Here is a 144,179-nt window from a genome sequence, read left to right as displayed (position 1 = left end):
CCCACATGGGACCCATGGATGGACAAGATGGGTGAAGCTCATGCATCCAAGGTGGGTCCACACGTGTGGCCCACCTCAGCTTAAAATAAAACTGATATTTGTATTTTCCCTTCATCAGGGGGTGTCCAAAACGGACGGCCAGGGTGGGCCGGTCCATTGGACGTTGGCAAGGTGGGTCGCACGGGTGGCCGACATGGATATAGAATACACACATCATGTGGGGTCTACAACACATGGGAAAGAGAGAGAGAGAGATAAAGAGAAAGAGAGAGATCGGTGGAGATGGGAGGAGCTCCGCCACTATGAGCTCCTTTATGTACATGCATACATCGAGATGGGTCCCACCACATGTGGGCCCTCAAATAGATATTAATGATGGAAATCTTAAGATCATCCACCAATGGTCTTCTTCTTTAGTTCATTGGAATCCTTGACTCTTAAGCTTTGATTTTGATGAAGGATGATGAAGATTGAAGGGTTTGATAGTAAGATGAGGGGGGTAGGAAGTGGGCCTTGATTTTTTCTCTTCTTAAGATTTTCTCTCTTAGTTGCTTGGAATGGTAGAGAGAATGAGAGGGAGAGAGAAGGTGATGAGATGAAAAGGATGGGATGGATGGGAGAGAGGGATGGTGAGGTGTAAGAAAGGGATGGGTGGAGAGAGAGAGAGAGAGAGAGAGAGAGAGAGAGAGAGAGAGAGAGAGAGAGAGAGTTGACTTTGGGGATGTGTTGTGTAAGAGGGGGATGGGTTAGGTATGGGTTGAGTACTTGCTTATACTTCTCTCAGGATTTACAACGCGCGGTGTTTCCTCGAAATATACGTGGACCCACAACTCCTGTCTTGGTTATCGCATCAGCGCGGGAGACGCTGCGACGGCCTAGTCGTTAGGGTACAAGTTGTCACGCCCCAAACTTGGAAACCGGGTTCACAAAATTTTCGATCGCCGAATCTGGCGCCAACAGCCTCCGTAGTACCCCATTCTCGGCTCCCGGCACCTATACACCAGGTTTCGATCCAGGGATGCTACATGGAGGATTTCAAATCATCAGTTCAATTATAATGAGCATAACAAAAGCATAACCCATGAACAATAAACACAGGAACACCATCACAAAAACCACTATGATAAAAAACTTTAAGTACAATGCGTTTGAAGGAAAAATACAAGATAGAGCGAATAACAAAACTCCAAAGGCTCGACCGCACACTCCTGCTGCTTCTATGCTACGGCTGCGACTTGGCGTCACCTGCATGCATCAATCGTGCATAAGCTTATAGAAAGCTTAGATGGTGGTGTAAGTGTGTGCTCAATATAAGCGTGCTCAGAATGCAAGGTCAGAGTAATGCGGAATCATGGTGATGAGTACATGAATGCAATCAGTCGTACCAAGGCTATGCGGTGCAAAACATGAATGCGATCGGCCACATCAAAGCCATGTGATGCAGAATGCATGTCAAGCATGTCAATCCTCATCCACATATCAATGCAGCTTCTCACTAGAGTATCAAATCAGTGCGGTTCTCAGTATGGATAATCACCGGGGTCAAGTACACTCTACGCCAGCTTGCCACCCCTATCCGGACGCACAACTGGGAGGGTGGAAGAGACCTCACTATTCGCCTGCCAATATAGGGCCCGACTCGTCGATAGCGGACCGATTCCTCAAGTTGGTTAAACTCAACCTAGAATTGCCCCCTCACTCAGGCGGGTAAGGTCACACCCCTTTCCAACCGACCACGACATAGTAGGAGACGCGGCCTACTGGTATACGGCCCTCGTGCACTCGTGTATCCACTCAGTCTTGACGTTGGAGTCATCCTCTGGTACCGTCGGGTTTAGGGATTTTCACCCAGGGACATTTATGATGCCCGTATGCTAGAACAAAATATTTTCGGTATCCAATCCTGCCATCCACGATGTGTCTGTGGAGGCTATGACCCTGATGTCACTAGGGCATACAGTAACTACAATCATACAAATGCAAGTACATGAGTCACACTATCAGTCATGCAACAGTCCTGCATGTACCATGCACTTATATGGGGCAACTCCGCCTATCAGGGAGCCCATAAACAGTCCGCACGAAGGCATATTCTATGATCGGTCACTCCTCACATCAGGCATAGATATGATGCGAATGATTATGAATCATGGATTTATACTAAACATGTATAAAGAGATGGGCTCCGTGTATAGCAGAGATGGGCCTAGACAGCCTACTTACCGTAAATATGGGCCTATCCATGGGCCTTAGGGAGAGTTATAATGCGGACATTTAACCAACATTATCCATTCAATGTGGACGTCAAACCATCATTGCTCCCAAGGCGTAGCCCACTACAAAATCAACACATATACCATGGCAGAATTACACTATATTGGGCCTTATGTACGTCCTATTGGGCCTTGACCCATGGGCCTCCAGTACATCAAATGGGCCTCATACATGGGTCTCGTATATACATATCAAGGTGGGCCTCAATGACGGGCCACAAATGCATCAACATGGGCCTAGTCACATGGGCTTTGCATACATCACAATGGGCTCCATAATATGGGCCTTATACAAATCAAAGTGGGCCTCAATAAGGACCACCAATACATCAAGGTGGGCCTTAGCAGACCGCCCACAAACACACCAAGATGGGCCTTATCACACGGCCTTAAAATATTTTCCAAAATGATTGGACGGTTGGATGAAACATATGGATCATGGTAGGACCCACACTAATGGAGGGTGTGGATCACAATATATACTTAAGTGGGTCCCAAGTGGGGCCTACTATAATGTTTATTTTCCACCCGACCTAGGGCCCAACCTAAGGTTTATTTTCCACCCAACTAATCATAAGGCCACGGGGACCTTGGGTAGGGCCCACTGTAATATTTATTTGCAATCCAACCTATTCAAAAGGTCACGTGGACCTTGGGTAGGGCCCACTATGATGTTTATTTGCCATCCAAACAGTTCACGTGGACCATGGGCCACGGTAACGTTTATTGCCATCCAATCTATTCATGCAATCACGTGGACTAGGGCCCACTGTGATATGGTTCACAAATCCAGTCCACCCATTGTGCGTGTCCCACCTGGCTGAGGGTTCAGACCAAGTTTCAGCTGCGGCCAAATTTCAGGTAGGCCCCACAAGTGGTTTTATATGTTTTTGGCATGTCTTCACATGATTTTAAATGGTGTGGCCCACCTGAGTTCCGTATACGGCTAATTTTTGGGGACGTCCCGTGGACAAAGGGGACCCATCAAATGCAAGGTGTTGATGTTCGAAACACATCACGATGGGGGCCCACAGTTGGAGCCATGAGGCCCAGTCGATCGTCCGCCCACCAGTACGCTGCGTGCATGCACTCTGACAACGGCAGCAGCAGATGCTGCTGCCTTAATTTTTTTATTTAAAAAGAAATTCCATGGTTTTTCCCATGTGGGGCCCGCATCAGGAAAATCCGTCCTGGCCATTGCATCCCATGGCTCAATATTGACGAAACAAGCCCAATATTGGGTATGTTTTGGGGGTAAAATCGTCGGGTGGGTTTTTTTAACGGTAACAATTACTATTTCCTATGGTATGGCCCGCATGATTATCATATTGGTCTCAAATTTTGGCTCAATGGTTAAAATGATCTGGGTAACGGGATAGACGGTGTGGATCAGTCCCATACATCATGGTGGGGCCTGCATGTGTGGCCCATCCCAAAAGCCCCTTTTTCCTCTCTTTTTTATTAGCTTGAAAGTACACACACCCTGTCAGTACACGCGCTCCTTGTAGCCACCAGCACGTCTAGCGTCCAGGGACGCTGGACGGCATAAAAAGAACACATCATTGTGGTGGGTCCCACCTGTACGTGGCCTACACATCAAGGTGGGTCCCACATGAACGTGGCCCACTTGATCAATCCGACATTTGTGTTCTCCTTTGATTAGGCATGTCCAAACGGACGACCATGTGGACCACTCGGTGGACGGCCTAGATAGAATGCATGCTTCATGGTGGGCCACATACACACATATTAGGTGGGCCATCAACAAGGAAAAGGAAAGAGAGAGATAGAGAGAAGGAGAGAGAGATCGGCATAGTGGAGGGGCCCTGCCACTATGGGCCCCTCTTATGACTACAACACATACATTAGATTGGGTCCCATCACAAGTGGGCCATCAATTAAAAATCAATAGTAAATCACCCACCTTATCTTCCTTCTTCTTGGTCCCTTAGGCTCCAATGCTCCTTAGCTTGCCTTTTGATGGAGGTTGATGGGAGATTGATGGTGTGGATGAGAGATGAGAGGGTGTAGATGGAAGATGAGAAGTTAGACCACACTTGTGGTTTGGGAGAGAAGGGTTGGACGTGTGAGGCTTGAGTTGCTTGGGAGATTTGAGAAATGAGAGAGAGAGAGAGAGAGAGAGAGAGAGAGAAACGATATGGATGGGTGAGGTGTGATGGGTGTGGGTTGGGTTGAAAATTTGTAAAAGTGGTATGGTTGTGGTTGAAATTTGAAAAAAGAGGAGTGGTGAGGTGGAAAGAGAGTAGACTTTTGAAAAAAGTAGGGATGGATTGTTGTACTTGAGGTAAGGTTTGCACTTGACATTGATTGATGGGATATATCGTAGAGATTCTCTCGAAATTTGTATCGTGCGGCGTTTCTTCGGAATGAACGCAGATCGACATCTTCTAACCTGGGTATCGGTTCAGTGCGCGAGTCACGGCGTTGGAACCGCGGTGACGACGCGGTCGCTATGATACAAGTTTTGGATCGAGCCGACGTCAGTGCACGAGACCTGGCTTAGGATCGCGCGCAAACGTCGGATACGGTGCGAAGGTTGCCTAAATTTGACTGGAAGGACCGCGGAAGCCAATGGAACGCTACGGATTAGGACACGGGTCTTACAGCTCTCCCCTCCAAATAAAAATTTTGTCCTCAAAATTTATAAAATTATCGCAACCAGACTTAACTCATGATAGAAGAGGAAACAAGGCATCATCAATAAAATCGAAGGCAGCATACAAGATACAACATATGATCAATCATCAAAGAGATGAGGATAACATTTACGAATCTCGGCCTCGCACTCCCATGACGCCTCATCGACAGAATGGTGACCCCACCGAACCTTCACCAAGGGAATGACCTTAGTTCGGAGGACCTGCTCCTTCCCATCAATGATACGAATTGGCTGCTCAATGTAAGAAACGTCCTCACGAACCTCCAATGACTGCCAATCGATAACAGGAACTATGTCTGACTCACACTTTCTCAACATAGAGACGTTGAAAACGTTGTGAACGCCAGACAATTGAGATGGTAAGGCAAGCCGGCTACAGCGCCAATGCGATCAGTGATCTCGAAAGGTCTTATAAATCTCGGGGCAAGCTTACCCTTTGCTCCAAATCGAACTACGCCCTTCATGGGCGAGACCTTGAGATACACGTGGTCCCCTACATCAAACTCCAAGGGATGACGCCGGCGATCAGCAAAACTCTTTTGCCGGATCTGAGCTGTGCGCATCCTCTGCCTGATGATATTAATAACCTCTGATGTCTCCTGCACAAGCTCGAGACCTAGGAGACGCCGCTCTCCAACCTCGGTCCAACAATTCAGAGATCTGCACGGTCTGTCATATAGTGCCTCAAAAGGAGCCATTCTAATAGTTGCCTAATAGCTGTTGTTGTATGCGAACTCAGCCAATCGCAGATGCTCATCCCAGCTACCACCGAAGTCAATCACGCAGGCCTGAAGTATATCCTCAAGAATCTGGTTGACCCTCTCGGTCTGGCCATCTGTCTGCGGATGATACGCGGTACTGAGCTGCAAATCAGTGCCCATAGCTCTCTGATAGCTCCTCCAGAACTGAGACCTGAACCTCAGGTCTCGGTTAGAAACGATCGAGACTGAAATGCCATGCAGTCTCACAATCTCCTCAATGAATAGCCTCGCAAGCCGGTCCAAAGGCCAAGTCACACGAATTGTAAGAAAATGTGCCAACTTCGTCAAACGGTCCACGACAACCTAGATGGCGTCATGACCGCGCTGAGTCCTCAGCAAACCCATAATAAAATCTGTAGATACGTGTTCCCACTTCCACGCCGGGACACTCAACGGCTGCAATAGACCAGGGGGTCTCTGATGATTGGCCTTGACACTCTGGCACGTGTCACACTCGGCCACAAAACTGGCAATCTGGCGCTTCATCCCTACCCAAAAATACTGTCTCCTCATATCACGGTACAACTTCGTTGAGCCAGGGTGGATGGAAAACTGCGATCGATGTGCCTTGGTCATAAGATCTCTGCACAACTCAGGAATATCTGGGACACATAATCAGCCTCTAAAGCGAAGTCCACCATCAGAACCAATCTGCCAATCTGTCTAACTCTCAGATGCTGCCTCTACTCGATAATCTTGTAACGACTCATCTGTCTGCTCAGCCTCCATCACCCTTGCGATAAGAGAGGGTTGAATCAACAGGCTTGAAAGCTGAACGATAGAAGACTGCAGACCAAAATCAAAGTCGTACTCTGCTATATCCTCGAGCATCCTCCACTCCTGAATCATCATGTGTGCCACCAGGCCTCGTGGCTGATGGCTGAGGGCATCCACCACCACATTTGCCTTGCCTGGGTGGTACTGGAGGTCAAAATCATAGTCCTTTAGAAGCTCCATAAAGCGTCTCTGTCTCATGTTCAACTCGGACTGAGAGAATAGATACTTCAAACTCTTATGGTCGGAGAAGAGCTCGAACTGAACCCCATAGAGATAGTGTCTCCACACCTTCAGTGCGAAGACAACTGTTGCCAGCTCCAAATCGTGTGTGGGGTAGTTCAGCTCATGAACCTTGAGCTGACGAGACGCAAATGCTATAGGTCTGCTGTGCTGCATCAGGACAGCACCCAATCCAATACGCGAAGCATTAGTAAATACCACGAATCCATCACTCCCAAAAGGAAGAGTGAGGACAGGAGCGGATGTTAGACGAGTCTTCCGCTCCATAAATGCTCGCTTACAGGCGTCACCCCAAATAAACTCTGTGCCCTTTCGAGTCAACCTGGTCAACGGGGCTGTAATACGGGAGAAGCCCTCAATGAAACGTCGATAATATCCCGCTAAACCAAGGAAACTGCGGATCTCGGAAGCAGTCGTGGGATGGCCCCACTGACGCATTGCCTCAACCTTCGAGGGGTCCACTGCGACACCCTCCCTCGTCACCACGTGACCGAGGAATCTCACCTCTTCCTGCCAGTACTCACACTTCTCCAGCTTCACATATAGCTGGTGGGCACGAAGGGTCTGTATAACGATCTCCAGATGCTGCATATGGTCCTCACGGGTCCTCGAATATATCAGAATGTCGTCGATAAAGACCACAACAAACTGATCGAGATATGGACGAAAGACCTTGTTCATCAACTGCATGAAGACCGCGGGTGCATCGGTCAGTCCAAAGGACATGACCTGAAACTCAAAATGACCATAACGCGTCCTGAAAGCCGTCTTCGGGAATCCTCCTCTCGAACCCGAATTTGATGATAACTAGAACGCAGGTCAATCTTCGAAAAGAACTGTGTACCTTGCAGCTGATCAAATAAATCGTCTTTCCTCGGGAGCAGGTACTTGTTCTTAATCGTGACTCGGTTGAGCTCGCGGTAATCCACGCAGAACCTCAATGAGCCATCCTTTTTCCTGACAAAGAGTACCGGCGCTCCCCAAGGTAAACTGCTCGGACGAATAAATCCCAACTCACGCAACTCGTCCAACTGACGCTGCACCTCACGCAACTCCATCGGTGCTATATGGTACGGGGCCTTCAAGATAAGCACGGTACCAGGCACAAGATCGATTTGGAACTCAATATGACGGTGCAGCGGTAACCCCGGAATCTCCTGGAACACGTCGGGGAAGTCACAGACCATCGGTAACTGATCAATACACAAGGCAACAGGCTCCTCGACTGTGCAGGACATCAAGCATGACAACGGCTCTCCTCTGGGCTTGACAATGAACTCGAACTACAGCAAGCCTGGTTTGCAGAACGTGACTGTCCTCGTAGAACAATCCAAAATAGTGTGGTACTCGGCAAGCCAATCCATGCCAAAATAACGTCGAAATCTGTTATCGGCAGCATAAATAAGTCAGCGGGAAAAAAGATATCACCAACCAGAACCGGGTAAGATGATTAGAAATGGCCCAATACTATGGTCCTCCCCAAGGGCGTCGATACGGTCAACCCCTCACTAACAGACTCTATAGGCAATCCAGTCGATCGGCAAAAATCCTCGGACATGAATGAGTGAGAAGCATTAGAATCAAATAATACTCGGGCGATGCATGAAGAGACAGGAAGTATACCCTCTACGAGTCCTCCAGATGACTACGGGTCCTGCTGAGCTGCGTAGAATCTAGCCTGAGCTGGCTGGGGAGGCGCTTGTCCCTTCGGAGGATGCTGCTACTGCTGATGTCGCTGAGGCGCTCGAAATTACTGCCTCTGCTGCTGGGGTCTCGGATGCTGGTGCTACTGCTGAGGGGGCCTCGGTGGTGGAATCTGCTGTCACTGCTGCTGCGGAGGCTTCTGTGGTACTCTCGGCTGCTACTGTGGTGCTCTCGGCTGCTACTGCCGAGGTCGGGGACACTCCCACCTACGGTGTCCTATCTCATCGCATCCATAACAAGTGTCAGAAAGCTGTCTCTGCGGTGGTGTCGCTGGGGGTGCCAACGGTGTTACTGGTGCTCTGGCAGGTGGGTGGCTCGTATACCTCTATGGTTGTTGCTGCTGCTGGGAGCTACTAGAGAGGGGCTGCCTCTTCTGACCCCTCCTCTGATCTCTATTGGCCTGCGTGCCGTCCTACTCTATCTCATAAATCTGAGCCCTCTGCACTACTGCATGGAAAGTTGGGAGCTCGTGCCCAATCACACGGCCTCGAAGGCTGTAACGTAAGCCGTTCTCGAAACGGCAGGCCTTCCGTCCCTCATCATTAACCATATATGGCGCGAACCTCGATAGAGCCACGAAATGGGCCGCATACTATGCCACGGTCATGTCCCCCTATACCAGAGTCTCAAACTCCAGTGTTCTCTGACATCGAATATGGTCAGGGAAGTACTGCTCCTCGAATCGGTCAATAAAGTCCTCCCATGTCTAGACATAGTCAGGTCCTGCGACGCGGGTAACCGAGGTCCAGCAGTGCTTGGCCTCACCCGGAAAAGAAATATTGTCAACCGGACTCGCTGCTTGGTCGTGCATGACATGGTATCAAAGATCTTCTCCACATTGGAGCGCCACCTCTCAGTTGCTGTCGGATCTGGCTGACCCTGGAAACGCGGAGGATCAAGCTATCTGAATTCTTGAAGAAGGGCACTCGCGCGCTCCTACTCGGCCTGGGCTAGAGAAACAACTGGGTGCCTGCCCTGCCCCTGAAGCGCAGCCGTCACAGCCTGCAACATCTGCTGTAGCTGTGAGGCACTCACAGGCACGGTCGGGTCCGCACCGGCCTCGGGTGGAGGAACGACATCCTCAGGCAGGGGAGCAGGGATCTCTGGCGGTGGAACGGGAGGCGCAGGTGGTAAAGCTGGAGCATCAGGTGGTGGAGCGGGGTGTGCTCGAGTCACTCTCTTGGGCGGCATGTCCTATAGGAAAGAACAATGATGCCAATCACCCTTGAGAATTGCACTCGGAACCTAATCGTCCTATACTCATAGCAAACATGTGATGTTGTTCTCCGTTACTCCCAACTTATGCTCTGATACCAACTTCTGTCCCGCCCCAAACTCAGAAATTGGGCTCACAAAATTTTTGATCACCGAATCTGGCGCCAACAGCCTCCGTAGTACCTTATTCTCGGTTCCTGGCACCTATACACCAGGTTTCGATCCTGGGATGTTACAAGGAGGATTTCAAATCATCAATTCAATTATAATGAGCATAAAAACAATATAACCCACGAACAATAAACACAGGAACACCATCACAAAATCCACTATGATCAAAAAGTTTAAGTACAATGTGTCTGAAGGGAAAATACAAGATAGAGCGAATAACAAAACTCCAAAGGCTCGACCGCACACTCCTACTGCTGCTATGCTACGGCTGCGACCTGGCGTCACCTGCATGCATCAATCGTGCATAAGCTTATAGAAAGCTTAGAGGTTGGTGTAAGTGTATGCATAATATAAGCGTGCTTAGAATGTAAGGTTAGAGTAATGCGAAATCATGGTGATGAGTACATGAATGCAATCAGCCGTACCAAGGCTATGCGGTGCAAAACATGAATACGATCGGCCACATCAAGGCCATGTGATGCAGAATGCATGTCAAGTATGTCAATCCTCATCCACATATCAATGCAGCTCCTCACTAGAGCATCAAATCAGTGCGGTTCTCAGTATGGATAATCACCGGGGTCAAGTACACTCTACGCCAGCTTGCCGCCCTTATCCGGACCACAACTAGGAGGGTGGAAGAGACCTCACTATCCGCCTGCCAATATTAGGCCCGGCTCGTCGATAGCGGACCGATTCCTCAAGCTGGTCAAACTCAACCTAGAATTGCCCCCTCACTCAGGAGGGTAAGGTCACACCCCTTTCCAACCGACCATGACATAGTGAGAGACACGGCCTACTGGTATACGATCCTCGCGCACTCGTGTATTCACTCGGTCTCAACGTTGGAGTCATCCTCTGGTACTATCGGGTTTAGGGATTTTCACCCAGGGACATCTATGGCGCCTGTATGCTAGAACCAAATATTTTCAGTATCCAATCCTGCCATCCACGATGTGTCTGTGGAGGCTATGGCCCTGATGTCGCTAGGGCATACAGTAACTACAATCACACAAATGCAAGTACATGAGTCATACTATCAGTCATGCAACAGTCCTGCATGTACCATGCACTTATATGGGGTAACTCCGCCTATCAGGGAGCCCATAAATAGTCCGCCTGAAGGCATATGCTATGATTGGTCACTCCTCACATCAGGCATACATATGATGCGAATGATCATGAATCATGGATCTATACTAAACATGTATAAAGAGATGGGCTCTGTGTATAACGGAGATGGGCCTAGATGGCCTACTTACCGCAAATATGGGCCTATCCGTGGGCCTTAGGGAGAGTTATAATGCGGATATTTAACCAACATTATCCATTCAATGTGGACGTCAAACCATCATTGCTCCCAAGGTGTAGCCCACTACAAAATCAATACATATACCATGATAGAATTACACTATATTGGGCCTTATATACGTCCTATTGGGCCTTGACCCATGGGCCTCTAGTACATCAAATGGGCCTCATACATGGGTCTCGTATATACATATCAAGGTGGGCCTCAATGACGGGCCACAAATGCATCAACATGGGCCTAGTCACATGGGCTTTGCATACATCACAATGGGCCCCATAATATGGGCCTTATACAAATCAAAGTGGGCCTCAACAAGGACCACCAATACATCAAGGTGGGCCTCAACAGACCGCCCACAAACACACCAAGATGGGCCTTATCACATGGCCTTAAAATATTTTCTAAAATGATTGGACAGTTGGATGAAACATATGCATCATGGTAGGACCCACACTAATGGAGGGTGTGGATCACAATATATACTTAAGTGGGTCCCAAGTGGGGCCTAATCATAATGTTTATTGCATCCCATGGCTCAATATTGACGAAACAAGCCCAATATTGGGTATGTTTCGGGGGTAAAATCGTCGAGTGGGTTTTTTTAACGGTAATACTTACTATTTCCTATGGTATGGTCCGCATGATTATCATATTGGTCTTAAATTTTGGCTCAACGGTTAAAATGATCTGGGTAACGGGATAGACGGTGTGGATTAGTCCCATACATCATGGTGGGGCCTGCATTGTGGCCCATCCCAAAAGCCCCTTTTTCCTCTCTTTTTTGTTAGCTTGAAAGTACACACACCCTATCAGTACACGCGCTCCTTGTAGCCACCAGCACGTCCAGCGTCCAGGGATGCTGGACGGCATAAAAAAACACATCATTGTGGTGGGTCCCACCTGTACGTGGCCCACACATCAAGGTGGGTCCCACATGAACGTGGCCCACTTGTTCAATCCGACATTTGTGTTCTCCTTTGATCAAGCACGTCCAAACAGACGACCATGTGGACCACTCGGTGGACGGCCTAGATAGAATGCATGCTTCATGGTGGGCCACATACACACATATTAGGTGGGCCATCAACAAGGAAAAGGAAAGAGAGAGATAGAGAGAAGGAGAGAGAGATCGGCATAGTGGAGGGGCCCCGCCACTATGGGCCCCTCTTATGACTACAACACATACATTAGATTGGGTCCCATCACAAGTGGGCCATCAATTAAAAATCAATAGTAAATCACCCACCTTATCTTCCTTCTTCTTGGTCCCTTAGGCTCCAATGCTCCTTAGCTTGCCTTTTGATGGAGGTTGATGGGAGATTGATGGTGTGGATGAGAGATGAGAGGGTGTAGATGGAAGATGAGAAGTTAGACCACACTTGTGGTTTGGGAGAGAAGGGTTGGACGTGTGAGGCTTGAGTTGCTTGGGAGATTTGAGAAATGAGAGAGAGAGAGAGAGAGAGAGAGAGAGAGAGAGAAACGATATGGATGGGTGAGGTGTGATGGGTGTGGGTTGGGTTGAAAATTTGTAAAAGTGGTATGGTTGTGGTTGAAATTTAGAAAAAGAGGAGCGGTGAGGTGGAAAGAGAGTGGACTTTTGAAAAAGGTAGGGATGGGTTGTTGTACTTGAGGTAAGGCTTGCACTTGACATTGATTGATGGGACATATCATAGAGATTCCTTCGAAATTCGTAACGTGCTGCGTTTCTTCGAAATGAACGCAGATCGACATCTTCTAGCCTGGGTATCGGTTCGGTGCGTGAGTCAAGGTATTGGAACTGCGGCGACGACGCGGTCACTATAATACAAGTTTCGGATTGAGCCGACGTCAGTGCCTGGGACCTGGCTTAGGATTACGCGTAAACGTCGGATACGGTGCGAAGGTTGCCAGAATTTGACCGAAAGGACTGCGGAAGCCAACAGAATGGTACGAACTAGGACACGAGTCTTACACAAGTCTCGGGTTGAGTCGACTCAGATATATGGGATGCGACTTAGGGTTACGCGTAAATGCTGATTATAGGTCATGGGTCGCCGAAATTCGACGGGGAGGATCACAAAAGTCTAAGGAACGGTATGGACTACGATACGGGCCTTAGACTCATTATCCCATCCAAAGCCACTGGCCACCAGCATGTCCCTGATGAGATTATATTCTCTTTTGTAATACCTCAATCAGCTCTGCACATTCTACCAGTTCACAACAATCTCTGTATACTTTCTCACCTCTTCAGCAGTTGCTTGGTACGCTTCCCTCTTAAATCCATTGTCAACTTTACGTCCTAATATAATCTGGTCTAGCAACGTGCCAAATAGTACTTGATCCATTGCTTTACTCCATTTGATTTTTGCTGCTCGAGACATAGGCTCAACGAGAGATTTCATCGTCTTTCCTCGTGGAGAACATTGAGTTAGGAACATTGGTGTTTTAACTAGCGACTGCGTCGGTGTCGATGTATCATTTGACCAGAAGTTTGACATTCCACCTACGCATGCAGTAGATAAGTATAGATGAATTTTACCTAATGTCAACCCACCTAGTTAGTATTTACATCACAATAGATTTGTGAATCAGAAATTAGATATACTTATTTAGAATTATATTCAAATTTATATTTTTTGAAACCATGATTCCATTGATGAGTACTTAGCATTACGAGAAACAAAATAGATAATGTTTTGGTTATAGAAATTGCAAAAAGAACTATAGGTAATTCAACTATCTACTCCTACTATTCTGTTGTGCATCTGCCTACATTCGTATTGCAATATCATCGCGCACTCTAACCCACTCTTCCTTCTCTCGCTGAGTAACTCGCAGCAACCATTGCCTCTCATCATTTGTTGATACCTCATGTGGTGTTGGGTTACTTTCCACATCAGCCATAGGTATATCAGCGTCATGTAGATCTTGATGAGACTCACTTCCAGTTCGTATGAAATTATGTAAGACACAGCGGACAATCACAATTTTCACTTGTGTTTAAAATTTATATTGCATTGTCGTCTTTAATATGGGAAATCTGCCTTTCATAATAGCAAAACAACGCTCAATGGCATTGCGTAGTTGTGCATGTTGGTAGTTAAATAGCTCCTTCATATTTGTAGGCGATCTCCCAGTTTAATATTCCTGTAAGTGGTATCGAACGTACCGATATGGAGCCACAAAACTGGGTGAATGAGCATATCCAGTGTCGACAACATAATATTTTCCTACACATTTGAATGAATGTTGTATTAAGTGGACAATCAAATCATTCATAAGTGTTAATTAGATGGATAACGATTGAACCGATAACCAGTACCATGTGGGACAAGTAAGGGATCATCAGATTAGGTCAAAGCATTATATAACATCCTCGCATTTGAAGTAGAACCCTCCCAACCGGCTAATACATATAGAAAATTTATTTCAAATGAATATGCTGCAAGTACATCTTGAGAGAAGACCCCTTTCCAATTGTGGAAGCTCACATGGACGGCTGCTTACATATGAGCAGGTATGTGTGTCCCGTCAATTACATCAACATAATCCTAAATGCATTTCATCAAATTTCATTTAGGGACAGACTTCTTAATAGAGGTAAATGAAAAATTATATATATATATATATATATATCGATACACACACACATCGACCTTCAACCAAAATGATACCTGAAAGTATGAAGCCCAATTTATATTTGTTTGGATCTCAGAGGATGTTTTTGATCCGGACTGTTTAACGAACTCGGGATACATTGATACAATGGCATCTAGTACATAGTGAAAGTGGCAGTTAATAGTTTCATCTGATCGAATGAATCTGTCCTATTACCCGATTGTGAACGTTATGACCCCCAGTGCGTAGGAAAGTAACTAGCTGTTCTTCAAGCCTCACATTATGAGTATCGTGCAGATGTGTCTTCTCGCATAGTTTAGTACATAATTCAAAAAAAGCATCTCGAGACATCTTGAGTTGAGTGACACAATCCCTTTCACTTTCCCAAATGATAAAGTTGATGAATCTCGCCTACTCATCATCCCCGTGATGTGACGGTTGTTTAAACATGTATACGCGACAATATTCTCTAACAGCTGCTACACAAGCTGCCTTCGTTTAAACGCCAACAAACCTTTCCATCTCTTCGTCCTCTTCATTATCCATCACCAATTGTTCACCTACACATGAACATAAGTGTGTGTTTTTAATATAAATCCTAAATCCCTTGTTTACTTTATATAACATTTCCATTTCCTACTATATTTCCCAAACTGGTAATCTTATTGCGGGGATTATCTGATCAAATTGATTTAAAGGTGGCCAATCCTGAGGGATTAACATGACTTAGAGGTGATTACATATAGCTACTTTATTTTTTATTTTTTTATTTACAAGATTTTAATTCTAGCAATTACATGCAACAAAGCCTCCAAGCATTTTGACGAATGAAACTGTATATATGCTCATAAACCTGTTACAAATATATACAACATATATCCAAACATTTCGTTAAAACTGATATGAGCAAACGATGTGTTTGGGAAAGTGATAATAATGAATGGAAATAGAAACAATTCAGTCATTAGCAGAAATTTAGATGCCAGAATACATACCTGAGAATCCACTGAATGTCGCCTGTGCAGAATAAAATCCTGAGAAACACATAATAAAATCCTATAGCCTGAACTTGATGAATTACGTCAGTTTATTTTGAAGGGAACCACAAATTTTGGATATTAAAGATGCCGATTTCATCACATAAACATTTCCTAATCACACAGTTACAATGAAGCAGAGAAACTATAATTTTTTTTCTCAAAGTTGCATTTTTTAAAGCCAAAAAATCACATGAAAATACCCATATCAAAGGAGAAGATGGTAAAAGGCCACAAATAATGAGTGTGTAATAGTCTGAGTAATTCTTTCTTACCACATAAGAACTCACACTACGCCAAAATCGCGAATTTGTTATGGATTTTGTGACGGAGTTAATGACGGATTTAATCCGTCGCAAAAATCACTTGGTTTAGTGATGGATTTAATCTGTCGCTAATGGAAAATGTTTGTCGCCAATCTCGTCTTTCTCAAAAATTTAATTAACCACTTATCGATTACCAAACTCTAGATATGCTACCCCAATCGATTTCATCCAACATATATGAGCCAATTACTTTAACAAAGTATGACTACTTAGCAGCCCATTTTTCTCCATATTCTCTAGTAAGAAGTCCATCCCAGCAAAGAATATCCGAGGACTCATCGGCCAATCAGCAAGCCTTGATTCATAACTCTGACCAGGGATTCAGTAATAGATTCCTACCCCATGGATCCACCCCACACCTAATGTTGTGGTGGCATGGGAAAAATGGCTCTTAGGAGTCAAAGACCTCTTCAAGGAGAGCTCATTGAGGAAGATCAGAAACACATCTCCAGCACTGAGGCGGAACCATGTAGAATTTAATGAGGCAATCTAAAACCTCTCTCCAGCAATGTCACAAGACAAGGAAATGACAACTACCCCAAGAGATCATCTTAAGGTAACTATCCTAGGAGACGAATCAGATGGAATAGAAGAAATTGTAGCAGATGGTCAGGTCTCTCAGGCTCTAAAGAATCGAGCCAAGAAGTAGTCTAGGGAAGCTCTGACACTTTGGGTGGACATTCAAGGTAATTCCAATTCTAGGTATCCCTTCAATTCAGGTTCCAACAGTGATACTACGGAAAAAGTTGCCAGTAATACAAAAAGGAAAAATATCCCGAAACTAAGCTTCATCAAGAGGAAAAGCCAGAGATTGAAGAGTAACCAGAAAAGGGCTGAGAAAAGGCATGGTTTACAGATGACTAGCATCCTCTCTTGGAACATGAGAGGGGTAGGTAATGCTTAAAATACCCATTTTTTGAAAAGGCTAACAAGGAAACACAATATAGCAATTCTTTTGCTATAGGAACCAATGCTTAGGGAATCTAAAAATGTATCAGTGGCTGCCAAATTGGGATTCACCAATCACATTTCAGAAGTAGCAGTGGATAACAAAATCTGGGTTTTGGCCAAGGAAGACCTCCAAATCTAGATTCTTCGGGCAAATAGACAATGCATAACTACCAGTCTAACAGCGGATAGCCTTCACCATCCAATCACCATTACAACAGTTTATGCTAGCTGCTCTAGGGACCAGAGAGAGCTCCTATGGGATGAGCTGAGAGGCATATATTCATCTTCTCAGGGCCCTTGGCTGGTTAGTGGAGAGTTTAACACCACAATCTCCCTAGAAGACAGATTTGGAGGCCCGGTGCAGATGACCGAAGCAATGACCGACTTCCTTGATGTGCTCAATGATACGGGCTTGATAGATGCGGGATATTCAGGCTCCCCTTTCACTTGGTGCAACAACAGAGTGGGGAGAAGTTGCCGATGGGCCAGGCTAAACAGAATGTTAATCAATGTTGATTGGTTGAGAACTTTCCTAGCATCTAAGGTCGATCACCTTACAAGATCCCACTCTGATCACTCTCCTCTACTTCTCACTTTTCAAGATGTATTAGCAAAATTTTCCCGACCTTTCAAATTTCAGCGAATGTGGAGTGCCCATGATGATTACAAGAAGGTTATTTCAGATTGCTGGAATAATGACGTTGCTGCAACACCAATGTATAGATTCTATATCAAGTTGAAGCTTCTGAAGTCTAGACTGAAGACATGGAACAAGGAGGTAATCGGAGATGTCAACCAAAACATTCAAGAGGCTGAAAATGAAGTGAACAGGGTTGAGCTTAACCTCCTCACCTCACAGCCTGTATCTAATATAGCAAAATTTTCCCGACCTTTCAAATTTCAGCGAATGTGGAGTGCCCATGATGATTACAAGAAGGTTATTTCAGATTGCTGGAATAATGACGTTGCTGCAACACCAATGTATAGATTCTATATCAAGTTGAAGCTTCTGAAGTCTAGACTGAAGACATGGAACAAGGAGGTAATCGGAGATGTCAACCAAAACATTCAAGAGGCTGAAAATGAAGTGAACAGGGTTGAGCTTAACCTCCTCACCTCACAGCCTGTATCTAATATGATCAAGCTCAACCTAACCTAGGCAAAACTGAAAAATGCCTAACTTCAAGAGGAAATCTTTTGGAAACAAAAATCAAGGAATAAATGGCTTAAGGAAGGAGACAGAAACACAAGATTTTTTCACAACTCTGTCTTAATCAAGCACAGAAGAATAGTTATTTCCAAATTGAAGATGGCTTCAGGTGGAATAATCGAGAAGATGGAAGATATAGGTGAAGAAGCTAAAGAGTACTTCAAATAGCTCTTCTCTTCTGAAGGCTACAACTCTAACCATAAGATTCTCAACTACATCCCAAGGTTAGTAAATGATCAAATGAATGTGAGTCTTTTGAGACCTCTTATGATGGAGGAAGTCAAGCAAGCGGTTACGTCTATCCTGATTAATAGCGCCCCAGGACCTAATGGTTATGGTGGAGCATTCTATTCTTCATGCTGGGAAGTGATAGTTAAAGACTTATATGAAGCGGCCAAAGAATTCCTCAACGGTGGTCCAGTCCTAAGAGCCTTCCAATGCACCCAAATCTGCCTAATTCCTGAAGAAAAAGAACCCAGAATACATCAAAAATTTCAGGTCGATCAATTTATGTAACTGCATCATGAAGATATTTTCCAAGATTATGGCATCCAGGCTGGCTTGTACTCTCCTAATTCTTATTTCCCAAGAGCAAGGGGCTTTTGTCAAAGGTAGATCGATATCCGAAAACATCTCCATTGTAAGAGAGATGGCTCATGAGATTGATCGAAAAGTTTATGGGGGCAACTTCATCATCAAACTAGATATGGAAAAGGCCTATGACTGTTTGGAATGGAACTTCATTTCTCAAGTGCTACAGAAATTTGGGTTTAATCAGCTATTGATTTCTTAATTAGAATGATGTTGAAAAGAAGTTTGGTTCTCCATTCTCATTAATGGTAGAAGCTTTGGCTTCTTTAAAGATAGCAAAGGATTAAGACAGCGTGACCCTCTTTCTCCGTCGATCTTCATTCTTACAGCAGAAGTATTCAGCAGGGGCATCTCCAATATTTTCTATTCTAGAATCTGTGAACCATTTAGCCTTGCCCAGAAATGTCCTATTATCACTCATCTATTTTTTGCTGACAATGCTATTCTTTTTCTCAATGGTAGGCCATCAAATGTGCGTAATCTCCTCAGATTTGTTTGAGATTATGAAAATGCTTCGGGCCAAAAGGTTAATGCATCCAAGACAACCTTCATTGCTCCGAAGAAAACTTCCAAAGTTAAAGTCCAAAGTTTAACCAAGCTTACAGGATTCAAAGAAGCCTTCCTTCCAACTACATACCTGGGAGTCCCTCTTTTTAAAGCTAAAATCAAAAGTCTGCTCTTGTAGCCGATCGTTCAGAAAATCATCAGTAAATTTGAAGGTTGGAAAGCAAAACTCCTTAATTAGGTAGCGAAATTGATCCTCATTAAACACGTTCTAAACAACATCCCCATTCGTCTGCTATCTTCTATCTGCAATCAACATTCCAAAGTTTATCAGTAAATTTTTGGATAGAGCTTTCGACAATTTCTTTTAGGGCAGCACTGAAGAAGGAAATAAAAGACATTGGGTTAAATGGTCGAACCTATGTATTCCAATACAAGAAGGTGGTTTAGGAATCAGGAACATAGAAGAAGTCATGTGTGCTTTCAGAACCAAAATGTGTTGGAATCCTCTGGAGAGCAAGTCCCTTTGGGCCAAATTCATTTCAGCAAAATACCTCTGGAAACTCATCTCGAATAAAGGAGTAGTAGGCTCAGTCTCCTCTCTAGCCTGGAAGGAACTCCTCAAAGCATTACCATTCACCTTCCTACATTCCAAATGGCTCATTGGAGAAGGCAACATCAGCTTCTGGATACAAAACTGGTCGGGTGGTGGGATGCTTGCAGGGGCAATTGTGAGGCCCGTTCCTCATCCATTCCTGATTACCAAGGTAAGGGATTTCAACCCCCTATCAGGCATATGGAATTTTTCAGACATACAGGACTTCGGTACCCCAACAACAATGTTGACAATTTTAGCATCAAAGGTGGCCCTGTTTGACCGTGTAGACAAGTTAATATGGGACTTATCTCCATCAGGTAGTTTTTCTCTTAAATCTGTTTGGAATGGAATTAGACAGCATCAGCCCAAGCTCCAGTGGACAAAATGGATTTGGCATAACCTCCTTCCTTCAAAAATTTTAATTTTTACTTAGAAAACGGTTCATATGGCTGTTCCAATCGACGGTGCAGAAATTTGGTGTCAACATCGTATCCAGATGTGAATGTTGTAGATCAGCTCCCACTCTCCACCTGTCTCTATCAATTCCTCCCTTAGCTTTTCATCGGGGGAATGGGATTCTCTCTCCAGCATCCTCTTCGCTCAGTCCCCTCCAATACTAGCAAAACAGCGGCCAGTAACAGAGTTCCGTCTCTGACCATACGTTCGACGCAGTGGAGACATCAGACCATCTGTTTTTCAAGGGAACAATAGTAGGAAACGTCTGGTGGTACTTCTATCAGCTGTTTGATATCCCTTTCATCCTGAACCAACCCATCCCTCAGTGCATACGGCAATGGACCCTAAAGGCTAGTGCGCAATCACGCATTTCCACTCTCATTGGTCTCCTCCCCTGTCTAGTTATATGCAAAATTTGGCTAAGAAGAAATGTCGGCCAGTTCGAGGGCCACAAAATGTCAAACAACCTTATCATCTCAAAGGTTTCCTGCTGGCTGAGAGAAATAGGATCATCCATTCAAGTGGAGGATAGGAATTTCATGGCCGACAACATTATCCTCCAGATTTTAAAGATCAAAAGCTCAAACCCCCCACCTGCAGGTAATCCTTTTATTGTCAGATGGTTAAAACCTCCCATGGGCTGGCTAAAATTAAACATAGACGGTTCTTCGAGAAATAATCCAGGGAAAAGTGGTGGAGGAGATGTCTGCAGAGACCATACAAGCAGACTGATCTTTGCCTTCTGCAAATATTATGGGGTCGTTTCAAACACAGTAGCGGAAGCTCAGGCCATGTTTGATGGCCTGATCATTTGTTCCAACATGGGCCTAACAATGTGATAGTCGAATTTGATTCCAAAATCACTCCAAAAGCGGCGGAGGACCCATTAGCTTCAAGCCCCTGGAACACCTGGTATATGATGGGTGATATTCAGTCCAAAAGGCGCAATCTTAATCTCTTCTTCGATCACATATTCCGTGAAGGCAATGCGATAGGTATACGTTAGCTAGATTGGCGAGTGACGGATGTCTAGATAGAATTTATAGGTGAAAATATGATCTTCCAAGGTTAATCAGCAGAGCGCTAGTCCTGGATAACTCAAGCCTAGGATCATTAAGATGGCCGTAATAGGGGATCAAATCTTTCAGTAGCCCCTTTTTTCCCACGGCGGCTTGTCGGTCCTTCTCCCCCTAGCCCTTTCATTAGTCTAATGGCCGGTTTGTATATGGTTGTTTTGAGCCTCTCTAGGAGATTCTCTTCTGTCTTAGTATTTTCTTTTTCTAGTGGAGATATGATAGGTAAGGTCCGCACTCTTTTTATTGGGACCCACCCGAATGCCTGTAAATTTTCTGATCAATGATATTCTAGTGGCATGAGCCCATTTATAAATAAATAAATAAATAAAAATCACTAAAATCATACCAATATAATGATTCAAGCCATTCAAAGGTTGGCCATCTAATTGGATGGTTAAAAAATATTGGCAAGTTGCTTATTTGTAATCCTTTTATTTGTAGCCAACCCATGATTTAAAATTTTCTCCTTTTTGGCTAAGTAACCTTATGATCAGTAGTGGAGGGTGTCAACAGTTTGCCATTCATTGGGGATGCCCTAGCACATCCCATCTTCTTTTCGCCGATGATATCTTGCTCTTCACAAATGGTCAGAGGGAGTCTCTCCTTCATATCAATCAGTTCCTGGCTTCGTTTTAATTAGTTACAGGTCAAAAAATCAGCCATCATAAGAGTAGATTCATCTGTTTAAAAGCTCTCATCCCAGCTAGACTTAGAACCGCTGAACGTATTCTAGGGTTCCAGAAAGCTAGGGATGATATTACCTACTTGGGTGCTCCTCTCTGCACAGGTAAAATCAGATCAGTGGCATTTCAATTCCTGTTGGACAAGGTGGATAGAAGAATGTCGGGTTGGGTGGGTAGGCTAATTTCACAAGCAGGTAGAGTAACGTTAATCCGTCATGTCTTGAGCAGTATACCCATCCATATCATGTCAGCCATACATATCCAGCGCCAGGTGACTGAAAAGTTGGAATTTTTTTTTCAAATTTCTTTTGGGGATGGACTGAGGGGAACAAGAAACACCATTAGTTGGCCTGGAAAAAGATTGCTAGACCCATCCAGGAGGGCGGGCTGGGCGTTAGACGGCTGAAAGATGTCATGAAAGCTTAGCGCCTGAAGTTAGCATGGTCCATCAGGTATGGGGATCGTCCCAGCCATTGGCCAAACCTTATGAGATGCAAACATGGCAGGGATATCCACGTAATTGATCTGACGCACCCCTCCTCAAATCCTTCGCCAATGTGGAAGAAAGTTAGGTCCTTGTTTCCCACTCTCTTGGAGTCAATTCAGTGGACAATTGGAGATGGTGATTTAAATTTCTGGGCTGATAATTAGATGGGCAGGGGCCCCCTCCGTCGCCATCTTCCTTGTCTTATCCCACCAGAACTTTCACTATGCCAAAACAGCAAAAAAAGGACGGTCAAAAACCATCTCAAATGACCAAAAAGGATGGTCATGGACCGTCGCATGGGCCGTCAAATTTTGACGTGTCGTATTACTTAAAGGACAGTTGAAAACCGTTATTCTTATTGATGAAAAAAGGACGGTCATGGACCACCTCTTATGAGCCTTTAAAGGACGGTCATGGACCGTCCTTAAAAAGGACTGTCATGGACCGTCTCTTATGAGCCTTCAAAGGATGACCATGGACTGTCCTTTAAAAAGACGGTCATAAATCGTCCTTAAAAAGGACTGTCATGGGCCGTCCTTTAAAAGGACGGTCATAGACCATCCTTAAAAAGGACTGCTATGAACCGTCTCTTATGAGCCTTCAAAGGACGTTCATGGACCGTCCCTTATGAGCCTTCATAGGACATTTTCAAATTTGAGAGGGTCAATATACACCTGTTACAGTATATTTCATTGTATTCTTCCTGATATACACCTGTTATATAATATATTTCATCATATTCACATCCATCTACTACGTAAATCCAACATAAACTACATTCATCCAAACATAAACTACATCCATCTAAACACAAACAATCTTATCCACATTACATTCATCCACGCATAAATACATATAAGTTTAACATCATAAATATAAAAAAGGAAAAAATCAGCAACAATTTTCTTTTTGTGTCTTTTATCTAATAAAAAAATATTAAACCAACAAAACATTATAATTCAGAATCATGAAGAATTGTAAAAACTTCTTCCAAAAAAGTGGACACTTTTTTTAAAAATAAAACTGATTATTAAAATAAAACTAATGCAAGCAAATAATGTAATAAAGTGTTTCAATTCAAGTTAATAGAAACAACAACAAAAATTAAAGCTTTCTAAAAAGGGGCATGTGTTAAAAGGGATACATTCTTGTTTGTTGCCATGTGATTAGGCTAAAATTCAAGTTAATAGAAACAACAACAAAAATAAAAGCTTTGTAAAAAGGGGCATGTGATTGTGCTACATTATTACAGCAATCGGGTTCGGGTTTGGGATCGGGTTTAGGTTTGGGTTTTCAAGTTTAGGTTTAGGTTTAGGTTAGGGAGTTGAGATTAGGATTAGGTGTAGGTCTAGGTTTAGAGATTTGAGAATACATTTAGGTTTTAGATTTAGGTTTAGGTTTAGGTTTAGGTTTTAGGTTTTAGGTTTAGGTTTAGGTTTAGGTTTAGGTTAAGATTAACGTTAGGTTAGGTTTTAGGTTTAGTTTTAGGTTTAGGTTTAGGTTTAGGTTAAGGTTAACGTTAGGTTATATGTTATAAGTTTAGGTTATAGGTTATAGGCTAAGGTTTAGGTTATAGGTTTTAGTTAGGGTTAAGGTTTAGGTTTTAGTTACAGGTTATAGTATCTAGGTTATAGCTTTAGGGAATTGAGAATAGGTTAAGGTTAAGGTTTAGGTTTAGGAAATCGGGTCCAGGTTTGGGATCGGGTTTAGGTTTGGGTTTTCAAGTTTAGGTTTAAGTTTAGGTTAGGGAGTCGAGATTAGGATTAGGTGTAGGTTTAGGTTGAAGGATTTGAGAATACATTTCGATTTTAGGTTTAGGTTTAAGTTTTAGGCTTAGGTTTAGGTTATATGTTTAGGTTTAGGTTAGGTTATAGGTCAAGGTTTAGGAAATTGAGAATAAGTTAAGGTTTAGGTTTAGGAAATCGGGTTCGGGTTCGGGATCAGGTTTAGGTTTGGGTTTTCAAGTTTAGGTTTAGGTTTAGGTTAGGGAGTTGAGATTAGGATTAGGTGTAGGTTTAGATTTAGGGATTTGAGAATACATTTAGGTTTTAGGTTTAAGTTTAGGTTATAGGTTATAGGTTTAGGTTTAGGTTTAGGTTTCGGTTATAAGCTATAGGTTTAGGGAATTGAGAATAGGTTAAGGTTTAGGTTTAGGAAATCGGGTTCGGGTTCGAGATCGGGTTTAGGTTTGGGTTTTCAAGTTTAGGTTTAGGTTTAGGTTAGGGAATTGAGATTAGGATTAGGTGTAGGTCTAGGTTTAGGGATTTGAGAATACATTGAGGTTTTAAGTTTAGGTTTAGGTTTAGGTTTTAGGTTTTAGGTTTAGGTTTAGGTTTAGGTTTAGGTTTAGGTTTTAGGTTTAGGTTAAGGTTAAGGTTAAGTTATATGTTATAAGTTTAGGTTATAGGTTATAGGTTAAGGTTTAGGTTATAGGTTTTGGTTTAGGTTTAGGTTTAGGTTAAGGTTTAGCTTTTAGTTATAGGTTATATTATCTAGGATATAGCTTTAGGGAATTGAGAATAGGTTAAGGTTAAGGTTTAGGTTTAGGAAATCGTGTCTGGGTTCGAGATTGGGTTTAGGTTTGGGTTTTCAAGTTTAAGTTTAAGTTTAGGTTAGGGAGTCGAGATTAGGATTAGGTGTAGGTTTAGGTTTAAGGATTTGAGAATACATTTCGGTTATAGGTTTAGGTTTAGGTTTTAGGCTTAGGTTTAAGTTATAGGTTTAGGTTTAGGTTAGGTTATAGGTCAAGGTTTAGGAAATTGAGAATAGGTTAAGGTTTAGGTTTAGGAAATGGGGTTCGGGTTCGGGATCGGGATCGGGTTTAGGTTTGGGTTTTCAAGTTTAGGTTTAGGTTTAGGTTAGGGAGTTGAAATTAGGATTAGGTGTAGGTTTAGATTTAGGGATTTGAGAATACATTTAGGTTTTAAGTTTAGGTTTAGGTTATAAGTTATAGGTTTAGGTTTAGATTATAAGCTATAGGTTTAGGGAATTGAGAATAGGTTAAGGTTTAGGTTTAGGAAATCGCATTTGAGTTCAGGATCGGGTTTAGGTTTGGGTTTTCAAGTTTAGGTTTAGGTTTAGGTTAGGGAGTTGAGATTAGGATTAGGTGTAGGTTCAGGTTTAGGGATTTGAGAATACATTTAGGTTTTAGGTTTAGGTTTAGGTTATAGGTTATAGGTTCAGATTTAGCTTTAGGTTTAGGTTATAAGCTATAGGTTTAGGGAATTGAGAATAAGTTAAGGTTTAGGTTTAGGAAATCGGGTTTGGGTTCCGGATCGGGTTAATGTTTGGGTTTTCAAGTTTAGGTTTAGGTATAGGTTAGAGAGTTTTTGATTAGGAATAGGTGTAGGTTTAGGTTTAGGGATTTGAGAATACATTAGGTTTTAGGTTTAGGTTTAGGTTATAGGTTTAGGTTTAGGTTTAGGTTTAGGTTAGGGAGTTGAGATTAGGATTAGGTGTAAGTTTAGGTTAAGGGATTTGAGAATACATTTAAGTTTTAGGTTTAGGTTTAGTTTATAGGTTATAGGTTTAGGTTTAGGTTTAGGTTTAGGTTATAAGCTATAGGTTTAGGGAATTGAGAATAGGTTAAGGTTTAGGTTTAGGAAATCGGGTTCGGGTTTGGGATCGGGTTTAGGTTTAGGTTTTCAAGTTTAGGTTTAAGTTTAGGTTAGGGAGTTGAGATTAGGAATATGTGTAGGTTTAGGTTTAGGGATTTGACAATACATTTAGGTTATAGGTTTAGGTTTAGGTTATATGTTATAGGTTTAGGTTAAGGTTTAGGTTTAGGTTATAAGTTATAGGTTTAAGGATTTGAGAATAGGTTAAGGTTTAGGAAATCGGGTTTGGGTTCGGGATGGGGTTTAGGTTTGGGTTTTCAAGTTTAGGTTTAGGTTTAGGTTAGGGAGTTGAGATTAGGATTAGGTGTAGGTTTAGGTTTAGGGATTTGAGAATACACTAGGTTTTAGGTCTAGGTTTAGGTTATAGGTTATAGGTTTAGGTTTAGGTTTAGGTTTAGGTTAGGTTATAAGCTATAGGTTTAAGGAATTGAGAATAGGTTAAGGTTTAGGTTTAGGAAATCGGATTCGGGTTCGAGATCGGGTTTAGGTTTAGGTTAGGGAGTTGAGATTAAGATTTGGTGTAGGTTTAGGTTTAGGGATTTGGGAATACACTTAGGTTTTAGGTTTAAGTTATAAGTTATAGGTTTATGTTTAGGTTTAGGTTAAGTTTTAGGTTTAGGTTTAGGTTATAAGCTATAGGTTTAGGGAATTGAGAATAGGTTAAGGTTTAGGTTTAGGAAATCGGGTTCGGGTTTAGGATCGGGTTTAGGTTTGGGTTTTCAAGTTTAGGTTTAGGTTTAGGTTAGGGAGTTGAGATTAGGATTAGGTGTAGGTTTAGTTTTAGGGATTTGAGAATACATTTAGGTTTTAGGTTTAGGTTTAGGTTATAGGTTATAGGTTTAGGTTTAGTTTATAAGCTATAGGTTTAAGGAATTGAGAATAGGTTAAGGTTTAGGTTTAGGAAATTGGGTTAGGGTTCGAGATCGGGTTTAGGTTTGGGCTTTCAAGTTTAGGTTTAGGTTTAGGTTAGGGAGTTGAGATTAGGATTAGGTGTAGGTTTAGGTTTAGGGATTTGAGAATACATTAGGTTTTAGGTTTAGGTTTTGGTTATAGGTTATAGGTTTAGGTTTAGGTTTAGGTTATATGCTATAGGTTTAGGGAATTGAGAATAGGTTAAGGTTTAGGTTTAGGAAATTGGATTCAGGTTCGAGATCGGGTTTAGGTTTGGGTTTTCAAGTTTAAGTTTAGGTTAGGGAGTTGAGATTAGGATTAGGAGTAGGTTTAGGTTTAGGAATTTGAGAATACACATAGGTTTTAGGTTTAGGTTTAGGTTATAGGTTATAGGTTTAGGTTTAGGTTTAGGTTAAGGTTTAGTTTTAGGTTTCGGTTTAGGTTATAAGCTATAGGTTTAGCGAATTGAGAATAGGTTAAGGTTTAGGTTTAGGAAATCGGGTTCAGGTTCGGGATCGGGTTTGGGTTTGGGTTTTCGAGTTTAGGTTTAGGTTTAGGTTAGGGAGTTGAGATTAGGATTAGGTGTAGGTTTAGGTTTAGTGATTTGAGAATACATTTAGGTTTTAGGTTTAGGTTTAGGTTATAGGTTATAGGTTTAGGTTAAGGTTTAGGTTTAGGTTATAAGCTATAGGTTCGGGGAATTGAGAATAGGTTAAGGTTTAGGTTTAGGAAATCGGGTTTAGGTTCGGGATCAGGTTTAGGTTTGGGTTTTCAAGTTTTGGTTTAGGTTTAGGTTAGGGAGTTGAGATTAGGATTAGGTGTAGGTCTAGGTTTAGGGATTTGAGAATACATTTAAATTTTAAGTTTAGGTTTAGGTTTAGGTTTTAGGTTTTAGGTTTAGGTTTAGGTTTAGGTTTAGGTTTAGGTTAAGGTTAAGGTTAGGCTATAGGTTATAAGTTTAGGTTATAGGTTATAAGTTAAGGTTTAGGTTATAGGTTTTAGTTTAGGTTTAGGTTAAGGTTTAAGTTTTAGTTATAGGTTATAGTATATAGGTTATAGCTTTAGGGAATTGAGAATAGGTTAAGGTTAAGGTTTCGGTTTAGGAAATCGAGTCTGGGTTCGGGATCGGGTTTAGGTTTGGGTTTTCAAGTTTAGGTTTAAGTTTAGATTAGGGAGTTGAGATTAGGATTAGGTGTAGGTTTAGTTTAAGGATTTGAGAATACATTTCGGTTTTAGGTTTAGGTTTAGGTTTTAGGCTTAGGTTTAGGTTATTGGTTTAGGTTTAGGTTAGGTTATATGTCAAGGTTTAGGAAATTGAGAATAGCTTAAGGTTTAGGTTTAGGAAATCGGGTTTGGGTTCGGGATCAGGATCGGGTTTAGGTTTGGGTTTTCAAGTTTAGGTTTAGGTTTAGGTTAGGGAGTTGAGATTAGGTTTAGGTGTAGGTTTAGGTTTAGGGATTTGAGAATACATTTAGGTTTTAGGTTTAGGTTTAGGTTTATGTTTAGGCTATAGGTTATAGGTTTAGGTTTAGGTTTAGGTTTAGGTTATAAGCTATAGGTTTAGGGAGTTGAGAATAGGTTAATGTTTAGGTTTAGGAAATCGGGTTCGGGTTCGGGATCAGGTTTAGGTTTGGGTTTTCAAGTCTAGGTTTAGGTTTAGGTTAGGGTGTTGAGATTAGGATTAGGTGTAGGTTTATATTTAGGGATTTGAGAATACATTTAGGTTTTAATTTTAGGTTTAGGTTTTAGGTTTTAGGTTAAGGTTTAGGTTATAGGTTATAAGTTTAGGTTATAGGTTATAGGTTAGGTCATAGGTATTGGTTTAGGTTAAGGTCATAGGTTTAGGTTTAGGTTATTAGTATAGTTTTAGGATTTGAGAAAAAGTTTAGGTTAAGGTTGTAAGTATAGGTTATAGGTTTAGGTTACGGTTTAGGTTTAGGTTATAAGTATAGCTTTTGGAATTTGAGAATAGGTTTAGGTTAGGGATTTGAGAATAGGTTTAGGTTAAGGTTATAAGTTTAGGTTTAGGTTATAGGTTAAGGTTTAGGTTTAGGTTATAAGTATAGGTTTAGCTTATAGGTTAAGGTTTAGGTTTAGGTTATAAGTATAGGTTTTGGTATTATGGAGAATAGGTTTAGGTTAAGGTTATAGGTTAAGGTTTAGGTTTAGGTTATATAGGTTTTGGTATTTAAGAATTGGTTTAGGTTAAGGTTATAAGTATAGGTTTAGTTTATAGGTTAAGGTTTAGGTTTAGGTTATATGTATAGCTTTTGGGATTTGAGAATAGGTTTAGGTTAAGGTTATAAGTTTAGGTTAAGGTTATAAGTATAAGTTTAGGTTATAGGTTAAGGTTTAGGTTATAAGTATAGGTTTTGGGATTTGAGAATAGGTTTAGGTTCAGGTTATAAGTTTAGGTTAAGGTTATAAGTATAGGTTTAGGTTATAGGTTAAGGTTAAGGTTTAGGTTATAAGTATAGCTTTTGGGATTTGAGAATAGGTTTAGGTTATAGGTTTAGGTTTCGGCTATAAGTATAGGTTTTGGGATTTGAGAATAGGTTTAGGTTATAGGTTTAGGGTGTGGTTTAGGTTAAGGGTGTGGTCCCTGCAAATACAGATATAAACACAACCTGCTCCAATTGGCCAGGCCTCTCCATTGCTGTCCATAGGAAATGGATAACTTCATCATGGTCATAACAGCGATCCCATCTTCCAGAGACCCCCGCTCATCCGGATAGCTCCGACCCACATCCGGGTTTGCTCCATTAATTTCGAGCAAATATATAAACATGGCCTGTCCAAATGGCCAGGCTCCTCCAATGCTGTCCATAGAAAATGGACAGCTTCATCATAGTCATAACAGCAGTTCCCACCTTCCAGGGACCCCCGCTCAACATCCGGATAGCTCCGACGCACATCCGGGTTTGCTCCATCAATTTCGAGATAATACATTTAAAAACAATAGAAATATATCTAAAAGCATGTGGATACCTGGGGAAAGCCTCCCATATTTGAATTGTTGGTTACTCATCCCTTTGTTTACAAGCTACAATTGACCAACAATTTTTATTCGCTACTTGTACTCTGAAACCAACACAAATATAACTAGGAAACAATATAAGGAATAAGAAAAAATGAATTTACCTGTACACATCATTAAATGTTTCCCTATAAAGAGGTGATATTATATCTTTGATAACCACAACCTATATGACAGAGAAAAATACAACCGATACAGTTTGTTACAATTCAAAGGAGAAAAAAGTTGTAACTGCATGGCTTACATACCATAAGTTTGTTATAACTTTAACTTACAACATAAACACAATACACATCAATGCATAACTGACACATTAATCATGTCTACCAAGTTAGGCAATCTCTGCAACTGCATGGCCTACAAAGCTTACCGGTAAATCTTAAGACACTCATAAGGAGAATGATTGTCCCATTAAGATTGATCATCCATTTCAATGCATCAACACATCTAATCTGATGCATATACCCATGTTGATACATGGAGAGGTGTGCTCACTAAGTGACACTCTTACCTAATGGACCATTCCTGCCTAACAATTCCAAGCCCCTTACTCACTATATGTACTTTCTATTTACTCAATTGTATTAACAAAGCTACCTATTTCTGTTCAAGTATTGCCTTGTCTTTCTTACCTTGTTTGTGTACTTTGGTGTCTTTTAGTGCCAGTGGTACTTGTAAGTGCTATAGTTGAGAGCCCCTTTTTGTTGTCAAATTTGTGGTGCCAAAGACACTGTTATGAAGCTTGCATATGTGAAGAACAAAGCACTACTCAAGATCAACTTTGATTGACAAGCACTGTTCACAAGTCAAGATCTCAAGAAGCTTTCAAGTTCAACCTCAAGATCACAAGAAGCTTTCAAGTTTGAGTTGTATCAAGACTTCAAGATTCATTACTCTCAAAGGTCACTCGTCTCTAAGTTTCAATGTCCTTACTTCATTATTGAGGTATGACTAACCTTAGGTTGACCTTTAGAGTAAGCCATTTAGGATATATAATTCATATGTTTTATATAAGTGAGTTTAGTCGGTTCTAAGACTAGTCATGGACTTTGTTCGACTAGTCTTAGCACTACCTCGACCTATCTAAAACTTTTCTGGATCAATCGTAAGTTTGTTGCAAAATTTAAAAAATTTCTGTTATGCTTCGACTAGTCTTAGGGACTGTTCGACTAGTCGTATGAACAGTGTCGACTGTTGCTTCGATCAGTCGTAGACCTACGACTCAAAGTATAGTGTCAAAAATTGGTTAGCTTCAACTAGTCATGAGCAACCTACGACCAGTCGAAGGAGACCTATGACCAGTCGTAGACCACCTACGACCAGTCGTGAAACTGCCAGATCTTATTGCGCCTGAATTTTCAAATATTTGTTGGTTCTACAACCAGTCGTAGAGATCTTTAGACCAGTCGAAGACGTGATTTGCTCACCTATAAATAGAGTACGAATCTCAGAATAAAACATGAAATTCAAGCTAATTTAATTCAGCCTTCTGAGAGATAAGTCTATGCTCTATATAAGCGAAGTGTGCGTATTTAATATTCTCTTTCTTTAGCTTTTCAAATTGATTTTGTTTCTTATATTCCAATCTGATCTGAAAAAGAGGAAGTTTCAATTTTTCTTTTTCTGGAATCAAAATCAATTAGAGCTAGCCCCATTTGGTTTAATTTAAAATCTATTAGAATCTAGAACCATTATAAAGTGAGTATTGGACATTGAACTTTGACATTCAAATCTCTACTCTGACTTGGTTCTTCTGGGCTACTACAACGAAGGAGAAATTCAGGTATTTTACGTTTATGTAATTTACTTTCAATTGGTTTTTTTATTGGGATTTGCCAGAAAAATCTCATTGTATTTGTTATCTGAGGAGAGCCAGGAAAACTCAGAAGAGGGGTTTTTTAAATTATGTAAGCCCATAGAGAAAGACACAATTGTGAGGGTTTTGGGTGAACCTAGAAAACCTATCTTTGATAGTGAATGTTGATATCCCCTGTGTGAGGATATTAGGAGGTGGAGTAGCTGTGTTTATTAACAGTTGGTGTACACACAAGCGAACTACTATAATCCCTTATATTTTGTGGTTGTGTGATTTATATTTCATATCTTTAATTATTCATTCATTTCTAAAATGTATATGTGGATGTGAATGTTGTAATCATTTTATTTCAAGCTCAGTTGGGAATGTTGTAATAGTTTAGAATTATATTTCTGCAATTTATTCCTTGCTATATCTTTATCAGTTTGAGCTTTAGTTTGTTCTAGTAAGGTTGCCCTGCCATTTTTATAGTGCATGGTTGTCCTTAGAACAATCAATATTTTGAGATTGCATTCCGCATTATGTATTGATTTATTTATTTGGCTATCTCTCTTTCTTTATTTTCGTTGTATTTATTTTAAATTTGGCATAGTCCTATTCACCCCCCCCCCCCCCCCCCTCTAGGACATAAAGCTTGGCCATTTCAAGTGGTATCAAAGCCTAATAGCTCGCTCTTATTGCTTTTTATTTGGATTTAATTCCTGAGCTAACGATCTAAGCTTTATATAAGATGTCAAATTTTGATAGCCTTTCAGTCACTAGGCCTCCACCCTTTGATGGCTTCAACTATGCCTATTGGAAAGCCAGTATGAGGATCTTCCTCAAATCAATGGATGAGAGTGTGTGGCAAGCCACAGTGACTGAATGGAACCCACCTACCACTGAAGTGACTGGTATCGATGGTTCAAAATCAATGAGAGTATCTCCTTATTTCTCTTGGACCACCCTTCAGAAAAATGAGAGTAGTGCCAATGCAAAAATACTAAATGCAATCACTTGTGCACTATCACCGGATGAGTTCAAAAGAATCATATCCTGTGATACTGCAAAGCAAGCTTGGGATATATTAGAAATGACACATGAGGGTACTACAATTATCAAAAAATCTAAAGTCCAACTCCTCAACCAAATTTGAAGAAATTCATATGGAGGAAAATAAAATGTTTATGGACTTTTGCGCAAGATCAAATGACATTGTAAACTCAATGTGGGGTCATAGCGATAAAATTCCAAAAAGTAAAGTGTGTGTAAAGATACTACGCTCACTTCCTGAATGGTTCAACTCTAAGGTAACGGCGATCCAGGAACTTCGTGATACGGACAATATAAGGGTAGAAGAACTAGTTGGTTCTTTACAAACCTATGAGTTAAACTTTAAAGCTCCTAAAAGTAAATCTATCGCTCTTAAATCTTCTAAATGTATTTCTTAAGAAAACTCTAATTCTGAAGATAATATCGCTCTTTTAGCAAAAAAAGTTTTACAAGATTTTCAAGAGTAAAAAGAGGGTTGATTTTGAAAAATCAAATGATAAGAAAAGATCAAAACCTAAATCTAAAACTTGGAAGTCTTTGAAAGATAGTCAATGTTATAACTACCAAGAATATGGGCATTTAGCAAACAAATGTCCTAAAAAGGACAAACCAAAAAGGAAGGGTATGTTGGCTACTTGGGATGAATCGTCTGATTTTGAAGCTTCTTCTGAATCAGAAGATTTTGAAATCAAGTCGGGCAGTGAAGTTAAAGCCCTTATGACTCTAGCTAAATTCACTTTTTCAGATCATGATGATTCAACTAGCGAAGAAAATTTGAATAGTGATTATGAAAATAAAGATGATCTTCAAGACGCTTACAATACCTTATACAAGGAAAGTTGTAAAATTATTGTCAAACTTAAACTTCAAAAAGAAAAGTTTTTTAAACTCAAAGAAATTTATGAATCTCTTATTTTAGAAAAATCCCAAATTTCAGATTGTTTTGAAAAATCAAAATGCGATTTAGAATTTAAAACCTCCCTGATTGAAAATCTGAAATCTGAAAATGAGAAACTTAAAAATGAAGTATCTTCTCTTCTGAGTTTAAAGGATACATGGAGGTATGCCCAAGGAGATCCGAAGTTAGAAAAACTTTTATCTGTATCTAGAAAATGTGGCGAGAGATCTGGGTTGGGCTACGATAAAAATGTTCCTCCTAAACAAAAGTATACTCCTCCTAAGTTTGTGAAAGCAGAGTCCTCTAACTCAAAAGGAAAAAATACTAGTTGAGGTTTTTCTAAAAATACAAAAGCTTTTCAAAAACCTAAAAGCAACTATGTCAACTTCAAAATTCAGAACAGAAACCCACTAGCTGAAAAGATAATTGATTTACTCAAGGAGCTCTTAAAATCTAACTCAGTAGGTCATCCTTATAACAATAGACAGAAGAAGAACAACTATATTCCCAAACCCAAAACAGTTTTGAACTGGGTTCCTAAGGTTGCTTACTTGGTAGGCCACATTGCTTTCAAAGTTACAAACCATTCAAAGTGGTAGCTAGATAGTGGATGCTCCAGGCATATGACAGGTGATAAGGCTTTGTTCACCAACCTTAAAGATATGACTGATGAGTCAGTTACTTTTGGTGATGGAAGCAATTGCAAGATAATTGGCCAAGGTACGGTTCAACTCTGTAACCTTTCTTTGTTTAAAAATGTTTTCTATGTTGAAGGACTAAAACATAATCTTCTAAGCATATCTCAAATTTGTGATAATAACCATAGTGTACGGTTTTCTAATCAAAGTTGTGAGATTCTAAACAACAAGGGTTCAGTAATATTAACTGGACGTAAAACATATGAAAACTGCTATATTGTTAGCAAATCCAGCTCATCTAATCAATCGTGTTACACGGTCCATATAGACGAGACTAATTTGTGGCACAAACATATTAGACATGTACACTACCGAAATCTATATAGATTGAGCAAACGGGAACTTATAAGAAGTCTACCTGAACTATAAAAATTAGATAAAATATGTGGTGAATGCCAGATTGGCAAACAAATGAGGAACTCATATAAAAAGGTGAATTTCAATACCACATCAAGACCACTTGAGCTTCTCCATATGGATCTTGTAGGACCTACTAGGATGAAAAGTCGAGGTGGCAAAAGATATATCTTGGTAATAGTAGATGACTTTACCAGATATACATGGGTTGTCTTCTTAAGGGACAAATCAGAAACCCTTGAAGAAGTGAAAAAGGTTTTCAGAAGGATTCAAACTGAAAAAGGTTCTCCAGTCAGTAAGATTCGTAGTGATCATGGATCTGAATTTAAGAATAGCGGTTTTGAGAAGTTTTGTAGTGACCAGGGAATATTACATGAATTCTCAGCGCCCAAAACTCCACAAAAAAATGGTATAGTTGAAAGGAAAAATAGAGTGCTTCAAGAAATGGCTAATGTCATGTTGAATAGTATGAAGCTCTCTAAGAATCTTTGGACTGAAGTAGTCAATACGGTTTGCTATATCATTAACCGGGTTTACACTAGTAAAGGTAATAATAAAACGGCTTACGAAATGTGGTTCGATAAAAGGCCTACTGTCAAATACTTTCGAGTTTTTGACAGCAAGTGCTATATTTTACGAGATCAAGAAAATTTGGGAAAGTTTGATATGAAGAGTGATGAAGGGATCTTTTTAGGATACTCTTTAAACAGTCGAGCTTCTAGGGTTTTAAACAAAAGAACCAGTGTGATTCAAGAGTCTATCAATATAGTCATTGATGATCACTTAAACACACTAGTCTCAAGTTCAGATAATGATGAAGTTCTAGTAATTGATAAATCTGATACCTCATCTAATCAGACTGATTCTGAACTGAGGACTGTTAAAGATCATCCAACCACACAGATTCTTGAAAACCCTCTCACTGGTGTTTGTACTCGTAGACAACTTGAGGATATATGTAATTATGTATGTTTTACATCCCACATAGAACCATCTAACGTAAAAGAAGCTCTTGCTGATGAAAACTGGATTGTTGCGATGCAAGAAGAACTTAACTAATTTGTGAGAAATAATGTTTGGTATCTCGTTCCTAGACCTAAAGATAAACACATCATTGGAACTAAATGAATTGTTAAAAATAAGTCTGACGAGCTTGGTAATATAATTAGAAACAAGGCTAGGTTAGTGGTACAAGGTTACACTCAAATTGAAGGTATTGATTATGATGAAACCTTCGCACCAGTAGCTCGTCTTCAATCAATTAGACTTTTTATATCCATTGCGTGTTTTAGAAAGTTTAAGATTTACCAAATGGATGTGAAAAGTGCATTTTTGAATGGCGATCTGCATGAGGAAGTCTATGTTGAACAACCGATGGGTTTTGAAGACCTCAAAAATGCTGATCATGTGTATCGCCTTAAAAAGGCACTTTACGGTTTAAAACAAGCTCCTAGGGCATGGTACGAGAAATTAACAAAGTTTCTATTAAGCCATAATTTTCAAATGGGATGTGTTGATAAGACTCTGTTTATTAAAAAACATAATGATCACATTTTAATAGTATAGATTTATGTTGATGATATCATTTATGGATATACCTGTACTGACATGACTATTGACTTTGTAGATTTGATGAAATCTCAGTTTGAAATGAGCATGGTTGGGGAATTGAATTATTTCCTTTAGTTGCAAGTAAAACAAAAACCTGATGGAATGTTCATTTCTCAATCTAAATATGCTTTGAATTTGATTAAGAGATTTGGATTTGAGAATGGTAAGAATTTTGATGCTCCTATGAGTACAACTTTGAAACTCTCAAAAGATTCTACTGATAAAAATGTGGATCCGAAATTATATTGGAGTATGATTGGTAGTTTATTGTATTTAACTGCTAGTAGACCCGATATCGCTCTGAGTGTTAGTATTTGCACTAGATATCAGTCTATTCTGAAAGAGTCGCACTTGACTGCTGTCAATCGGATTATGCGATATGTCACAAGTACTGTTAATCTCGGTCTTTGGTACCCACATGAGACTAGTGTTCAATTAGCTGGGTACTCGAATGTTGACTGGGCTGGTAATCTTGATGATAGAAAATCAACCGGTGGTGGTTGCTTTTATATTGGAAACTGTTTAGTTTCTTGGTTTAGCAAGAAACAAAGTTCTATATCACTTTTAAAAGCTGAAGCTGAATATATCGCAGCTGGAAATGCGTGTACACAGCTTGTTTGGATGAAACGTATGCTAAGTGATTATAGAATTAAACAGGATTCTATGTTATTATATTGTGATAATTCTAGTGCCATAAATATTTCGAAAAATCCAATTCAGCATTCTCGTACTAAGCACATTGATATTAGATTTCATTATATTCGGGAATTAGTAGAAGAAAAGGTTATATCTTTAGAATATATCCCTACCGAGAATCAACGTGCTGACATTTTCACTAAACCGCTTGACAAAAGCAGGTTTAACAAAATGAAATTTGATCTTGGCATGTGCATTTTTAAATGAGTATTTATGCCTATTTGTATCATATTGTATATAATTGCTTGATTAGATTTCAATTTTTATATATAATATTGGAAACTAGATTTTTGGCCGGTACTCGACCAGTCGTGAGTATACACGACCAGTCGTGTACGACCGGTCGTGTACATCCATGACCAGTCTTGAATCACGTGAATCACTTAAAATTGGGGGAAATGCTTCATCTTCTTCATTTCTTCTTCACTCTCCAACGGGCCGATGCACGACTAGTCGAATTATTCCTTCAAAATCTTTAAGGTTAGTGCTCCATTTACTTTTTTCTTGTAGATTTGTATCTAGATTACTTCTATTTTACTCTTGAAGTTATCTATTTCAAATTTCGTTGAGATTTGGGGTTTTTCTTTTGTATAATCTGATTTGAGAAAACCCTTTTTTCAATCCATTGCAACTCTTTATTTTCTTGAAATCCTTATTGTAAATGGCATCTAGAGAGAGAAAGACAACATCCCGTGGTCCATCTTCTTCCTCTAAATCAGCCCCTATCACTAAACGTCATCTTCGGGCTCCCGAGGACGATCCATCTTATGTTCGGGACATCAGATTGCGTAACGTTATTGTTGAACATCCTGTTGATACTAATCATGTTGCTCCATTTAAGTTCCTTCCTATGCTCCAAGCTGTAGGTTGGGATGACTTATTACATTGGGGTGGGCCTACATACCGGTCCATTGCCCAGTCCATGTTCACATGCATATGTGATTTTTCATTAAAAAATTTATCTTTTAAGATAGCCATAAGAGAAGGACCATTTGACGTTGATCGTCATTTGATTTCAGCTCTTATGGAAATTCCTGTAAATGATGAGGGCATTCCTATCCATACCTTATCTGAAAAACCCTCAGTATCTGAAAAATGGATGCTCACTAAAGATTTATGCAATTTGGATGTTCAATGGATACATAAAGAGAATGCACTTCCCTCAAAGTATCTGTTACCCAAATACGAAGTTCTTCACAAAATCTTTGTGTCTAACTTATATCCTCGATCGGGTAATAAATCTGAATTAACTTCCTTCATGGTTCGTGTTCTTCATGCTATTGCCAGCGGTGCTCATGTTTGTCTACCATCCTTGATTTGTCACTCCATTATTCAGTTTCGACTCCATCCAGGTCACAATGACATTCCTTTTGGTTATTTGATGACTGTGTTGGCTACACATATGCTAGTCGATATGCCGGTTGGAGAGGCCCCTATCCATCATCTGATATTTAATAATTCCAATATCAATAAGATGAAACTTGATTTCCTTCCTGGTCAAGGTGCTGGTGTTGGCAATGCTGAAGCTAAACATGAAGAAGACGCTAGTGATCATCCTCCTGCTGATGATATTTTTGACGAACTTGAATTTGATTCTGCAACTGATCCAGATTATGAGCCTTCTGAGTTTGATGCACGTCTGCGTGCATTGGAAGATAAGGTTGAGAATATGAATGTTAAAATGGAAAACATGTCTGTTACCCATGATTTACAATTCAAGTATATGTGCAAATATCTTAGGCGCTTGACAAGGGCATGCATCAACTTGATCCTTCCATTCCTGTTCCTTCATCTGATTCAGATTAGTTCTTTTAAGTTTGCTAGTATATTATAACTTTATTACTCTTGCACTAGTTTAACTAGTTTTGAGATTATAGCTATCTTTGACTTAACTCAGTTTATGAATTATGTGGTTTGTTTATGCTAGTTACTCATATCTTGTCTTGTTACCTCTCATATATCTCTTTGCTTATTTCTCCTCAGTCATCTATTTTGTGCTTCCTTTGTCCTCTTGTGACAAAAGGGGGGAGAATAGATATGGATGTATTTGTCTAATGATTATGTTATGAGGAGGGAGTAGCATTGCGTTTTTGATGTATGTTACTCAGGGGGAGTTTTGATGTATGTTACTCAAGGGGAGTATGTGCAGAGAGGTGGACTGTATGTTATGTTGAATATTGATTTACAGGTTTGCAGGATCATGTTAGTATGCCGGTTGATAACAACTGGTGCATGATTCTTTAATCAGATATTCTGCGTCATGTAACATATCTTGGAAGTGTGTTTTGTCACTAATTTGACAAAGGGGGAGATTGTAAGTGCTATAGTTGATAGCCCCTTTTTGTTGTCAAATTTGTGGTGCCAAAGACACTGTTATGAAGCTTGCGTATGTGAAGAATAAAGCACTACTCAAGATCAGCTTTGATTGACAAGCACTGTTCACAAGTCAAGATCTCAAGAAGCTTTCAAGTTCAACCTCAAGATCTCAAGAAGCTTTCAAGTTTGAGCTGCATCAAGACTTCAAGCTTCATTACTTTCAAAGGTCAATCGTCTCTAAGTTTCAATGTCCTTACATCACTATTGAGGTATGACTGACCTTAGGTTGACCTTTAGAGTAGGCCATTTAGGATACATAATTCATATGTTTTATATAAGTAAGTTTAGTCGGTTCTAAGACTAGTCCTGGACTTTGTTTGACTAGTCCTAGCACTACTTCGACCTGTCTAAAAATTTCCTGGATCAGTTATAACTTTGTTGCAAAATTTAAAAATTTTCTGTTAGGCTTCAACTAGTCTTAGGGACTGTTCGACTAGTCGTATGAATAGTGTTGACTGTTGCTTCGACCAGTCGTAGACCTACGACTCAAAGTACAGTGTTAAAATTCGGTTAGCTTCGACTAGTCGTGAGCAACCTACGACCAGTCGAAGGAGACCTACGACCAATCGTAGACCACCTACAACCAGTTGTGAAACTGTTAGATCTTATCGCGCCTAAATTTTCAAATATCTGTTGGTTCTACGACCAGTCGTAGAGATCTTTAGACTAGTCGAAGACGTGATTTGCTCACCTATAAATAGAGCACGAATCTTAGAATAAAACATGAAATTTAAGCTAATTTAATTCGTACTTCTGAGAGATAAGTCTGTGCTCTATATAAGCTAAGTGTGCGTATTTAATATTCTCTTTCTTTAGCTTTTCAAATTGATTTTGTTTCTTGTATTCCAATTTGATCTGAAAAAGAGGAAGTTTCATTTTTCCTTTTTCTGGAATCAAAATCAATTAGAGCTAGCCCCATTTGATTTAATTTAAAATCTATTAGAACCTAGAACCATTATAAAGTGAGTATTGGACATTGAACTTTGACATTCAAATCTCTACTCTGACTTGGTTCTTCTAGGCTACTACAACGAAGGAGAAATTCATGTATTTTACGTTTATATAATTTACTTTCATTTGGTTTTCTTTTGGGATTTGCCAGAAAAATCTCATTGTATTGGTTATCTGAGGAGAGCCAGGAAAACTCAGAAGAGGGGTTTTTTTTAATTATGTAAGTCCACAGAGAAAGACACAATTGTGAAGGTTTTGGGTGAACCTGGAAAACCTATCTTTGATAGTGAACACTGATAACCCTTGTGTGAGGATATTAGGAGTGGAGTAGCTGTGTGGCTGTTTATTAACAGTTGGTGTACACACAGGCGAACCATTATAATCCCTTGTATTTTGTGGTTGTGTGATTTATATTTCATATCTTTAATTATTCATTTGTGGAATGTATATGTGAATGTGAATGTTGTAATCATTTTATTTCAGAATGTTGTAATAGTTTAGATTTATATTTCTGCAATTTATTCCTTGCTATCTCTTTATCAGTTCGAGCTTTAGTTTGTTCTAGTAAGGTTGCCCTGCCATTTTTATAGTGCATGGTTGTCCTTAGAACAATCAATATTTTGAGATTGCATTCTGCATTGTGTATTGATTTATTTATTTGGCTATCTCTCTTTCTTTATTTTCACTTTCACTGTATTTATTTTAAATTTGGCATAGTCCTATTCACCCCCCCCCCCCCCCTCTTGGACATAAAGCTTGGCCATTTCAGTACTACAAGTAAAAGACTATCTAGTACCTTAGGGATAAACGCATGCATCAATGTGGGGCCCATATGTATAGTGGATTTCAAAACAACACTTACGAGTTAAGTGCACTGCCTCCTTTTGTATGGCCATCCATTTTAGTAACAATCACAGCACCAATCGTGACACTTTGTTTAAAAGCTTAAGCTTGGTCAAATGCTGCTTGGCCAATACTGCTATCCATAATGAATATAACAAGATCTGGTTTCTACAACATCAAGGAAATTAAATTAGATATAGACAGCATGTTGGCAACCAACATAAATGAATAAGAGTGATAAACCTTTAGGATAAGAAAATGAATACCGTTGCTTCAGACACTTGGTGCATTTCTTTAAATAGAGCCGCTTCCTGTTTGTGGCGTCCACTTGTGTCTACAATTATCAGATCACAATTTTCCTTCTTAAACCGTTCTACACCTTCTACTGCAATTTTTACAGGGTCTGACTCCATGTAGCTGTGGATACAGCATAGATGATTTTTTATGTGAAAATGTTGGGGAAAGCATAGAATATAACAAGCAGTGTTATGTAGACATAAACATATTTTATTTGACCAAAAGACAAGTAGCACTGGCAGCATTAACAAATTTGGAACTAATGTACACATTTCCAGATTATTATTATTATTATTTTGGATTTATTTCCCAGAGATAGTGTACTACATACATTGCAATCACTGAACGTCCATTCACGATTGGGTTTCTAAATGATTAGAGTCAACATTTTTTTTTCCTTTTTTTGATGGATGATTAGAGTCAACAATATTATATTGGCATTTGACCTCACATCTCTCTCAAACTTCTAGGAAACAAAACAGAATGGAAACTAACACGAATATGGAATGGCTCAGATAAGATCCAGACATTGTACCTACCATAAAAAGTAATCTTAGCTTTGGTTGCATTCTGCTTCAACTAATCAAAAGCACCAGCTCTGAATGTATCCGTGCAGACTAGAGCTGGTTTCCATCCCCTTTTCTCATGATAATATGCATACTTTGTGCACGTCATGATTTTCCTAGAACCTGGACATTTAATGGAAAACCAAAGCAAGCAACAGTCAAGGATAGTAAAAGAACAAACAACCCTCCATGAAGGATCCACACATTAAAAGAAATTTACATGTTCTTCTATAATGGTAAATGATCACATAGAATCACTTTTAAGGGTTGTTTGTAAGCAGGGCGACACTGATCAAATTGGACAGGATAGTCCCACACATTTCATTTTGAGCAAGAGAGGAACGGATATAAGAACTTGAAAGGAGGGGAAGTGTCAAAATATATCATTTTCATAACATTTCAAACTAAAAAAGTTGGGATTCTCCAGTATTCCAAACAAGCACTACACTATTAACTAAATCTCAGAAAGTGCAAATCCAGAATTTATGAAAACATCTTCAGGCCGAGCAGCACAGCCAACTTACCATTCAATGAATCAGTACCCAGTTACTCGCTACTTGACTAGATCATTTACAATATAAAGATAACCTAAGCCCAAACTAGCAACAAGAACATTCAACTGGCTAAAGCAACATACCTTGTAGACCGACAAACATCACTACACTAGGTTTCCCTTTCTTCGGTGTGAATGAGGGCTTCCCAGGATTTAACATTTTGCAGAGCTCATTGAATATTGCCTAAAAACAAAGAAGAAACCTTGTTTATGAAACAATTACATTATAGTTGACAAGAAGTGCACAATGCTGACTGATACATCTGTATAGTAACAGAAAATGAATGAGAGAGAAATTTGTGAATTGTGTTCTTAACAGCAGTTCAATTGTCGTAATCAAGCAAGGAACTTCAAAAGGCATACATGCTATGTGCCAATTAAAAAGTAGGGTAGAGTATGCTAACAGCTGACCAACATTTCTTAAGTTGTGGTGTCTTGGCCACCATACGTGTGCCACATGTAGGGCCATCTAACCCATTCAAATCATGGGCCCCATTCTTGATGGAGCACCATCTGAACTCTGCACTGATTGAACGATCTTAACCATCTGATTTCATGCGTTGAACATATCATTATTTAAATATGTGACAACAATCAATATGATGGATGGAATTATCTGATCAATGCAATTTTCCAGCTATGCTCCATCTATAATGGGTCTAATGATGTTCATGGCTAGATTGATCTTTGAAAAATGTATTCTTTTTCTGGTTTTGAACATGTATTTGATGGTGTAATGGGCTATTCTTTGGAAACAATGCCGTCTCAAGCTGCCTAATATTACTAACTTGAAACTGACTCTAAAATAGTAAAACTTTAATATTTAGGCTTCTAAATATCTAATATCAAAATACAATAACGAATATAAGTCTACACATGAGTAATGATGAATTGGTGACAAAATTATAGGTCTATTATGTAAGCACTATTTAAGCACCAAAAGTCAAGCATGATTTGGTGGATTAGGGCCTATGATACATAAGTACAACAACACAAAGATGGAAAAATGGGAAAAAAAAGTGAATAGTATATCCCTTTCGATATGTCTCAATATGGTCCACTTCACATCAGCTCATTGAATCCCACTTTATTTTGTCTTTTGATCCTCAAAATAAGCCTACATCCAGTTTAAACTTAGCTTATAAACTTCCTTCGTGCTTAACATGAATAAAGAGGCGGAAAAAGAGAAAAAATGAAAAAAATAATAGTAATAATAAATCAAATGGGCCCTTTATGGCCATATTGGTCTATAATGGCATATTGGCCCCACACCGGTGCCAATATGCACAAACAATTCCAAGATGACAAATAAGCAAGTTCCTCAAGATTTTAGTCTCAAAATCCAAAATAACTTGTAAGTTTTCCTTAAAAATCCATACTTTTGGTGAAATTGAGGAATGGGAATGATAAAAGATTTAGTTTGTACGATGAGAGCTAAATAAAACATACAAATCAAAACAAGCCAATTGACTGGTTCCAAATGCAAGCTCCAAAGTATAAGGTATTTGCATCATGGAATCTCATATCCCAAAAGGTTTCTGAGTGTTCTTAAAAATCCAAACTTACAATGAAAGAGTTAAAAAACTCTTTTTAAAAAAATCTGACTCTTTTAAACACTGAAACTCTTTCAGGTGCTGATTCTAGACCAGTTGAATCTCAAATCTCATAAGATTTGGGCTTCCTTGAAATACCAAACATGCACAGGGAAGTAATTTAAAAATGAAAGCTATATCAACTTAACAGACGATTTCAGTAATTTAAAAATGAAAGTTATACCAACCTAACTACTTAACTGTTGGGGATTACTGACAACACTCTTGAAAGCAAGTAATGCTTCGGCTATACAAAGAAATATAGCAAAAATTAGATCTATATTCATAGATCATAAATGTTTGGTTTTTGTATATGTTTATGCATTGAACAATTAAAATACTAACTTTCCTATGATGGTCCCGCCAATAGAGGATTTCGTGATACCAATTGGAGTTTGGTTTACTGTTAGGACTCTTTTCCTAGGAAAGTTGAAGCAATCAACCTGATCCATGGTTCTGTAACTGTTGTGTTGCAGGGCTATGTTGATGGATTTCCCTACTTGGTTATATTTTGCAGCCATGTTACTGTTCTCAGGGAAATAATGCCGAGACATATTCCCATCTACATTAACACCAACGGAGGTTGAATGCATTTCATCCATTTCTCTAATTTTAATCCATGCCATTCATCCATTTCTCTGATTTTTCTCCATTTCTCTGATTTACATCCCTCTAATTTTTGGGATAAAGCCCTAAAATGATCTGTAAAAATGGATGAATGGCATGGATAAAATATATACATCATGATGGGGCCATAGATGATACAGGCCCATAGATCATGGTGGTGTTGCAGAGGAAATCGGATTGCATATTGAGTTACTTAGTACACTCTTATTGTACTGAGTAAACTCAGTAGGGCCCACCTTAATCCCTAAATCCCTAAATCTCCAAATCCCCAAATCCCGAAATCCCTAAATCCCCAAATCGTTTCAATTAGTATTGAGATTAAGAGAGAGAGAGAGAGAAAGAGAGAGAGAGAGACATACCTTATGTGGATGCACGAGAGAGAGAGAGCACCGAGAGAGACAGAAACAGAGAGAGAGGGCGCGGTGGAGAGAGGACCGAGAGAGAGAGAGAGAGGATGCACGAGAGTGAGAGAGGGCGGCGAGGGAGGCCGGTGAGGGAGGGCAAGGGTGAGAGAGAGAGAGAGAGAGAGAGAGAGAGAGAGAGAGAGAGAGAGAAGAGGGAGCGTGCAGAGTTAGAGATTGGGCGCGCGCCCAATTTTGGGCGAGACTGGATGGTGCTCTGTGGGCCCCACCATGATGTATGCGTTTCATCCATGCCGTCCATCCATTTTTACAAATCATATTAGGGCTTTATGCCAAAAATTAGAGGGACATAAATCTCAGGTGGTCCACACTTCATGAGAACAATTGTGATTGGATATCCACCATTAAAATCCTCCTAAGGCCCCCTGTACTGTTTATTTGACATCCAATCTATTGATTTGGTCATACAGGACCAGATGAAGGGAAAAAACAAAAATCAGCTTGATCCAAAACTTTTATGGCTATTGATCATATTTTTAATGATCGACGCTCATTCAACACTGTTTCCTGTAATGTGGTCCACTCGAGATTTGCATATATCTCATTTTTGGTCTCATATTGTAAAATTATTTGTAAAAATATATGGATGGCATGGATGAAACACATACATCATGGTGGGAGCCATAGAGCACCGACCACCGGTCATTGGTTGGTGTCAGAGGGAGCAGTCAATCCGTTCCCAAGCGTACAGAGTAAATCCTATGGGGTCCACCATGATTTATTCATTTTATCCACTCCATCCATCCATTTTAACATATAATTTTATTACATAAGCTCAAAAATGAAGCCTATAAAAAATCTGAAGTGGACCACATCATAGGAAATAGTATAAACTGAACGTTTACCATTAAAAAAATTTGGAAGGTCACCGAAGTTTTGGATCAAATTGATATTTTAGTTTTCCTTTCATCTATGTATTTGTGATCTATTAAACAGGTTGGATGATAAATAAAAATCACTGTAGGCCATAGGAAGATTTCAACGGTGGAAATCATTATTACGACTGTTTCCTGTGGTATGGTCCACTTCATCCACATCGTCCATCTGAGAGAGAGAGAGAGAGAGAGAGAGAGAGAGAGAGAGAGAGGACAGAGAGTGAGAGAGTGAGAGAGGGCGCGAGAGTGAGAGTGAGAGAGGACAGAGAGCGAGAGAGACTTCAAGTCTCTCTCACGAACGGTCATGGGTCACGTGGTCGGTGCTCTGTGGGTCCCACCATGATGTATGTGCATGTTTCATCCTTGCCATCCATCTATTTTTCATTTTATTTTATGGTATGAGACAAAAAATGAGGTATATCCCAATCTCAACTAGACCACATTATAGGAAACAGTGTTGAATGAGCGTCGACCATTAAAAACCTTTTAGGGGCCATATAAAGTTATGGATCAATCTGATATTTTTTTTCCCTTCATCTGGGCCTGTATGACCTAATCAACAGATAGGATGTCAAATAAAAAGTACAGTGGGCCTTAGGAGGGTTTTAATGGTGGATATCCAATCACTATTGCTTTCATGTGGTGTGGTCCACCTGAGATTTATATCCCTCTCATTTTTGGTATCTGGCCCTAATATGAATTGTAAAAATCGATGGACGGCATGGATGAAACACATACATCATGGTGGGACCCATAGAGCACTGACCAACATCCCAAAATGGTTACTTGCCTCGATCATACTACGTATGAGAAAGATATTGGGCAAACAAGATTGATCAACAATTTGAGTGAATTTTGATTTAAACATTTAAAGTTATTTACTCTTCATGTCCGGACTGATCAGATTGTCCAAAAACAGTTAAAGGTTGTTCATAACATCAAAAATATATAAATGAATAGAAAACACAAACATCAGCTTGATCCAAAACTTTTATGGCCTCCAAGAAATTTTAAATGGTAGAGGTTCAATCACACTATTTCCTGTGGTGTGGTCCACTTGAGCTTTGGATATGCTTCCTTTTTATTCTTTAGACCTCAAATTATCTGTTAACATGGATGAATGGAGTGGATAAAATAAATAATTAACGGTGAACCCCACAGAGTTTACTCTGGTAAAGGTAATGAGTAACTCACTTAAATGTAGTGGAGAAAGGTTTCCTTAAAACATTCATAATCATATATTGGGCCTGCCTAAATGTGATTCACATATCCAACCCACTCATTATGTGTGTCCCACTCGGATGAGGGGTCAGACATTATGATGGGCCCCACAAAACTTACTAACATCAATTCTTAGGTTCTCACGAGGTCAGTTATAAGTTGGGTCACAATTTTAACCAGAATATGTGGCCCATTTTACATGTCTAGTCCATTCACTCTATTTTACTAATCAATTCTCAATTTGACTAGTTACTCGCCTCAATCAGGCTACATATATATAAGAAAGATATTGGGCATACAAGATTGATTAACAATTTCAGTGAAATTTGATTTAAGCTTCTGAAGTTATTTACTCTTCAATTTGAACTAATTAGATTGTCCAAAAATGATTAAAGGTTCAATTAGTAGATGTGCCTAATAATTTAGTAATTTTATTTTTCACAAATAAATTTAACATTTTTTTTTTCGAAATGTATATATATATATTTTTACTCTTTTAACTAAATATCATTTTTATTATAAATAAATTTAACATTTTTTGTTTTTACAAAATTTAGTTTTCTTTTTTAAAAAATATATATTTTTTACAATTTGTCAATTTTTTCACAATTTTGTTTAATTTTTTAAAATTTCTTTTTCAAAATATCATTTTTTTAATCTCACTTTTGTTATATAACTTTTTAATTTTTCTTGTTAAGATACCAAATCTAGTTTTCTTTTTTAAAAAATATATTTTTTTTACAATTTATCAATTTTTTCACAATTTTGTTTTATTTTTAAAATTTTCTTTTTCAAAATATCATTTTTAAAATCTCACTTTTGTTATATAACTTTTTAATTTTTCTTATCAAAATACAAAATCTAGTTTTCTTTTTTTTTTTTAAATATATTTTTTTACAATTTGTCAATTTTTTCACAATTTTGTTTAATTTTTAAAATTTTCTATTTCAAAATATCATTTTTTTATCGAAATTTTTTATTTATTTAAATTATCAACATTATTCAAAGTTTTTAATTTTTTTTTCAAAATCTAGATTTTTATAAAATTACAGTTTTTTTTTTCAAAATTTAAATTTTTCTTAAACATTGCTAATTATTTTTCTAAGCTTTTCAAATAAATTTTTTCGAAATTCATAATTTTTTTGAGTTTCTTAATTTTTTACCTGAGCATTAGAGACGGTTTAGGACCGTCTCTATTAGAGAAGGTTAAGGACCGTCTCTATTAGAGACGGTCTTTGACAGTCTCTAATAGAGACGGTCTTTGACAGTCTCTAATAGAGACGGTCATTAACAGTCTCCAATAGATACGGTCTTTGACGGTCTCTAATAGAGATGATCTTTGGCAGGGTTATAAGATGGCTAAGGATTGTATCTAATAGAGATGGTCTTTGACAGTCTCATATGGCAAGTAAAAGATGGCCAATGACCGTCTTTAATGCAGACGGCCAATGACCGTCTCAGATGATTGGATATAAGACGGTCAGCGACCGTCTTAAATGATTTGTAGACGTTCAAATTTTTAAGACAATATTAAGGATGTTCAGGGGCCGTCTAAAATTTTAGAGACAGTTTATGTCCGTATCTAAAGTGTCTTTAAACCAAGCAATTTTAGAGATGGTCCAGAACCGTCTCAAAATCCGTCCTTTTTTTTTTTTTTTTTCTTTCCATTTTTCACGTTGTGTTTTGGAGCTAAAAGTGCGAGATGTCCTAGGTCGTGCTGGTCCCTTCCCTCCATCCCAAGTTTTCTCCCTCCTCCCTCAACACCTTAGCGACGAAATTATCAATGGTGGATACTCTACATCTGATGATCCCCCCCGAGTGCATCTGGCCGCACGAAAAGTCAGGCAGATTTTCTATTCGATCAGCCTGGAAGCTGTTGAGGCCTCCCTTTCTGCCTACAAAGTGGGCTAGATGGATTTGGTTAGGCTCCCTCCCTCCAAAGTTCTCCATCTTCATGTGGAGAATCCTGTAAAATGCGATCCTCGTAGATAGTAGAGTTCAAGATAAAGGCGTCGCCATGGCTTCTAGGTGCAGATGTTGTCTCCAAGGTACGAATACATCCCCTCATCAGGAATCTATTCCCCACCTCTTTCTTTTTTGACCACCACGCTCAGGCCCTCTAGAACTCTTTCGGATTGATATGCGGTATCCCGCCCTTGGTACGTAGCTCTATAGTTGGAAAACTGAATTTTTGGAGGAACGCGTTGGCTCCTGGTGCAGCGCATAGTCTTGTTTGCTATATGATGCCTATCCTTTTTCTTTAGGAGATATAGCGGTCCAGAAACAACGCTGTTTTCGAAAACTCCCCAATGAACATTGGGATATCAGCGGCCCGTATCAGATGGTGGGCAAACATGCTTTTAGGCGCAGATTTAATGGAAGCTGTTGGCTGAAAGCGCATGAAGAGACCCACGATTTCGGTACCTGTTCAAAATAGAATTGCCCCTTTCCTAGTGAAATGGGATAAGCCATCCCCGGGATGAGTCAAATTAAACATGGACGGATCGGTGTTGGGTAATCCTGGATTTTCAGGTGGGGGTGGCATCTGCAGGAATGAGAATGGTAATTTCCTTTTCAGTTTCATTGTAGGCTACGGGGTTGCTTCTAATAATATGGCGGAACTTTGCGCCATTCACAACGGGATGCTAATCTGCTTGGGAAGGGGCTTCGACAAGGTTGTTGTTGAGTCGGATTCAGAGTTGATGATTCACTGCCTCTCTAACCACGCCACAGCCCATTGGAAGTGGAAACCATGGCTGAATAGAATCAATCGATTACGTCAGCCGGGAAACTTTGCTTTCGCTCACATTCTAAGAGAAGGTAATGGCCCGGCAGATGGTTTGGCGTGGGAAGGAAGCTGCCTTCGACAATCTTTGATCCATCTTCACCCCCGACCCTTCCTTCTACAGTCCGTGGCATGATCCTTTTGGATAGGGTCGGGCTTGGCGTGCTCAGATCGACCCGCCTAACCCGGTCGTTTTTCTGTTTTTGGTTTTTTGGGGTGGTTCTGGTAGTTAGATAGTCGGCTTCCCTGTTCTCTGTTTTCTGTTTCTCTGCTCATATGATAGGTGAGGGCTGTGTCCTTTTTGTTCAGCCCCACCCGAAATGTTGTAATTTCCTGTGATTAATACGAGCAGTGGTAGTAACCCACTTAAAAAAAGAAAAAAAAAGAAGAGAGTATATATTTCAATGGGCTTATTACAATCAAATTGTTAAAGAACGCAAAATTACACTAATTTGAAATATTAAAGCTGATTTGAGATATTATATATGTTCCTATAAATATATTGAAAAATTCCAATGCAATCCAATTCCTCCTATTTACTCGCCTCCAGACAGAAAATTTGAATTTCAAATGCATTTCATTTACTCCCATCCAAACATACCAGATAAAATTCTGATGCAATCCAATTCCATTCCCCATACCTCTACATTTACAAGCTCCCAAACGAGCCTATAACCAATGCTAAGAAAACACAATTGGGCTAGTTAAATTTTCTCTAACTAGTATAGTAACCATGATTTGAATGTGCATCCAAACGGTGCCCTAGCGAAGGGCTTCATGGTTTTGCTTGTGTACAAAACATTGGGCTAGACTCACATACAAAGCAAGCCATAGAGTGCTCAACCCAGCTAGAAGCCAATAGTAGTAATCCAAATGTGCATGATTGAGATTGTTCGCTAACCATTTGCAGTTGGTCATCTCCAAAAATGATAAGATAAAACTGCTCAAAAAGCTTCCGACGCCGAAGATGCTAACAACTGCTGCAGACCCCAAACTTCGCATTCCATCCGGCATCTGGTCATAGAAGAACTGATTCAAACCGGCAATGGTAAGCACGTCCGAGACTCCACAAATCACATCTTGTGGAAGCAACCACCACACACTCATAGGAATAATCGCATTTGGGATATCAGCAAGTCCATGTTCTCTAGCAATTCTAAGCCTTTGTGCCTCTACTAGAGCGGCTATCACCATGCAAGTCACAGAGAGAGATATCCCAACTCCTATCCTTTGTAGTAGTGTTATCCCAGATGAAATCTTGGTGATTGTTCTTAGTAGTGGAACGATAATCCAATCATATATCGGGACGGTCAGGATCGCTGATAGGGCGATGGACAGTTGGAAAGATGCAGGAGTCACCTCGAAGGAGGACCAAATCTTTCGGTCTAATGTACTGCATTGCTTAGTGAAGAAGGTTGATGTCTGTGCAGTCACTACTGCAAACATTAAGCAACTGAACCAGATGGGGAGAAGACGGAGAAGTTGTTTCGCTTCTTCTACTTGAATTGTAGAACATAGCCTCCATGCATTTCTACTCTCACAGGACGCATCGAGTTCGTCTTTGATGGTAGCTTTGTCAAGAAATCTACAACAGATGTGTAAGTACTATATAATAGGCCAATTCATCACTATTGTTGTTGTTGATCTTATTATTAGTGGATGTTTCATAGGCCCATATGTGAGTAAGGCAACTCATCTGCTTACAAACATGTGCCCACATGGTATATGGTTGCATGATACAAGTTATCCATCATGATTTAGGTCCCACTATGTAGACTGTCTGATCCAAAAATGTGGCTGATCCACTCATCAAGAAGGGTACACTGTTATAAAGAAATGGTTGCTTAGAAAAAAATAAAATTGGTTGACTAATTATTACTTTGTTGCCCACTCTTTCAACACCAAGGTCACTTGATCATTGTACCAACCTCATTCCTGGCACAGACATTTGCGCAAATGGGCCCACCTGATGGATGGTTTGCAAATCTCTCGTGTGTGCCACATGTGCGCATGCCTAAATAGGATGTTTGTAGAAGCATGTTGGCTTAACAAACCATTGTCGTTGTCATTATCATTGTTATGTGTATGTAACAAAAAACTGCTAGTAGAAACATACTGGAAATTGATCATTCAATAAAAATATACATGGAAGATGAAAAGTGTGAGAAGGGCATATTAAGCAATTAAATTAAGAGGGTGTTTAGGTAATTAGCATTAAGTTGTGTGTGCACTAGAACGGCATATAAGTAATTAAATTAAGAGGTTCTTTAGGTGATTAGTGTAAAGTTGTATTGTACAGTACTAATTCATTGTCTTCTTACTTAAGAGGAAAAATACTAACTTTTTTTAATATATATATATATATATATATATATATATATATATATATATATATATATATATATAACAACCCTCCTCCCTTCTCTCCCATGACTTTGGGAGCCATTTCTTTTAGCCATCCATCTTTTCCATAAACCATATCTCAACTGGCCAGTGGATGAGCCTGATCTTTGGTCAACGTCATTTACATGGAGGGACTCATCTAATGGACATCTTGGATCTCGTATATATGTGCCCCCTAAAAAAGAAGAAGAAGAAAAAGCATGCATTTCATGTTCCTTATTCAGTAGTGATTATAATTCCTAAACTAGCAATCAAGTTGGTAAGGTTCATTTTATTTTGTGGCGTCCATCGGGATGAATGCGCATTATTTTTTCCACATTAACAAAGCTATATGTGGTGTGCTCGCACCTTTATGTTAAGAGACAATAAAGAAATAAAGTGCCACGCATTTACGTATCTTTAACATTTATAACATGAGTATCCAAGGGCAAAAACTGAATGCAATTAGTTTTCATGTGATGCTAACATTTTTGTATTATTTGAGGACATTGTAACATTAAAGAAAGGCTTTTTTATGTAATTCATAGTATGTTGTGATGTTTCACAGCGCATAAAATGCTTTCCTTTAGGAGGATAGGATTTTTTACCCACTCAACATTTTGGTACGAAATGACCTATATATCGACTCCTTCATAATTACACCCGGAAGAATTGCTATTTTAAGCTTTTGCGATTGTAGCCATCTAAGGGATATTTTCATTCAACAGATGGTTGATAAGCAAAACATTCTTCATGACTAAAAGACACCATGCAAAGCCCACAAAAATATTGTTTAAGGGAGAAGTTTCAGCCTGAGTTTCGTCCCATTCTCTTGCTTCCTGGTAATAGAGTGAGTTTGGTCCCATTCTTTTGCTGGCTGTGAGCCGTATCCCAGGCAATCTATTGATGCTAGTGCCTCCTCAGGCTGACCAATTCCTTGCTCAAAGATCTCATGCGATCAGGGCACTCCTCCCCTCACGGAATTCAGAATCTAGGATTGGTGTCGCCTCAGACCTCTCATTCTGTGGAAGACTTAAGATCACCCCTTCTATCACAGGATGCTTGCTTCTCAGATATGGTCTCATTTCGATCGACTTTTTGATGTGCATCTGGACCCCAATCAATCTATCCATCAATGGATCTCCCTGTGGTCAAGCAAAGCCTTGCTCTCATCTAAAATTAAAATTCTTGGTATGAGAACTGTGAATGGAGCAGAATGCTAGAAAATATGAAGAACAGATGGTATCGACATGGGATGTAATAACCAAAGTATATAGATGGCTCAAGGAAGTGGGTGCTTGCGTTCAGTGTGGTGGAAGTTGCTTTCTCAGTGAGGAGATTGTCTTGGAGCATCTTGAGTCTCCAATCGAATTTGAGTGAGAAGAATGTCGTTGAGGAAATTAAATGGGTGAGACCTGACCAGGGCTGGCTTAAATTGAATGTAGATGGTTTGTCCTGTGTTAATCTGGGCGTGGGTGGTGGGGTAAGGGTGTATAGAGATCATTTGGGCAAAGTTATATATGTTTTCTTTCATCATGCCTATGACTTGGTCTCTAATACAGTTGCAGGGGCCTAGGTAATGTTAGATGGAATTCAGTTATGCGTGAATTTGGGCCTTAAGTGATGTCATAGGGGAGTTGGATTCTATAATCATCACTGACGCCATCTCGAGCCCCTATACCCCGGTCCCTTTGATAATTTGGTATCTAGTAGGGGCTATCGTTCGGTTGAGGTTGACTATTCATTTAAAAACCTCTCACACCTTGAGGCAAGGCAATTCTGTAGCAGATGATCTAGCTGTAGGAAGGAGACTTTTCCCGAATGTGTAAATAAGTGAGATTAACTGTATGAAAAGATATAATAAAAAATGAACAATTCTAACATAGGCAAGCATATTATTAAGAATGCAAAAGAGACGCTAAGAATTTTAACGTTGAAAACCCTCTAATATGAAGGGAAAAATTACGATATCTAGTCCAACAATAAATCCACTACGATAATAATGCAATTACAATAATCAAGAGAACACCATCTCTTGGATACCCAAATACACTATACAAAAACCTTCAAGAAAACCACATCTCTCATGGATATCCGAATACAACACCCCACATGTGGATTACAGGCATAGAAGAATTTTTATTTTTATTTATTTATTTATTTTTTTTTTTAAAGTTTATTGTCAAGAAGGATTATATAAAATAAACCACTAACCAGTTATTGGAGAAGATAACCAATGAAACCGGAGTTCATGGATGGAAGCTTCATTATAGTGAAGATGAAAAAACCTCTTGAAATAAAAAAGAGACTTAAACCAAAGCTTTATAAAGAGTACCTTACTCTTTTTCCTCCGAAATTTTTTTTGTTCTTTTTATCTTAAACAAAAGGGATATAGGATAAAAGGACCAAAATGTCATTCACTTGGGCCTCATAGGTGCAAGGCACTTTTTGAGTCCACACGTGGGTCTCAACTCCACATGGGGAGGGACTCCCAACACTAGCTAGGCTAGTGGATATTAAAGAAGTAGCTGATGGTCTAGCGGTCGCAGGCTGAATCGTTTGCTTCGTAGTGAGGTGCTCCCAAAAGAGAGATGGGGATTAGTGGTCTTGGACAATGCAGGTTCGAGGATATTAAGGAGGGTCTATTTTATTTTTATTTTAAGGATCTTGTGGGGTGAATAGGTCACTTCGTAGCTAGTGTTGTGTATATTCCTTCTGTCTTTAGGTTCTTTTGTGGGGTCGTTGTAATGAGTTCATATGATGGGGCACAATCCTTTCTTTTTGTGAGGACCACCTAAATTCTTATATAGGCTGTTTTTTCATATAAATAAAGTTACAGGCAGTGTACTAACACCTTTATGAAAAAGAAGAAGAAGAAGAAGAAGAAGAAGAAAGATGGCTGATATTTAAAGGAGAAGAATTAAATGATGCAAGGGGCTGATATATTCAAATATGATTTTAAATTTTTTTTTTTTTTTCAAATATCTCCCATTCCGAATGAGGCCATCATATAATTGAATTGGATCACTGAACATGACCTCAATTTAACAACTACAGTCGCATGTAAAAAATAGAAATAACCAAACATAAATTGTAGCAAAGCTCACATCAAAGATGCATTTTCACACCTTTTTTTTTATTAAAAAACAAGATACAACCTTTTCATTCGTCATGGGCAAAATTTAACATTTGGGCTGCTCTAGGAAAAAGGACCTGAAAGGAGCCTATCATAAAGACTCTGACAAAAGGATGAACGACAGGATGGAACAAGGAACGTAATGAAGGAGAGATAGGGCCTATCATAAAGATGCCTTTTCACACCTGCTTCGCATCTCCTTTCTCCCACATCTTGCAAAGCAGTTCCTCCGTCTCCACTTGCATTGCACATGCCTTGTGGTATAAAGTACTGATATAGGTCCATGGTTTTGGTGATTTTTATATTATTAATCTAATGGGCCAAACTAGGGACAAGGGCTGGCCCAGAAGCACCCAAACTACAAAATAATGACCCTTCCAGCGGTTCCAATAAATAGATTGTCAAAAAATAATAAGGGCATGTTGGAGCCAATCCCCATCCAAGGTTAAGCCCTGCATATCAAAATTCTCAGCCCACTTGGACAAGCTAGGGTCATCATGATCATACAGTTCCTTAATTGCTAAAACATTAGAGGCATAAAGCTCACTTACCTGAATTGATTGACAACGATGAGTGAACCATTCAAGGGGACATAAACCATTCTTCCTTCCTTTCCTTCCTCTTGATCTTCTTCAACAAATGAAAGGTGCCGTTTGCGAGCTGCTGCAACAAGAACTTGGGCGACTTGGGTTAGTGGACTTCCAGTAGGAGATCGTCGCAAGTATGATTTCCTCCCAGTAAGGAAGGTCACAAGTGCAATGGCTACGGCAATGGCGGGAATACTGAAGCCGATGGCCCACCCTACATATTCTTGAACATAACTTATGATGATTATGCCTGCAACCACACCACAGGTTATACCAAAATACCACCAATTGAAGAAGGAATTCATGGCTTCCATCTCTTGTGTGCTCTCTTCATTGAATTGATCCGCTCCAAATGCTTGTGCGCATGGCTTCTGTCCTCCATGTCCGATAGCCAATACATACAGTGAAATGAAGAAGAGTGATTTTCGGAACCGAAGTGGAACTACAGGTGTAGCTGATAGCGTCAATGTGGCAACTCCCTACAACCAATGCTTCTTAATCAAATATTGGTTCCAACTTTACACATAAATGTTGTGTTTGGATGTGTTGTCAGTTGTAATAGATGTTGTAAATTGAGTCTGTTACTGGGTCTATTGATGCAACCAACAGTTTGTTCGATGTCACATTCGATGGCATCAAATAGTTCTCAATCCCATCGATGTTTTCTAGATTTTCTTCAGTTAGTCGCTAGACTAACTGGGCACTTTTTCAATGCCATCGATGAGTGTTTAATGCCGTTGAGAATTTTAAAAAAATCATGTTTTGTCTTTGGACAGTTGAGGTGTTAGTTCGATGGCATCGATAGGTCTTCGATGGCATCGACAAATTCTGCACAGATTTTACACAAAACTGCTAATTTGGGGGATTTGTTTCCGATTTCATTTGCAATTCTTTCCAAAGCTATATATATGGGTGTAAATGGGATTAGGAGGTATTCTAAGAGTTTCTAAATAGTCTTAGGGTTTCAAACGGGTGTATCCAGGGTTAGATTCGAGGTTGTTCGAATCGGGTAAGGCTTCTCTCTTTGTAATTGTTGAGGGTCAAATATTGCATATTAAACCCCAGTTAATACTTGATTTTATAAACATGATAATGTTTAACGTCCTATTTTAATCATGTTTTTGCAAGGCAAATTTAGGAGCTTAGACTTAAAAGAGTATTAAAAGCCTAGATTTAATGCTCAGAAATCACCAAGGCAAGGAATGGATCCCAAGGGAACGAGATTGAAGAATTTACACACTAGAGATTCGAGAAAATTAAGAAATTCACGTTAAAGAGGCCTAAAAATCGTCTAGAATGCAAGATCACAAGGTTCCTACCATCCGTTTAGCTCGAAACTTTATATCTGACTTGAGGACCCTAAATTAACCGTATACATCAAATTTCAGCCATTGGATCCTTATAAAAGCAGCCCAACGGACAGATCATCCCATAAAACACCAATCTGGGGCCCACCTGATATCTATATATGCTTCAATTTTGGTCTCAACCTCTTAAATTGGGTGACAAAAATGGATGGACAAAACGGATTTCCTAAAAATATCAATCTGGGACCCACGTCACGAGAGAGGGAGTGCATAGAAGCTGTGCACTCGCCAGGCATCGAATCCCACAAAGTCGGTCAGCGCACGCTGACCAACTCTAATCTTCAAAACACGTGAAACGTCCAGCGGACGCACGTTGTTCGTCCGGTTTTGGCTAGTGCGCCCCATCCATCATTCCATTGGATGATCTGACCCGTTTAGTTGACTTAAGGGGTGGAGATGACTCTAGGACGCTTTCCTTTTTGTCTCATGTACGTGTAATCACGTGCATCATCAGAAAACACAGGATGGACGGCGAATTTATTTTATAAGTGGACCGCATTAAAACTTGACTAAAACCACTCCTTCCTGACTTTTTTTTTCCAGGAATTCAATGGACGTGGTGGATTCCACTGAAAACATCACTGTGGGTCCCACTGAGAGCTCAGCGCAGCCCTCGTGCGTAAGCTTACGCACGTCCGTGAAAACCGGTGACTGTGGTCAGTTCTGTGATCCCGATCACGGTCGGATTGATAATCCAAACCTTCCATCGTGTAGATCATCTAAAAATGCCCCAAGGGACATTGTGGTTTTGGAAAGAAAGCAATGAAAGTGGTGTTTTTTTCACATAGTTTCTTGGCTACGTAAGCAAAGATGGTTCGTCCAACTCCAAACCGACCTTGCTCCCTGTTGCTATAAAAGGAAACGTGAGAGAGAGCATTCAAAATCATCTTTGGGATGTGGGAGCAAAGGAGAGAGATCGTGGAGCGTGGGCCGACCATCTCAAGAGTTTTTCTTTCTTCCCTTTTTGATTATTTCTCTTTTGATGATTTTTAAGATTTTTAGGCTTACCATGTCTATGATAGGCTAAACCTCTTAGCTAGGGCTAAGAGGTGAAGCTTGTAGTGTGATGGGATTGGTTCTATGTCTTCTATTTATGTTTATGAACTCTCATTTATTATAGTTTGATTATATGGAATATTTTTAGTCTTTAATGGTTTATTGTGACTTAAATTACAATGGATCTGCGATGGCTCTGAGCATGTTCTGATCATTATAAGGACTATGAATGTGGGAGCCCTATTGTTCACCATCGTCTCACGGGTATGGTTGGGTGATGGAACCTTTCCTAACGTTCATAACTCCCTTAAATTGGATGTGGATTGGTTATGTTCTGTTGTTTGCTTTGTCTCATGGGCACGGTTTTGTGATAGAATCAATTCTAATTCTCATACCTCTCATCTCTTGAAAATTGGATCAAAGGAAGTTTAGATTGGTTTTTAATGAAATATCTTCCAACTGGATGAAGATAGGACTCTGATTCTAGTTGTGTTCATGAATCAAGCATAGATCTCACTAATCTCTACAAGGGGATCCTTAGCACCCTAGTTTCCCACCTTTGAATTTTACAAGCTTTAGTTTAATATTTCACAATTATTTTCTTAATTTTCCCTGATTTAGTTTACATATTCGTCTAGTTCTAGTTCTAGTAACTTTCAGATTGCGTACAAGGTTCAATCCCTGCAAATTTGACTTTGGTCTTACTGAGATTATTACTACATCGCAACCCTATATTTGGGGTGTGAACAAGTTTTTGGCGCTGTTGCCGGGGACTGATAGTTACATTTTTCTGGGATTAGCTAGTTTTAGAATTAGGTTAAGATTATGGTTTCTAATTTTAGGTTTAGGTTTTTCTGTTTGATTTTTTTTTTTTAGAAAGTAACTTGACTTTTCTGTTTTATAGGACCCTAAAATAGACTTTCTAAATTGGTAATCTCTTTCTAATTTTCTAATTTTTCTATCTTCTATTTTTAGGATTAGGGTTTATTTTCTATTTTTAAAAACTTTCTATTATAGGATTTCTTTTATTTTTAGAAACTAACTTACTTTCTATTTTAGCTTTAAAACTTTCTTACGTTGTTTTTAGAAACTTTCTATTTTTTTTTTTAGAAACTAGTTTACTTTCTATTTTAGGAACTTTCTAACTTAAGAATTTTTATTTTTAGAAACTAATTTCTTTTGTTTTCTTTTGCAGGTTTAATTTATGAACTTCGAATTTGGTAACTTCTTTCCAATTCTTTTCTTTCTTTCTAGATTTCTATTTCCTTTCTTTCTTTTAGGTTAGGTTTCGAATTTGAATTGAGGGTTGCGGGTGTTTCATGCCCAAGTGGTCTGTGACAACACTCAACGTCTCTTGACTGAAGGAGGATTGGTCGAGGGGTTAACTATCCATCGCAGGACTAGACACTGATCGAGATCTCCAGAGTTAATTGAAGTGATGGTTGCAAACCAACCTCTTCTACCCCAACCTATGATGGAGGACATCCAAGATGAGAATGAGGTGCATCAAGCACCCCCATCTCGTACTTTACGAGATTATTTACAACTGGCGAGGGTGAGCACGCCATCATGCATGATTTTTCCAGAGAATACGGGACACATGAATATCAAACCAAGGGTGATCCAATTCCTTCCTAAATTTCATGGGCTTGAGTCAGAAGATCCATACTTACACCTGAAAGAGTTTGATGAGATCATGCCACTTTATACTTTCCAAACGTGTCTAAGGACACAGTCAGGTTGACACTCTTTTCCTTTTCCTTGAAAGAGAAAGCTAAGACATGGTTGCATTCACAACGTCCCGGATCTATCAGCACATGGAATGACATGATAAGGGAGTTCATAAAGAAAAAATTTTCAAATCATAAAACGAACACCCTTAGAAAGTCAATCATGAACTTCACCTAAAAGGAGGATGAAACATTCTTTCAATATTGGGAAAGGTTCAAGGATCTTGTCAGTTCATGCCCACAACACAGTTTTGAAACGTGGCGCATTACACACTTTTTCTATGGTGGACTGACATCTTCCATGCGCCAATTGGTTGAGACAATGTGTAATGCAGAATTCATGAATAAAAATGTCGATGTTGTATGGGATTACGTGGACAGACTTGCTGAAAACGCATAATCCTAGGACACATACCCAAAATCAACTACCACTTCTAAGCCAACTCAATCTATGGAGGGGTGGAATGTATCTCCTGAAAGAGGACGATGATATCGATTTTAAAGTGACTAATCTCATAAGGAAATTCGAGTCTATGGAATTAAAGAAGGATAAGGTTAATGAAACTGTTTACGGTATTTGTGATGACAACATTCACACATCTGAAAATTGTCTAACAATACCTGCCTTTCAAGGGTTACTGAATGAGGAATCCAATGTCATGAACAATTACCAAAGACCTTTCAATGGACTTACCTCCAATACATATAATCCTAGTTGGAGAAATCATCCAAACTTCAGTTCGATGAATGAACAAACTGCTACCCCTCAAGGTTTTTTTAATAAAACTCCAAATCAAGAGAAACCTCAAGAGGATCCGGTTCAAAAACATATTCGAGGCCAAGAGCTACTCAACCAGGACATCAGAGCGGTTTTGGGATCACTTACGACATCTATTCAAAGGATAGAGTCACAATTACCACTTGGAGGAAAGGGGATGCTTCCTATTCAACCTATCCCTAATCTCAAACCGCAATATAAAATAAGTGACCCCAACCCTTTATATCAGATGGAGCAAGCTAAATCTATCACCACTTTTAGGAGTGAGAAGATCATTAACAAAACCATTCCGGTTATGGCTGAAAAGTCTAAGGAACTGGAAGAGGACAAAGATGATGGATCTAGCCATGCTCCACAAGAATTAGAGCCAGAACCTCAAGGGAAGCCAATTGCTCCATTTCCCCAATGGTTGGTTGCACTAAAACCTCTCTCTAACTCTTAGGATATTCTAGAGGTGTTGAAATAATTGAAGGTCAATATTCCTCTACTTGATGCCATAAAACAAATACCTTCATATGACAAATTCCTGAAAGACTTGTGCATGACCAAAAGACGAAAAAGTATTCAAAAGAAAATCTTCTTGACTGAGAAAGTGAGTGTCATCCTAAAGTAAGATGTGTCATAGAAATTCAAAGATCTCGGTAGCCCAACTATATCATGTGTAATCGGGAACTATCGAATTAAGCACACACTTCTTGACTTAGGAGCGAGCGTCAATCTGATTCCCTACTCAGTGTACAAGTAGTTAGAATTTGGTGAATTAAAACCCACCTTAACCACATTGCAACTCGTTGATCACTCTGTTCGTGTTTCGAGAGGAATAATTGAAGATGTGTTGATCTAGGTTGACAGATTCTACTACCCTATAGATTTTATCGTCCCGGGTACTGAGCCCATCAGTAACATGAGCACTCAGATTCCCGTCATTTTTGGTCGCCCATTCTTTGCCACTTCAAATGTAATTATCAATTGCAGGAATAGTGTCATGAGTATGTCTTTCAGGGATATGACATTGGAGTCAAACATATTTTTCAATATAGGCAGACGCTTAAAGGATGATGACGATTTCCATGACATTAACATGATTAACTCTTTCGTGGAAGATAGGACACCTCTAACCTTATCCTCTGACCCTCTAGAGACGTGTCTAGTACACTCTCATGATTTTGATGATGACATGATTAGGGAGACGTGTGTCATGCTTGATGCTATGCCGGTGCTTAAAGTTAACCGGTGGAGGCCACAATTTGAAGAGGTGCCTAGATTGATGAAGTGCCTCTACCATCTAACCTCAAGGCACCAAAGCTTGACCTAAAACATTTACCATCTGATTTGAAATATGTCTATTTAGGTCAAGATGACACATACTCGGTGGTGATTTCTTCTCACCTTGATCAAGAGACGTGGGTGTCTTTCAAATCTAATGATACTGACACACTTTACTCACATGACACCCTTGGTTCCAATGATGAGGAAGAGGTTAGTTTATTCGTACCTCAACCTAATCTAGAAACATAATGTGAGGAAAGCGATCCCATTCCATGTGTGTATTGTACTGAATTGGATAATGATATGTATTGGGATGAGATTCACGAGAGCACAGCCCAGGATTCACTGGAATCAACTTCGATTATGGTCTAGGAAGGTGATCACGAGGCACAGGAAGCTCTACTCCACCCATATGACATGTTTGATTTAAATGTGGAGGACGAGTCTCTTCCAAGGCAAGAGCAAGAGAGCATGCGTCCATCCACTTTCAGAGACGATGGAATCCTTGGGCAGATTATCACAAGTTTTAATGAGGAAAATGAGTCACTCTCAGCTGAATTTTCCAACTCTTTAGACGATTGTTTGGCACACTTTACAAATTCAAATGATCCCATGATGAAAGACATAATAAATGCCTCGCAAGCCAATATCTCGATAGTTGTTATGGACCGAGAGAACCCTTATTCTGAAGCCTTCCTTCCATAGACCCTGATTGTTATCTACTTATAGTCTCTGATCCACCATGGGATACTAACTTTGAAATTTTTTCAGTCACAGGTGAATCATATATACTTTGGATACCTCAAGCGATTCAACGACAATATTTTACTGAGGTCTATCAATTTTTCTAGAAATTCATGCTCCAGGGCATCTAAGCCTATTGCAAAAATGGCTTTTGGATGATCTTGTTCAAAAACCTTCTGAGAAATTTATCAAGATATTGGCCGGAGGAGGAATCTTGCGGCATGACTAGGTAGCTTTTCCCTTGATCTCCTAGTCTGACAAAGGTATAGGTAGGTTTACTACTTTCATAGGACTAGGGTAGTTTGCTTTCTATCGTTCTAGGATAGTCGGCTTTATGCCGTTAAGATAGTTTGCTTTCAAGTTGCTTAGGATAGTTTGCTTATTGTTGGTTTCTCTCTTGTGCTGACCCACCTTCACGCTGAAATCCCTTTGGGAAAAAAGCCTCTTAACTTATTCGTCAGGTACTATCTTTCCATCACTTCTCCTACAATTTCGTTGTCTTACGTGCATTACATGCTTATATCTTTTACATTGAGGACAGTGTAGATTTTAGGTTAGGGATGAGAAATTAGGTTACCTAATCAGTATTTGTTAGATTTCACAGTTAAGTTAGAATTATTAATCCATGATTAGAAGTTTTAAACATTGATTGAGTCATGATTTCACGTGTCACATCTCGTTTACACACTAAGGTTTTAATTTGATATTGAATTATTAACTTGGTGATCATTAAGCATGGAAGGAACCAACCTAGGGAATTTGTCCATCATGTTTAATATGAAGAATTGAAAAAAAAAAGAGAAAAAGAGAATACCCAGCTAAAAAAAAGGTTGTCGTCGAAAAGGGCTACCTATTAAAGATCTTTAAAAAGATTGACATAGCGTGAAAGCCATCGATGGAAAAATCAGAACTGGAAGAATGAAAAGTTAAACTATAAGGCAAGTTTTGGTTTAGGTTATGGTTATCTTGAATGCTCTTGTGATTATCAATGTTATCATGAAAATAAAGGATTGAGCCTTTGATTGTGATAAGTTTAGGTTTCACTATACACCCATGGAACTCAATGTTTAGAATTATTCTAATTGATAGATTAATACTTTGAACTTAACTATGAAGTTTACTATGTACTTGAGTTTAGTAGAAGGTAATGCCCAACAATGATGTATTTTGAAATTTTACTGTTTTTTAAAAATCACTCGAGTTTATAGAAATTATCCCATAGTTCTCAACTTATTTTTCACATACTTTGCTTAGGACTAGCAAAATGCTTGTTAGGAATTGTGTTGAGGGTCAAATATTTCATATTAGACCCTAGTTAATACTTGATTTTACGAACATGATAATGTTTAACGTCCTATTTTATCAAATTTTTGGTTGCAAGGTGAAATTAGGAGCTTTGACTTAAAAGAGTGCTAAAAATCTAGATTTAATGCTCAGAAATCACCAAGGTAAGGGACGGACCCCAGGGGACTGAGATCGAAGAATTTACATGCCAGAGATCCAAGAAAATCAAGAAATTCACGTTAAAGAGACCTGAAAATCATCCAAAATGCAAGATCATAGGGTTCCCACCATCTGTTCGGCTCGAAACTTTATATCTGGGCTGAGGACCCTAAATTAACCATACAAGTCAAATTTCAGCCATTAGATCCTTGTGGAAGTGGCCCAACGGACAGATCGGCCTATAAAACACTAATTTGGGGCCCACCTGATATCTAAATATGCTTCAATTTTGGTCTCAACCCCTTAAATTGGGTGATAAAATGGATGGACAGAACGGATTTCCTAAAAACATCAAGGTGGGACCCAATTCACGAGTGCACCGAATCCCACAAAGTCGGTCAGCGCACGCTGACCGACTCTAATCTTCAAAACATGTGAAACGTCCAGCGGATGCACGCGGTTCATCCAGTTTTGGCTAGTGGGCCCCACACATCATCTCATTGGATGATTTAACCCATTCAGTCGACTCAGGGGGTGGAGATGACCCTAGCCATGCTTTCCTTTTGGTCCCATGTACGTGTACGCACGTGGATCGTCAGAAAATGTAGGATGGACAACGAATTGATTTTATACAATGGACCGCACCGAAACTCGACTAAAACCACTCCTTCCCAACTGATTTTTCACCAAGAATTCAATGGATGGGGTGGATTCCACCGAAAACATCACTGTGTGTCCCACCGAGAGCTCAGCACAGCCCTCATGCGTAAGCTTACGCACGTCCATGAAAATCGATGGTTGTGGTCAGTTCTGTGATCCCGATCATGGTCGGATTGATAATCCAAACCGTCCATCGTGTAAGTCATCAAAAAACACCCCAAGAGATGTGTTTTTGGAAAGAAAGCAAGGAAAGTGGTGTTTTTTTCGCATGGTTTTTTGGCTGTGTAAATGACTTTACACATGGGTTCTTGGCTGTGTAAGCAAAGTCGGTTCATCCGACTCCAAACCGACCTTACTCCCTATTGCTATAAAAGGAGACGTGAGAGAGAGCATTCAAAATCATCTTTGGGACGTGGGAGCAAAGGAGAGAGATCGTGGGGCGTGGGCCGGCCATCTCAAGAGTTTTTCTTTCTTCCCTTTTAGATTATTTTCGTTTTGATGCTTTTTAAGTTTTTTAGCCTCACTATGTCTATGATGGGCTAAACCTCTTAGCTAGGGCTAAGAGGTGAAGCTTGTAGTGTAATGAGATTGGTTCTATGTCTTTGATTCATGTTTATGAACTCTCTTTGATTATATTTTGATTATATGGAATGTTTTTAGTCTTTAATAGTTTATTGTGACTTAAATTACAATGGATCTGCGATAGCTCTGAGCATGTTCTGATCATTATAAGGACTATGAATGTGGGAGCCCTATTGTTCACCATTATCTCACGAGCATGGTTGGGTGATAGAACCTTTTCTAACATTCATAACTCCCTTAGATTGGATGTGGATTGGTTAAGTTCTGTTGTTTGCTTTGTCTCATGGGCATGGTTTTGTGATGGAATTAATTCTAATTCTCATACATCTCATCTCTTCAAAACTGGATCAAAGGAAGTTTAGATTGGTTTTTAATGAAATATCTTTCAACTGGATGAAGATAGGACTCTGATTCTAGTTGTGTTCATGAATCAAGCATAAATCTCCCTGATCTCTACAAGGGGATCCTTGGCACCATAGTTTCCCACCTTTGAATTTTACAAGCTTTAGTTTAATATTTGACCATTATTCTCTTAATTTTTCCTAATTTATTTTACATCTTCTTCTAGTTCTAGTTTTAGTTACTTTCAGATTACGTACAAAGTTCAGTCCCTATGGATTCGATCTCGGTCTTACCGAGATTATTACTACACACAACCCTATACTTGGGGTGTGAACAGTAATTTCTACTTTCATAGTAATTATCTATCATTTTGTGCTGTGGTTTTTTCCTGAAAAGGTTTTCTGCGTTAAATTGTTGTGTTTTTCTCCTTTTTGTTTGGTGCTTTTGGATTGTTATCCTAGATTCATCTTTGTGTGCTTCCACGGTTCCCGGAACAAGTGATATCAGAGATAACATTGGGGAGTAGGCTTCTTTTTTTTTTTTAAACAAAACAACAGCTTCCATATATGTGAACTGGGGAACTATATTGGACATGGACATTTCGAGCTGACGACGAGCAAAGAAGCGCTCCCCAGTAGCCTATTGTAAACGCATAAATAAAAAATTGGAGGCCGTCCCAACATGGTCTCCACCCCTACCTAGACTTTCTAATAGAGCCCAACCCCACCTTGTCTAGCACAACCAGACCACGAATGATGTGAGGCAGATTGGAAGTATCCCTATTAAATCAACACTCCTGGCTATCGGTGGCCTCTCTTACCAGCACGTCAGCCAGGTCGTTCCCTTCATGACAAATGGGAACAAGCTGGAAGACACCCCTTCTCAGTACGGCCTGAATACGTTGGGCCTAGTATCTCCACTTCCAAGCAATCTTGGAGCAGGAAATAAGAGTGCCTATCACGAACTTGGAGTCGGATTCGAATACCACCTTAGAATGGCCAAGCTCTAAACACATCCTGATACCATCATGGGCTGCACAAAGCAACGCAGAGTTGTTCACACCTTCCCCGGAGCCTGAGGAGAATGCAAATAGGAGGACATCGTTTAGAGCTCGACAGATACCTCCTCCTCCCGAAGGCCCCGAGTTTCTCCTAGCTGAAGCATTAACATTTAGCTTAACCCAGCCATGTGCGGGCTTGAGCCACTTCACCAGCTCGACGTTGGAAGAGGAATCCCCGAGGAACCACTGTCGTTCCAAGCCTAAGCGAGCCACTAATTAATTCGAGTAATGACCGACTCGACCGGAACTTGAATCCTATCAAATTTTACGGCGTTCCTCACCTTCCAAATCTCCCACAAGATAAAGCATGGGGAGAGCCCATGTAGCTAAGCTTTGCGCACTCGAGGGGTGAGACGCCCACCATTGATCCAACCTACCTAGGACTGACCACAAGCCAAAATGGCAACCCCGAAGTAGATGTTTAAGTGGTCCCACACAGTGGATGCCGTCCAGCCCAAAATGAATAGATGAGAGAGGGATTCTTGGCCCGGATGCTAACCTATATTATCTAGATAGATGGCACACTTTGAAGCCAAACTGATCCCCTTCCCCTGGACATTGACATCAGTCAGAATAATTCTACAAAGCAGCCACCAAACTGATCCCCTTCACCTGGCTTAAATATGAAGGATTAGTCTCAATGGGAGACACTAAGTATGATATTGAGAAGTACTCGTGGAAATATAATTTTGAGTTATGGAAGGTTAAGATGATTAGCCTATTAACTAAGCAATGCGTAGATAGGGCTCTTGAGGAGCGACCATAGTCTATGCGTGACGAAGACTGGAATATTTTTCATATCCTCTATCCTGTCTCATGGATGACGTCCTCTACAATGTCTTGAGAGAGAAAACCGCAGCGACTTTGTGGGCAAAGATAGAGAACTTTTATGCTAAAAAGTCCACCGAGAATTGCCTACACTTTTTCTTTTGTTTTTTTTTTTTTTTTAAAGCTAGTTTTTTTTCAAGGAGAATATATTCATTCTAAAAACGATCTTTACAGGAACTAGACAGATTTTCGGGCTCCCACCGAAAAAACAGGGAAGCCTATCATATGACTGTGCACCTAATTGGCCCTCACTCGAACCCTTAAGATCTCTTCTTAATGGCCCCTAGCCCAGTTTTATCTAATAAAATTAACCCTATAATCTTAATTGGGAGATCAGACATGACACAATATACCGAGTTCCCTTGAGAACCGCTGCCTAAGCAAGCCAAACCATCCGTTGGACCATTTTCCTACTTCGGAGTATGACGAAAGGAAAATGAGCCTCTATTTTTTAAGTGACACAATCCTCTTTAACCAATGATTCCAAACCCAACTTGGATGCAAGCCACCATTAACGAGATCCATCACGAATCTCGAATCTGACTCCACCTCAACCCTAGAAAGGCCTAGGCTCAGACACATAAAGAGCCCATTTCAAACTGTGCATAATTACACTCTATTACTAGATCCAACCCGAACCCCACCGAGAATGCAAAAATGAGATTCTCGTCTGAATTTTGCAGACGGCCCCGGATTACCTCGCGCCGAGCCATCTAAATTCAGCTTGGCCCAACTGATTTGTGGCTTAACCCCACCTCACCACCTCATACCCTACTCTCTGAGTGCACTGGGCCCTTCCTGAGCAAAGAGTATCCAACCACCATTTCACCCGGGCGATGGTAGATGCACTCGAATCAATCTTACCCCCCATCTTCATGAAATTTATTGCCTTTCAAATCTCCCAAAGAACCAAGCTAGGAGCCATCTTTGTACAAGCGACATTATTGCCTCCCAAATCTATCAACCACCACTACTTCAACCTCACTTTGATCGAGTGGGCTAGTAAACCAGGGAGCCCGGATATGTCTCCAAAATGCTTCCAAACAGTGGATGCTAGCACACCGTGGAGGAAGGGATGGTCTAGAGTTTCGACGTATGGGCTGCGGCCAACCTCTTCCACGCAACAGACGCACATTGACACCAGCTTCACACCTCCAGTTTGAAATCTCTCATCAACTGCTACAGCACCTTGTAGCAATCTCCACGTAAAAGTAGCTATCTTAGGACGAAGCTTGCCCTACCAAACTCCATTTGCCCAACTTCTTTGCTGCACCCTAGATCTACAAAGACTCCATGCAGACTTCACCAAGAACTAACTAGAGGGGTCCAGGGGCCAAAAACATTGATCCGAATCATCTGACATTGTAAAGCCCCCTGAGAAGATGAAATCGATCGCCTGTTGCGGCCCAAAGGAAAAACCAGAGGATGGAGGAAGGGGACCATCTTTTCCATTCAGGTGTTTAACTTTCAGCCGACGCAAAGAATCTGGAATCTGAGCTTCAGCCTGGAGAGCAAGAGGCCCCAGCCCCATCTAGTTATCCTCCCAAACATTTTTATCCCCACTACCAACTAGCCACCGGATGTTTTCCTCAAGCATGGGGAAGAGCTTTCTAATGTTTTTCCAAATAGGGGAAGTGAGCAGCGACACTCTATGTCCGTCTTCAATGGGAAAGTCTTGAGGGTGTTTAGCCCTCATTAGCTAAATTCCTTCCCAAATTTAGCTTCCCAAGTCAGCTTCAACCTTAGGACTTTCGTGATCTCCCTCAAAGGTTTAATCCCTAGACCACCCTCACTGATCAGCTTACAAACTTTCTTCTAGCTAATCCAATGCAATTTCTACTTCCCATCAGCCCAGCCCTACAAGAAATTAGATAACTTCCTCTCCAGCTCATCCATGACACCAACTAGGACTGAGGACGACGCCAGAACATGAATTGGGATGCTACCCAAAATGTGCTTGATAAGTGTCACTCTCCCAACTTGCCTACACTTAAAGCTACAACTGTTCAACTTTAGAATGGTAGAAGGCGGAAATGTGGAGGCCCACATCAGTTATTTTAATAAATTGATTTGTAAGTTGCTCGACATAGAGGAAGTGGTCAAAGATGAAGATTAGGCGTGTACGTTGTTGAATTTTCTTCTGGCATCATATGAGTCATTCAGGGACTCGTTGTGCACTGGTAATAAGTCTCTGAGTGTGGACACCATTATCTCATCCTTTCAAGGGAAGGCCATGAGAAAGATAAACAGTGGCATAGGGACATCTTCTGATGCACTGCTTATGAGAGGTATGAATACTTAGTGAGGTACTGAATCTTCAAGACTTAGATCCAAATCCAAGGGCAAGGGTAAATGAAAATTAAAGTGCTAGAAATGTGGGATAACTAGATACATGAAGAAGGATTGTACAATTCCTAAAGCGAAGAAAGAATACTCAGAGGCTTCTTCCAAGGAGGCTAATATTGTCACATCCGATGAAGAGACAAACATGTGTCTATGATCGGACACTTGCATGACGATCATAGAGACAAGTGGATCCTTGACATAGGAGCTTCATATCACATGACTCCTCATCGGAGTTGGTTCGCCAGTTACAGAGAGTGCGATGGTGGACAATCCTTTATGGGCAATGAAAATGCTTGTAATATTATGGCTATTGGTACAGTGTGCATCAAGATGTTTGATGGAATGGAGCATACATTGACTAATGTTAGGAATATTTCTAATATGAAGAAGAGTGTGATTTCTTTCGGTGCACTCGAGGCTATAGGGTGCAAGTTCACCGGTCTTAATAGTGTCCTTAAAATTTCAAAAGCGGCACTCGTGGTTATGAAAGCACAGAGGCACAGGAACCTTTACATGTTGATCGAAAGCACTTTAGAAGGTGGAGTGGCAACGAATGTTGTGAATTCCACATCTGTACATATGTGGCATGATCGTATGGGCCACATGAGCAAGTGGGGTATGAAGACTTTCTAATCGATGTTTGATTCCAGCTTTTGAGAATCCTTATTTAAATTTATGCGAGCATTGTATATATGGTAAACAATCAAGATTATCTTTTAAATTCGGAAAACATGTATGTAAGGGAGTACTTGACTATGTGCACTCTGACATATTGGGGCCATCGTCGGAGGTTTCCGTTGGACGGTCGTCATGGTTTGTCTCATTCATTAACGACTACTGCCCAAAAGTTTGGGTTCACTTCATAAAACGTAAATCGGAAGTTTTCACCACATTTAGACAATAGAAGGTAATGGTAGAAAAATAATCAGGGTGAAAAATAAAGCTTTTAAAGACTGACAATGGTGGAGAATTTACTTCCACTGAGTTTAATGAATATTACAAGGATAAAGGGATCATTAGGCATAACATGGTGTGTCACATGCTTGAACAAAATGGTGTGGCTGAGCAGATGAATCAGATTCTCTTGGACAGGGCCCAATGCATGTTAAGTAATGTCAGGTTAGGCAAGGACCTATAAACTGAGGCCGTTAACATGGCTTGCTATTTGGTGAACCGGTCCCCTTCTACGACAATTAATTGTAAGATCTCTTAGGAAGCATGGAGTGGTCATAAGATGGACTACTCAAACTTATGCATATTTGGTTGTGAGGCTTACTCTCCTGTACCGTCGGTTGAGAAAGATAAGTTAGAACATAGAGCTAAGAAGTACATCTTTGTTGGCTATGGTGCTGGTGTAAAAGGTTACAGGTTATTTGACAAGGCCACACACAAGGTCATCACTAGCCGTGACGTCAGATTCGATGAAAGCTCCACATTCCATAAGAAAGATCAAGAGGAGCAAGATGAACTAGAAAGGTTGATTGTAGACTTCAAGATTAACACAGATGATACTCAGGCAGAGACAGATGCACAAAGAGAGGTATAAGAGTAGGTGGGATAGCCACCTATGAGGAGAAACCCACCATGAGATTGCAGGTTACTGACAAGATACAGGGACGACTCTAATATCGCATATGCCCTCATTACAGATGAGGGGGACCTGTCTACTATTCAGGAGGCTCTTAATGAGCTTGATGAAAAAATAGAGGTGGCTATAGACGATGAAATGGACTCGTTGTACAAAAACTACACATGAGAGCTAGTAGAACTTCTAGTGGGCCAAAAAGTAATTAGATGCAAGTGGTTATTCAAAAAGAAATAGGATAGATACAAAGCAAGGCTGGTAGCGAAGGGTTATGCTTAGAGAGAAGGAATCAACTTCATAGATATATTCGCCCTTGTGGTTAAGCAAGTATCTATCAGATTCGTTTTGGTGCCGGTTGCCTAGTACTATCTCGAGCTAGAACAGTTGGATGTCAAGACTGCATTCCTGTACAGGGAGTTGAAAGATCAGATCTACATAAAGCAACCAGAGGGCTACGAAGATAAAGGGGCATAGAACAAAGTTTGTAGGTTAATGAGATCGTTGTACGACCAGAAACAGTTGCCTATGCAGTGGTATAAAAAAATTGATTCTTTCATGTTAAGTTAGAAATTTACTAGAAGTGAATACAATCATTGTATCTATTATAAGACACTGAGTGATGGAATATTCATCATCCTAGTATTATATGTTGATAATATGTTGATCACCAGTCATGAGATGTATGAAACCGATGTACTGAAGACTTACTTATCAAGGACATTCGAGATGAAAGATATGGGGGCTACAAAAAGAGTTTTCAACATAGATATTTATAGAGACAGGAAGATAAGCAGACTTTGGTTATCATAAGAAGAATACCTTTAAAAAAATGTTGATTAAGTATGAGATGGACTAGGCAAAGCCGGTGAGCGTTTCCCACGTGGCTCACTTCATGCTTTCCTCACATCAATGTCCCAACAAAGATGAGGAAAAGCAGGAATGTCCCATGTGCCCTATTCGAATGCGATTAGTAGTTTAATGTATGCCATGTCTCATGAGCAAATACATGTAAAAACCCAACAAGCAACAATGGGAAGCAGTGAAATGGCTACTTCGATACATTGGAGGTACAAAAGATTAAGTCTTAACTTTTGAGAAGATAGGGACAAAATTGGTAGGGTATGTGGATTTAAATTATGTAGGCAGAGCAATTAGTTGGATGTCAAAGCTTCAGTCCATTGTAGCTCTTTCCATGACTGATGCTGAGTATATGGCAATGACGTAAGCGTTTAAGGAAGGTGTTTGGTTGAGAGGGATGATAAATCATTTGGGGCTTCAATACGAGGCCATGCCAGTTAACTGTGATAGCGAGAGTGTTATCAATTAGGCTAAAAACTCTGTTTATTACTCACATACTAAACACATTGATGTTCGTCACCAATTTATCTGACAAGTGCTTGAAGGAGGCGTGACTCTGGAGAAAATTCACACGAGCATGAATCCAGCGGACATGCTCACCCAGGTGGTTCCTGTAGAGAAGTTCAAGTTCTGTGTGACTTCTCTGGGCTTGGCGATGGCGTAAAAGTAAGATTGAGTATGCACAAGAAATGTTGATGGAGATATGATGCAAGGCAGAGATAAGAGAAGAGGTCAAGAAGTTACACATTTGAAGATTGAAAACATGGTGGAGATTGTTGTAATAGATGTCTTAAATCGAATATGTTACTGGGTTTATCAATGCAATTGACAGTCTGTTCAATGTCACCTTTGATGGTAACGAACAGTTCTCGATCCCATCGATGTTTTATGGATTTTCTTCAGTTGGTCGTTGGACTAACTGGGCACTTTTTCAATGTCATCAATGAGTGTTCAATGCCATCGAGAATTTCTAGAAAGTCATGTTTTGTCTCTAAACAGTTTAGGTGTTAGTTCGATGCCATCGACAGGTCTACGATGGCATCAATAGATCCTGCGCAGATTTTATACAAAACTATGAATCCACGGGATTTGTTTCCAATTTCGTTTGGGATTCTTTCCAAAGCTATATATGGGTGTTAACGGGATTGGGCGGTATTCTAAGAGTTTCTAAGTAGTCCTAGGGTTTCAAAGGGGTCTAGCAAGGGTGAGATTAGAGGTTGTTCGAATCGGGCAAGGCTTCTCTCTTTGTAATTTCTGCTTTTATCATGATTATGTGTCACTTTGTGTTGTAGTTTTTTTCCCAAAAGAGTTTTTCATGTTAAATTGTTGTGTTATTCTCCTTTTTACTTGGTGCTTTTGGATTGCTATCATAGATTCATCTCTGTTTACTTTGACAATTCCCCCAACATTGAAGACTTGAATTACTTTATTTTGTATAATAAACTTAAAAAAACCAAAATAGTATTTTCCTTGATTGGTGTTCACATAAATCATCTACATCCAATTTTACTTTCATGAGACTTTAGTAAGGTGTTGTTTGATTCTTTGTAACATAAGATGAAGAAATGCCTCTTCCAAGGAAAACAAAACTTTCACTTTTATTCGTTGGAGTGTATCATAATTCATGGTCCTTTAGATCACCAAGCTTTTTTATGTTTATAAATAATAGTGCTCCTCCCATCATTTCAACTTTAGCTACTTCCTTTTTTAAAGATCTTTTTACGGCTGATCCCTCCTCCCATCATTTCGACTTCACCTCAGCCATTCCTCGGCTCCTATCCTAGCAAGACAATGATGAGTTGCTGGCTCCTACATCCTTAGCTGAAGCAGATATGGCTATCTGTGCTATCCCGAAGGACGGGGCTCCAGGTCTCGATGGGTTCTCAATGGCTAAGTTTTCTGACTACTGCCCCATCATCCTCTGCAACGTTGTTTACAAAATTCTCTCAAAAATCTTGGAAAATAGATTGAGCAAAATTCTTCCCAATCTAATTTCTAGTGAGCAAGGAGCTTTTGTGCAGGGTAAATCAATCATGGAGAATATCACGTTAGCCCAAGAAGCAATGCGAGAGATCAACAGGAAGGGCTGGGGGGGTAACATCATTTTCAAGTTGCACTTGGAAAAAGCTTATGATAGGGTGGACTCAAATTTCCTAAAACAGGTTCTGTATAAATTTGGCTTTAGTGACAGATGGGTAGCTTTAATGGAAACATGCTGGGGCAATAATTGGTTCTCTATCCTCATCAATGGGGAAGCGATAGGGTTCTTCAAATCAACTAGAGGGCTGAGACAAGGAGATCCTCTTTCTCCTGTGTTTTTCATCCTAGTAGCAGAAGCTTGCTCAAGAAGTTTCAAGCAGTTAGTTGTCAGAGGCTGGTGCCAACCTTTCAAATAACAACAAGGTTGCCCTCTTCTCATGCACTTGTTGTTTACAGATGACACCCTATTATTTGTGAATGGAGTCGGGATGCACTCACTACAATCAAGAATTTGCTCTCGTCCTTCCAAGAGGCTTCAGGCCAGAAGATTAGCAGTAGTAAGAGCTGCTTCTTCTACTCCAACAACCTGCCAGCAAGTAGGATCAGGAACATGGACCGTCTGTTGGGCATCAGCAAAGCCAGAAACAATGTGTAGTACCTAGGTGTTCCTCTCTCGAGGGGCAGAGTAAAAAGGGCAGATTTCTGGTTCCTGATTGATAAAGTAAACAGAAGAGTCAGTAGATGGAAAGCGAGATATCTATCCCAAGCTGACATAATGACGCTCATCAGACATGTTTTGGGTAGCACGTCACTCCACGTCATGGCAGCAATGCATGTCCCAGCCCTGGTTATTACTAATCTGGAACGTAGCTTCGCCCATTTCTTTTGGGGATGGGCTAACGGCAAAAGAAAATGTCAGTGGATAGCATGGAAAAAAAATCTCTAGGCCCATTGAGGAAGGCGGGCTGGGAGTTAGAAGAGTGAAAGAGGTAATGGCAGCCCTTCGGATGAAAATGGAATGGGACCTTAAGTATGGAAATAAGGATGGGCCTTGGGTGTCTCTTATGAGAACTAAGCATTCTAGAGATCTGGGGATAGAGGTAACGAGCTCAGTGTCCAGTAAAGCCTCACCACTATGGAAGAAAATCAGAGCATTTCTTTCAATGCTCAACTCTAATGTTCAGTGGCTGGTGGGATCAGGGGAGCTAAACCTGTAGAACGTCAACTGGACAGGGCTAGGCCCCCTACATTAATCAATAGTCAGCCCTGTTCCTGAAGCCCTGCGTTCTCTAAAGGTTAAAGATTTCCTAGGCCCTGCAGGGCCTCTTCCTTCTTCTTTACTTTCTTCCTATCTTCCTCATGAGGACCTCAACTTCATCATACATTGAGGCTTTTCTACATCAGATGACAAATCGGTGAGCTTCTGACCTCATGACCCATCTGGATCCTTTATGATCAAATCAGCTTAGAAGATTAGTATAAACTCCTCCCCGGTCACAAGGTCGGGCTAGTTCTAGTTCAGCTCAATCCCTCCAAAGATGTTAGTTTTCCTATGGAGATTAATGCAGGGAGCGACCCCAGTGGATGATAAAGTACTGTAGTCCAAAGGGATTTATCTAGCCTCTAAATGCAATTGCTGCGAGGATGGCACAATCTCTAGACCAGAATCAAAATCGTTATTGCATCTTTTTCTCTACAGGCAGCAAGCAACCAAGATTTGGCACCACTTCAACTCTTTATTCGGGATATCGCCCCTCCCTCACCATTCAATAGAAGGAAGAATGATGTAATGGCATAAAGCGTCGGCCCCAGGAAGTGCGCCAGCCCTTACCCGTAAAATCATCCCCATCCTCATCCTTTGGGACTTGTGGCATTCCAGAAATGATGCAAGACACAATAAAAACCCCATGACAGCTTCAACTTTTATCGCCCGCATCAAATGGTGGATCAAGAAAGTACTAGAAGGTAAGCTTATGTCCACTCCCCTCCGAGAGCACATCATAAATGGATTGGTCATCCTGTCCCCTCCTCACCAGAAATTTCGATTGGAAATTATCAAATGGGAGAGGCCAGCGAGAGACTGGGTCAAATTAAATGTGGATGGTTCAATGAGAGGTAATCCGGGCTTATCTGGAGGGGGAGGCATTTGTAGGGGGGACAATAGTAGGTTCATCTTCGCCTTCTCATCAGGCTACGGGACAGGTACAAATAGCAGAGCCGAAATTCGTGCAATCTTTGACGGTCTCAGCTTGTGCCTGGAAAGAGGGCTGGACAAGATTGAGGTTGAATCCGACTCCAAGGTGCCAATAGACCTACTCACGGGGAAGGCTCGCATTTCCTGGTAGTGGAATTCTTGGGTCTCGCGAATTAACAAGTTGAGACAGGTAGGTACCATTTCTCTCAGGCTCATTTAGAGGGAAGGGAATGGACCGGCAGACGGGATAGCCTGTGAAGGGAGCAACAGCCAAATCGCCTCAGTTTTTGACGGGCTGGATAACCTCCCTACTGAGGTGCACGGGCTACACTTTTTAGACAAGGTCGGGCTAGGATCCATTAGGTCAGCCCGTGTGGAGGTGTAGAGATTCTCTGTTTTGTAGTTTCTTTGGCAGTGGTCTTTGGTTGCCTTTTATGATACGCGCCCCGTTTTCTTGTTTTAGGGGATGCCTGAATGCCCGATTATCTGTACAGCTGCTTCATATCAATGGCAAAATAGCTTTGTTTGAAAAATAATAATAATAATAGTCATTCAATGAAGAGAATCCCAGTAAATCACAAACTTCTAATGCTCACTCACATGGATATTCTGTGTGCAAGAAATAGAATCGTAATTGAAACTTGTTCTTCCTGTGCACAAGCAGTGAATGAAAGAGAGAACTCTTCTTTGTGCTTTCCGTTTTAGAAACCTAAATCGAACTCAATCCAAGAGAGAACTTCTCCCTCAATTTAAACCGTCCATGAAGGAGAATCACAGCCGTTCGATGACAATTCACACGGATCAACATCACACTATAAGAAATCACCACGAGTTCTCCGTCTTTACCATTTCGGAAACCCAATGGTACCATAATTCAAGAAACCACACCAAATTCATCCAGACCACCCATTCCTATCTCTTATACTAAAAATTTAAAAATAAAAATAAAAAACAGAGCAATGCGGCTTCTTCAATTTTTTCGACCGTGTGCAACAACAACTAAAAATTAGGGCGGAAAGTCTGGCGGGTTGGGGCTCAACCCTAACCCAACCCAATCCAAGTGGGCTTGGTCGGGTTGGTCAGGTGGATATATGTTAATATTTTCATTATAACATTAATCTATTATATATATATATATAATTATTTATTGTAAACAACTTCATTTTTCTTTACAATCAAGCTAAAATATAGGATAACTACTCCTAATTTCTTGTGCCTTCAATACATACTATCTGCACTCAATTATAATTTATAAGTAACTTATATATTGATCGGGTTCGGGTTGGGTCAGGCAACCCGAGCCCAACCTAAGTTTTATCGGGTTCGGGTTGGGTCAGGCAACCCGAGCCCAACCCAAGTTTTATCAGGTTGGTGTTTGTATAGCCCAAGCCTGAGAACAAACCTGATACATCCGGCCTGAGTCCAACCCAATGTCAGGTTGGTCACAGGTCAGTCAGGTTGAACCCACCCGACTTTTAGCCCTACTAAAAACCTTCTCTGCAAATCCACTCACTAGATCTCATCAAAGCTCCGATTTGAAGCTTCAGAAAGCTTCCTAAGACCAATACGCACCATCTAGAAGCTTCGATTTTAATAGATCTTGCCCGGTGCAAAAAAAATGTCATTGAAGCACCATCTTCTTCTGATTTGAATCAGAACCATTCTTTCTCTCTTTTTTTTTTTTTTAGCCCGATTCAGAATCTGACTTGTCCATTAGATGGACCCATGATCGACGTCCAATCTCTTCAAACTAAATGAAAATTAACAACAAATGCCGCATCCAGTGATCAAACAAAGATCTCGTGTAAAAGACTTTTCCATGTCCTATTATGAAGTAGCATCGACTTGATGCTGGTTCGCTGGGAGAACCTTTGGAAAATGTGAGTAACATTATAACAAACTCTATCCATCTCGCTAGACACATCATATAAGCAACATCAATGAGAAAAAAAAAGGAAAGAAAGAAATTCGAAAAGGAGAAATTACCAGGTTGACTCGTTGCTGGTGATTTGGGGAAGAAAAAGAAGAAAGAGAGAGAGAGAGAGGGAGAGAGAGAGAGAGAGAGAGAGAGAGAGACAGAGATTGAGAGAGAGAGAGAGAAGGAAAGAAGAATAATAAAGAAAGGAAAAGAAAAGAAAAGAAAAGGGATTTTGACCGTACTGACCTCGAAGTTTGGGCAAATTAACAAGAAAGCTACGATGTTCTGTTCCATATATCCCAAGAGTGGCCTTCCGACAGGCTTTCGAAAATTACTCGTACCAAAATGCCCTTGTCCTTGTTTCAGTAGTTGTATAGTTTTATAGGGATAAGAAGTTACGTCGTATTTAATGCCAAGAAAGTGATGTGTACAGAACCCTTTTTTGCCCGTGGGCGAGGACCAAACTTGTGGGGCCCACATTGATGTATGTGTATAATCCATGCCACCCATCCTTTTTGCCATGTCATTTTAGGGTTATAGGGCCCAAATATTAACCTGATCCAAAGCTCGTGCAGGTCACATAATAGAAAAAAATCATGACAATGGAACCCACTATTGAAATTTTTCAGGCTAGGACTTTTTGGGCCCACGCTGAGCTGGCCAACATGGTGGATGGAACAGATCTCCCCATTGTAGGCCTTAGGCTATTGTACCAATGGCTATTCTGTCATTTGGTAATAAAGGAATTGAAAATGTAACAACCGCGACCCATATAACATGCGAACCACGACCCATATGGGCCCACATTGAAGTATGTGTATAATCCATGCCACCCATCCTTTTGCCGTATCATTTTAGGGCTACGACCCATATAACATGACAACCACAACCCATGTTAATAATTACGATCCATGACAACCACAACTCATTTAACATGACAACTATGACCCATTTAACATGACAACCATGACCCATATAACATGATAACCACGACCCATATAACATAACAATCACGACCCATGAAAACTATGACCCATATAACATAACAACCATGACTCCATGGGAAACCATGACCATATAACATGACAACCATGACCATAATTACAATACAATATGAATAGCAGTTCTCTTCAATGGGCACCCAGCGAGCTTAAAAACTCTGTTGAGAATGTCTTGTTTTAGCCAGAACAAGAAAATCTGCTAAAAAAGTCAGGCTTAAACAAGACATTCTTCACAGAGTTTTTCAACTCGCCGGGTGCCCATTGAAGAGAACTGTTATTCATATTGTATTGTAATTATGGTCGTGGTTGTCATGTTATATGGGTCATGGTTGTTACGTTATATGGGTCTTGATTGTTATGTTATATGAATCATGGTTTCCCATGGAGTCGTGGTTGTTATGTTATATGAGTTGTGATTGTCATGTAATATGGGTCGTGGTTGTTATGTTATATGGGTCGTGGTTGTCATGTAATATGAGCCAGCGACTCCATGAAAATTCTCAACAGAGTTTTTAGCTTGCTGGGTGCCCGTTGAAATTGTCGAGTTGCCGGAGTTCAGAAATTATCTTCAAAATTTCCTTTGGAGGCCGTTGATCTTTAAAAAAATCATCAACATCCCTGAGGAAAGGGAAGGGATCACCCAAAAAGGTAAAACGCGAGAATGACTCAATGGCTTCTTTAAATATCTCATCAATTATTTTGATTGAAAGAGCAAAGAAATCTATGATTGCTTAAGGTGTTGCAATAAGGATTCTAATTCGGATTGGTTTGTGAAAGTAATTTGAAACCTAAGTACCACTTTTATAAGTTGGTCAACCAATGGTTAAGGCGTTGATTCCGAAGGGTCACGCTGATTCAGAAGGGATTACGAGAAAGTAGCGACATTAATGCGATTTTTTGAAAAAGAATGTGCCGCTGATTCCGAAGGGAAGGGTCGTGCATATGATGACCCTGTCATGTGATTGTGGTTAACATGGACATTAGATCGTGATTTTTATCCACGTCGGATCGTGGTTTTTATCCACGTCGGATCGTGGTTGTCATCCAACATTGGATCATGGATCGAGGTAAAACGGAATAACAACCACGACCCGTGTAACATGAAAACCATGACCCATATCACACAAAAACCACGACCTATTTAACATGAGAACCACGACCTATATAACATGATAACCACGACACATATCACACGAGAACCACGACCCATATAACATGAGAACCACGACCCATGTTATATGGACCTTCTCAACAGATTTTTTCAGCTCGCTGGGTGCCCGTTGAAGAGAACTGTTCTTCATATTGTATTAGGTCGTGGTTGTCAGCTGATTTCCTATGGTGTGTTCCACCTTAGATTTATATCTATCTCATTTTTGGGATCAACCCCTAAAATGATCTATAAAAAATAAATGAACGATATTGTCATGTTATATGGGTCGCGGTTGTTGCATGTTCACCACGACCCATATAACATGATAACTACGACCCATATAACATGGAAACCATGACCCATACCTCATGACAACAAAAACCCTTACCGCATTACAACCACCTGATCTGACCTATGCTACTATACAGATATCGTTTACATGATATCTACGTATGTTATGTACTAACTATGATAGGCGGTAATGATCATACAACCACGACCCTTACCACATTACAATCACGACCCTTGTTATTGTCATGTTATATTGGTTGTGGTCTCATTTCCTGCTCCCAAATTGCATGACAACCATGACCCATACATGCACATAAGATCCTTACCGTCCATCAAAGTTAAAAAAGTAACTTGCCCTTCCAAACTAAAGCTAGCTTAACATTTTTTGAATATGAGATGAATATTGATAGACTGCAAGAGCAGGAAATACAGGCTATATGGGTCGTAGTTGTCATGTTATATGGGTCGTAGTCGCCATACAGGTTGTGGTTTACATCGGTCGTAGTTGTCATGTTATATGAGTCGCGGTTGTTGTATGTTCACCATGACCCATATAACATGATAACTATAACCCATGACAACCAAGACCCATTTAATATGAGAACCACGACCCATATCACACAAAAACCATGACACATATAACATGAGAACCACGAACGAGAACCACGACCCATATATCCTGGGAACCATGACCCATGTTATATAGATCTTCTCAACCAAGTTTTTCAGCTCGCTCGGTGCCCATTGAAGAGAATTATTCTTCATATTGTATTGGGTTGTGGTTGTCAGCTGATTTCCTGTGGTGTGTTCCACCTTAGATTTATATCCATCTCAGTTTTTGGATTAAGCCCTAAAATGATCTGTAAAAAACAGATGAATGGTATTCTGACCAGAGAAGTGAGAGTGCAGCTTTAGAAAATGATAGTAATTGTGATGAGAGTCTTACACCATCCTTTACAACTAAAAGAAAACACTCTTCAAAAGTAATAACCAACGATGATGAGAGTGAGGAGGATGATAGTATCCCCATTTGCAAACTTAAGTGGAAGAAACTTGCAGAGTTGTGTAATAGTACTGAAAAACCATCAAAATCTCTCATGAATTAGTATTGTGTAACTCTAAGCTTCTCTCCTAGCAGTGACTATATTATATGGGTCGTGGTTGTCATGTTATATGGATTATAGTTGTCATGGATTGTGGTTGTCATGTTAAAAAGGTCGTGGTTTTCATGTTATATGGGTCGTGGTTTGCATGGGTCGTAGTTGCCATATTGCATGGGTCATGGTTGTCATGTTATAAGGGTCATGGTTGTCATGTTATATGGGTTGTAGTTGTCATGGATCGTAGTTATCATGTTAGATGGGTCGTGGTTGTCATGTTATATGGGTCGCGGTTGTTACATTTCACCACGACCCATATAACATGATAATTACGACCCGTGACAACAACGACTCATATAACATGACAACCACGACCCATACCTTATGACAACCACGACCCTTACCGCATTACAACCACCTGATGTGACCTATGCTACTATACAAATATCGTTTGCACGATATCTACGTATGTCATGTACTAACTTTGATGGATGGTAAAGATATTTCAATTACGACCCTTACCACATTACAACCACGAACCTCGTGGTTGTCATGTTATATAGATTGTGGTTCTTATTTCCTGCTCTCATATTGCATGACAACCATGACCTATACATGCACATAAGATCCTTATCATCCATCAAAGTTAGAAAAGTAACATGCCCTTCCGTACCAAAGCTAGCCTGACATTTTTTTAATATGAGATGACTATTGATAGACTGCAGGAGTAGGAAATACAGGATATATGGGTCGTGGTTATCATTAGGTAAGGGTCGTAGTTGTCATGTTATATGGGTCATAGTTGCCATATGGGTCGTGGTTTGCATAGGTCGTAGTTGCCATGTTATATGGGTTGTCATTGTCATGTTACCTGGATCGTGGTTGTGGTTTTCAACGTGTTCACTTCCTTTTCTACCAAACCATTGCTACTATAACTTAAGGCCCACAGTGAGGTGATCCGATCCATCCACCCTATCGGCTAGCTCGTTGTGGGTCCAAAAAGTCCTGACTTGGGCAATATCCACTTTTATCCAACTTGTCAGCTAATATTTGGGCCTTACACCTAAAATTACACAATAAAAAGGAAGGGCGACATGGATTTTGGACAGCATGGATAATGGACGGCGTGGATGCCTTACTCCTAAAATGACATGTCATGGATTATGGACGTCATGGATTCCTTACCCCTAAAATGACACGGCAAAAAGGAAGGGTGGCATGGATTATAGATGGCATGGATGAAACACATAAGCACCAAGCACCAGCCATTGCCTGGTGGCTGGGGGAGTAGCTAATCCGTCACTTTCTCGGGAGAGTAACTACTTCATCTCTTTAAGACCGTATGACTTCTGAACCAAGGACAGGGGTATTTTCGTCTGAAACAATATCCAAAGCTTGTCAGAAGGCTACTCTTAGGATATTTGGAAGGTTGAATCTTGTTAGATAATTTTCCCAAACTTCGAGGTCAGTCCGGTCAAAATCCCAAAAGAAAAAAGAAGAAAACATACAAAGAAGAACTTGACTCACTGAGTTAACTCAGTCAAGTTAACTTGTGGAATTCCAGCAAGTCAGGGTTGAGTCAGTGATAACCTTGAGTCCATTAGTGTTGGATGTAAAGGGGTGAGGCAGTTGGAGAAGTTGTGTGACAAGTTTGGATCATGTTATAGCCAAGTTGTAGCTGATTCACAATTAAGTCGAATTTAGGTAAAATCTAGCGAGGTGAGTCATCTCCTATGGTTTTCAGATTATGAATTTGATTTGTTATTATTTAATTTTCATATGGGAATCAAATTTCCTACAAACCTAACCCTAGAACTAGACCGTAGATCGTAGATCAAATACATGTAGATTTCATGATCGAAGCCCTAATGTCGATCCTAACCATACAATGTTTGTAAAATTTTAGTAGGATTTAATCTTAAATTGCTTCCATACATTCTAACAACAATAGAACAAGATCTTACTCAAGAGGTGATGATATCCCTTCAAACTTTCCACCGGATTTGTAGACTAGTTATAGCTTATTTAATTAGGTCATCTTGAGTTAAATTCCTTAATTCATGATTTTCATGATTATGGCATTTCTACATTTTTTATTATGATTAGAATTGGAACCATATATAACTTGATTTACTTTAATGCAAATTATGCTTAAATGTTGAACTATGTGCATTGTTTGTCTACATGATAGGGATTTTAAACAATTTATGCTAACAAATGATTTAGTGATATTTATATATTGAACTATGTACTTTAAGACTTGTGGTATGGTTACCGAGGATCAATGATTCAATTTGAGATATGATTTATGCAGAGTATGTGTGTGTGAAAAGATCATTCATGATAATTCTTTGTGTTGTTACGTTAAAACACACTTCATTGAAACTATACATTGAAACTTAGTTTGCCTATTTACCTATGGACTTAATACCATGACAATTTTTTATTTTTACCGTCATTTTGTGACTTATTGAATTCCTTAAGTGGTATGGGTGATGGGTCCTTATTTTGTTTCCGCTTGTAACTTGTTTTAGTACCTTAAGTGGTACAGGTAACAAGCCCTTTGATTTAAGTCCATGACTGGACTCGTGATTTCAAGAATTATTAAATTGATCATGGTATTATCATTATAAATAAACTAAGTGTAAATGATTTTTATTATTAATTATTTTGTAAGCTAGATTAATAAAGGATTGGCTAATCATGCATTCACATCACTTATGATATCGTTGTATGTCACCTAAGATTTTGGGTAATGCCAATTACATCTCTCGTGATTTCAAATTTTGTATGTCACCTAAGATTTTGGGTAATGTCGACGACGTCTCTTGTGATTTCAGATTGTTGTTATGTTACCTGAGATTCTGGGTAATGTCGATGATGTCTCTTGTAATTCTGGTTCATTATATGTCACCTGAGATTCCAGGTAATGCCAATGATGTCTTAACGCAGGGAAGGACGTGATGAGGTCAACCACCATCTTCCTTAGTGAATAATTTCTCCAAATCCATGGAGTTCTCTGGAATCCTCACAAAAATTCCTCGAATCCATAAGGGACAAAAAAGAAATAAATTTTAATAAAATTGAAAATAAATTGATTGATGATAAAAATGAATTTACAATCCTTTAAATAGTGATATCAAACTTAGGAAGAATTTTTAGAATTAAACTCCAGCTCAAACTCCCTAAAAATGTGATTTAATATAAATAATAAACTTCCTATTTATAGGCGATCATGATTTCTGCTAGACTTCATGGTTTTTGGCCAAAAATAGTAAGTGTCCAATTTGGCCTAACCATATTATTCTCCTAAATTTTCTAAGCCATTTTCATGTTGGGCATAACTCCTAAAACTCAAAGGATCAAAAGTTATGACCAAACTAAAACTTAATATAAATAGTAAAAATGAAATTAAAATGGACTTTCGACTGTCGATCTGATGGAATCTCCCAAATTCGGCAAGGGAAACTCGGCCTAGTAGGGCTAGTTGTCTAAAGTAGCTTCTCCTACCCCAAAATCATAATGAAACATCGAAAAACTCATTTCAGTTTGCGAGATACGCCTGCTTTAAGGTTCTAATGGTCTGAATCACTTCTACCTCCGATCGGGTCTTCTCTGGTCCATCTTTACTATGAAAGTGTCTACAACCCACTCTACATCAGTCCCATCCACTTCTAAAGAACTCTCCCTCGAGTTCTCATCCCGCTTCGATTTATGATACTCGATCAGGTCCGCAATGTTGAAAGTACATGAAATCTCCATGTCATCCAGAAGATCAACATGTAAGTGTTCTCGTTGATCTTTTGGAGGATCAGTACCAATCTAATCTTCTTGTTCTTTAATTTTTTGTAGGTCCCAGTTGGAAATCTCTCCTTGTATAGATGGACCATAACATGGTCTCCCACCTCGAACACCTTTTATCATTGATGCTTGTTGGTTTACTTCTTGTACTTGTCATTCGAGGTATCAACATCCACATGAATGCCCATAATTTGGTCTGCCATATGTTCTATTGCAATGCTCATGCCCGGGAGCTTGGGCAAAGAGACCAAGTCAAGTATGTGGCTAGACACTCGACCATAAACAATCTGGAATGGGGGCTTCCTTGTCGAGCGGTTCAGCATGTTATTAAATGCAAACTCCACTTAAGAAAAGGCTAAATTCCACTGCTTTGATTTGTCACCTGAAATATGTTGAAGGAGGTTTTGCAACATGCGATTTACAATTTCAGTTTACCCATCGGTCTGTGGGTGGTAGGCACTGCTGAACTGAAGTTGTGTACTGAACTGATTTCATAACGTCCATCAGAAATGGCTAATGAACTTTGTGTCATGATCAGAACTAATGGTCTTGGGAACCCCATTTAACCGCACGACCTTTCTGAAGAATAAATTTTCCACGTGTATTTCATCAAAGGTTTTCTTACATGGGATAAAGTGTGTCATTTTTTGAGAAACAATCTACCACCATGAACACTAAATTCATATTATGTTGTGTTTGTGGGAGACCAAGAACGAAGTCCATAGATAAATCCTACCAAGGGCCACTAGGCACCGGTAATGGGGTGTAGAGGACCGTATTCTAAGACTGCTTCTTGGAGGTTTGACAAACATGATAGCATTGTACCACTCTACATATGTCATGTACTAATTACAGCCAATAATACCATCCCTCAACAAGAGCTCACATCTTGTCTCGCCCAAGGTGTCCACCAAGGCCACCTCCATGTAGCTCTTGGACAATCTGCTCCCTTAAAGAACTTTTGGGGATGCATAGTTGATTCCCTTTGAAAAGGAAACCGTTTTACGTATGTAGGTCACTAGGATGACCCTCTTAGCATCTAATCCATACGTTCTTAAAGTTGTCATCATCGGCATATATGTCTTTGAGGCACTTGAACCCAACAACGTCATGGCTTATAGTGACTAATAAAGTTGCATGTCCGCTAAATGCATCAACCACTTTGTTTTGTTGTCCAAATTTATGCTTTAACACCAAAGTGAATTCCTGCAAAAATGAAATCCACCTAGCATGCACACAATTCATGTTAGGTTGACTATTAATGAATTCGAGAGCTTGATGGTCAATGTAAAAAATGAACTCCCTCTGAAGTAAGTAATGTTGCCAATTTCGTAGTTCCTAGACCACTACTACAATTCGAGCTCATAAGTTAACTGCTTTTTGCATGCATCACTAAACTTTTCACTATAGAAGGCTATTGGCCTTCTTCTTGAGACAAATCTCCTAATTTCGACATATAAATTATCATATTCAATCTCATATAGTTTGTCAAAGCTAGGAAGTCCAAGAACTGGGGTTGTGGATAATCTTTGCTTGATTTCAGTAAAGCTCCTGTCAGCTTTGTTAGTCCATTGAAATGGTCCATTCTTTATGTAATCTGTAATTAGTGACACAATGGTGTTAAAATTCTTTATGAATTGATAGAATGTCGTCAATTTATGAAAAATCCGTATTTTGTGGATATTTATTGGAACCGGCCATTGCCTAATGGCTCTCACATTTATTTCATTTATCTGAATGCTTATGGATGTCATGACACACAAAAATAGTAGTCTATCAGTAAAAAAGTTACATTTTTTATTGAGATACAACTTGTTTTCGGTGAGCACTTGAAGGACTTGCTTGAGCTGTCATGTTTCTTCTTGACTGTATATCATAGTGTCATCTAAGTAGACCATTAAAAAACACCTAATAAATGTCTCTAGAACTAGGTTCATCAACATCATGAATGTACTAGGTGTGTTTGAAAGACCAAAGGGCATGACCAACCATTCATACAACCATTCCTTAGTCTTAAAAGTTGTCTTCCACTCATCACCTGCTCGTATTCGAATATGACGATAGAGGCTCCTTAAATCCAACTTATAAAATAATTTCACACCCTCAAGCACGTCCACTTTAGAAGTTTTCGGTGGCTCCTCTAGATCCATAGGGGCTAATATGGTTTTTCGATCATCCTTTATGAAAATGTATACATTATCTCACCCTTTATGACTGGCATCATGATCGGATTGCCATGGTCAATGGAGTAGAATGTGATAGGCCTCCATGTTAACAACTTCGTATACTACTTAGTTTTTACAATATTTGCCAATTGAAAAGATATAATATACTGTTCAATTACCTTCACCTCACCGACTTTTTTACTCGAATCAATCATATATGGGAAGGGGTGACTCTCCATCTTCAGTTGTAATTTCTACACCATGACCTTCAAGATGATATTCTTGTTGTTCCCATTATCAATTATCATATCACAGACATTTCGATTCACTATACAACTAATTCAGAAGATATTGTATTGTCGTGGGTATACCTCCTTCCTTGGTGCATACAATAGTCACCTCACGACGAGCGACTCGCCATGATCCTACGGAACCCAATCTATCTCATCTGCTTCATCATCTGCGACGTGCTCCAATTCATCAACATCTAGGTATTCATCGGCGTTTTTAGCGTTAGCATCATTGATAACGAGGTTAACCACTTGTTGTTGGGAAAAGTGTTTGATAGGTGACCCGGTTGGCCACAATGATACCAATGGTTGGGCATTGGCTGACCATGGGGGTTCAGGATACTACTTAAACTGACTGCAGTCGTTACGCCTCTTTAAGGCCCAACTTGCCCACTTCTCATATTTCAGTTCCCGAGTGTAGGAGGTTGAGTGTGCGCTCCTACAGGGATGGACCCACCACGGTGATCCTATTGGTAGGGTAGGTCCATGTGTTGGGACGCTCAAGTTGCGCTTTCGCTCAGGTAGCCAATCTGATCGTATAATTCTCCATTGATACGGGCTGCATCTAGATCTGATCCTATATTGTCATACACAACCTACCGTTAAATCGGGGGACTTGTTGCGATTTAGTTTCGACCAAATTGTTTTGTGACTCCAAGTGGTAGAATTCTTTTCGCAATCTCTTACTGATCGACTACCCTACCAAAAATTTTAGTACTGTGGAACATTACATGATCGTAGTCGCTAAGGAGGAATTGCGTGTGTAGCAGCTGCTTCATCCACTGCCAAGTGCGGATTGGTGCTTTCACCTGTCTCATCTGTGCGAGCTGCAATTGCTCCCACCAAGCTAAAGGTCTGCCCTTCAACTTGTAGGCCACAAGCTTAACCATCTTTGCTCAGGGATTTCTGTATAGTAGAAGAATCGCTCAACTTCAGAAAGTCAATCAAGAAAATCCTCAATGTGAAGTTCGCCATTAAAGCTAGAAAAAATTGACTCTCATCATGAAATCTTGATCTGTTCGATCTACCCAATCGCTGCATTGTTCAGGATATTGGAGGATCATGTCGTCGACATCCTCATCGTTGGATCCCACCTCCTCATGAATGATCCTATGGTTCACTACCGTCACAATCTTGTGATCCGTATGATTATGAGTTCTAATGCCTACTAGGGGCGGATCACTACCATGAACACGGAGTTGCCCCAGGGCCTCTGACATGTAATCATTGGTAGCCCGCATCCCTTGTATGAGTTGCTGCTCCTCTCACTGCGTCATTTCAAAATTCGTCGTTCTTAAAGGTAAATTTCCTAGAGCACCATCCATGGGACTATTGGTCGACCCATCGTTAGAAGCCATAGATCCGAGGAGAAAGACTTGCTCTAATACCAACTGATGCAGGGAAGGACATGATAAGGTCAATCACCGTCTTCCTCAGGGAATAATTATTGAAATCTATTGAGTTCTTTGGACTCCTCATAAAGATTCCTTAAATCCATGTACGAGGGATAAAAAAGAAATAAATTCTAATAAAATTGATTAATGATAAAAATAAATTTACAATCCTTTAAATAGTGATATCAAACGTAGGAAGAAGTTTAAGAATCAAACTCCCTAAACATGTGACTTACTATAAATAGTAAACGTCCTATTTATAGATGGTCATGATTTCTACTAGACTTCATGGTTTTCAGCCAAAAATAGTAAGGCTTAACCATGTTATTCTCCTAAATTTTCTAAGCCCTTTTCATGTTGGGCACGACTCTTTAAACTTAAAGGATCAAAAGTTATGACTGAACTAAAACATAATATAAATAGTAAAAACAAAATTAAATTGGACTTTCGACCACAACCCGCTCTACATCACGTCTCTTTTGATTTTTTTATCATTGTTATGTCTCTTAAGATTTTGGGTAGTGATGATGACGTCTCTTGTGATTTTTTGTCATTTTTTATGTTAGTTGAAATTCGAGATAATGTCGATGATGTCTATTGTGATTTTCACAAGTTAGATGTGCATTCATGTATTCATTCATTAATGGAGACTCGTTGGTGCTAGAATTATTATATTTACTTTGTATTATGTTTGTAATTATACTAGACTATGATGATGGATGTGTAATCTTGGAATTGAAGTTTTCCTGAGCTAGCTACTCATGAAATTGAATTAGAAAAACAAACGGCAGGTGATATAGGAATAGAGGAGGAAAATACCCATATGAAGACCCTGTGGATGAGGAGTCGTACATGAGTGTGATGGATCTTCTCAAGTTGAACCAGTAGTTGGATTGTTTTTTATTTTAGTAGAATTATTAACTATTTCAGTTTTGTAGTAAGTCCCCAACTAAGTAGACCAATTAGTGGAATTTCATGATGATTGTAACTTAATTTCAAAGTTTAGTTTCTCATATGTTTGTGTGATACATACCATACGAATGTGAATTGAATGAAAAATAATAATAATATTATGTTATAAAGAAGCATTCGTTCGTTATTTAGATAACACCCTCGAATTTGGAACATAAGTTACTAATACTCAAGTGCCGAATTTTTGGGCATTACAGATACGTAGAGAAAACAAATACTCACCTTGATGTGATAGGCCACAATGTAAAACAATCCAATTGTCATAAAAGATCCTCTAAACTAGGTTTCTCTCTTCGATCTATCCCAGGTGAAGAGGTGAGAAAGACTCTATTAAAACCTCTGGTAGGTATCAAAGATGGCACACTCCTACATAAGTGGACCCCACATAATCATATGTCTAAGTCTCTCTCACTCTTTCTTCAATTGGATATGATTATATAAAAAAGGAGGGGTTATGATTTCAAAGGTGTCCCATTACCATACAAACTTCGATATAACCTACCGTGAAAGGATTCTGTTACTTCACGTCATCGATGTATATTCATGATATGATCCTTCTATTGTAATAATCATCTACTAGATATTTATATAATCAACATGTAGACCAATCAGAAGTCATTGGTTTACATGGGGAAGAAGTGAATGAGATCGCGAAAATGAGGGAGTGCGGAGAGTGAAAATGAGGGAAACTTCCACCTTCCACGAGGAACGCTGAGAAGTTGCCTTTCGCGCTAGGATTCTTTGCGTTAGTAGACTTCACACACAATGCTGAGTTTTCTCCTTTTGCGCAACACCAAGTTTCCGCCTTCTGCGCTGAGTTTCTGCCTTCCGCCTTCCGCGCAACGTTGAGTTTTCGCCTTCTGCCTTCCGTACAACGCTGAGTGCCAATCTTCTTGCAAGAGAGAGCTTTAGGGAGCAAGTAGCTGTTGGTGGCCCTGAAGGGATGAACACAAGGGGCAGAGCCCCTTCTAAGGGCAGAGGAAGAGGGGAATCTAGACATGTAAGATTTAAAAAATCAGGGCATCCTAGAGAGGCTAGTAGAGGCAGATCACCACAGAGGAGCAGACCAGGTCTTCAAAGTCCAGGAAGCAATTCAAATGGTTTCAGCATCTTTTCTAGAAATCTACCATTCGAATGTTCTCATCAGGATTTGTTGACCATATTTCAAAAATACAGGAAAGTTATTGATGTTTACATCCCTACTTTTTCGGATTCCAGACGCCCTAGAGGTTATGCATTTATTCATTCCTATATGAATCAGAGGCGAGAGTGGCAATGGGTATGCTGGATGGGCAGAGTATAGATGGTAGGATAGCATCGATCAAAGTGGCCAGATCTAGGGTTCCGAAGCTAGACGTTCTGCCCCCAAAGAAACAACAACAGTCATTCCAGAACCTAAGACACCGTTGATCTTACGCAGGAGTGGTGCTGAATGGAAGAGGGATCCATAATCAACTAGTCAATAGAGGGGATAGGCAAAATTTCAATGAAGAGGAAGGCCTAATAACAGTGGCAGGTGTTTAAGCAGTAGCCGCCAAACTGGAGCAGTTGAAACTGGGGATGGTTGGAGTGCTAGACTAGTCCATTTCCATTCTTAGGCTAACGATAGCCATCAAAGCTTCCAAGTTTATGGCCTCTGCGATTGACGTGGTTAGAATCTTCCCTTCAAAAATTTTGATAGTCCTTAAATCAGCTGAGGAATATAGAGATTTCATGCAAGATGGCAATTACATCTCCAAATGGGGCTTAATAGAATATTTTCATGGTCCTCAAATGATGTAGAAATGGGAGAGGGAAATTGGATTCAGCTATTTGGAATCCCTCCGCATGCCTGGCTTGAATCTGTGATTCTAGATCTGGGGAATTACTTTGGCAAGGTCCTTCAGATCGACTCATGTAGCAGATTTGGGTTATTCCAAATGTATGCTAGGATCAGGATTAAGTTTCGGCCGGGTGTTAATCTCAAGCAGGTTATGAAATTACAGGTGGGTGAATATGTTTTCCATATTCACGCTCAAGTTGAAGTTCAGGCACCACCTGGGGAAAATGCCTCAAATGTCTCACCGCCCTGAGAACAACAACAGAAACGACTAAAGCTTAGGTAAATAGGATATTTGGGCAAGGTACAGTTAGCAATAATATAAATTGCCCAAACATAGATGCAAACTCGACTGCTCACCCACAACCTGCTTAACAAAATGAAGTCATCACCTCAACTACAAGAATCAAAATCCCAGTGAGTGGCATGAGTCAGGATGTCGTTACTGGTGATGTAAGGCAAAAAATTATGGCCTTCTCCAATAATATTGAGAGACTCAAGAATGTTGACCAAACTCTTGCTGGAGTTAGTTCTGGGATCAAGGACTTCCAACGGGAGTGTGGTTCTACTCCCAGGGTAAGGGAAGAACTCTTTAACAGGAACACAAGCTGGGAGATATGAAAGTGGGTCCCTCCAGAGTGTGATACTCCAGTGGGAAGAGGAAGAAACTGGGCAAGATCAGTGGGTTGCTCTCCTTTGGATACAATTCTGCCAAATCCAAACTTTAGGCCCACAACCCTGCATGATAGCCAGAGGACTGAGAGAGCTGAGAGGGCATCTTAGGGATCCCAAATTCCTTAAGACAATCAGGCTAGCAGTAGACTAGATTTGGAGGTGGATTTATCTCCTTACTTCACGAAGGATACGGATATCAGTGGGTAGAATGTTAGAATCCAAAGACCTATACATTCAGCTCAGAGAAATCAGGAGACCCAGGTGCAATCTAGCAGAGCAGAAGAGAGTCCAGGGATAAGGGCTGCCCACCAAAATTTGAGAGCTCCAGATGATTAGGACCAGACAGAACGGATTCAAGGCCCTCATGATAGGGATTCCAGTGGTTAGATCAAAGCGAGTCAGGTGCATGAAGGCATTCCAGGGCTGTTTCATTAAAACAAGTTGTTAGAAGATCATCCAACCCAGCCCAAGAAACAAATAAGACAGGTGTTGGTGGAGATGGGGAATGGCGAGTGGTATAGTAGATTGAGACGTCTAAAGAGAAGGGCCATGAGTTCAAGTTGTGTTACAAATGGATAAAGTCCTCGTGTGGAATTCCCAAGGGGTGGGTAATACCCAGATAATTAAGGTGGCTATGAGGATTATCAGAAACTCCAACCCCTAGTTGGTGGTGATTCTGGAGCCGATGGTTAGGAAGGATAAGCGAGTTGGGATTGGCCTTAAACTTGGATTTCATACCTCTATTTCAAATGAGGTGGAAGGAGAAAAAATATGGGTTTTCTATAAAAACCAAATCCATGTAACAGTCCTATCCTCTTCTAACGAGATGATTTCTTTAAATATTTCTTTGCAGGTCAATCAGGCGCCAATCCTCTTATCCATTATGTATGCTAGTTGTGGGAGCGTGGCTAGGAGACTGTTATGGGGCGACATGGCAGTGATTAGCAAAACGGTGCAGGACCCATAGGCGGTTTATGGAGATTTCAATGCAGCCTTGGAAGTGTTAAAAAGATTGGGGAGTAGAAGAGGATCAGACCAAAGCTTGGTCGAATTCGCAGAAGCTATTGATAAAGCAGGGATTCTTGATGCGGGCTTCACAGGTAACAGGTTTACCTGGAGTAATAATCGGGCTGGGATCGCTAGATTGCGAGCTAAGCTAGATAGAGCGTTAATTAATGGAAATTGGGCCAATGAGCTGGCGGTGGAGGAAGTGAAAGAAAATATGCAATGACAACAAGGTTTGGACCTCTCCAATGAGCTGGCATTGGCAAGGCAGCAATTAGCTAGGGCAGAGCTATTAGAAGAGGTCTTCTGGAAACAAAAAGCAAGGAATTCCTAGTTAAATGACAGGGATTGGAACATGAAATTCTTCCATGCATCGGTTCAAGAGAGAATTAGAAGAGCAGAAATCAGCTCCATCACGTCTGAAGAGGGTAACATCATCTTTGGCCAGCAAGCACTTAAAGAGGAAGCTGTCAGGTTTTTTGAAAAAAGTTTCAAGGGGTGAAATTCCTCACACGATCTGAGCATTCTCTCTTCCATCCTTCATTTGGTATTGAGCCAAGAGAATGAATTATTGACAGCCCCCCCCCCCCCCCCCCCAACCCTCCATAAGCTCATCTAAGCAGTTAGTGCCCTTCCTAAGGATGGGGCTTTAGGCCCGGATGGCTATACGGGAGGTTTCTTCTCTTCTTGCTGGCCGATTATTGGGTAGGACATTCTCAAAGCAGCAGAGTTCTTCTTTGAAGGAGGTCATAACCCAAAAGCTTTCACCTCTTCTCTTATCTGCCTCATCCTAAAGACCAATATGGCTTCATCCTTCGTCGATTATATGCTGATTAGCCGGTGTAACTGTATCTACAAGATCTTTTCCAAGATCCTTGCAACCAGGCTCAGCATAGTGCTGCCCAACATCATCTCAGCCAAATAGGGAGCATTCATTCAGGGCCAATCCATTGTGGAAAATATTGACCTATTGCAGGAATTACTAAGGGAGATTAATAGAAAAGTGAGGGGAGGCAACATTATGCTGAAACTTGATATGGAGAAGGCCTACGATAGGGTTGATTGGGGGTTCTTAAAGTCAGTATTGAGCAGATTTAGGTTTAGTAATATGTGGATTTCTTTGCTGGAAAAATGCTAGAGCAATAATTGGTTCTCAATTCTTCTTAACGGAGAAGTGACAGGTTATTTTAAGTCATTTAGGGGCCTTCGCTAGGGGGACCCGATGCCCCCTAGCTTATTTATAATTGTTGCTGAAGTTTTGAGTAGAGGGTTCAAATCAATCATAGAGAGAGGGAGCTGCCACCCTTTCCAACTCAGGCAGGACTGCCTGGTTATCTCGCATTTACTCTTTGTAGACAACACCCTCTTATTTCGTAATGGGGGGCGTGCGTCCATTCAAGGGGTTTTAACCTTCCTCACCTCTTTCCAATAAGCGTCCGAGCATAAAATTAATTTTAACAAGAGCTCGTTCCTTTGCTCTAACAAGTTGCCTGAAAGGAGAATTAGAGCCATGGAAATACTGTTGGGGTTTCTAAAAGCTGGGGCAGGTATAAAATATCTGGGCGTTCCTATCAAGGTGGGCAGGTTAAAAAAATTAGACTTTTATTTCCTCTAAGACAAAATTCACAGTAGATTAAATGGGTGGAAGGCCAGGTTTTTGTCGCAAGTAGGGAGAGTGGTGTTGATTAATCATGTCTTAGGCAGTATCCTAATTCACGTTCTTACGAAGTCCCCAGTTCCAGTGGGTGTCTTAGATGAGCTGGAAAAAAGGTTCTCCAACTTCTTGTTGGGCTGGGCCGATGGGAAGCAGAAATTGCACTGGATTAGCTTGAAGAAGGTTTGTAAGCCGGTCAGTGAGGGTAGGATGGGGATTAAGCCTTTGAGAGAGATCTTGAAGGCCCTTAGACTGAAGCTTGCTTAGGAAGCTAAAGTTAGGAAGGTTTCTAGCCAGTGAGCAGGGTTGATGAGGGATATGCATCCTCGGGATTTTCACCCAGATGTTGGATTCAGAGTGCAGCATATCACCTCCCTAATATGGACCAGTATTAGAAATCTCTTTCCCCTCCTTGAGGAGAACCTTCAATAGTAGGTTGATTGTGGCAATAACAATCTTTGGGAGGATAACTGGATGGGGTTGGGGCCGCTTGCTGTCCAGGAAAAACCTCAAATTCATATTTCTCTCCGAGGGGCTGAAAGTGAGAGATCTGATTGGAAAGAATGGGCTACTTCCTCCTTCCTCTCTCTTTTTGTTTCTGCCTCAGCAGGTTATTGAGTTCATCTTCTCAGGGGCTTTGCTACGTCTGAAGAGCTAGATCAATGCTTTTGGCCCCTGGACTCCTCTGGTTAGTTCTCGATGAAGTCGGCGTGGGGTCTTTGTAGATACAGGACATAGCAGAGGAGCTGGGCTAAGGAAGTTTGGCATGGCAAGTTTCCACTGAAGATAGCTATCTTCGTGTGGAGATTGATTCAAGGGGCCATCTCAGTTGATGTGAGAATTCAATCCAGAGGCGTGAAGTCGGGGTCAAAGTGCATCTGCTACATGGAGGAGACTTCCAACATCCCATCAGTCGAGTCCCTCAATCATCTCTTCCTCCATGGGGTACTTGCTTCCTCGGTTTGGAAGCATTTTAGGGACATGTCTGGGCTTCCTACTTTACGGCCCCACTTGATCGAAGCAAGGTTGAAGCAGTAGTGGTTGGTGGATCTGGGAAGCAGCAATGTGGCTAGAAGAAAGATCACTCCAAGTCCAGTTCTTTGGAAGATTTAGAGGGCTAGAAACTCCATGAAGATGAGGGGCATAGCAAGATGAGGGGCATAGCAGTCTCGAGTGCGGCCACCATAGCCTGGGTTAAATGGTGGTTGGACATTCTTTATTCTGGAGGGGCCCAATGCCCGGAGTGAGCAGGATATGAGGTGGTCAGGTGGACTAAGCCGAAGGAGAGGTGGGCTAGGCTGAACTTGAATGGCTTGGCGTGTGGGAACCTGGGGCCATCAGGTGGTGGAGGGATTTGCATAAATGCCTGAGGAAACCTCATCTTCGCATTTTTAGTGGGGTTCGGTGAGGGTTCCAGCAACAGGGCGGAGCTTCGCATGGTGTGAAACGACCTTTTCATGTGTCTCAGCTTGGGTCTGTCCAAAATTGGAGTGGAATCAGACTCCAGATTCGTGATCGATCTAATTTGTGGGAACTCGAATCCAAGCTGCACTTGGAAACACTAGTTAAAGAGAATAAAGGCTCTTAAAATTTGAGGCACTTTCTCATTTCGCCATATCTTGAGGGAGGAAAATGGCCCTATAGATGGTTTGGCTCATATTGGGAGCAGCTCTCAAAGGAATTATACTTATTTGGTTTTGTCTAAGCTCCTGATTGATATTAGGGAGTTAATCTTATTAGATAAAACAGGTCTAGGGGCCATTAAAAAGAAAACCTACGGGTTATGAGGCGTAGGTTTCAATATTTCATACGATAGGCTCCCTATTTTTCAGGTGGGAGCCCGAAATCTGTCTGGTCCATGTAAAGTTCATTTTCTGGTTGAATATAATCTATTTTTTTAATGTATACCAATTAGATCTTCGAGTACTTTAGATGTTGTTATAGGAAGATCGGAGACGTCTCAGCTCTGAGGTCTGAGGTTATCTAGAGTTAACTCGAGGTGTAGGATTAAGCTTAGAGTCATGAGTATAGGCGAGGGATGGACCTCCAATTCGACGACTGTTATGCTTTCACTCCAAGGCCCTAGATGGAATGATCTGAGGCTGAGTCGGTCTGCTCAGAATTCAGAGCGGAATCCTGGAGTGATCCAAGGCTGAAGTTATCAGCTCGGAATGATCTGGCGCCGAGGTGATTAGTTTGGGACTCGGATCGGAATCCACTTATGAGGGGGACCATGAGGTGTCCCATTACCACACAATTGGCGATGGTTACTTAACCGCCCACGTCCGCATGACCACACAACGACTGGGTAGCCGAATCTCCTGCGGGATGTGGCAAATGCCCCTAGATGTGCTGAGTTATGCGGACATATCCATCTCAGGCAAGGGGGTATAAATAGCGTCTTGCAGGGAGGAAAAAGGTACGCAAGATCTCACACTCTCCCTCTACAACCCAACTTAGACCCAGATTCCCTTGACCTAACTTGGGCATCGAAGGGTCCCCTGTGTAAGTTAGGGTCTCCTTTGCTCACCAGTGTTATGCAGGTTCAGGACTCATACAAGGCTCGGAGTTAGAAGATCCGAGCGGAGGATAGGCCAGATTTTGTCAGCACATTTTTTGGCGCCATCTGTGGGAAACTAATACAAAAAATCAGTTCCCTATTTTTCAGTACAATGGCAAGAGGAAAGAAGAAATCCACAGTTGTGGAACCGGAGGCGAATGATCAGACTCGGTCTTCCTCATTAGTTCAAGCCGAGTCAGCTCCAAGACCTTCCCAGCACTCTCGTAATCAGGCGAGCAAGTATCGAGCTATGCAAAGCAAGATACAAGCCCTAAGCAACGAAATCAATCAGATGAAACAGCGACAAGAGCAGCAGCCGCATCCTGCTTAGGAAACGGTTGGACCGGTGGTGGAAGTCCAGTCCGCACCATGAAGTATGAGACCCGAAGGGTCACAACATCAATCCACTTGGGTTCCAGCTTCAGTTCAGAATTATCCCCCCACTTAAAACTAAGTTCTGGCTTGGAACACAATGACCCGGGCTCCGATGAATGCTTTGGTCACCTCAGCTTTGGCACCTATGGATCTCTGTCATGAGCTAGAGAGGAGGAGGGGAGGGAGGACTCCTGTGGTAGAGGCTCCACGAGAGATAGTAGCCGAAAATAGAGATCCGTGAGAGGTGTGCTTCACAGAACTTAATAATCGATTTTTGATACTACCGCAGAATCAGCAGCCTTCGTCCGTTCCCACCACTATTCAAGCAATGATGGAAGAGAAAAAACCTCCTTTCACCTCTGCAATCATGAACGAGGTGATGCCACAAAGGTTCGGATACCTCCCATCATCCAGTACTTTAGGTCTGGATACCCGTCTGAACACGTAGAGGCCTATCACTTGTGGATGCAAATCCAGACGGCAACGGACGCGTTGATGTGTAGGAGATTCTCGATCACCCTTACTAGATCTGCTCGGGGTTAGTACAGGTAACTCAAACCCAATTTAGTTAGTTCCTTCGCAAAGCTCAATAGATTGTTCATTACCCAGTTCATAAGTGGTAAGAAGAGTCGGAAGCCGACTACTCATTTGTTCACCATCAAGAAGGGGCCTAAAGAGTCGTTGAAGGACTTCATCACCCGCTCCAATGAGGAGGCATTACAAGTGGAGGACTACGATGACAAAATGGCGCTCTCTGCCATGTTCAACGGTCTAAAAGAGGGGAAGTTTACCTTCTCCATTGGGAAGAATCTACCAAAGATGTTGGCTGAGCTTATCACCAAAGCTCAAAAATACACTAACACCGAGGAATTCTCTAACTCCCGTAAAAATGTTCAAGCGACAGAGCTGCCAACCAAAGGAAGAGGTTGAAGAACGAAGAACCCCAGCCACCCAGTAAGAAGTTGGACGACCATGTCCCTCGTGATCGCCGCCTGAGCAGAAAGCCTAAGGGCAAGTTTTGTTCCTACACTCTCCTCAACACATCTATAAAATAAATACTACTGGACATCAGATGTCAGAAGCTCCTGAATTGGCCTGTTTACATGAAGGCCGACCCAGATCAATGAGACAAGCGCAAGTATTGTTGGTTCCATCGTGATCACGACCACAACATGAGTGACTGTGTGGATCTCAAAGACAAGATCGAGACCCTCATCCGTAAGGGTCATCCGCGCCGGTACACCAAAGAGGAGAGAAGAGTAGTCGAGCAAAGATGTAGAAGAACCGGTCGAAATTCGTACCATCTTTGGTGGGTCATCCGGTGGAGGAGACTCGAACAGGGCCCGTAAAGCCCACTCCCGGAAGTCTGACCCAGAGCAATACGTCCACATGACTGAGAAGCGGAGGAAAGAGCTTCGAGTCAGCCCTTGCAGCCTAACCTTCACGGAAGATGATGCACACAGAATTTAATATCCTCATGATGATGCCTTAGTGGTGACTATGACCATAGCCAACCACAAGGTGTACTGCATCCTGGTCGATACAGGGAACTCAGCTGATGTAATCTACTATGAGGCTTTCGATAGAATGGGGATTCTAAGGTCACGCCTCAGACCTGTGAAGACCCCTCTACATGGCTTTGCCAGAGAAATGGTGATCTCCGAAGGAGCCATCTCCCTCCCTGTGATCGCGGGAGAAGGACGGCACCAAGTCACTCTCATGGTGGACTTCCTCGTCGTTAATGTGTCATCAGTACACAACGTCATCCTAGGCAGGCCCTCCCTCAATGTAATGAGGGCGGTCGTATCCACATACCATCTAATGATAAAGTTTCCCGCCGAGGGTGGAATAAGCTACCTCTGAGGCGATCAACATGAGGCTTGAAAATGTTATGCAATAGCAGTGAAGAAAGGATCAGTGAAGCAAGCTCTCACCATGAATGTCCTCGATCCCAGGGGACCTACAGAGGATTCATCTGTGGAAGACTTAGAGGTCGTGCCGCTTGACAAAGTAGATCCGAGCAAAATCGTTCAGCTCGGAATATCATTGAATTCCGAACAACGGTCTGAGATGTTGGTCTTCCTACGACAACACAGAGACGTCTTTGCATGGTCACACGAGGACATGCCGGGAAACTCTCCTGATATCATGTTTCACCGGCTGAATGTGGATCCAGATCACAAACCAGTAAAACAGGAGAGAAGACCATTTGACGCCAAGCGATATGCAGCCATAGCCGACGAGGTCTCCAAACTCCTCAGCGTTGGCTTCGTCAAGGAGGTGCACTATCTAGATTGGATCGCAAATGTGGTCCTCATCAAGAAAGTGAACGGGAAGTGGTGGGTCTACGTGGATTACTCTAACCTAAATAAGGCCTGTCCTAAGGGTAGTTTCCCGTTGCCTCGGATCGACCAGCTGGTAGACAGTATAGCTAGGCACGAATTGCTCTCCTTCCTGGATGCGTACTTTGGGTACAACCAGATCGCGATGCATCCCCCAGACAGGCAAAAGACTACCTTCGTCACTAACAAGGGACTCTACTGTTATTGGGTTATGCCATTTGGCTTGAAAAATGCTGGGGCCACGTATTAGAGATTGGTTAATCAGATGTTCACCAAGAAGATAGGATGCACCATGGAGGTTTATGTTGATGATATGCTCGTCAAGAGCATCAAGGCGTCCAATCATCTAACAGATCTCGGAGAAACCTTCTCTATCCTCCAAGAATACCGTATGAAGTTGAATCCCTTGAAGTGTGCATTCGGAGTCAACTCCGAAAAATTCCCCGAGTTTGAGGTTAGTCAGCAGGGTATTGAAGAAAATTCAGACAAGATCAAGGCGCTCCTTGATATGAGCTCACCTCGGACTATAAAAGATATACAATGCCTCACCGAATGAGTAGTAGCACTCGGGCGGTTCATATCCAAAGCCATTAACAAATGCCTCCCCTTCTTTCAGCAGTTAAAGGGTCATAAGAAGGCTAAGTAGCATTGAAATGTGAGCAAGCCTTTACTGTCCAATCCTGAAGAAGGTGAATCCTTGTTCCTATACCTGGCGGTTTTGTACTCAGCCGTCAACTTCGCACTGATCAGAGAGGTGGGGGGCAAGCAGCGCCCTGTGTATTATGTGAGCAAAGCAATGATACCTACCAAGACAAGGTACCCACCTCTAGAGAAGTTGGCACTCTGCCTGATCGCCTCGGCTCGGAGGCTACGCGGCCGACTCCATCATTGTCTTGACTGACTCTCCCCTTAGGCAAGTCCTCCAAAGGCCTGAGGTGTCAGGTCGACTAACTAAGTGGGCGATTGAACTCGGGGAGTTCGATATTTAGTTTCGATCGAGGACCGCGATTAAGGGCCAAGCTATAGTCGATTTCATTGCAGAATTCACTGCTCCAAGTATAGAGGGGACAAGCAGTGAAGTAGAAACAGATCCTACACCCGCTCCTCTAACTAAACACGATGTAGAGTCAAAACCAAGGTGGACCTTTTTGTGGATGGGTCATCCAACACCAAGCGTGCTAGAGTAGGGATAGTCATAGTCGTGCCTAACTCTATACCTATCCAGTACGCAATCAGGTTAGGCTTCAAGGCCTCTAACAATGAGGCGGAATACGAAGCCCTATTAGCTAGACTCAGACTGGCGGCCAGCCTGGGAGTCCAATCCCTCGACGTGCGATGTGATTCTCGGTTGGTGGTGAATCATATCTCCACTGAATATAAAGCCAATGAGACTAGGATGGTCACTTATTTGGCCAAGGCCAGAAAGTTGATAGAGAAGTTTCGAAGCTACACCATTAATCAAATACTGAGAGCAGAGAATTCTTGGGCTAACGCCCTCGCAAGGCTAGCCTAGGCCACGAAGGGAAGGATTCCTCGGGTTATTCCTGTAGAGTTCATAGAGCATCCAAGTATTGACCGAATGGAGCAGGAAGCAGTCAACCCAATGAATGTCACACTGAGCTGGATGGACCCGATTTACAATTACCTCACATCGGGTGAGGTCCCTTCGGACAGGTTGGAAGCAGGGCGTTTGAGGGTCAAAGCTGCACAGTATATAGTCTTGGACGGGATCTTGTATAAGAAAGGGCATTCACGGCCCTATCTTAGATGTATCTGACCCGATGAAGTAAATTACGTGATTCAGGAAATTCATGAAGACATATGTGGAAATCACTCTGGTGGTCGAGCCCTGGCTCTAAAAACACTCCACCAAGGATATTTTTGGCTGACCATTAGGGAGGACTCGAAGAACTATGTCCAGAGGTGTGATAAGTGCCAATGATGTGCAACAGTGCAGAGAAAGCCTGTGGAAGAGATGACCCCCATGATCGGGCCATGGCCGTTTGCTTAATGGGGAATTGACATTATCGGACCTCTGCCCACTGGGAAAGGACAAGTCAAGTTTGCTATCGTTGCAGTCGACTACTTCACCAAGCGGGTCGAGGCCGAGCATGTCGCGAAAATTACAGAGCAGAAGGTGGTTGACTTCGTTTGGAAGAACGTCATTTGTCGGTTTGGAATCCCACGCACTATCGTTTCTAATAATGGTAACACAATTCGACAACGATAAGTTCTAAGGCATGTGTCGGGGGCTCGGCATTTCAAACGCGTATTCCTTGCCTCAGCACTCACAATCCAATAGACCAGTGGAGGCAGTTAATAAAGTCATCAAGCACCATCTCAAAATAAAATTAGAGAAAGTGAAAGGCAACTGGGCTGAGGAGCTCCCATTCGTCCTCTGGGCTTACAGGACTATAGCTCAGTCGTCTACTAGGAAAACCCCATTTTCACTTTCCTACGATTCAGAGGCGATGGTGCCTGTCGAGATTGACCTCCCTACAGCTCGAGTCAGGAACTATTAGTAAGATCAGAACGCCGAGCAGATTAAAACTAATCTGGACCTACTCGAGGAAGCTAGAGATGTCTCCATACTCCGAGTTGCTACTCGGCATTAGCATGTGGCACGATTCTACAACTCCAAGGTCAAGACTCGATGATTCCTCCCAGGAGACTTGGTCCTTCGCCGAGTTTTCTAGAACACTGCAGAGCCAGGGGCTAGGGTACTCGGACCTAATTGGGAGGGGCCCTACCGCGTGGTCCGATCGACCAAGCTTAACTCCTATCACTTGGAGGATCTCGAAGGGCGTCAGCTCCCCGACCCGTGGAACACCGAGCACCTAAAAATCTACTACCCTTGAAGTACTGGCCGCTGAAGGCCCAATAAGTGTACACCTCGGAGCAACTAGCCTCTTAAGGCTTTCAATAAAATCTGTTTCTACATATCTACTTGAACAACTTGTCGACAAATAGAAAAAGTTACTACTCACAGGCAGAGGCTAACTCAACGGACTGATCCCTTAGAGAAGGGGTTAGTACATTAACCCATGAAAACTCGTCAAGGGATCCTCTCATATTTAGGGGAAAAACCCATGGACGACCCGATTCCTTGACAAAGGAATCGGCTTGTCGCGCGACTAATGGATCTACAAAAAGCCTAAATACGGGAAGACAACTCTGAAATGAGCCGACTTACTAAGGTGTCAACTCGTCAATCAACAACTTAACATCTAGCAATTATCAGTGCAATCATCATTTAAAAAATTGATTATAATTATCACTCTCTCTCTCCAAAGGGTTAAAAACATCATCCACAAAATCATCCATCAAACAATTGTTTAAAAGAATTAAAAGAGAGGGAAAACTATTCGGTCGAAGGAGGCTGAGAGGCGGGAGCCGGGCCCGGGAAGACGTCTTCAATTGGTCTCTCCACTGCATCTTCAGGAATTAGGGGCTCAAGGTTGAGATCCGGATAGAGCTCGTGGACTACGTCTATGCAAGCGTCATAGCCGCAGTTATAGAACTTGGTAACTTTGTCAGTCCTCCCCTTCGAGGACTTGAACGCGTCCACCATAGCGGCCACTATCAACGCCAGGGAGGCCTTATCTTCAGCCCGTTGAGCTTCCTTTGCCTGCATTACCGCTTGGTTCAGCTCTTCCACAGCCTCGACATTGGTTTGCTCTAGCACGTCCCCCAATCAAGCAATGTCCTTTGTGAGCGAGTCGGCGTGGGCGCTGGCTCCCGTTGGCTCAATCACAACAATAGCGCATCGTGCCTGAAGGTCATCGACGACCCCTTGGAGTTGTAACTCTCATGCCTTTCCATCGTCGAGTTGCCGGCGCAGTTCCACCTGCTCTATTCGGAGGAACACAGCCTCATCTCGGAGAGTCCCGACCTCGCTCCTAAAAGCCATTATTTCCTTGTCCTTCTGCGTGATCTCCCTCAACCTCTCTCAAGTCATCAGGAGCTTCGGGATGGACTGAATAAAAAAAAGGGAAATATAAGCGCATGAACGTGATGAGAGGAGAATCAAGACAGGAAAGGTTAGTAAAATACCGAGTAGAAGACAGAGGCAATGTCGTTTATGAAGGACTCATCTGACTTATTGAGGAGGGTTGCAATCTCCTCCTCTAGGGTATGTTTCGAAGCTTAGCGAACCAAGCTCGACATATGATAGCCCGGAGGAAGTCTATCCCCACTGGAACTGACCCGAGAGACCCTGTCACTCCTACCCAAGTCCCACTGCTTGCCGAAGCTTGGGTCTTGGCTCTGGGGTCATCTCCGACTTTGGGAGGAGAGAGCATCGCATTGGCCATCTGAATGGCCTCCTCCCGTTCGAAAGAAGAAGGGATGGCAATGTAGGGTTCGAGGGCTAGTGGAGGTACTTCGAAAACACGAGGAGAGATGGCTAGATGGAGAATCGGAGCTGGAGCATTATCGACTGTGGCCCCGACCACGGTGTGTGCTGGAACTACACCAATTAAAATTGAAGCTACAGCAATAGAAATTAAAGCTGAAGCTGGAGCTGCAACAACAGAAATTGGGCCTGAGGGGCCCTTGTCAAGAGGAGTTACCTGCCTCCTCCAACTCGTTGTCTTCATTCACAGTTTGGACCTCACATCTCCTCGACAGACTGGGCGGCTTTCCTCTTCCGAGATCCGGAGGCCTCAGCCATGCCTACAAAAGGGATAATGAATCAATGTTCGAGCTGAGAATCCTTACGTTTCATAACAATAAAAGGCTAAGGGATACTTACTAAATGAAGTGAGGAGCGGCTTGGACTTACAGAGCCTAGACCGATGAAGGTTATCAGCAGTGATCAGGACCGACCAGGAGCGTAAATCTTCTGAACGTGCCCTAGCCTTGGCAATCTGATTCTTTTGGTCCGAGGTGAGGAGAGGTTGGCCTCTCAGGAAGTCTGCAGAAATGAAGATAAACACTGGTCAGAGTATAGCTAGCAGAGAAACATTGCAAAAGGATTGTTTAGGATTCGACCTAGAAGGGTAAATCGGGTAGGAACCCGAGTCCTTAGATTCCTGAGATCCGCTGTCGGTGCTTCCCACTCGCCCGAAGCCCAAAACCACTTGTTCTTCTAATCCTTATTAGAGGATGAAAGTTGTAGGACCAGCCTCGAGCCTTTACTGCCGCGGGTCGTGAAATAGTACCACGGCTACTAACTATCATGCTTGATCAATTATAAACTTATCAGCTCTTCTGGTGTAAATTCTGAGTTCTTGACTTGGCGTTAAATGATGTATAAAGATATTAAAACCCTCCAAGCGTTGGGAGTAAACTGACCTGGGGCTAGTCCCAAATAAGTCGTCAGGGCTCGGATGAAGAGATATATCGGAAGGTGGAGTCCACATTGTAGGGCGCAGAGGAAGATCGCTACTTCCCCTTCAGCAGGAGCTCCAGCGGTGTCAAGGGGCTCTAGCGTCCATATCCGTACTGAGTTAGGGATCTCAAATTTTGATCGGACCCAGTCAATCTAGGACTCGACCTGTACAGAGCATCCCGGGATGGTCTCTGCATTTCGCCCACTCGCGGGCATCTCCGTAGCCCCCTCTGTCGAATCTCGGGGGGCTCAGGAGGCCTTTTTCCCACCCTTGCGATACGTCCGAACCCCAGTTTCTTTGCCCCTCCTGGGTGGAGGGTAGAGGGGTACTACATCAAGGGGGCCTCTAGAGGCCTCTCGTCTATCATCGGAGCTCTCTGGCCAGGAATCATCCTCGAAGGCATAATCACCCCAGACCATCTCCGAGTCGTTCGACATTCCACAAAAATGAAGTAAATAAAGGGAATCCGAAAGTGAGGGGGAGACTCACCGGAAGCTATCCGAGACAGTCGCCAGAAATCGCTTTTATCGGAAACCGATGATCGGTTAGAATCGCCTCTCCTCGCAGGTTATGCTTGTCAAAAATCGCCTCCTCAAGCAGCTCACAACTATAAGAATTCAGAAAACAGAAATGAAGGCATCTTTGAGTGCCAGGGGTTTTTATAACCCACAAGTGACTCTTGCATTAATGGCAAGACTTGATGGCCGCGGCCGAACCGTCGCACGCCGACTTCGGAAGACACGTGGCTGAGTGCCACTGGCTCAAGCACTGCCAAGTCGCATGCCCCTGGCATCGGGCGACAAACTCCTAGCAGTGGAAGCGTCACCTAGCCGTCTCTCGTGGCTTACGTGGCGATCCCTCATAATTTCTCTAATGATTTGAGATCTTAACCGTCGCCATGCATCCGCTTGAGGCTAACCTGCGGACAGAAAACCCCGAGTATGTATCTTTTTGAATATGGAAACCATGATTGCGACTGCATGCGTTGGGGGCGCAACAATGGAGGCTACCAATCTTGTGCATGTGCTTACTCTCTGAGTTTGTGTCCGAACTCAAAGAGTAGGGGGCTTATATTATGGGAAGATTAGAGACGTCTCAGCTCCGAGGTCTGAGGTTATCCAGAGCCGACTTGAGGCGTAGGACTAAGCTTGGAGTCATGAGTATAGGCGAGGGATGGACCTCCAATTCGACGACTGTTATGCTTTCACTCTGAGGCCCCAGACGAAATGATCTGAGGATGAGTCGGTCCGCTCGAAATTCAGAGTGAAATCCTATAATGATCCGAGGCCGAAGCTGTCAGCTCGGAATGATTTGGCACCGAGGTGATCGGCTTGGGACTCGGATCGAAATCCACTTATGAGGGGGACCACGAGGTGTCTCATTACCACGCGATTGGCGATGGTTACTCAACCGCCTATGTCCGCACGACCACACAACGACTGGGTAGCCGAATCTCCCGCGGGATGTGGCAAATGCCCTAAGATGCTCTGAGTTATGCGGACATGTCGATCTCAGGCGAGGGGGTATAAATAGCGTCTTGCGGGGAGGAAACAGGTACGCAAGATCTCGCACTCTCCCTCTACAACCCAACTTAAACCCAGATTCCCTTAACCTGACTTAGGCATTGGAGGGTCCCCTGTATAAGCCAGGGTCTCTTTTACTCACCAATGTTGTCCAGGTTTAGGACTCATACTTGTGACTCGGAGTCAGAAGATCCGAGCGGAGGATAGGTCAGATTTTGTCAGCAGCAGATGTTTTTAATTAGTGTGTGCATGCACCGTAATGCAACGCAGAACTTGCGGAGGCAGATTGTGTCAAGCAGGGCGACGGACCTTCCCCAGCCAATGCTAATTAAAAAGTATAATGCGTGCGTGTCAAGATTAGGACTCACATTGAAAAGGTCAAAATTATTATTTCTTTCAAAGAATTTTTACTTTAAGGAAAAAAAAAAAAAAAAAACTTTCATGCCCCCATACGCATGCACAGTACTTTTATTCTATTGGTGTTGGGCATAATTTACAGCCGTCGTCGTTATCTTTAACTCTCCACTAGTTCCTGTCCCAAGTGCTTGACAAGTCGACACCCATATACAAGGAGCATTGCATTGAATGACCCACATGGAATGTGCATGAGAGCACACAGCTACAGCCAAAAAAAAAAGAGTACGCTGGTACATGATTTCCCGTGCATCCAAACAGCCCCTGAGGCTCGTAACACACTTCAAAATAGGCTTTCGAGAAACCCCTTTGGGAAAATTTTGTAAATTCCTGCTAACAGTCTTTTAAATATGGTGCATGATATGTGCGCACTGGATTCTCCAATTTGTACTGAAGGTTTGTGATTTGAGACGTGTTTCAGCTAACTTAAAACCAAAATAAAGAGAAGCACTCGGTAATTTCACCATAATATGAAAAGAAAAGCTATGGGTTCCAGTACCCACTGTGGTTTGAGTGCGTGGGTGTAAGGTATGAGTGCGTGGGCGTGTGTGAGGTGTGATGAGTGCGTGCGTAAATGAGAGAGGCTAACCATGAGATAGAGCAACGATGAGAGGAGGATGGTCATGTATCGGCCCATGTAGGTATCAGCAACAAATGCTCCCAACAACGGAATCAAGCTGCTGACTCCTGACCAAATGTTCACATTCTTGGCTGCGGACAAGGCAGGCTCGTGGAAGACGTTGGTGAGGTACATGATGACATTTGCCGAGATGCCGTAGTAGGCGAATTGCTCAGCGATTTCGACCCCTGCATGAGAGCAGATGGCTTTACTAAATGAGAGAATGATTGAAGTATGATAATTAGTGGAATGGAAGGAGGCCTTGTATTGTAATCCTACAAATTATGTAAATGGCAGATCTCCACTCTCCATGGGAAGATGGCTTTCGATCCACTCCGTCCGCCACGGAATGCTCCTTGAGACCAGTACTGCTACTCAATAGAGGACATGTTTGGGAGACGTCCATGGCTCTAACTCGAAAACCTGGGATGCAGTTTGGAAATTTGGAGGTTTGCTAGTCTCACGTTTTTATAGACAACATTACATGAGAAATAAGAAATAACCACAGAGAAGATGCCCTACAGTTTCTGAGATAAAATGGGTTGCTAAAACTACATGAAGAGTGGACTATAGTGTTTTTCGGGTTAGGCAATCTGCAGTGTGTCCCACCTCATAGATGGATTGGATCAAACCGAGGGACTGTATTGACCACCTAAGGAAAAAACAGAGCCGTTTTGGGTCTGTTTGGACCTTTGTATGATTGCTGCCCAAACATGCATTTTAAACTAAATTAGCAGAAGAGACGATACGGTTTTGGTGGATCCTCATATCGACTGAGGTCAGTGGATCCCTAACTGTGGGGCCCACTTTGATGTATGTACATTACATCCACACAGTCCATCCATTTTGATAGGTCATTTTAAGGCATGGTTCCTAAAATGAAGCAGATCTAAATCTTAGGTGGACTACACCATAGAAAACAGCTCTGATTGAATCCACACCATTAAAAGCTTCATGGACTACAAAAGTATTTATTTTCCATCCAACCTGTTGATAAGGTCATAAAGACATGGATGAAGAGATCACACAAATATCATTCAAAACTTTTGCAACCCAGGGGAAGTTTTTAATGGTTGATTAACAGTACTATTTCCTGCATTATAGTTTACCGTAGATTTGGATCCACTTCGTTCTTGGCATCGTACCCGAAATTGAGTTTTCAAAACGAGTGGATGACATGAAGATAAGGCACAGGACGCGGATTAGCTACTGACAGGTTGAGTAGCCAGACTCGTACTGCAGTGACGTCACCAAGTTTTGTGCTCCCACCATGATGTATGCATCGTATACACACCGTAGATCACTTTAGGACATGATCCAAAGAATGAGGCAGATCCAAACCTTGAGTGGACCCCACCACAGAAAACAGTGGAGAGAGTGACTCCCACCGTTAAACACTTCTAAGAGCCACAAAAGTACTTTTCAATCGAGCTGATATTTGTGTGTTCCCTTCTTTAATACCGCTTTACCCTTATGAATAGGTTGGATGTCAAATAAACATCACGGTGGTCCTTAGGAAGGTTTCAATGGTGGGCATCACTCTCACCACTGTTTTCTGTGGTGGGGTCCACTCCAGCTTTCAATCTGTCTCATTCCTTGGATCATGTCCTAAAATGATCTCTCTAAATGGATGAACGGTGTGGATACAACACATACATCATGCTGAGGCCCACAGAACTTGGTGAGGTCACTTCGGTACCCAGTCTCCTTGCCCAACCTGTCAGTAGCTAATCCGCGTCCTAAGGCACATACACCACTGTGGGTCCCACCGGGATCCCACCCACCTCCGAGCGATCCACGAGAGCTGCACCGGACAGAAAGGGGGACGACTAGGTGAGGCAAGAGTAACAGCCCGGTGGTTGAGGGGTGCGGATTGCGTCCTACCCACGCTGTCTCCAGCCATGAATGGGCAGTTCCATTGGTAAGCCCATTGTAATGTATCTGTTTATCCGTGCGGTCCATCTCTTCTCTCAATCATTTTAAGTTATATGAAAAAAAATGAGGCAAATTCAACTCTCAAGTAAACCACATCAAACAATAAGCTTAGTCGCATCAAACGCACAAAGCATTAAATGCATGTCTCATTAAATGTAAGAGTCACATGTAATGTGGTCCACTTGAGCTTTGGATTTGCCTCATTTTTGTGCAAATAGTTTAAAATGATTTAAGAGAAGGGATAGACGTGTAGATAAATATATACATAATGGTAGGCCTACTCGCAGAACTGCCTGTTAGTGGCCAGAGACGGCAGGTAAGACAGACCACGGGTGAGGCTATGAACATAGGGCCCACTTTCTATTTCTGTTTTCCTAACTCATTTTAAGGTATAGTCACAAAATTGAGCTATAACCAAATCTAAGGCAGACCATACAATAGAAATTGAATTGTCATTGTTAAAATCTTCTTTTGAAGGTTGCAGAAGTTTTGGAGTAAACTGTTGTTTATGTCTTCTCTTCATCCATGTCATTGTGAGGTCATTGTGATGTTATATATAGGTTTGACAGCAAATAGGCATTGCAGTAGGCTCCGGGAAATTTTTAGTGGTGGGCTCAATGGCCACTCTTTTCATGTGATGTAGCCCAGTAGATATTCGGATCTAACTGATTTTCTAATCATGCCCTAAAGTAAACGGAAACGGATTGGCTACTCCCCACTAACACTAGCCTGGTGGCTGGTGGTCGGTGCACTGTGGGCCCCACCATGGTGTATGTGTTTCGTCCATGCTGTTCATCCACTTTTTCATATCATTTTGTGACTCGAACCCAAAAATTAGATCCACTTTTTCATATCATTTTGTGACTCGAACCCAAAAATTAGAGGGATACATATCTCAGATATGGACCACACCATAGGAAAACAATAGTGATTAGATATCCACCATTAAAATCCTCCTAAGGCCTAATGTAATGTTTATTTGACATCCAATATGCTGATTAGGTCATACAGACCTAGATGAAGGTAAAAAAAACAAAGATTGTCTTGATCCAAAACTTTTATGGCCCCCAAAAAGTTTTTAATGGTCCACGTTCGTTCAACACCGTTTCCTGTAATGTGGTCCATGTGAGATTGGGATATACCTCATTTTTGGTCTCATTTCCTAAAATGATCTAGAAAAATAGATGAACAGTATGGATGAAACACATACATCATGGTGGGACCACATGGCACTGACCATCAGCCATTGGCCGGTGGGAAGGGGGAGTAGCCAATCCGTTTCCAAAGTAAACTAGCAAGATGGACGGACAGCGTGGATATACAACACATGTACCTCGGTGGGCCCTCGGCTAGGGCCTCACCTAATCCACGATCCAAAAGGAGAAAAGATATAAAAAGCATCCATTCGCCAAATCACACATGAATACAGTCGGTAAACAGTTCCTTTGGCGCTTAGCAACGGACGCTGGTTGCGCGTTCACCTAACACGAAATCTTCCAATGGCCCACAGTAATATTTATTTGTCATCCAACCTTTTCATAACGTCACATGACACCGGATGAACAGAAAACACAATTATCATCTTGATCCAAAATTTCTGTAGCCGCTAAGAAGTTTTCAATGGTAATCGTTCAATCCCACTGTTTCCCGTAGTGTGGTCCATTTGAACTTTGGATATGCTTCAATTTTGATCTCAATTACTGAAATAAGCCTATAAAACGGATGGACAGAATGGATAAAACATACACATCACTGTGGGCCCCACAGAGTCCCGACAACAGGGAGCTAGGTGACGTTGGCGTAATCTCGCAATCCAATCCCAAAAAAAAAAAAAAAAAGTTAACCTCGCAATCCTTGGACTTCTTTTTTTAATTATTTTTATTATTTTTTATTTTTTACATACGCACACACACCACCACACACGCACGCATGGTGGGATTTCACAAACTAAGGGTGTTGAAACCCCTGAGAGTCTACCACTAGAGTAAGAGTAAGGACCAATCCTTGGACTTTAACAATGGGACAAACATGCACGTAGGAGGCCCTCGGTGTCTACAAAATCATTTAATAGTCCATCGGTTGGCCATGCCTATTCTCGATAAATTAAGACTGTTAACTTGGTAACCCCCGCCCTAAACGCGCTTTGACCAATGTGTGACTTGCACCAATAGTACTAGTCTTTCGATCCATGGACGGATAAAATCATGAGAGGGTCCTCTGTTTATATTAAAGTGCACTTTTCTAATGGGTAGGATCATCTTTCCAGAAGAGGAGAGTTGTGAAATATGTTGGAAATATTGAATTAAAAAACTAAAAGTAAAATTATTTCTTTTGCTTCACTAGGTAGAATGATGTAAAATATTACACTATACTTAAAAGTGTGATTCATCCACTTATCAATTGTTGATGGGTTACAAGCAAATTGCTTTAAAGCCAATACAAGCCTATCTAGATCTTGTGTGCAACAATCACAAAAAGTCCACTTATGAACTACTCAATGTAACTAATCTTTTGGCAGACTTAAACTGCAGATGTATTTATAGTATTCTTAGATGAAGATGCCTTCCGTGAGATTTGATGGATGGGGTGAGATATGTTGGAATTGATTCGTTTTTGAATCGGAATGGTTCGGTTTATATAGGCATCAAGGTAGTGAACTAATGGTTTAGAACGTTTAAAAAATGTTTCTGACCATTGATCATTAATTTGGGCCGTTTTAAATAGTTGGATCAAAAGATCTGATCGTTGGATCATCAAGGCCCATCCGTTTTCGGACCGTTGTGGCTTTTAAGCTTGCTAGCCATTAACAAAATGACTGACCTTTTGAATTAATAATCTAACCATTTTTTGTAGCCTATAAACCCTGGGCCCATATAAGTACAAAGTGTGCCAACTAGTGTCACTACGGCCATATTGCTCATGCCCTCGCCCACACCCTCACTTGTGCCCAAGCGCGTGCACCAAAATCCACAACCCAAATATCTCAATCTCCAAAACTCCAAGTAAGAATACTACACACACCTCCACATATAAATCATAAGATTTATTTTCTCATTTCCAATGTGGAAAAAAAGGAAAAAACCACACTTTTTTATTTAAAAATTTTCAAAATCGTTTTGGCAAAAAAAAAAAAAATTTCAAAATTTTGATTTTTCATAAACCAAATTTCAATAAGGTCCCTATGTTAGTGTAGTTGGGGTAGTATGCATGATTTTACTTCCGTAATCTGAAGATTACCAGTCCTCTTACACTTTGTTTTGTGAATTGTGAGTGAATAACCGCGGAATGTGGAGAGAGATCGGATCAAGTGTTACCCTAAAGGGGCACGGCTTCCAATGTGGGTGAGATCCCTGGCCCTAGCCCTACTGTAGTGTATGTGCTTTTATATCTTTATTGTTTATCCGTGTTGAAAACTCATTTTAGGATATGATCCCAAAAATGAAGTAAATCCAAATCTCAGGTGGACCGTAATACATGAAACAGTGGTAATCTACCATTAAAAGCTTTTACTGGGCCACAAAAGTTTTGGATAAGCTGATATTAGTGTGGTCTCTTCATTCAGGTCTTTGTGACCTTATCAACAGGTTGGATGGCAAGTAATATTCCAGTGGCCCCATGAAGTTTTTAAGGGTGGGGATTCAATCACTACTATTTCCTTAGTGTGGTTCACCTAAGATTTGGATCTGCTCTATATTATCAGATCATGCTATAAAATGAGCTTTAAAAATAGATGGATAGTGTGGATATAAGGCGCATACATCACAGTGGGTTCCAAGGGATCCATTGACCTTAGGATATGCCCAAACTGCATCCCCACAATAATGGTGTTTCCGTTGTTGGGGGCCTTGCACTAAACTTTAGGATCTAGCCTCCCAAATCAAACCAGAATTATGGGATAATAAAGCAATGAAATAAATCCAAGCATAAACTACACCACATAGGAGATTTTTACGTGAAAAACTCTCAAAGAGGTAAAAACCACCGGACCTCATCCAGATCAACAATTCACTATGAAGTAGAATATTACAACTTTCTTCACTCACGTAAGAGTGGATAAACAATAAGAGAATAAAAGAAAAAAGGAGAGATCTCACCGATCACGAGGACGTAGAACCGTTGAGATTGTTAATTGCACAATAGATCGCCTCCACAAGCATAACCTCCCTTCTATAAGCTTCCTCTCTCTCTTTCTCTCTCTCTCTCTCTCTCTTTCTCTCTCTCACACACACACACCTTTGATAGCCCTAAACCCTTTAGCAAACTCTTACAAAGCTTTAAGAAACCCTCTTACATTACTTAGAAAGCCCTAGGTACCTCTTATTTATAGTTTAAGAAACTCTCTTTCGCATGGGTGGAAAATCGGGTCAAAATTCTGAATCTCGCATAAAATCGGACTAGAATCTGCGTAACCTCGACAAGTCGAGCAGTGTCCTCGACCGGTCGAGCACCTCCGTCGACTGGTCGAGCACCACGGGAAAAAATAACCTAAAGTTGTTAGACTTTGAGTCGAGTCAGGGCTCAACTGGTCGAGTGCCACCCTCGACCGGCAAGCCTCGGAGGAAATCCCATCAAAACTCTCCCTTTCCAACCCAGGAGGGATTCACCTTCTTCAAGTCAGCCAGGTTTCTACAAACCTCAAACTTGCCATTGAGCAAAGCCTTGGTCATCATGTCTGACCCATTATCGTCCGTGTGGACCTTCTCATAGTAACACCTTATGTTCCAAAGTATCCCTGATCCAGTGATACCGAATCTCTATATGCTTCGACTTAGAATGCTGACTTGGATTCTTGCTAAAGTGTATAACATTTTGACTATCGTAATAGACCACGTGTTGTTCCTGCTTTAGGCTAAGTTCTTGTAGGAACCTCTTCATCCAAAGCATCTCTTTACATGCCTCTGTGACTGTAATGTACTCGGCCTCAATCGTTGACAATGTTACGACCTTCTGTAGCTTGCTCTGTCAAGAAACGGCTGTCTGTCCATATATGACCTCCTCACTTGTGGCTCAATGGGTGGATCAACTAAGGGCTGCTCCCTCGGTCCATCTTTTGAAGGAACTCCCTCGTCCTCTGCACTTTGTTGTACTCCCCCATCATCAGGCACCATGGGAGGAATAACTGGATCTATCTCTTCTAGCTCATATGAATTAAGCTGGTTCTTCTCTAGCTTAATGTCTTCTATACACTAATCTTCAAAGAAAACCACATCTCTACTCCTTACGAGTTTCTTCTCGGTCGGATCCCACAATCTGTAACCATACTTTTTATCACCGTACCCCAAGAACGCACACTGCCTAATCTTCATATTGAGCTTGGACCTCTCATCCTTTGCTAGATGAACGGATGCCCTACATCCAAACACCCTGAGATGACTGTACGACGGATCTTGTCCAGTCCACACCTTCTTAGGTACTTATCCATTCAATGGAGCTGATGGAGACCTGTTTATCAAATATACTGCCGTGTACATTGCTTCTCCCCAAAACATCTTGGGCAATTTCGTATGGGATAACATGCATCTGATTATCTCTACAATGGTGCAATTCATTCGCTCAGCCACACCATTATACTTGGGAGTCTTGGGAACCGTCTGTTCATGCCATATACCCAGGCACTTACAATACTCATAAAAGTCGCCAATGTATTCACCACCATTGTCAGTGCGGATGCACTTCAATGATTTACTTATCTCTCTCTCGACCATAGTATGAAACAATTTAAACACACCAAAGACCTCGTCTATGGATTTCAAAGCATAAACTCAAACCCTCCTAGATACATCATCTATAAAAGTGACAAAATACAATGCCCCACCAAAGGTTTTTCTCCTCATAGGACAACAAACATCAGAATAAACCAAATCTAATGCATGCATTTTATTAATATGAGAAGCATATTTAATAAATGAAACTGTATGTTGTTTCCCTGATAAACAATGAATATAGGCTTTAAGAAGTATACCTGTCACGTCTGGAAGGAGCCGCTTCTTTGCTAGAACATGAAGCCCTTTTTCACTCATGTGGCCTAGACGCTTATGTCACATGTCAATAGCTGAATCTTCCACTGCATTCAACCCACCCTTACACACACTGACACTTGCCTTATAAAGGGTGCAACACTTCTTTCCTCTGGCTGCGATCAATGAACCCTTGATGAGCTTCCAGCGCCCACCAACAAATTGAATTTTATAGTCATCATCATCCAACCTTTCCGTCGACATCAAGTTGAGGCGAAGGTCTGGGATATGCCTCACATCCCTAAGAACTAATGTGCAGCCTATATCGGTCTTCACACAAATATCACCAACCCCTACGATTTTGGATATGCCAAAATTTCTCATCTTCACAGTCCTAAAGTCACCTGACTTGTAGCTTGTGAAGAAATCCTTGCGTGGAGTCGCATGAAAAGAGGCTCCCGAGTCAATCACCCAGTCGGTATCCTGACTCGTAGCCATGAGACAAACATCATGATCTGCTAAAAAAATAACTACAAAGTCACCATCTGAATCAACCGTAGTGGAATCCGATTCATCTTCCTTCTCCTTTCATTTTCCTTTCTTGTCGTTCTTATTCTTACGACATTCATGCTTATAGTGTCCCTTCTTGCCACAATTTCAGTATTCAAAATCCTTCCTGGTACTCGACTTACCTTTTGATTTATCTCGGGCCTTCCCGCCCTTCCTATTCTTTCTTCAGGGCCTCTTGCTGAGTAGACCCCTGAGACTTTCTCTTTGTCTCCTCATTGAAGAGATAACCGATTACCTGTTCCACGGATACCTTTCCGTCTAGCACGGAGTTACTTAGAGACACCACTAATGTCTCCCAATTGTCAGGCAATGAACTAAGGAATAACAAAGCTTGCAATTCATCATCTATGACCATCTTCATAGCGGAGAGCTAGTTCATTATATTTCTGACCTCATTCATGTGCTCAGCCACAGAACCACAATCTTTGAACTTGAGATTCACAACTCATCTTATCAGGAAGATTTTATTACCGGTTGTCTTCCTCTTATATAGCCCTTCCAATTCCAGCCATAGGCTAATGGCTGAGGTCTCCGTAGCCATATTATGGAACACAGAATCATCCAACCATTGTCTAATAAACCCCATCGCCTTTTGGTCCAACTTCTTCCAATCATCATCAGACATATCCTTTGATTTTATTGATATGCCTAAAATTGGAGAATATAAGTCCTTGCAATAAAGCAAGTCCTCCATCTTAGCCTTCCATATGATCTAGTTAGAACCATTGAGGTTGATCATCCTTGATGAGCCACCTTCCATAATTTAGAATAGATCCCGCTCCATTCAATGAACTTAGCTCTAATACCACTTTGTTAGGGGCCTTGCACAAAACTTTAGGATTTAGCCTCCCAAATCAAACCAGAATTATGGGATAATAAAGCAATGAAATAAATCAAAGCATAAACCACACCACACAAGAGATTTTTACGTGAAAAACCCTCAAAGAGGTAAAAACCATGAGACCTCGTCCAGATCAACAATCCACTATGAAGTATAACGTTACAACTTTCTTCACTCATGCAGGAGTGGATAAACAATAAGAGAATAAAAGAAAAATGGAGAGATCTCACCGATCACGAGGATGTAGAAGCGCTGAGATTGTTAATTGCATAGTAGATCACCTCCACGAGCATAACCTCCATTCTACAAGCTTCCTCTCTCTTTCTCTCTCTCTCCTACCTTTGATAGCCCTAAACCCTTTAGCAAACCCTTGCAAAACTTTAGGAAACCCTCTTACATTACCTAAAAAGTTCTAGGTATCTCCTATTTATAGCTTAGGAAACTCTCTTTCGCATCGGTGGAAAACCGCGTCAAAATTTTGAATCCCGCACAAAATCGGACTAGAATCTACATAACCTCGACTAGTCGACTAGTGTCCTCGACCGATCGAGCACCTCCCTCGACTGGTCGAGCACCACGGGAAAAAATAACCCAAAGTCGCTAGACTTTGAGTCAACTCAGGGCTGACTGGTCAAGCGCCACCCTCGACCGATCGAGTAAGGCTCACGACCGGTCGAGCCTGAGAGGAAATCCCATCAAAACTCTCTCTTTCCAACCCAGGAGGGATTCACCTTCTTCAAGCCAGCCAGGTTTCTACAAATCTCAAACTTGCCATTAAGTAAAGCCTTAGTCATCATGTCTGACCCATTATCGTCCGTATGGACCTTCTCAAGTTGTAACACCTTCTGTTCCAAAGTATCCCTGATCTAGTGATATTGAATTTCTATATGCTTCGACTTGGAATGCTGACTTAGATTTTTGCTAAAGTGTATAGCATTTTGACTATTGCGATAGACCACGTACTGCTCCTGCTTCAGGCTAAGTTCTTATAGGAACCTCTTCATCCAAACCATCTCTTTACATGCCTCTGTGATTGCAATGTACTCGGCCTCTATCGTTGACAATGCTACGACCTTCTGTAGCTTGCTCTGCCAAGAAACGGCTGTCTGTCCCTAGATGACCTCCTCACCTGTGGCTCAACAGGTGATCAAGGGGGGGTTGCTCCCCCAGTCCATCTTCTGTAGGAACTCCCTCATCCTCTACACTTTGTTGTACTCCCCCGTCATCAGGCACCATGGGAGGAATAACCGTATCCATGTCCTCTAGCTCACATGAACTAGGCTGGTTCTTCTCTGTCTTAATGTCTTCTATATACTAATCTTCAAAGAAAACCACATCTCTACTCCTTACGAGTTTCTTCTCGGTCGGATCCCACTATATGTAACTAAACTTTTTATCACCGTACCACAAGAACGCACACTGTCTGATCTTCATATCGAGCTTGGACCTCTCGTCCTTTGGTACGTGAACGGATGCCCTGCATCCAAACACCCTGAGATGACTGTACGAAGGATCTTGTCCAGTCCACACCTTCTCTGGTACTTCTCCAATCAACGGGGCTGATAAAGACCTGTTTATCAAATACGTTGCCATGTGCATTACTTCTCCCTAGAACGTCTTGGGCAATTTCGCATGGGATAACATGCATCTAATTCTCTCTACAATGGTGCGATTCATTCGCTCAGCCACACCATTATGCTAGGGGTTTTGGGAACCGTCTGTTCATGCCATATACCTAGGGACTTACAATACTCATGAAAGTCGCCAATGTATTTACCACCATTGTTAGTGCAGATGCACTTCAATGATTTACCTGTCTCTCTCTCGACCATAGCATGAAACAATTTAAACACACTAAAGACCTCGTCCTTGGATTTCAAAGCATAAACTCAAACCCTCCTAGATGCATCATCTATAAAAGTGACGAAATACAATGCCCCACCAAAGGTTTTTTCCTCATAGGACCACAAACATCAGAATAAACCAAATCCAATGCATACACTTTATTAATATGAGGGCAGATTTAACAAATGAAACTCTATGTTGTTTCCCTGATAAACAATCGATACAGGTTTTAAGAAGTATATTTGTCATGTCTGTAAGGAGCCGCTTCTTTGCTAGAACATGAAGTCCTTTTTCACTCATGTGGCCTAGACGCCTGTGCCACATGTCAATAGTTGAACTCCCATTGCGTTCAACCCACCCTTGCACACACTAACACTTACCTAATACAGGGTGCAACACTTCTTTCCTCTGGCCGCGATCAACGAACCCTTGATGAGCTTCCAGCGCCTACTAACAAATCGATTTTCATTGCCATCATCATCCAACCTTCCCGTCGACATCAAGTTGAGGCAAAGGTCTGGGATATGCCTCACATCCCTGAGAACCAATGTGCAGCCTACATCAGTCTTCACACAAATATCACCAACCCCTACGATCTTCGATATGCCAGAATTTCTCATCTTCACGGTCCCATAGTCACTTGACTTGTAGTTTGTGAAGAAGTCTCTGCGTGGAGTTGCATGAAAAGAGCATCTCGATTCAATCACCCAGTTGGTGTCCTGACTTGTAGTCATGAGACAAACATCATGATCTGCTGAAAGAATAACTACAAAGTCACCATCTGAAGCGACCGCAATGAAATCTGATTCATCTTCCTTCTCCTTTCCTTTTCCTTTCTTGTCGTTCTTATTCTTACGACGTTCATGTTTATAGTAGCCCTTCTTGCCACAATTTCAGTATTCAATATCCTTCTTGGTACTCGACTTGCCTCTTGATTTATTTCGGGCCTTCCCGCCCTTTCTATTATTTTCTCTCTCCCGTTACTATATCACAAGGGCCTCTTGCTGAGTAGACTCCTGAACTTCCTCTTTGTCTCCTCATTGAAGAAACAACTGGTTACCTGTTCCATGGATACCTTTCCGTCTGACATGGAGTTACTTAGAGACACCACCAATGTCTCCCAACTGTCAGGCAATGAACTAAGCAATAGCAAAGCCTGCAATTCATCATCCAGGACCATTTTCATAGTGGAGAGCTGGTTCACTATATTGTTGACCTCATTCATGTGCTCAGCCACAAAACCACCATCTTTGAACTTGAGATTCACAAGTCATCTTATCAGAAAGATTTTATTACCGGTTATCTTCCTCTCATACAGCCCTTTCAATTTCAGCCATAGGCTAGCGGCTGAGGTCTCCATAGCCACATGGTGGAACACAGAATCATCCAACCATTGTCTAATAAACCCCACCGTCTTTCGGTCCAACTTTTTCCAATCATCATCAGACATATCCTTGGATTTTACTGATATGCCTAAAATCGAAGAATATAAGTCATTGCAATAAAGCAAGTCCTCCATCTTAGCCTTCTATATGATCCAGTTAGAACTATTGAGGTTGATCATCCCTGATGAGCCACCTTCCATAATTCAGAACATATCCCGCTCCATTCAATGAACTTAGCTCTAGGATCTAGCCTCCCAAATCAAACCAGAATTATGGGATAATAAAGCAATGAAATAAATCAAAGCATAAACCACACCACATAAGAGATTTTTACGTGAAAAACCCTCAAAGAGGTAAAAACCACGGGACCTCGTCCAGATCAAGAATTCACTATGAAGTAGAACGTTACAACCTTCTTCACTCACGCAGGAGTGGATAAACAATAAGATAATAAAAGAAAAACGGAGAGATCTCATCGATCACGAGGACGTAGAAGCGCTGAGATTACTAATTGCACAGTAGATCACCTCCACGAGCATAACCTCCATTCTATAAGCTTCCTCTCTCTCTCTCTCTCTCATACCATTGATATATATATATATATATATACATATATATATATAGACAGAGAAATATACATATATATATATATATATATATTATTTTAGAGCCAGTACCTAAACATTAAAAGTTGACCATTAAAAGTTTTTCCAGAGACAAAATAGCCTTTGACCTGGGTGATATTTATTTACTTTTTCCATTCAACTCTGCGTGACCTTCCAGAAAGCTGGTTGGACGGTGTATGTGGCAAGTGTGTTGATGTCACCAAGTTCTATGGGTCCCATCATAAGGTATGTGTTATATCCAAACCATCAATTCATTTGGTGAGCTCATCATAAGGCTGGAGTCAAAAAATAAGACAACCAAATATCAAGTGGACCACGCTGCAAAACGTAGTGGGTGATTGAACATTTACCATTGAAACCATTTTAGGGTCACGAAAGTTTTGGATCAATATTATTTTTGTTTTTACTCTACATCCAGGTACGTGTGACCTTACTAATAGATTGGATGAAAGTAAACGTTATGATGGCCCTACAAACTTTTTAACAGTAAAAATCATTATCCTCACTGCTATTCGTGGTGTGATCCACTCAACCTTTGGATATGATTTATTTATGGGCTCATGACTTAAAACGATCTCACTAAATGGATGAACGTACTAGATGTAATAAATACATCATTGTTTGGCCCTCGCAACTTTAATATCCTTTGAACCGTTAATACAACTCGGAACTCGAAGAGTCTAAGCGCTCGACTTAGCACGGCACTTACCAACGCTAGTCATAATCGTGGTACGTGGCACACCAGCCAATCCGCTTTTGACCTTATAAAATAAACAGGTTGGATGGGACGTAGGAAGTTTTCACGGGCCTGCATTGAATAACTTCGATGTTTATAGTTGATAAATCCCAATCCTCCACTTGCCACGATCAGATATGCAAATTGAGTGCCACATCATCATAAGCTGCTTTTAATACAGCAGCGCTGTCATTGTCAATAGTGACGTTGACCAATCGTGGTCAATGATAATACGATGGTCTATGAAAATTGGATCAATCATAATAAGGAACACCGGATTTTCCTGCTCATGGCAAGCAGATGATCCGGATTTCTGCTTGAGATTTGTCCACTTGATTTATGGGATCATGCTTAAAATGATTTTAAAAAACTGATAGACGGCATGGATACGCATCACATTCGTCAGGCTGGCCCGTATGGGAAACACCCACCGCAGGAAGCGGCCTGTTCAGAGAGTAACTCACTACCTTGGCGTATTGTGTGAACCTGTAAGGTCCACCATGATTTATGCATCTGATATGCCCCCATCCATCCATTTTTCTAGATAATTTTATAAAGCATGCATATTGTTTTGATAGAAAACTACAAGAAACAGTTGAATAATATACATATTGTTGAAAAATTCTTGGGGGCTACAAAAGTTTTAGATCAAGGTTATATTTGTGTTTTCCTTCGTCCATGTCAGTATAATCTACTGAACAGGTTGTATGACAAATAAACATTACTAGTAGGGGGTGGAAATCATTATCCCCACTGTTTCCTGCTATATGATCCAATTGATCTTTGGATATGCTTCAATTTTGAGGCCAACCCTTAAATTAGACGGAAGAACGGATGTACGGCATACATTCAAGGTGGGCTCAACTGAGTTTACTCGGTACGATGAGAGCGCACTGAATAGCTCAGTAAGCAATCCGATTTCCCCGCTGCTATGTTACTTGGCTGACACCTGGTCCGCCTGCTAACGCGGAAGCGTTGGTTGTCCGTCACCGTCACGAGAAAAAGGTCAAAGTATTTCCTGCCTCCCTAGAGGCGTTCATTTTCGTTCCTACAGATCGTGTACCATACACGTGGCACATGTTCTTGAAGATCTGAACCATACATCCGCTGGAGTATACTTTCGATTGACTTTTAACTAAATCTTTGATTATCCTGCCTGTATGGAAATGGGCACTGTATGTCTGAATAAGATCCGTTGGTTGTTTGTGTCTTTTAGATTCATTTTTATTACACAAACTAAAGAGGTAGAAGTGTCAAAACAAAGTTATTTTTTAACCATAGGCATATCACTGTTGGAAGAAAGATATGGGCGGTTTAGATCTAATCTATATTCTCCATGTGCTGAGAATTATATGGAGGCACGGAAAATGTCATGCCAGCATATGCACGAAATGGAATTGTTGCATCTACGTCTTGAATTCATCGCCCAGTTAGGAGTGCATCTTGTCGAGGATCATATCGACGTGATTCATCGTTGAAATATAGTTCATATTAGATGGGATGGAAGCGGATTGTGTCCGACTCGTCTGGAGAATTTCCGTCCGACCAGGGCTGCTGTGAGGCCCAGCGTGATGTATCTGTTTATCCACGCCGTCCATCTACTTTCTCAGATCATTTTAACATATGAGACCGAAAATGAGGTAGATTCAACGCTCAAGTGGACCACATCAGAGATGACTCTGAAATTTAATGCCGCTTGGATTTAATGTTTCATGTATTCAATGCAACCCAGCTCACTAGTTGGTGGGGTTTACTTGAACGGGTTGGAGCTCCTCCGTCAAAAAGAGACATCACCGTGGGTTAAACAGATACATCACGGTGAGCCCCGTAGGATCCCTTGTGTGACGGCATATTGTTCGGCTGTGGTAGACCGCTTCCTAGGTGGGATATTAATTAAAATAATTCTCAATCATGATGTCATGAAGTTATTATTTTTGTTTGCCTTCAGCATAGTTTTTACAAATTTTAAAGAATAAACTGCCCCTTTGCTAACGGACGCGGATTGCGTACTACGCTCACCCGCCCCTGGCTCCGAACGGGCAGTTCTGTGGGCCGGCCCACCGTGATGTATCTGCACATCCAAGCCATCAATATCTTTTTTCAGATTATTTTAAGGTATGAGCACAAAAATGAGGCAGATCCAACGCTCAAGTGGGCCACACCAAGTAATAAGCTTGGTTGCATTAAAATGCACAAAGCATTAAAGGCCAGTTGCATTAAATGCAAGAATCATATGTGGTGTGGTTCATTTGATTGTTGGATCTGCTTCATTTTTGTTTGGGTGCCTTAAAATAATGTGAGAAAAGGGATAGACGGCTTGGATTTACGGATACATCACGGTGGGCTGGCCCACAGAACTACCCGTTCGGAGCTAGGGATGGGCGGGGATAGTACGCAATCCGCGTCCTTTGCTAACCATCCTCTTGTATGATACTAATGCGCTACGGATGTCAAGAGGGCTTTATGAGAATGGGGCATGGACCCCGGTAAATTAACGATCGGGGAAACCCCTCGTTTGATATGATCAGTTCACTTTAATTCGACAGTTGTGAACCCATAGTAGGGTCATTTAAAAAATTGAAGTCATCATTGGCCCACAACAACATGAGTGTTGTGCACTAATTCTGAACTGTTTCCACCAGTATAGTCCAACCGTCTTGAGTTTTGCACTCAAACTCCATCCTATAGCATAAAATTAAAACTCCTTTCATATGAACAACTTGGATTTGTTCTAAGACAAGCCAGTGGGCCCCATATAAGACATAGGATGAGTTCAATAAGTAAGGCCCTTGGGCAGGAAAGGTCATTTTGACAATTTCTTCTTATTCTTCTTCTTCATTTTCTTCTTCCTCTTCTTCTTCTCTCTCACTCTTTAAAGCAATGACTTGCCTTGGAAGTTGAGTGAAAAAGGTGATTATAGGTGCTACTCCTTACTTGATCTGATCCGTTAATTTATTTCAGGGAATCGTGGGTGTAGACACCCCACCTCCAACTGATAAGCATGATGAAGATTGAATAGAAACCCTAATTCATATCCTTAACCCTGATCCAAACTCTAAGACAAACCATAATCCATACCCATAACCCTATGTTGAACTCTAATCCAACTCTAAACCCTAAAAACTCTAAATTCCTAGGAAACAACCCTAAAACCTAGTTAACCCAATCCCAATAACCCAACAAATCCCTAAACCTAGTCCTAAAACCAAATTTTAGGAAAAACCTAACCTATAAGTTAACCCTCAAGTCAACTCATTAAGTCAACTCACTAAGTCAACCCACTAAATCAACTCATCTTGTTAGCCCACACAACCTATTCAGTCAACTCACCTTGTCAAGGAAAGTTTATAAACTTATTTTGGCCCAATCCTTTTTTTTTTTTTTTTTGGAAAAGGATGTTTCCACCCTGATTTTATTCAAAAAGAACCAAAATACAACCCTTCAGGCCAGCCCCAACAAAAAGGAGAGGGCTATGCCTATCGATTAAAAACAGAGAGCTATGCACATAACAAAAACAGACTTTACAACCTAATGTTGCCCAGGCGAACATTATCCAGAACTAACAAACCTCTAATGCACGACAGCAGCTCGGCACAAGAGGAAAAAAGCTTGTTAGCGCACCTGTCACTCACCAATCTGGCCAGGTCGTCAGCAACTATGTTACCCTCCCTGAAGATATACGAGAATCTAAGATTGAGCTGCTAGGATAAGAGATGAATGGTTCCAATCATATACCATAAAGACCACAGACATTGTACCGTTGGATCTAACGCAGCATCGCTCACAATTTTGGAATCCGATTCCACCCAAATGTTGGAGAGGCCCAATCCCATTCTAAAGCCCAAATCGAAGAAAAGATGAGATAACGAAGCAACTTCAAACGACCAAAGTTGTCCACGTATATAGGAGGAGCCTCCCTCCGAAGTTGGAGCAAAAGTGGAGGACGAGTGGCACTAGCTGCACTTTAGCAAACTGCCCACTCGTGTGCAACTATCATCCCTGCCTATTTCATGCATGTGCAAAATTTTGAAATTACTCTGATGCCCCTCTTGTCACGCCCCAAACTCGGAAAACGGGCTCACAAAATTCCCGATCGCCGAATCCGGTACCGACAGCCTCCGTAGTGCCCCATTCTCGGATTCCGGCACTCACATACCAGATTCCGATCCTGGGATCCTACAAGGAGGATTTTCAGTATGAAATTTTTTTTTTTTTATAATGGAGCATAACTATAAGCATAACCAAGTCACAAAACAACATCACCACATATCCACTAAATCAAAAACTTAAGTACAAAGCGGAAAGGGAAATACAGGGTGATCAAAAGCTTCAAAATAAACTGATGTGCACTCCTGCCTCAGCGCTGCTGCTGTCCAACACTACCTGCACGCAACGGTCGTGCATAAGCTTACAAAAGCTTAGAGGATGGTGTAAGTGTGTGTGCAAGGCCAGCGCCAAGTGTACAGTATCAGAGTAATGCGGAAATATGCGATAAGTCCATGAATGCTATCAGCTCTACCAAAGCTATATGATGCAAGACATGAATGCTATCGACCATACCAAGGCCATGCGATGCGAGGCCTATGTAGCCAAATGTCATATGCGAGATGCGAAGCAAGCATGTCAGTCCTCATCAAGTACACATATCAGTACAGTTCCTCTCTGGATATCACCGGGGTCTAATACGCCTCACACTGACTGCCTCCTCCCTAGCTGCACATTCAGGTAAGTGGAAGAGACCACACTATCCGCCTGACCAGTAGTCTGCCAATATCTGCCCGGCTCGTCGATAGCGGACTCACTTGCGAGCTAGTCAAACTCAGCCTAGCTTATAGCCCCCTCACTCGGGCGGATAAGGCCACACCCCCTTCCAACCGACCACGAAACAGAGGGAGACGCGGCCTACTGGTATTCGGCACTCGGGCACTCGTGTATCCACTCGGTCTAGACGTTGGAGCATCTCCTGGTACCAAAAAGGTTTTGGGACTTTCACCCAAGGACATCCTAAGTGCCCACAATGCTAGAGCCAATATTTTCGGTATCCGATATGACCATCCACGATGTGCCTGTGGAGGCCACGACCCTGATGTCGCTAGGGCATGCAGTGATCAAGTCACACATATGCGGAATGCATGGGTCACATTGTCAAATCATGCAGTAATCCTGTGCGTACCACGCACTCATGTGGGGGCACTCCGTCTCATAAGGAGTCCCGTAAATGTCACAGCCCAACGGCTTATGCTATGATCAAACATTCCTCATATCAAGCATACATATGATGCGTATGGGCATGTATCATGGAGCTATACTAAGCATGTTATAAAGTGATGAATTATCCCTACAATGCAGATGGGCCTAGAAGGCCTACACACCACAAGTACGGCCTATCAATGGGCCCTAGGGAGAGTCGTAATGCGGACATTTAACCAACATTATACTTGCAATGTGGACGTCAAACCAACATTGCTCCCAAGGCATAGCTTGCCACAAACCATGGAGAAATCACGCATTGCAATGGACCCTAAGGACAACCCGTTGGGCCTCGATCCATGGGCCTTAGGTACATCAAATGGGCCGTATCACATGGGCCTTACATTCATCAAATGAGCCACATTAATGGGCCTTACCAACGGGCCTTGTGTACATTGCAATGGGCTATAACCCATGTGCCTTAGAATATATCAGAATGGGCCTAATTACATGGGCTTTATGTATCTCAAATGGACCACACCAATTGGGCCCCATATGTAGATCAAATGGGCCTCATAACACGGGCCTTATAAATGCCAAGGTGGGCCTTAAAAATGGCCACAAATACATACATACATATATATATATATATATATAAATCATGCCGCCAAAGGATCAACCGATCCTCACTTCAAATGATAGTGGTAGGACCCACTTGAACCACATATTTGACTCATTCTCTAGCTCATGCCTTAAAATGAGCTTGCAAAATGGATTGACGGTTGGGGATGCAACACAAGCATCATGGTGGGGTCCACTGTCCAGACAGCGGACAGTGTGGATAAACACATAAATCATGGTGGAGTCCACCGTCCTGCCGTGGATGGCGTGGAGATAACTCATACACAGGGTGGGTTCCACCGTCAGCACGGTGTGAATGAAGTACATACATCACTGTGGGTCCCACGTGGGGCCCACCATAACATTTGCTTTCCATCCAAACGGTTGATAAGGTGGCATGGACCTGGATGAAGGGTAAGAACAAATTTCAGATTGATCCAAAACTTCTGTGGCCCAGAAGAAGTTTTCAAAGGCAGACGTTCAGTCCCATTGTTTCCTACGATGTGGGCCACCTGAGCTTTGGGTGAGGCTGAAATTTGGAGGACAGCTCTCTACCCTAATGGCCCACCATATGAACGGCTTAGATGACATATAAACATCAAGGTGGGGCCCACGGCTGGAGCCGTGGGACCCTGTCCGCTCGCCCGCCTGGCGCTGCTGCTGTGCCAGTGGCAGCAGACGCTGCCCCTTATATTTTTTTTTATTTTTTTTTGGAAAAACCTGTATTTTTATGGTTTTTCACGTATGGGGCCCGCTTCAAGATAATCCACTCTAACCATTAGATTTCATAGTTCATAACAAGTCTATCAAGCCCAATATTGGGCCTGTTTCAGTGTGTAGAAAAATTCAGTGAACTTTAAACGGTGGTGATCACTGTTTGCTAAGCAATGGCCCGCCAGAATCTCAGATTGACCTCATTTTTCGGCTCAACGCCTAAAACGAGATGGTTAATAGGATGGACGGCGTGGATTGAATCCATTCATCAAGGTGGGGCCTAAACAAGTGGGCCACCAAGAAGCTTGTGAACCAAGCTTATATTTGTGTTTTCACATGGACGTCCAGCGTCCCTGGATGCTGGACGGTCCGGGCCTTTCACAGGCATAATGTGGGCCCTGTTTAGGTAGGCCACCAAATGATGAGTGTTGTGGATATAATACAAATAAGGTGGGTCCCACCCATAGATGGTTTAGGATAAAATACAAGCCTTATGGTGGGGTCTATTCGGGCGGGCCACACAATCACACCAACATCACAAGAAAAGAAGAATAAAAGAAAGGGAGGGAGAGAGAGAGAGAGAGAGAGAGAGAGAGAGAGATACACATGTGATGGAGGGACCCCGGCACTATGGGCCCTCCGTTTCAAGCATCCAATCATACATCAAGTGGGTCCCATTGCATATGGGCCCACCAAATTGAAAATCAACGGTGGAGATCCTTTCTCCACCAAACTAGAAGGTCTAGATGACCATATTCATGCATGAACATAAACATCATGATGGGGTCCATGGAGAATGGCCCCATCATGGAATGATCTTAAGCATCAAGGTAGGCCATTAGCCACATCAAGGGTCCAAAGTGAGATCCACACCATTGATCGGTAGGCCTCACTTGGCCCATCATAAGAACATGAAAATCTAGCCTATAGAAGCACCCACCGGTCGATCTTCTCGGTCCGTTGAAATGCCGGTCTCCTTAAGCTTCACTTTGATGGTGGAAGATGAGAAGTGAAAGGCTAGGATGGAGGATTTGGGATGAGAAAGTGGGCCACCAAAATCACATTTCTCTCACATGGAGAAGCTTGGACGTGAGCTCACTTGTTGCTTGGGATAGAGTTGAGAAATGAGAGAGAGAGAGAGAGGGAGAGAGATGGGATGTAAAGAGAGAGAGTGATGGATGTGAGTGATGGGTGAGGTGATGTGTACTTGACTAGCATGGGTGTGTAAGAGAGAGGGTGAGAAAGGGTTGGCTTTGGAGAGAGAAAGCATGGGTTGCTTGTACTTGACATGAGGTGATGGATGGGATTGATTGATGGGATTGATTTGACATATTGTAGAGATTCTCTTGGGATTGCAAACGCGCGGCATTTTCTTCGAAATAAACGCCGGCTCATATCTTCCTGCCAGGGTATCGGATCGGTGCAAGAGATGCGGCGTCGGAACCGCGGCGACGGTGCGGTCGCAATGGTACAAGTCTTGATTTAAGCCGACTCAAATGCACAGCATAAGGCTTAGGGTCGATCGCAATGTCGATTATACGTCACAGGTTGCCGAAATTCGACAGGAAGGATCGCGGGATTCGACGGAACAGGATACGGGTCTTACACCTCTCTTGAGCCAAAACTATACCTTATGCCATCCAAACTAACACATGTGATTTTACCACATGGCAATCTCAAATCCTAGCCATCCAAGCCCCTTTTAACCTCATGATTTGCAGGAATTACCAGAAAACTAGGCTAGGGGGCTATCAATACCTGCATTCTCTTCACATTTCAAACATCTTCAATGAAGCATCCCCTACCATTATTTTATCCTTCACCAACCATCCCACTCATCTACAAGCCTCTTTCAAGCATACAAAACTCACTTAGCCATCCATTCCACTAAGGAGAGTGAGAGTGAGGAGGAGAATCTATCTTAGGTCCAACCCTAACACTAGCCTCTTGAGCAAACCCAAGTTCAATTCAAGCCACTCGATACGATCCTTGCAATAGTACCGTCCATTGAACTATCTTTAATTAAGCTTCATCTAGCCATAGCATTTGCATATCGCAACATTCATCTCATCATTCAACACACTTTGCACCAAATTGGCTCAGAAATATGCTGTGAGGCTTGCCGATTTAATCGGATTGTACCTAACAGAAAACCTTCCATTTGCTTCACATTTTATCACAAGTAAAGCACACATTTATATACTAGAACTAAATCCTAACCCTCGAGAATAATCAAATCCTGTGAAGTAGAGACTGTACATCTGTACGGGCGGAGTGAGTACCTAACACCTTCCCTCTCTGTAACTATGGTCCCTTACTCAGAATCTCTGATCGTAAAACCACATAGTCATCTTAGGACAAAATCTTCGAATCCCTATCCTAACATTTCTATATGATTTAACTGTTTATAAAGATGAAGAAATTGGCTAGTGGAAACTCTGGTCAAACATAATCAATCAATCATAGTGCAAAGCCCTCGAAAGAGGCAACCCATGGAAAAGCTTCCTCAAGTCGATTCAGACCTAAGATCTCAATATCCACAGAATGACAACTCTGCTGGGGATGTGTGAGCCACACCAGTAGCAACCCAACTCAAAGAACATAATCTCACTAATCCTTGAGGATTAACAGTTCTTGCACATTTGCATCAGTATCTAACATTCGTCTCATCTAAAAAAACTAAAAACCATTTCTCCTTGGCATTCCAAAGCAAACCTTCCCTTCTATAGCCTGATCCAGAGCAATCATGGGTCTCTCCTTCCCTGCCCTTGAAATGCCTGAAGCCACTCCTTCACAGTCACATCTGACCAAATCGACAGCAGTTGCCTTCATTAAGGAGTTGGCACAAAACATAAAAATAATACAATAATAACTTCTACAATTTATACAAAGCAAAAGTGTGTTAGTTTCGATAATCAGCATTTAGGTTGGTCCAGCTTAGCAACAACAACCGCCACCTCTTGCGTTTATCCTGACCTCTAGTACAATCCAACCACAACCATCTAGATTCACACAGGACTTCCAATACACTCCCGATGGAGATCTTCATACAGAACAACCATCTACCTCAGGGCATTTCTTCCAGTATCCTCTCACAAATGGGAGCCAATTCAAGTCACATCCTACAATCAGGAATCCCAGTCAATGTCAACATCATCATGCAACCGAAATTTCTTTCCAGTCATGGTCTCCCTTCACAATTTCATTCCAGTAAACTCCCTACATTGGGAGTAATTATCGGGTCCAACCTCCTCCAAGAAAGAGTCATAAGGGCATCAACAAGGCTAATTATTATGAGAGGGGGCCAATTCTAGCCTGACATGCTTGACAAGGGGCAAAATTCCTCTCATATGGTCCATCTGAAATCCAACGAATTTGAGAGTAAATGAAAGAGATGAAGAGGAAGTTGTAAAAGTAGCAGGAGATGGATCTTCCATTCCCCAAGTTCAGGGACCTCTGTCCATTTCCTGAAGCAATGGTATCTCCAGGCTTTGAAATACTAAAATTTAAAAGATGTGATGGTACGAGGTGTCCTGTAGACCACTTAAGAGCATTCTGTGGAGACTTTAATGCCATGGTAGGAAATGACAAAGCATTGATCCATCTGTTTCGAAAATCCTTAGAAGGCGACACGTTAGATATGTACAAGTCACTAGACAACCATCGAATTAAGACTTGGGAACGACTTTCTTAAGCATTTGTCAATCGTTTCATGCACAATCTTAACTCAGCAACTAAAAGGACGGATCTTGCTGCCTTAAGACAAGAGGATGATAAGTCATTATCAGCTTACCTTGGATGGTGGCAGGCCATGGTCGTCAGAATGAAGACACCCATCGACGATGAGGACCAAATTTTCATAATTGTCCACTCGGCAAACCTGAGTATTTATGGATACTTTGTCTCATATTTGTATGCCAACTTTACCCAACTCATCTATGTCGGAGAACAAGTTGAAGCCAAAATAAGGGTTAGGACTATCTCCCCTTGGTGGCTTCATAAGGCCTCCCCAGTACAATCAATAATGGAAATAAGGCCTACTGGATAAGAGAACGGTGATGAAATTGTTCATATCCCCCATCCAATGGAAGAAAATAATCTGGTTGCCTCTACCAAAGGCACACCATTTACTCTTTAACAGGGGCAACTGTAACAACAACAACAACCGAGATTAAACCCATAGTATCCTAATCATAGTTGGCAAATGGAACCCACAATACCCAAATCTAGCCTATTATCAGGCACCTGTGTCATTAGTATTATTTAAGAAGAGCCTCCTCTCCACCCAGTCCAATTTATCTATGCCATCGACTATCTTTCAAAGTTCGAGCCCCTCATCCTACAAAGGGCAACCACGGACAGTCCAATCTTAGAGCCCCTCATCCTACAAGGGGCACCCCTAGCCAGTCAAATCTCTGCACCCATAAATATGCAATGGGCATCTCCAGTGAATCCAATTTTTAAAATCTTAAGTCCACAACCGTTGCAGCACCATTCATCCAGGGGGATAACCTCCCCCCTCCAGCAATCTACCAAGGGGACAACCTCCCCGGCACAACATCAATCAACCAGGGGCAACCCGCCCACTCCAATAAGTGAAGGGCACAACCCGTCGTCTCTAGTCATCTAGGAAGACAACCTTCCCCTCTAATAATCAATATAGGGGACAACCTCCCCGTCGTAACATTAATTAACTAGAGGCACAACTTGCCCAATCCAGCCAGCTAAGGGCACAACTTGCCAGTAACACCAAGATTATTATCCATACTAGCGCCGTCAGTCAACAACTAAGGGCAGAAGTCTCCACCATCTAGATATAATAATAAGAGACAGAAGGAGCCCAACATTTTAGCCACATACGTACAATGCTTCGATGAGGACATCCCGTACCACAATCTTGAGCTTGAGAATACGAATCACATTCCTCTTACATGTCCCATCGGATCAAACTTCGTCTTTCATCCTTAGAAAGGCTTAAAACACCTCTTTAAATAAGAAAAATCCACACCAACTTAGAACCGACTAACAATTTCACACTTTTATTATGTTTCGGTTGCACCAATAACAACCTTCAGTCGTACGGAAGTCGCACTGAGTCCATCCGAACATAACTTTGGCTACAACCGAATTTCTTTAAAATACATCTAGAGTCTTTGTCTCCCTCAGGTCACACTGAACACTCCTTCGGTGGCACAGAACATGGCTTCGGTGGAACCTAACTGTCAAGTTAAATTAACTTTGAAAATAATGATTTCATGCTAAACAATTTTTGGCACCTTCAGTCGCACCTTCTTCTTCGGGCTTGGCTTGGTTAAAACCTTGTTTGAGTTGATAACAGTGTGGTGCACAATGGTTGTGCCTAATTGGTGTACATGCACACCAGTGGTGGGGTCCATCGTATTCATTGTGATATCCTCACCGTTCCATGGGTGCAACTGCACTAGATAAGGCATCAATTAAAAATTCTGACAGATCCAATGGGTGTACAGTCCCAATCAACATAATTTCGATCCTCAAGTGCATACTATCATAAATTAATGGTTAGATCATAATAATAATTGGTGATCAGATGTTACTAGGACTATGGTATGATTAAGTAGTGATTTTCCATAAATTGGGTGATGCAATTATTTAATTTCATTGGTTGATTAAATGATGAATTTTACGTATTAGGTGATGAGGACCCAGTATACAGTGGATCTTGAACTCCGAGTCTCGGTTACAAAGTTGTACGGTTGAACTCCTAACCAAGTAGATATACGTGGTTTTATGGCTATTACAGTTCTGAGGATCAAGTTTCTTAAGTAGATTTCAGTGTTTAGCATGCCTAATCTTAATATGTTGACGTCTACACATGATGATTCAAAATTTAGATTTCACTTGAGTATATCCACCACTTGAGGATCGAGGAAAGAAAAATAAATAAAAGGGTGTTATAGTGTACCCTTCTAGAAGCAAATTCATCCTTGAAATTACCTTAGCAGAGTCATTGAATATGTGAGGATACTTTTCTTCCATTTCAACTTTATGTTCCCATGTTGCTTCCTCTTCACCATGACGTGACCAAAGGACTTTAACTAGCGGGATGGTCTTTGTGCATAGGATTTGTTCCTTTTGATCTAGCATGCGAAATGGTGCTTCGATGTAGGTAGCATCATCCTTTAACTAGCGGGATGGTCTTTGTGCGTAGGGTCTATTCCTTTTGATCCAGTAAGCGAAATGGTGTTTCGATGTAGGTAGCATCATCCTTTAACTCGATTTGTTCCCAGCTATTGATATCTGAAGCATCGGGTTCATATTTCTTCAACATGGATATATGAAAGACATTATGAATATTAGTGAGTTTTGTTGGTTATGCAAGACGGTATACCACAACTCCAACTCAATCCATGATCTCGAAGGGCCTATATATCGATGTGAGAGTTTTCCTTTCTTCCCAAATCGCATTATGCCCTTCATGGGATGTCTTTAAAAACACATCATTTCCAACGGTAAATTTCAAAGCTCGACGATGGTTATCTACATAGCTCTTTTGTCTACTTTGGGTTGTACAAAGATGTTTCCGAATTATATCTATTTTCTCAGTCGTCTCCTAAACTATTTTTGGTCCCAGTAAACTCTCCCACCAACTTTAGCGCAACATTGCTATAAGCCCCGTATCCTAGACCGTACCGTTCCATAGACTTCCGCAGTCTTCCCGATCGAATTTCGGTAACCTTCGATCCTTAACTGGTACTTGCGCGCGACCCTGCGTTACACGCCGTCAACCTGAATCGACTCAAACCGAGACTTGTACCCTTGCGACCGCACCGTCGCAGCAGTTCCGATGCCGTGACTCGCGTGCCCATTCGATACTCTGGCCAGGAGATGCGGGCCAGCGCTCGGTGCGAGGAAAACGCCGCGCGTGCAAATTCAGAGAGAATCTCTACGACTTGTCACATCAATCAATCAATCAATCCCATCATGTCAAGTACATATAAGTACACATCATCTTTCACCCATTCCCAAGCAACCCCAAAGTCAAAAGTTTCTTACACAAGCCCATACTTTCCTTATACCAAAAACCACAAAAGTCAAAAAGTTCTTACACCCATCACTCACCACATCCATCACCCATCTCTCTTTACAACCCTCTCTCTCCTTCATTTTCAAATCACAATCCAAGCAACCCAAAAACCTCCATACGTCCAAGCTCTTCCACTCCAAGAGAGCCACAAGTGTGGCTCACCTTTCCTACCCTTTCATCTCCCATCTCAACCATCCAAACCTCATCTCCTCTGTTGAAATCAAAGTTAAGGAGCTAAGGAAGCCTAGGGTGTAAGAAGAAGCCGGTGGGTGATCTTGGATCTCCATTTCTTTGTATTTTTATGATGTAAGGGCCCACTTACGTTGGGACCCACCTTGATGTAGGCTTTGTATCAAAGAGGGGCCCATAGTGGCGGAGCCCCTCCATCCTTACCGATGTCTCTCTCTCTCTCTCTTGTGTATGATGGCTTGTGGCCCACCTTGATGTATGATATCATCCACCCGGTCCACCCATCCAAAACGGTGTGGCCCGCCTTGATCTTACCCTTTTAGCCCACACCGTCAATCTGTTTTATCCAGGTCATCCAATGGGCCTGAGTGATGAGTAAACACAAATGTCAGGCTGATTCAAAGCAGGTGGGCCATGTGGAACCCACCTTGATGAGGTGTACATCCACACTGTCCGTCCAGAGACGCTGGACGTATCTCTGACAGTGGGGTGGCTAATGGTGAAATGTAAACTGACAGTGAGGTGTGTACTGGCAGTAGGTGTAGCCAGCCGTGAAGTGTGGGCTGACGTGGGGTGGTGGCAACAGTGAAGTGTTAACTGACGTTAGGGCCCATGGAACCCACTCACCTCATCCATCCCTTTTGTTGGGGGGGGGGGGGGGTGCACACCATGGTATATTTGTTGCATCCAAACCGTCCACCATCCCTGGATGGTGGGGACCACGTTCGTGTGGGGCCCTCCCTGACACACCCAAACTCACAGCTCAACTGACAGACTGAGTGAAGGATACCTCGTTGCAACGCTGAGGTCTTGGTTTCCCTATTGGGGGTGGCTAACTATGAAGTGTGAACACGGTGGGGGTCCATGGGACCCGCCCACACTGTCCATCCATTTGGTGGGCCATACCGTGGTGCGTGTGTAGTGTCCACATCCTTGGACAGTGGGACCCACCCCACATGTGGGACCCTCCTTGTGTGTGTGACTGTCCAGGCCGTCCAAGGGCCTGGACGTCAGCACCATATGCAATATAGTATATATTTTATATTATATATATATATATATATTATATACATATATATATATATGAGGGTGGGCCCTACGTGGGACCCACCTCTCCCTTTAATGCCTAAAAGGTGCACTACAGCAGCTACCTTATATATATATATATATATATATATATATTTCTTTTATATATATATGAAAATACATAAAGCTGCATAGCAGCAGCTATATAAATGATATAAATGTTATATATTATATACTTTAAATAGTATATGAGGGTGGGCCCTACGTGGGACCCACCTCTGCTCTTAAAAAGGGAGGCAGCCACGTTGCATGTGCTGCAAGTTCCACCATGATAAATGTATTCCACACGAGCCGTCCATCTGTTTTTATGGTGGGACCCATTGTCATCTGACGACTGCAAGCTCTATGGGTCCCACTACCAAGATAGCAAGCCCACGAGCCCCACTTTGATGTATATCGACACCGTCCACTAGTTGGATGGCGGGGCCCACCATGATTCATGTGTTGTATCCATGCCGTCCAACCATTTTTATGATCATTTTACAGCATGGAAAATAGTGGTGAGATAGATCTAAAGTTCAAGTGGACCCCACCATTTAAATAGTGGACCGTGACATCCACCGTTCAAACTCATATGCACCACAGTAGTTTCCGATCAAGTTGTTATTTGTTTTTCACTTCATCTATCCCTATATTAACTAATGAATAGGTCGGGTCTCAAATTACATAAGGGTGGGCCCAATTTGACATACATTCGGCCCAACCGATTCGGTCCATTTGATTCGGCCCACTTGGTCGGCCCATTTGAATTGACTTATTCGAATTAGCCCATTCAATCGAACCGGTGCGATGTACATGAGGCCCATGAGCAAGGCCTAATGTGATGTATGTGTGGCCGTTACATTGTGTATAAATTCCTTATGTAGGCCACCCTTTGGGAGCAATGTTGGTTTGACGTCCACATTGATGGGTAATGATGGTTAGATGTCTTCATTGTGACCTTCCCTTAAGCCTCGTTAGGCCCATTCTCTTCGTGGGTTAACCCAAATAAGTGGGCCCCATTTGCTGTAGACGAATGACTTCATAACCACAGCCGACGCCGATTATCGATGCTAATTATCAGTGCCGATTGTCAAGGCCGACGCCGATTATCGACCCTGATTATCGACGCCGATTACCAATGCTGATTATTGGTGCCGATTGTCGAGGCCAACGCCGATTATCGACTCTGATTATCGACGTCAATTACCGATGCTGATTATCGGTGCCGATTGCCGAGGCCGACGCCGATTATCGATATCGATTATGAGTATGTGACAGCATGACATCATAATACATGCCCATACACATCATCTGCATGTTTGTGATGAGACGAGTGATTGATCATAGCGCATGCCATTGAGCGAATTGTTATGGGACTCCCTGGTAGATGGAGATGCCCACATGAGCGCATGATTGTTGTATGACTGGATTACGTGATTCATGCATCTCGCATTGTGTGACATATATATTATATGCCCTAACGACATCAGGGCCACAGCCGCCACAAGCATATCGTAGTTGGCAAGATTAGATACTGAAAATCTTGTTCTACATGGGGTGCTATAGATATCCCTAGGTGAAAGTTCCTAAACCCTTATGGTACCAAGAGGTTGCTCTAACGTTTACACCGAGTGGGTGCATGAGCGCTGAGTGTTGATTACCAGAAGGCCGCGCTTTTCACTGTATCGTGGTCGGTTGGAAGGGGGTGTAGCCTTACTCGCCCGAGAGGAGGGGGTAAAGCTAGGCTGAGTTTGACCAGCTCGAGCAATGGGTCCGTTATCGACGAGCCGAGCCCGATATTGGCAGGCGGGTAGTGAGGTCTCTTTCACTTACCTTATTGCACGCGATGGGGCGCCAATCTGGTTTAGAGTATACTAGACCCCGGTGATATTTCAGATTTAAGCTATGTTGATATGTGGACTTAGATGAGGATTCGTATGCTTGAGCTTGCATTTCTCATCGCATGACCTTAGTATGGCCGACATCATTCATACCTTGCATCGCATAGCCTTGGTACGTCTAACGGTATTCATGGATTCACCAGCATGTTCCGCATTACTCTGATACTGCATACTACTACCTTGCACATACACTTTCACCACCCTTTAAGCTTTCTATAAGCTTATGCACGACCGTTGCATGCAGGTGACGTTGGATCACAGCAGCGCTGAGGCAGGAGCGCATCGCAGATCATCTTGGAGCTTTTTGTCCATTATCATTATATTTTCCTTTATGCTCATTGTACTTGTAAAGTTTTTTATCATAGTGGAAATGTGATAGAGTTTTCAGTTGTTGTTTGTGGGTTATGCCTTTGGTTATGCTTATTACGAATCAAATTGACATTGAAAATCCTCCTCGTAGCATCCCAGGATCGGAACCTAGTGAATGGGCGCTGGGAGCCGAGAATGGGGTTCTACGGAGGCTGTCGGCGCCGGATTCGGCGATCGAAAATTTTGTGAGCTCAGTTTTCGTGTTTAGGGCGTGACAGAAGTTGGTATCAAACTATAACTTGGGAATAACTGAGAACAACATTACATGTGTGCTATGAATGATTAAGTCCCGAAGTTCAGATAGCCTAGCGATCTTTTATTACTGACCCTTAACGAGCGTGCCTTCGAGAGTTTTCAAAGTTGATAGGTGCCTCGCTCTTTCCTGTAGGACATGTCGCGTAGGAGAGTGACCTAATCGACTCCCGCTCCACCATCTGGGACTCCCGCACTACCACCTACGATTCCCGCTCCACCACTAGAGATTCCTACTGCTCAGCCTATGGATGCAGCTCCTCCACCAGAGACCAGTGCGGATCTGACTGTATTCATGAGTGCCTCCTAGTTACAGCAGATATTGTAGGCTGTAACGGCTGCACTTCAGGGGCAGGGTAAACACCCCGTTGTTTCACCGGCCCAGGCAGAGCAGGAGCGCACGAGTGCCCTCCTTCGAGAGTTTCGAAAGCTCGATCCCCCGCGTTTTTAGGGTGAGCCAAACCCAACGGTAGCTGAGAGATGGCGCGCCAATGTGGAGAAGATATTTAATACGATGGGATGCACGACCGAGTGGCGAGTCCGATTAGCCATATTTCTTCTCCATGGTAAGGCTGAGCACTGGTGGACATCAGTCTCCCGAGCAGCGGATGCTGATTTTGTATGGACCTGGGAGGATTTTGTAGATCGGTTTGACTGACGGTATTTTCCTGATCACATCCGACGACAGCAGGTATTGGAGTTTGAGGCCTTGGTGCAGGGTGATATGACGGTGGCTCAATACGCCGCTCGTTTTGTAGCGCTATCCAGATTTGCACCATACCTGGTAGATGATGAGGAACGGAGAGCCCGCCATTTCGAGCCATCGTTACGGTCTTTGAGGCCGTGTTATTGGGTATGAGCTCCCGACTTTCAAGGGAGTGGTAAGGAAGGCCGAGATTTTTTAGGCTAAGTAGGCCGGTTCTCAATCTGATCGCGGTCAAAAGAGAGACCGAAAGAAGCAGACTCCTTCCAGTGATTCCCAACGGGGTCGACCTCAACAGAGGCGCACAGGTCGCCCTGCCTTCCGAGCGCCAGCAGCACCTCTAGCATCACCTCCGAGGCAGTTCACCGGCTCTTATTTTAGGTGCGGTGCGACGGGACACCGTATGTGGGAGTGTCCTCGCCCCCAGTAGCAGCAGTAGCAGAGAGGTCCACAGCAGCCTCTACCATAACCGCAGTAGAGACCCCCACGACGCCCACAGCAGCAGCGACAGCAGCCCCCACCACCGAGGCCACCTCAGCAGCAGCATTAGTACCAACCTCCGAGGCCGCAGCAATGGAGGCAGCAGTTTTGACCACCTCAGGGACAGTAGTAGCAGCACGCTCAGAGGGGACAGACACCTCCCCAACAGGCTCAGGCTAGATTCTATGCATCCCAGTAGGATCCTCAGTCATCTGGAGGAGTCGTTGAGGGTATACTCTTAGTCTTTGTATGTAATGCACGTGTTTTGTTTGATTCCGGTGCTTCGCACTTATTTATGTCCAAGAGATTCTGTCGTTCGACTGGATTATCGACAGAGTCTGCTTGAGAGGGGTTAACCGTATCGACGTCCTTGGGAAAGACTACAGTATTAAGCCACTTCTGTTCGTCTTACCCCGTGCTAGTGGGGGAGATTTTCTTGTTCGCCGACTTGTATGTGTTGTTGATGTCAGATTTTGACGTTATCTTGGGCATGGATTGGCTTGCTGAGTACCACGCCATCTTAGAGTGCTCCGCGTGGATAGTCACATTCTGTATACCAAGCTTGCTACAGTTTTAGTTCGTTGCAGAGCCCCGGGGGGAGCCATTATCTTTGCTTGATGTCCTACGCTGTTGAGGAGCCTGTTGCTGCTTGTATTAATCAGTTGCCTGTGGTTTGTGATTTTTTCGATGTGTTTAAGGAGATTCTGGGATTACCGCCTCGCCGACTCACCGAGTTTCAAATTGACCTAGTGCCCGGAACCGCATCTATTTCAAAGGCCCCGTATCGTATGACACCTTTGGAGTTGTGGGAACTGCAGAAGCAGTTGGACGAGTTACGCGAGTTGAGCTTTATCCGTTCGAGCAGTTCACCGTGAGGAGCGCCGGTACTCTTCATGAAGAAGAAGGATGGCTTGTTGAGGCTCTGCGTAGACTACCGCGAGCTCAACAAGGTCACGATCAAGAACAAGTATCTGCTCTCGAGGATTGATGATTTTTTTTATCAGCTGTAGGGTGCACAGTTCTTTTCAAAGATTGACTTGCATTCTGGTTATCATCAAATTCGGGTCCGAGAGGAGGACATTCCGAAGACAGCATTCAGGACGCGTTATGGTCATTTTGAGTTTCAGGTCATGTCCTTCGGACTGACCAATGCGCCCGCAGTGTTTATGCAGTTGATGAACGAGGTCTTCCGCCCTTACCTCGATTAGTTTGTTGTAGTCTTCATCGATGACATTCTGATCTATTCGAGGACCCGTGAGGAGCACGAGCAGCATTTGGAGGTTACGTTGTAGACCCTCCGTGCACACCAGCTGTATGCGAAGCTGGAGAAGTGCGAGTTTTGGCAGGAAGAGGTGAAGTTCTTAGGTCACGCGGTGACAAGGGAGGGCGTCGCAGTAGACCCCTCGAAGTTTAAGGCAGTGCGTCAGTGGGGCCAGCCCATGACTCCATCCAAGATCCGTAGTTTCCTTGGTTTGGCAGGCTACTACTGGCGGTTCATTGAGGGCTTCTCTCGTATTGCAGCCCCGTTGACCAGGTTGACCCGGAAGGGCGTAGAGTTTATTTGGAGCGACACCTGCAAGCGAGCATTTATGGAGTTGAAGGACCACCTCACGTCCGGTCCTATCCTCACTCTTCCCTCTGGGAGTGATGGATTTATTGTATTCACAAATGCCTCGCATATTGGTTTAGGTGCTGTTCTGATGCAGTACGGGAGACCAGTGGCCTTCACATCTCTTCAGCTCAAGATCCATGAGCTGAACTACCTCACGCATGATTTGGAGCTGGCTACAGTTGTCTTCGCACTGAAGGTGTGGAGGCACTATCTCTATGGGATTAGGTTCGAGTTCTTCTTCGACCACAAGAGCTTGAAGTACCTCTTCTCGCAGTCAGAGTTGAACATGAGGCAGAGGCGCTGGATGGAACTCCTGAAGGACTATGACTTTGATCTTCAGTACCACTCGGGCAAGGCGAATATGGTGGCGGATGCCCTCAACCTTCAGCCACGAGGCCTGGTGGTGCATATGATGATTCGGGAGTGGCGGATGCTTGA

At 41.7% G+C, this 144,179-nt stretch overlaps 1 protein-coding gene and 1 non-coding gene across 2 annotated transcripts; both read right to left on the bottom strand.

The window, feature by feature from the left end:
- Positions 1-51,040: 51,040 nt before the first annotated feature.
- Positions 51,041-110,354, bottom strand: LOC131237483 (protein NRT1/ PTR FAMILY 5.4-like). Its single transcript, XM_058235276.1, has 4 exons — positions 109,961-110,354; positions 109,652-109,869; positions 56,483-56,997; positions 51,041-51,998 (listed from the first exon to the last, which is right to left on the bottom strand). Exons 1-4 carry the CDS (start codon positions 110,085-110,087, stop codon positions 51,176-51,178), a joined length of 1,683 nt encoding a protein of 560 aa, XP_058091259.1. The 5' UTR covers positions 110,088-110,354; the 3' UTR covers positions 51,041-51,175.
- On the bottom strand, positions 60,757-60,863 carry LOC131238323 (small nucleolar RNA R71). The gene has a single exon (XR_009167725.1). It is a non-coding gene; the product is annotated as a small nucleolar RNA R71 (small nucleolar RNA).
- Positions 110,355-144,179: the final 33,825 nt, after the last annotated feature.

The sequence above is a fragment of the Magnolia sinica genome, chromosome 2, assembly GCF_029962835.1.
Source record: "Magnolia sinica isolate HGM2019 chromosome 2, MsV1, whole genome shotgun sequence".
Classification (NCBI taxonomy): domain Eukaryota; kingdom Viridiplantae; phylum Streptophyta; class Magnoliopsida; order Magnoliales; family Magnoliaceae; genus Magnolia; species Magnolia sinica.
The sequence above is the reverse complement of the archived record's forward strand: the minus strand, read 5'-3'. Positions and strand labels throughout refer to the sequence as shown.

What these genes read in the sequence shown, in the direction of transcription:
- LOC131237483 (XM_058235276.1), bottom strand. Translation starts at nt 110,087, where the DNA reads ATGGACGTCTCCCAAACATGTCCTCTATTGAGTAGCAGTACTGGTCTC. An exon ending in ATCTGCCATTTACATAATTT is followed by an intron (nt 109,870 to 109,960) that starts GTAGGATTACAA and finishes GCTCTCATGCAG; the next exon opens with GGGTCGAAATCGCTGAGCAA. An exon ending in ATCGTTGTCAATCAATTCAG is followed by an intron (nt 51,999 to 56,482) that starts GTAAGTGAGCTT and finishes CATCTGTTGTAG; the next exon opens with ATTTCTTGACAAAGCTACCA.